Below are 138,051 nucleotides of genomic sequence, written 5' to 3'. Positions count from 1 at the left end.
CAGAGGGGTAGCCGTGTCCCTTTCAGAAGTATCAGAGGGGTAGCCGTGTCCCTTTCAGAAGTATCAGAGGGGTAGCTGTGTCCCTTTCAGAAGTATCAGAGGGGTAGCCGTGTCCCTTTCAGAAGTATCAGAGGGGTAGCCGTGTCCCTTTCAGAAGTATCAGAGGGGTAGCTGTGTCCCTTTCAGAAGTATCAGAGGGGTAGCCGTGTCTCTTTCAGAAGTATCAGAGGGGTAGCTGTGTCCCTTTCAGAAGTATCAGAGGGGTAGCCGTGTCTCTTTCAGAAGTATCAGAGGGGTAGTCGTGTCTCTTTCAGAAGGTTTTTTGGCAGATCTCTTCTGAAAAAAGGTTTTTCCAAAAGGAACTTGCAGTCTAGACGTAGCCTCCTAGGGATCCCGTGAGGATTCCCTGTTGTGATCCCTCCTTCTGGGGCATCTGGCATTGTCCGCAGCTGGCAGATAGGACACTGGGCTTGACGGACCTTTGGTCTCACCCAGTCTGGCTGCTCTTATGTTCTTATTTCTTATGTTTCTAGAGACCTGAAGAAGCTTCCTGAGCAATGATCTGTTCCAAGAAAGGTAAGAGTCACAATCAATTTAAAATTCTTGCCCAAACAACCTGGTTCCCAGGTGTGGACCCAAGTGCGTAGCTAGAGGATTGGTGCTTATCCTGGAGTGATTTTTACATGTTCTATGTCTCGTCCTCTAATGCAACCCACAGTTTATAAAGGAAACTAATTCCCTATCGGTCCCTCATTTCACAGCATCTTCCATTCAGAGTCTGAATCGTAACCTTACCGTAGCTCTGTATGTAAAATTGTATGCACAGAGGCACTATGAGATTCTAACCATTTTAATCTAGGCCAAATTACAGGCCCAGGCAGTTTCTCTTTAATTTTGTTATAAATTGGGTTCTAAACAAATTATACTTTAGCATCTGAAATCAATTACAGTAGCTCTGTCTTTCCTTTAGTCAGATGAAGAGCAGATGGCTCTGGTTAGATCACTGTTCTCATCTCTGTTTAAACAAAACAACTGTGTCATTTGTTTGATAAACAGCGGAGTTCATTTTAAATCCAGCTCTGAGTCACGGCTGCCCGGGGCCTTCTGGGAGATGTCACAAGGAAAGGCCACCAGAGGTCACAACAGCTATCGTGCGACACTGCTCAGCCTGGAACTAACCCAGGGTGAATTCGAAGCGTCTCTCTCCCGGTTGCTATCCTTAGCAGGCTGTCCCTGCGCACGTGCTGGGGAGACGGCTCCTTAGCATCCGAACGGGAACCGGCAATGCGGGGGGACAAGAATTTCAGGCAGTGCTGTGGGGCTGGGCAGGCCCGGCCCTACCTGCCCTCTCATGTTGTGTGTGTGCTGTTAGCCAGCCCTGTGGCCCACCTGCCCTGGCAATGGGTATCTGGGCGCAAGTTTCTCTCTCAAGCCCTTCCCCTGAGGGCACCATAGTGCCCCTGAAGCCAGGCCTTGCTTTGGGGACTAGCTAAAGGCCCCGTCGATCCACCCCCTGCTACCTGCCAGGACGCATTTCTCCTCTGCAGTGGGGCCTGCTACAGGCCGGTTTGGCGTGGCTGCTCCGGCTTCTCCACTGACTCCACATGAGCTGCAAGTGGCACGCGCTTCTCGGAGGCCCCGAGCGACTGCCAGGAGGGGCTGGCATGTGGCAACGTGCGGGTGAGGGAAACTCATGCGTGGCGCTGCCGTCCGGGCTGGAGAGCCACATGATGAGCAGGGGCCCCTGACTCGGCATCCGGTCTGGGGGGCGAAGGGCTTGCTGCCTGTCCTCCTGCTCTGTTTCCCCCAGGGCATTCTCTGGCCTCCTGCGGCCTGCAGGGCTGTGTTTCCACTGCACAATAGCCCGGGGCGAGTCCCGAGAAGGAGACGAAAGGAATAATCTTTGTACCCTTCCATGGACAATTGCTCTCCAGGGCAGGAGACTTCCAGCCTAGAGTGTCCCGAGGCCACTCAGCACCCTGGACAGGCCAGGCAAGCCTGCTCGGAAAGAAATATCGACCTTCCCGGAGCCATTGTTACCGGTCTCTCCTGAGACCCCCCTTCTGCCCACAGGCTCTGAGCTGAGCTGAGCTGAAGAAGGGCCCAGGCTCTGGGACAGGCCACTCCTGTTCCCCGGCACCCCAGTGGGCTCAGACATCACGGGCCCACTTCCCTCGGCCAGCAGCTTTATGGGTTTGTGCAGCAACACGATCCACGGCACCCACTTGGCATGGCTCGGTGGGCCCAGCGCGCCCTGCCCCGCTCCCTCTGCCTGTTCCAGCTCTCCTCGGCTCGTGGGCCATTCATGGCTACACTCGCCTGCCCGCTCGCTGATGAGCTAATTACATTTCATATCCCCACCAGGCCGCCCCGAAGGAGCCACTTAGTGCCAGAGTCATGGGAGGGCAGGCTCACCTCTTACCCCCTGGCCTCCCTGGCCTCTCTTTCCAGGCACCCTCCTTCTCCCTTCTCCAGCGGCAGCACTGAGGCCTCGTGCTCATGCCGGTGGTTATTCATCTGCCACCTGCCACAGGAGCATTCGGTGGCCACTCGCACGCTCTCATTGCCCCTCCTCCTGGGCTTGGCCTCGGGCCAGGCGCTGTCTCGTTCTCCATAAGTAGGGACCCTGATTCTCCTGCCCCACAGACTGGCCCCAGGGCTCCTTCGCCTGCTGCTCTGGTGGCCAGGGACCCTGAGACTGACTCCTGACAACAAGCTAGTGTCACTCTTTTCCTAAGAAAGCGACGAGGAGTCCTGTGGCACCTTGTAGACTAACCAAAGTGTAGGAGCATAAGCGGTCGTGGGCAAAGACCCACTTGGGCAGATGCCTCTGCGGAGGCATTCTAATGCGAACCTCTCGCCTGGCCGCATCCCGTGGGGTTCACCAAACCCTTCTGGATCAGGGAGCCCGTCCCCTCTGGGGCCCCTGCCCCACTTTCACAGACAGGGCGGGCATTTTCTTCTTCTGCCCATCCCCCTTAGTTGTCATTTACCCACAGTTTGCAAGCCCATCACAAGGCAGTGTGTGTGTGTGCCCTGCATGGCCACACCAGTAGCAGCTCCCGACTAAGTCCCCTGCAGTCCCTCTCATCTCCTCCTTTTCCTTCTTGGTTGCTCACCCTGCAATCCGGTGCACCCCCCATCTTCCTCGAGCCCAGCCCCTGAAACAAGCCAGCATCAGAGTTGGTGTCAACACTGTCTCGTCCGTGAGGCACCCCAGGGCTTTACACCAGTGTTTAGCAGGTGGCTGGGGAGCACTTGGAGTTCTCTCTTGGCTAGAACTTGCAAAGGCAGGGCTAGTGGAACTGCAACACTAGCAGCTTTGCCAGGGGAGTCCTGGGAGGCGTTGGCATGACCCTACGCATCCTTCTTCTGTGAGCTCCGCCAGACTCACTCCACCCAGCACATGTCTGTCCGAGTTATGTGTCGGGAGGTATCGGTACAAAAATGGTGACACACTGATCATCCTTATCTTTGTGCCATGTATTAACAGTGAGGAATGATGTATACCAGCATATTTCTAAATTTAGTTATATTATAGTCAGGAGGTCTAGCTACAGTCATCCTCTTGGAATGAGGTTTACCAGCTAATTCGATTTAGGGCTTTAATTCGGAATCCTGTTTCACTGCCGCGTGCAGACGTGGGCAGTTACTTCGGGCTTGTCAATTTCTAAAATGGCGACCGGCCGGGAACATGCTAATGAAGCACGGGATATTTAAATCCCGCGCTTCATTTGCAATTTCGGTCCCTAGATGGAACTAGGGGGCTAGTGTAGACATACCCTCAGAGTTTTACATCATTTGATTCTACGCTTTCTTTCTCATCTAGTGCCACTCCCCCACCGGCATGACCTGGTCTGTCCTTCCCATTCCTCTCTGCCCAATACAAAGGAATCTTGAACCCTTGATACTTATAGGCCTGCTGAGCAGAAGTCTACCAATGTTAAGGTATGTGTCTGAGTGTTGCAGACAGGAGACGGAGGTCGGGCAGGACCTGTGGCCAACCTGCTCTATTTGTAGCTACAGTTGCTCACAGGCAGGAGAGGTTGGTACAATTGGAAGCAAAAGAAAATATCAAATCTAAATAGCCAGGGGGGAAATCTTGCAGCTGGGCAGTGTGGCGGCGGGATTTCTAGGCATCCGTTCACTTAATCGTAGGATGTAGTCTCTCTAAAATGGCATAAGCAGATATGTAAGAAACATCAATTAAATGAAGCAGCAGCTGAGGGTGTGACCTCTGCATTAGAGAAGTTGGCACACTGCTTAGAACAACAGCCATCTGGTCAGCTCTCCTGCCTAGAAAGAAGCCAAAGCCAAATGCGTAAGAGGAGATGCTGGAATTTCCATAATGCCCAGCTACTTAATGACCTGGCGTGATGGAAATGTCTTCCGGACCCACTCCCAATTGTTAGATTTAAGCATGTAAGAAGGATGATGCAGATAGCACGTTTGGTCTAATAATGTAACTGTGGACATTCTCTTTTTCAGTCTTGCCAATGACTAAAATGTAGAGAGAAGTTCCAAGTGCTGAAGCATCGAATGACCCCTTGGTCATCTTAACACAGTGAATAGCAACACCAGATTTACCTTCTCTCTACAGCTCATTTTGTCAACCTGTAGCTTCTTCCAAGTCCGCCTCTTTTCCCCTCCCCATCACGTAGTCTTTCTGGGCATATCTAATTTTTATTGTCTGTCTCTTGGACCTTATTTTCAGGAGACAACCAAAAATGATCTCCGTGTGAGAGGCCTGGGCATACCATTAAAACACTTCTGTTCACCAAATGAAATTAATGGGTAGCAGGTTTAAAACTAATAAAAGGAAGTTCTTCTTCACACAGCGTGTTGTCAACCTGTGGAACTCCTTGCCAGAGGAGGCTGTGAAGGCTAGGACTATAATAGAGTTTAAAGAGAAGCTGGATAAATTCATGGAGGTTAGGTCCATAAAAGGCTATTAGCCAGGGGATAAAATGGTGTCCTTGGCCTCTGTTTCAGAGGCTGGAGAGGGATGGCAGGAGACAAATCACTTGATCATTGTCTTCGGTCCACCCTCTCTGGGGCACCTGGTGCTGGCCACTGTCGTCAGACAGGATACTGGGCTAGATGGACCTTTGGTCTGACCCAGTACGGCCGTTCTTATGTTCTTATGTTCCATTCTGTGTGCATCCTAGCACCGTTCGGCCTTTTTTCATCCTACCACCCGTCTGCATTGAGCCAACAACTTCCTGTCCAAAAGAGACTAACTTCCCCATTTCCCCCAATTTGGTGAAAGCTCTGAGATGGAGGAGGGAAAAATTGTGCAGGCACTATTGAGACCACTGAACATCGTTGGCCCTCTGGCAGCATGGAGAGCCTGCTCTGATGATGCTTCAGTTCCATTCTTTCTTAAAGGTAAGAATGTTCGTCAGCCTCACCCAGTTTCATGCCCTATTTGGTGGGCATTGGCAGCCTCAACCCTTAATGAATAGTCCCACATTGATGGAGCTGGAGACCGGCAGCTGCTTAATCCACCTCATACAACAGCTGTGTGAGCTCCTTCCTGCTCTCCGGCCAAAGTGCCTGTTGCCTAACCAGGAAGCCCCTGTCAGTATGGGAGGAAGGTAGTTCAGTTTCAGGTCTGGTGTCTGAAATACCTGGTGATCCTTGGAGACCCCAGCCAATTTCAAAAGCCAGCGTGACAGGGAAGCTACAGAACTTATGTTCTTATGTAACTTGATTTCATTTACAAGTTTGATTCCTACAACACAAGTCTAAACAAAGACATTGGCTGGATGGCCCGCTACATTCCACATCCTAGTGACATAAAAAAACAAAACAAAGAGTACTTAAGGTGGGTACTAAGTATTTTCATCAGCTTCATTTAGCATGGACACTCTCATTGACAATTTCTTTTCCCCTTGTTTTCTTCTTTTTCCTCCTCTCTCCCCAATCCCCTGTCTGTGCTATTTATTTGAAAACTGGTCTGACCCCTTAAACTCCATTCATCAGAAGAAGTGGGCTGTACCCATGAAAGCTCATGATCCCATCTACATGTTTTGTTAGTCTCTGAGGTGCTGCTAGACTCTGTTGTTTTTTTTAAGTTTTTCCAGTTACTTTGTCTACACTACAAGCTTTGCTGGAAGAGGCAATGCAAATGAAGAGCAGATTAGCATTTTCTCATGCTTCATTTTCATATTCTCTTCTGATCCATTTTTGCTCAAGAGGTTTTTACGCAAACACAAGCAGTGTGGATGTTTCCTTTTTGCGCAAGATCTTTATGCCTCCTGGGGAGTACCCGTACAGACTAACTGGGCTACCCCTCTGAAGCTGCTGGGTACCTAGAGAGAGGGTAGGTGAATTCATGTAAATACGAAAATACAATCTTGTCCTGAAACCTTCCCTCCATCCCTAACTCATCACATGTGAACACACCCATTATGCTGTCTAGGGAGACACCTACTGGTAAAGAATTCCCACTGAATAGTTGACTGTGAATGATCTATTTCAAGCAATTTTGACACTGAGATTTATTTAATGTATGCCACTTTTTGCCTATTTTTGCTGGAAATGGGATATCTTGCTTAATGAACATCTGATCTGTTACTGAATAGCTGAAATCAATAGATGTATATTTGCTTTCTTATTCCAAATGTATTGCTAATACAATATATATGGTATTGTTTTCTTATGTATGTAGGTTACCTGAGGGGAAAGGCAGAAGCCTAAAATGATTTGTTTCCAGATTATGAACCATTCTTACATCCCAGTCCTGCAAACAGTGACACATAAGTTTAGCTATATACCTGCATTTAGTACCACTGAAGCCAAAGATCAATACCTGTGTAGGTGCATTTTAAGTAGCATGTGGTCTTAATTATCCTTCCTAATTCCGATATTTTCTGCTAACTGCACACACAGAAATACCTGCTGTTCTGAATACAGCATCTACAGTTCCTTCCTAAATAGTGTGATGAACAGGAGTGCCATCCACTTTCTGATTAAATTACATATAACATTTTCTTAAGAAATTAAAGTACTTTATAAATGTAAATACTTTGCTAACAACTTTTAAATATTATTTATATTAACTGATTGCTATGTGGGAAACTTTATCTTAAAGGAAAATATTTCATTAAATTCTGAATTAAGATAACAAATACCTTTTTTTTAAAACAGTGTTTGGATTAGAATTAAGACTAACCTCATAATCCTGGTGTGCATAAGAAAAAAATGTTTTCTTTTAAAAACTTTAAAGACCCTGAAAAAAATGGATATGTCATTGACGAGCCGACCCTGGGATCGGAGTCAGAGAACTGTCACAACTCGAACCTTACATTACAGTGGAGGGGGAGCTATTTTGTGTTACCGTAAAAGATGAAGCCATCACAGCACTGGTCTCCAGAGAAATGTAGGCTTATACATGTATTTCAATAATCTGAATGAAGACAATCTAACTGTACTGGGCAATCTTTAACGAGTGGGGTCCCCCAAGGGTCTGTCCTGGGACCCATCCTATTCAACTTATTTATCAATGATCTAGAGAAGGAGGTAAACTATGAGGTGGCAACATTTGCAGATGATAGTCAAGATAGTTAAGACCAAAGCAGACTGTGAAGAGCTTCAAAATGATCTCACCAAACTAAGTGTTTGGGCAACAAAATGGCAAATGAAATTTAATGTTAATAAATGTAAAATAATGCACATTGGAAAAAATAATCCCAACTATATGTACAATATGATGGAGACAAATTTGGCTACAACTACTTGAGAGAGAGATCTTGGAGTCATAGAATCATAGAATACTAGGCCTGGAAGGGACCATAGGACGTCATTTAGTCCAGTCCCCTGCCTTCATGGCAGGACCCACTGTGGAGAGTTCTCTGAAAAGATCCACTCAGTGTGCAGCAGCAGTCAAAAAAGCAAATAGAATGTTAGGAGTCATTAAAAAAGGGATAGAGAATAAGACAGAAAATATCTTCTTGCCTCTATGTAAAAGCATGGTACGTACGTCCACATCCCACATCAACCAGCAAGTAGACATTCCTCAGCTCATTTGACACACACATCCATGTGCATCTCTAGTAAATACGTCCACAAAGCCACTCAGAAAAGTGCATCTTTAAGTGGACTGAAAAGAAGTTAATAGACTATGTGGCTCTTGTTTTTGTTTACTGAACTTAACATTTAACCACACATAAGACTGTCAATATGTAGTACTGGAAATTCTGACTCCAGGGATGAAAGGATAAGGCCAGCACTAGGGAAAGGTCTGCGGAACTAGCGACAGACAGTCGCAGATGGTTTGTACACAAAGAGACTCTGTTGAATGCTGAAATAAATGGTTTACTGGGAGATAGCCAATTAACGTTCTTGAGAGCACATAGATAAGTGGAGCAACTTAATACTGACTGCTCTTCATGCCAGTCTTTGGGAAACAACTGTGTATCAGGCTATTGCGAAAGGTATTTCAACCTTTTCTGCACAGAGGGCTTGTTTAAATAAGAAACACTGCTCACATGGACTTTGATGTGTCAATGAGGCTTTTTAGCTCTCCTGAAACTTGGCATGGTTTCATTCTAAATGAAAAATAACTGTGTGAATGTAACTCTGTGCGACAAAAGGGTATGAAATGGCATGGCGAAAGCCACCCACTTCTTGTGTTTTATAGTAGTAATGTGCGCTGAGATAGTGTCTTTCGTCATTCCCAAAGCCCTTTATAAACACTTTGGGCTAGATCCACACAAGGATTTAAGTGTCTAGCTTCCACTTTAGGCAGCTAAATTCAAAACAGAGAGCCTTAACCCCCCAGTCAGCTGCTGTGTAACCCTGTAGTGCCTGAAGTCCTAGAGTCCCTAGGTGCCTACGTGTCAGCCAACATCTCCTCTCCCCTAGAGGCCTAAAAATCTGCCATTGGCATAGAGCTGCTGTATGACCCTCAGACAAGACATTCCTTCACCTAGTCTTCCCCCGCTGGGCCTGAAGTGGGGGTGTTCTCAGAGGCTGCCTAAGAGCACAACTGCTGGATCAGGTCCTGATAAATGGTGGTGAGGTGCTAGCTCCATTATAGCTAGCTGTTAAAGCATTCACCACTCAGGGGGTGGTAAACCCAGGTTTTATCCTCCCCCCCCCCCCACACACACACCCATAACCACCCCTACCTTTGGAACAAGGATCAGAGCGCAGGTCACCCACGTACAACTCTAACCACTGGGCTACAGGGTATTCTGGTGCAGGTGTATTCTCAGTCTCGCCTGTTGAAGCCATCCCAATTTGCATACATAATCAACCCGCAACTGGAACAGGCCCCTCATACTCTGGCCAATGCGAAGGTAATTGGCCATGCTGGAATGTCTCCCACAAGCAAGTGGGGGTAAGCCATGGTGCACTCCAGAATACCCCGTGGCCTGGGGCATTTTCCTAGACCTGTGACTAAATGGTAGGAATAAATGGTAAGCTCTCACAATGGAGAGGTAATTAGTGGTGTCCCCCAGATGTCCGTACTGGGACCAATCCATACATTCCATACGAATCCATACATTCGTAAATGATCTGGAGAAAAGAGTAAACAGTGAGGTGGCAAAATTTGCAAAGGATAACAAACTGCTCAAGATAGTTAAGGCCAAAGCAAACTGGGAAGAGTTTCAAAAGGATCTCACAATACTAGTGATTCTGCAGCAAAATAGCAAATGAATTTTAATGTTAATGAATGCAAAGTAATGCACATTGGAAAAAATAATCCCAGTGATACATACAAAACGATGGGGACTAATTTATCTACAACTACTCAAGAGAGAGATCTTGGAGTTATTGTGGACAGTTCTCTGTAAACATCCACTCAATATGCAGAAGCAGTCAAAAAAGCGAACAAATGTTAGGAATCATTAAAAAGGGGATAGAGATTAAGACAGAGAACATCTTATTGCCTCTACAGAAATCCATGGGATGCCCACATCCTGAATGCTGCACACACATGTGGTCGCTTCATCTCAGGGGTAGATTCCTGGGTGAGTGTGTCTGAAGTGTGATGTGTGGCTGCTGGAAATAATTTGCTTTTGGTGGGGAGAGGGGGTTTGTCTCTAGGCGAGGCGTGGCTTGTACCCTGTTGCCAACTGTCCACACATCTTTACAAGTGACACAATCACAGGACACAACCACATTAGCCACAGCATCAGGTGCTCTTACAGTTGCACATCCTCTAATGTGATATATGCCACAGGTGCTACCAACTCTCACTTCCATTGTATCATCTCCCCCACAGTCCCACTGACCCCCCATTCCCATTGTACGATCCCTCCAACAGCGCCACAGGTACCACCGACCCTGTTCCCCTTGTACCATCCCCCCACCCCACTGACCCCCCCATTCCCATTGTACCATCCCTTCCAACAGCGCCACAGGTACCACCGACCCTGTTCCCCTTGTACCATCCCCCCACCCCACTGACCCCCCATTCCCATTGTACCATCCCTTCCAACAGCGCCACAGGTACCACCGACCCTGTTCCCCTTGTACCATCCCCCCAACCCCACTGACCCCCCCATTCCCATTGTACCATCCCTTCCAACAGCGCCACAGGTACCACAGACCCTGTTCCCCTTGTACCATCCCCCCAACCCCACTGACCCCCCCCCCCATTCCCATTGTACCATCCCTCCAACAGCGTCACAGGTACCACCGACCCTGTTCCCCTTGTACCATCCCCCCAGCCCCACTGACCCCCCCATTCCCATTGTACCATCCCTCCAACAGCGTCACAGGTACCACCGACCCCGTTCCCCTTGTACCATCCCCCCAGCCCCACTGACCCCCCCATTCCCATTGTACCATCCCTCCAACAGCGTCACAGGTACCACCGACCCCGTTCCCCTTGTACCATCCCCCCAGCCCCACTGACCCCCCCATTCCCATTGTACCATCCCTCCAACAGTGTCACAGATACCACCGACCCCGTTCCCCTTGTACCATCTCCCCAGCCCTACTGACCCCCCCATTCCCATTGTACCATCCCTCCAACAGCGTCACAGGTACCACCGACCCCGTTCCCCTTGTACCATCCCCCCAGCCCCACTGACCCCCCCATTCCCATTGTACCATCCCTCCAACAGCGTCACAGGTACCACCGACCCCGTTCCCCTTGTACCATCCCCCCAGCCCCACTGACCCCCCATTCCCATTGTACCATCCCTCCAACAGCGCCACAGGTACCACCGACCCCGTTCCCCTTGTACCATCCCCCCAGCCCCACTGACCCCCCATTCCCCTTGTACCATCCCCCCAGCCCCACTGACCCCCCATTCCCCTTGTACCATCCCCCCAGCCCCACTGACCCCCCATTCCCCTTGTACCATCTCCCCAGCCCCACTGACCCCCCATTCCCCTTGTACCATCTCCCCAGCCCCACTGACCCCCCCATTCCCATTGTACCATCTCCCCAGCCCCAGCCCCACTGACCCCCCCATTCCCATTGTACCATCCCCCCAGCCCCACTGACCCCCCCATTCCCATTGTACCATCCCTCCAACAGCGTCACAGGTACCACCGACCCCGTTCCCCTTGTACCATCCCCCCAGCCCCACTGACCCCCCATTCCCATTGTACCATCCCTCCAACAGCGTCACAGGTACCACCGACCCCGTTCCCCTTGTACCATCCCCCCAGCCCCACTGACCCCCCCGTTCCCCTTGTACCATCCCCCCAGCCCCACTGACCCCCCATTCCCCTTGTACCATCTCCCCAGCCCCACTGACCCCCCATTCCCCTTGTACCATCCCCCCAGCCCCACTGACCCCCCCATTCCCATTGTACCATCCCCCCAGCCCCACTGACCCCCCATTCCCATTGTACCATCCCCCCAGCCCCACTGACCCCCCATTCCCATTGTACCATCCCTCCAACAGCGTCACAGGTACCACCGACCCCGTTCCCCTTGTACCATCCCCCCAGCCCCACTGACCCCCCATTCCCCTTGTACCATCCCCCCAGCCCCACTGACCCCCCATTCCCCTTGTACCATCTCCCCAGCCCCACTGACCCCCCATTCCCCTTGTACCATCTCCCCAGCCCCACTGACCCCCCATTCCCCTTGTACCATCTTCCCAGCCCCACTGACCCCCCCATTCCCCTTGTACCATCTCCCCAGCCCCACTGACCCCCCCATTCCCATTGTACCATCCCCCCAGCCCCACTGACCCCCCCATTCCCATTGTACCATCTCCCCAGCCCCACTGACCCCCCATTCCCCTTGTACCATCCCCCCAGCCCCACTGACCCCCCATTCCCATTGTACCATCCCCCCAGCCCCACTGACCCCCCATTCCCCTTGTACCATCCCCCCAGCCCCACTGACCCCCCATTCCCATTGTACCATCTCCCCAGCCCCACTGACCCCCCATTCCCCTTGTACCATCTCCCCAGCCCCACTGACCCCCCATTCCCCTTGTACCATCCCCCCAGCCCCACTGACCCCCCATTCCCCTTGTACCATCCCCCCAGCCCCACTGACCCCCCATTCCCATTGTACCATCCCCCCAGCCCCACTGACCCCCCATTCCCCTTGTACCATCCCCCCAGCCCCACTGACCCCCCATTCCCATTGTACCATCTCCCCAGCCCCACTGACCCCCCATTCCCCTTGTACCATCCCCCCAGCCCCACTGACCCCCCATTCCCCTTGTACCATCCCCCCAGCCCCACTGACCCCCCATTCCCATTGTACCATCTCCCCAGCCCCACTGACCCCCCATTCCCCTTGTACCATCCCCCCAGCCCCACTGACCCCCCATTCCCATTGTACCATCTCCCCAGCCCCACTGACCCCCCATTCCCATTGTACCATCTCCCCAGCCCCACTGACCCCCCATTCCCCTTGTACCATCCCCCCAGCCCCACTGACCCCCCCTTCCCCTTGTACCATCCCCCCAGCCCCACTGACCCCCCATTCCCCTTGTACCATCCCCCCAGCCCCACTGACCCCCCCCTTCCCCTTGTACCATCTCCCCAGCCCCACTGACCCCCCATTCCCATTGTACCATCCCCCCAGCCCCACTGACCCCCCATTCCCATTGTACCATCTCCCCAGCCCCACTGACCCCCCATTCTCCTTGTACCATCCCCCCAGCCCCACTGACCCCCCCATTCCCCTTGTACCATCCCCCCAGCCCCACTGACTCCCCCATTCCCCTTGTACCATCTCCCCAGCCCCACTGACCCCCCATTCCCCTTGTACCATCCCCCCAGCCCCACTGACCCCCCCTTCCCATTGTACCATCCCCCCAGCCCCACTGACCCCCCATTCCCATTGTACCATCCCTCCAACAGCGTCACAGGTACCACCGACCCCGTTCCCCTTGTACCATCCCCCCAGCCCCACTGACCCCCCCGTTCCCCTTGTACCATTCCCCCAGCCCCACTGACCCCCCATTCCCCTTGTACCATCTCCCCAGCCCCACTGACCCCCCATTCCCCTTGTACCATCTCCCCAGCCCCACTGACCCCCCATTCCCCTTGTACCATCTTCCCAGCCCCACTGACCCCCCATTCCCCTTGTACCATCTCCCCAGCCCCACTGACCCCCCCATTCCCCTTGTACCATCCCCCCAGCCCCACTGACCCCCCCATTCCCATTGTACCATCTCCCCAGCCCCACTGACCCCCCATTCCCCTTGTACCATCCCCCCAGCCCCACTGACCCCCCATTCCCATTGTACCATCCCCCCAGCCCCACTGACCCCCCATTCCCCTTGTACCATCCCCCCAGCCCCACTGACCCCCCATTCCCATTGTACCATCCCCCCAGCCCCACTGACCCCCCATTCCCCTTGTACCATCTCCCCAGCCCCACTGACCCCCCATTCCCCTTGTACCATCCCCCCAGCCCCACTGACCCCCCCTTCCCATTGTACCATCCCCCCAGCCCCACTGACCCCCCATTCCCATTGTACCATCCCTCCAACAGCGTCACAGGTACCACCGACCCCGTTCCCCTTGTACCATCCCCCCAGCCCCACTGACCCCCCCGTTCCCCTTGTACCATTCCCCCAGCCCCACTGACCCCCCATTCCCCTTGTACCATCTCCCCAGCCCCACTGACCCCCCATTCCCCTTGTACCATCTCCCCAGCCCCACTGACCCCCCATTCCCCTTGTACCATCTTCCCAGCCCCACTGACCCCCCATTCCCCTTGTACCATCTCCCCAGCCCCACTGACCCCCCCATTCCCCTTGTACCATCCCCCCAGCCCCACTGACCCCCCCATTCCCATTGTACCATCTCCCCAGCCCCACTGACCCCCCATTCCCCTTGTACCATCCCCCCAGCCCCACTGACCCCCCATTCCCATTGTACCATCCCCCCAGCCCCACTGACCCCCCATTCCCCTTGTACCATCCCCCCAGCCCCACTGACCCCCCATTCCCATTGTACCATCCCCCCAGCCCCACTGACCCCCCCATTCCCCTTGTACCATCTCCCCAGCCCCACTGACCCCCCATTCCCCTTGTACCATCCTCCCAGCCCCACTGACCCCCCATTCCCCTTGTACCATCCCCCCAGCCCCACTGACCCCCCCATTCCCCTTGTACCATCCCCCCAGCCCCACTGACCCCCCATTCCCCTTGTACCATCCCCCCAGCCCCACTGACCCCCCCTTCCCCTTGTACCATCCCCCCAGCCCCACTGACCCCCCCTTCCCCTTGTACCATCCCCCCAGCCCCACTGACCCCCCATTCCCCTTGTACCATCCCCCCAGCCCCACTGACCCCCCATTCCCATTGTACCATCTCCCCAGCCCCACTGACCCCCCCATTCCCATTGTACCATCTCCCCAGCCCCACTGACCCCCCATTCCCCTTGTACCATCCCCCCAGCCCCACTGACCCCCCATTCCCCTTGTACCATCCCCCCAGCCCCACTGACCCCCCCATTCCCCTTGTACCATCCCCCCAGCCCCACTGACCCCCCATTCCCCTTGTACCATCCCCCCAGCCCCACTGACCCCCCCATTCCCCTTGTACCATCCCCCCAGCCCCACTGACCCCCCCATTCCCCTTGTACCATCCCCCCAGCCCCACTGACCCCCCATTCCCATTGTACCATCCCCCCAGCCCCACTGACCCCCCCATTCCCATTGTACCATCCCCCCAGCCCCACTGACCCCCCATTCCCCTTGTACCATCTCCCCAGCCCCACTGACCCCCCATTCCCCTTGTACCATCCCCCCAGCCCCACTGACCCCCCATTCCCCTTGTACCATCCCCCCAGCCCCACTGACCCCCCATTCCCCTTGTACCATCCCCCCAGCCCCACTGACCCCCCATTCCCCTTGTACCATCCCCCCAGCCCCACTGACCCCCCATTCCCCTTGTACCATCCCCCCAGCCCCACTGACCCCCCATTCCCCTTGTACCATCCCCCCAGCCCCACTGACCCCCCATTCCCCTTGTACCATCCCCCCAGCCCCACTGACCCCCCATTCCCCTTGTACCATCCCCCCAGCCCCACTGACCCCCCCATTCCCCTTGTACCATCCCCCCAGCCCCACTGACCCCCCATTCCCCTTGTACCATCCCCCCAGCCCCACTGACCCCCCATTCCCCTTGTACCATCCCCCCAGCCCCACTGACCCCCCATTCCCCTTGTACCATCCCCCCAGCCCCACTGACCCCCCCATTCCCATTGTACCATCCCCCCAGCCCCACTGACCCCCCATTCCCATTGTACCATCCCCCCAGCTCCACTGACCCCCCATTCCCCTTGTACCATCCCCCCAGCCCCACTGACCCCCCATTCCCCTTGTACCATCCCTCCAACAGCCCCACAGGTACCACCGACCCCCCCCCCCCCCAGGTGCTCCGTGTCCGCTCCCATGGCAACCATTGCCCCACCCCTATGAGCGAGGGGGAGGCTGCGGGGGCGTGGTCAGGGCCGCCAGGTGGGCGGGGCGGCCTGTGACGCGCGGGCGTGGGCGGGGCCGCAGGGGTCCCCCCGCCTTATAAGCGCGCTGCTCGCGGCGCCGGAACCCGCCTGCGGGGATGGGGGCGTTGGGCTGCGCCGGGCGCGCGACCGCGCTGCTGCTGTGCGCGGCGCTGGCAGGTATGGGCGGGGCCGGGGCCGGGGCCGGCGGGGCGGGGCGGGGCGGGGCGCGGCGCTCGTCGCCATGGTAACGCTGTACCTCTCTCTCCTCGCAGGCACCCTCCTGTTGCCGCCCGCGCGCGCCGCCGCCTCGGTGAGTGGGACCCCCGCCCCTCCCCGGCTCCATGTGCCCCGCAGCGCCCCCTGGCCCTGCGCCCCAGCCGCTGCCAGCCTGGCTCTCTGGGGCCCAGCGCTGGAGCCTTTGCTCTGCCCCGCTGTGGCTCTTGCCTGCCCTGAGCTGACCCGGGGCGCCAGCAAGCCCAGGTCTTGCAGCGCCGCCTTCTCTAGGGATGTGCTCCTCTACTGGCCCCTCCAGACCGCACGCCCCTTCCAGAGAGCGGCACGTTCCACAAGGAGCCGCTCGCTCCAGAGAGCACCCCGGCAGTCTGGACGCTCTTTCGAAAAGGAGCCGCTCGCTCCAGAGAGCACCCCGGCAGTCTGGACGCTCTTTCGAAAAGGAGCCGCTCGCTCCAGAGAGCACCCCGGCAGTCTGGACGCTCTTTCGAAAAGGAGCCGCTCGCTCCAGAGAGCACCCCGGCAGTCTGGACGCTCTTTCGAAAAGGAGCCGCTCGCTCCAGAGAGCACCCCGGCAGTCTGGACGCTCTTTCGAAAAGGAGCCGCTTGCTCCAGAGAGCACCCCGGCAGTCTGGACGCTCTTTCGAAAAGGAGCCGCTCGCTCCAGAGAGCACCCCGGCAGTCTGGACGCTCTTTCGAAAAGGAGCCGCTCGCTCCAGAGAGCACCCCGGCAGTCTGGACGCTCTTTCGAAAAGGAGCCACTCGCTCCAGAGAGCACCCCGGCAGTCTGGACGCTCTTTCGAAAAGGAGCCGCTCGCTCCAGAGAGCACCCCGGCAGTCTGGACGCTCTTTCGAAAAGGAGCCGCTCGCTCCAGAGAGCACCCCGGCAGTCTGGACGCTCTTTCGAAAAGGAGCCGCTCGCTCCAGAGAGCACCCCGGCAGTCTGGACGCTCTTTCGAAAAGGAGCCGCTCGCTCCAGAGAGCACCCCGGCAGTCTGGACGCTCTTTCGAAAAGGAGCCGCTCGCTCCAGAGAGCACCCCGGCAGTCTGGACGCTCTTTCGAAAAGGAGCCGCTCGCTCCAGAGAGCACCCCGGCAGTCTGGACGCTCTTTCGAAAAGGAGCCGCTCGCTCCAGAGAGCACCCCGGCAGTCTGGACGCTCTTTCGAAAAGGAGCCGCTCGCTCCAGAGAGCACCCCGGCAGTCTGGACGCTCTTTCGAAAAGGAGCCGCTCGCTCCAGAGAGCACCCCGGCAGTCTGGACGCTCTTTCGAAAAGGAGCCGCTCGCTCCAGAGAGCACCCCGGCAGTCTGGACGCTCTTTCGAAAAGGAGCCGCTCGCTCCAGAGAGCACCCCGGCAGTCTGGACGCTCTTTCGAAAAGGAGCCGCTCGCTCCAGAGAGCACCCCGGCAGTCTGGACGCTCTTTCGAAAAGGAGCCGCTCGCTCCAGAGAGCACCCCGGCAGTCTGGACGCTCTTTCGAAAAGGAGCCGCTCGCTCCAGAGAGCACCCCGGCAGTCTGGACGCTCTTTCGAAAAGGAGCCGCTTGCTCCAGAGAGCACCCCGGCAGTCTGGACGCTCTTTCGAAAAGGAGCCGCTCGCTCCAGAGAGCACCCCGGCAGTCTGGACGCTCTTTCGAAAAGGAGCCGCTCGCTCCAGAGAGCACCCCGGCAGTCTGGACGCTCTTTCGAAAAGGAGCCGCTCGCTCCAGAGAGCACCCCGGCAGTCTGGACGCTCTTTCGAAAAGGAGCCGCTTGCTCCAGAGAGCACCCCGGCAGTCTGGACGCTCTTTCGAAAAGGAGCCGCTCGCTCCAGAGAGCACCCCGGCAGTCTGGACGCTCTTTCGAAAAGGAGCCGCTCGCTCCAGAGAGCACCCCGGCAGTCTGGACGCTCTTTCGAAAAGGAGCCGCTTGCTCCAGAGAGCACCCCGGCAGTCTGGACGCTCTTTCGAAAAGGAGCCGCTCGCTCCAGAGAGCACCCCGGCAGTCTGGACGCTCTTTCGAAAAGGAGCCGCTCGCTCCAGAGAGCACCCAGGCAGTCTGGACGCTCTTTCGAAAAGGAGCCGCTCGCTCCAGAGAGCACCCCGGCAGTCTGGACGCTCTTTCGAAAAGGAGCCGCTCGCTCCAGAGAGCACCCCGGCAGTCTGGACGCTCTTTCGAAAAGGAGCCGCTCGCTCCAGAGAGCACCCCGGCAGTCTGGACGCTCTTTCGAAAAGGAGCCGCTCGCTCCAGAGAGCACCCCGGCAGTCTGGACGCTCTTTCGAAAAGGAGCCGCTCGCTCCAGAGAGCACCCCGGCAGTCTGGACGCTCTTTCGAAAAGGAGCCGCTTGCTCCAGAGAGCACCCCGGCAGTCTGGACGCTCTTTCGAAAAGGAGCCGCTCGCTCCAGAGAGCACCCAGGCAGTCTGGACGCTCTTTCGAAAAGGAGCCGCTTGCTCCAAAGAGAGCACCCAGGCAGTCTGGACGCTCTTTCGAAAAAGCCCTGTTTGCATCCAAGAACGCCTTTTTTTGAAAGAGCACTTTTGAAAGAAGGCGTTCTTCCTCGTGAAATGAGGTTTTCCGCTGTCGAAAGAAAAGCCACGTTCTTTCGATTTAATTTCAAAAGAACGTGGCTGTAGTCTAGACGCAGGTGACGTTTTTTGGAAAAAGCCCTCGAGTCTGGACACAGCCTTAGGGAGTAACTCTATTTATTTGCTATGGCGTCATAGATATGCCAGTGTAGACACAAACTACACCTATGCAAGGTTTCTGCATCTGTGTAGGAACTCCTTCTTTGCCTTCTCCCTGAGAAATGGTAACTAGGTTGATGGAAACATTTTTCTGTTGACCAGGCTGTGTCTATGCCAGAGGTTAGATCAGCATAGGATGCTTAGCATGTGGCGTTCTCACACCTCTGACCAACTAGGGATGTAAGCAATTAGTCAACATATCATATAGTGGACTAGTGATGTGACTAGTTGCCCCCCCCCCCCTTCTGCCTCTATGAGAGAGAGGCAGCAAAGAGGAGAGCAGGAGCCAGTGCTGGGGGGAGGGCTGGCTTAAAAGCCAGTTCTCCCCAGCACCATCTCTGTGGGGAGCAGGGGAGGTAGAGGCACAGGGGAAATGGCGGTGTGAGTGGGGACTGAAGCAGTCTCCACTTGCACTGCTTTTGCTGTGATTCTGCTTTTGAAATGTACAAGAGCCCTGCTGGGGCTCTTGTACATTTCAAAAAACCAGAATCTCAGCAGGGCTCTTGCTACAGTTCAAAGGCAGAAGAGCCCTTATAGACTAATCAAATAGTTGATGGGAATCCTGTCGACAATTCGATTAGTTACTGTAAATGTTGACTAATAATTTAGGTGTAGGCTTTTCTACCAAGAGAGCTAGCTTCAGATAACTATTCTCAGTAGAAAAACTCCTGTTCTGGCTCTAACATGTTACACTGTCGTGATTTTGAATGAACTCCATGTTACATTATGTTGCTGATTTGTTAATAAGTGACTTGTGTCTTCACTGCTAAAAATGCTGTGGAGGCTTTTTTAATCTCTGGTTAACTAAAGTGCATGAGACAAGGCATTTCAGTATTATCAGGAGATACATTTGTGGCCTTATACACCCAGCTTGGCTTGACCTCTGAATTTACTTTGTGGAAAAACTAAAGCCCCTTGTCTCCACTGTATTTCTTCCTGTGTTAGGTATCCTAAGGTAAAAACCACTCTTTTTAGCAATGCTGACTCAAGCCCCCTTGACTGGTGAGCAATTTAAGTACTTAGTTATGTAATGGGAGCATGTAGTTAGTATGTGAAGCCCAAAGCGATGCCTTTTCATGTAACTAGGAAAGAGATGCAACATCTCTCAACTCCACCACAGATTGTTATGAAATGGTGATTCTTTTTATTTCTAATAGAAATACATTAGCATGTCATTGCAGTATGGCAGCGCTTGTTCGATTGCTTCATCAGGGAGGTTTCCAAAATGCTGTTTGGAATGGCTTCTCCTAGAGCGTTTCATAAGTTTGTTTCCTCCCTAGCCACAATGCTACTGGTATGGTTTGCCTGGCTGTCCAAGGAACTTGAGCCCGGTTTGTGGAACTGATGGGCGCACATATCCCAATGAGTGTGTGCTTTGCCTTTCCAACAGGTAATCTTGTAACTCTCTTCCATACGATCTTGTGTCTGAGGTATGACCAACTTGTAGTGGCTCTTTCCATTTCCAGCAAGGTTACTGATCTCCGCTCACTTACACTTTGTAATCTGTGTGTGGAGGAGTGACCTATAGCACATTTTATGGTGTCACCCACAAAAGAGAGCGTTTGGATTCCATTAGCCACAGATGCTGTTTGCTTGCTTATGTATCCCGCAAAACTAGTGGCTGTGGGAATTTTAAGTAGCACGCTGTTAAGATGCAATGCCGTACCAGCTCGCAAACAGGGACTGATAGAGCACCAGCGGTATCCCCCAAGAAGGAGTACCATGAAGTCCTCCCAGCCTTCTTGGGCACTAGACTTAAACCGTGCATGCATTCTTATGCAGGGAAGGAAGCACTCCCTGCAGGCATCACTCCCCATTGCACGCATTGGCCAAGAATCTGGGGGGTGGTACCTGCAGGGAGTGCTTCCTTGCAGAGTGCAGAATTGTGCAGACACCTCTGCCCCCCCCCCCACAAGCTGTGATAGGTAGGTGCCCCTATCCTGTGCCTTCTCCCTTCCCCCTCCTGCCCAAACCCTGCACCCCTCCCACTCTACTGCTGCACCCCCGCCCACCAAGACCTAATGCCCACACTCCCAGCCTGCCCCTGCACTCCATCTCCTGCCCAGACCCCCTGAATCCTTATGCCCAGCCTTCTCCCTGGCAGCCCCCTCCCACACACTGAACCCTTCATTTTTGGCTCCACCCCAGAGCCTAGGAGGCCCCCACGGAATCTACCAGCCTCAAGCCCTGAGAGGAGTTAATCTGGCCCTGGAGGTAAGCCTTGAGCCGCCCATCCTCCTTCCCCCTCCAAGAGGCTGGAGGTTGAGGGGATTCTTCCCCCCTGCTTCTCAGTATGGGGGCCACATCTGAGGTTTTTTCTCTTCACTTGGGGGCCAGGTCAGCAAGGGCGGGGAGGGGGGGAGGGTTGGCTTCTCTCTTTTGTGTGGCCTTGACTGTTTTTTCTGTGGGTCTGTGGCCCCAACCCAAAAGGCTCCCACCTGTGCCATAAGGCCACCTGGAACCCTGGGTATCCAGCACAGGATAGGCCTGCACGTGGAGATCTGACACAGCTGCACTGCTCTGGAACATGAGTGAACAACATGACAGCTAGCTCTGAGATGTCTGCTCAAGTCTTAGCCTCAGTGCTAGGCTTATATCATGAATATCTTAAAGGGAATTGGTTTCCCCTCTGTATTGCCTGCATGTTGCCACCACTTTAAAACCTAGAAAATGAAATTCATACTTAACAAGGATACTCCTGTTTCCCCCTTAGTTCCAATGTAGTGCTAAATAGATAAATTTAGATTCATAAATAGGCTGCTGTTCATCTTGTAAGAGTGCTTAGAAACTTTCATTGGCTATCTCTGTAAAGTCCTGTTTGCTTTTGGTATGTTGTCTAATCGTACACACCACTCACGTGACGTTTTATATGGCTTTGTGCATTATGGGATTGACACTTGATATAAATGAAATCGTACATAAATCCTCATTGGATGGCTTATGAAACACTCAATGTCTCTTCGACTGAACATTCATGGGTATCAGCTTGAAAGTGGATTTTTAAGTTTGATTACATTCATTAAAGTTTGCTTATTTGGCTGTTTTGTAGTATGCTGATCATTTGAAAGACTTTTAAATTTTTTTACTCTGAATAAACATAATGACAAATAAGGATTTCATACTCCCTTGTTTAATTAAATTTACCTTTGAGAAAACAGTTATGGATATATGCAATAAGTAGTCCCTCAAGTTCAGAAGAGAGCAGGGTCTAAGCTTTCAAAGAAGAAGAGTGGGAAGAGCTTTTACTTTCATACAGAAAGCTTATATAGCTAACCTCTGAAACAATCTGAAGTATTTTAGTCTTACTGTGTTTTCTCTTGCATCAGTCATCTGCCTAAACTTTACTTTAGCGTCGTGACTGAGCAATAGTCTATAAGAAGTTTACAGTGACTGGTATATTTTAAGTGACTTTGCAGATACCTGAGTAAGAGATGGGAGTTAGAAGACTGCAATTAGCGATAGTGTTTGAAAGAAGTATTCGGACTGTAATGAATGGCTGCTTTGCAGTCCTATTGTACGTCTATCAGAAGATCTCCCAAAGCTTTGCAAACAATTCTTTTAAACTGCAAATACCCAGGTCCCCACCTGAGACAATGAGAAATTGACGCACAGAGATTGTGTAGCAAGCCCAAGAAGCTTGTAGTAGAGCCAGCGATGTGTCCCAGAACTTGTTACACTAAGGCTAAGTCTACATGGCCAGTCTACTGTACTGCAACTTTCTGGCTGTTGGGTGTGAAACCCCCCGCATTGCCCTTCTGAGCACAGCAAGTTACAGCACTGTAAAGCACCAGTGCAAACAACCGGGCTACTCCCCTAGTGGAGGTGGCTTTCACAGAGCTCTGGGTTAGTTCTGTCCTAGCACGCCTGCTGTGGCCACACTTTCACTGTAAAGCACCGTGGCTGTGCTATAATTTTAGAAGTGTAGTCAAAGCTTCAGTGTTCTTTTAACCATAAGATCTGGGCTTGTGCTTTTGACTTAAAAAAAGCTGAACAGGTTTGGGCTGGAGCTTCAGGGGGTAACAGAGTTAGTCTGCACAGAAAAAAACAACAAATGGTCTGGTAGCGCCTTATAGACTAACAAAACATGTCGATGGTTTTGTTTGGGCTGGTTTATTCTTAAATGGGTGCTCAGATGAGAACCCAGCTACGCCCTAGAGTTGTATGATCTTTAATTTGGCTGTGGCTGAGCTTTAATTTTATAAACTCTTTGCAGGGAGCGTGAACCTGTCCTACGCAATAGTATTCTTGGGTAACTGATATTTTTGGCATTCAATTTAAGCTTTATCACAAATTAACACTTCTTAGGTTTCTAAACCAATATCAGGCTTGCGTCGGTAATAGATTAAAAGGTAAGGCTTCCTCTAGTTAGTCACTTAAGTATATGTACAAACTTTTTATATTGTAGCTTTGCAGTAAGATTTTCTAAAAACCTCACTGAATGTGATTCTGCTTGCAAGATGTAAAAAAGAAAAGGAATACAATTCCATAGTGAAAAATATGCTTTTTGTGTGCCATGTCATTATGCTCTGCCTGCTAATGGTATTTTTTGTTTTTGTTACAGGGAAAATAGTAGAGATGTCAAAATTAGATGGAAGGGATACTGCTAATTGGTAGTATTAAATTTTGAAGAATATGCAACAGATGAAAGCCAATCTGAAGAGAAATGTCTTAAATTTGCCTGCTAAGTAGTTTTATCTTAAACATGCATATTTTGTTCTTATACCACTTTTGAATAGACCTAATGCCATTATTTTATTAAAATTGTAGCTGTTTATGAATGTACCTGTATGAGTCATTTATATTCTCACTATTTTTCTTTGAAAGATATACTACATGAGTGAAGCTTTCTGAATCAAATTTGATTGTATCTATATAGAATTTGTCTGAGATGGCATGATTACTTCATGCAGGGGTTGAGGTAGCTTAGCATGTGGGAATCTTGCAAGTTATATCCTTGCTGCATTATCCATGTCCCTAACTTACCTAGGTGTGAGAATTTTTCACTTACGGTGTCTAGACTACAGGGTTTTTTTGAAACAAGTGGCCTTTTTTGAAAAAACTTCCCTTGCGTCTAGATTGCCATCACTGTGTTCTTTCGAAATTAAATGGAAAGAACATAGTGGGTTTTTTTGACTGCGGTAAACCTCATTTTACAAGAAACACCTTTTTTTCAAAAGTGTTCTTTTGGGGAAAAAAAAAGGTGTTCTTGAATGCAAACAAGGCTTTTTCGAAAGAGCCTCCAGACTGCCTGGGTGCTCTTTCGAAAAAGCGGCTTGCTTTTTTGAAATAAGTGGTTGCAGCCTAGACTCTCTTTCGAAAGAGGCTTGTAGTTTAGACATAGCCTTAGAGGAGCAAATTGCTAAACTTGCTGTATATGCAACATCATCCCCTACCACTGCAAAGTCATTAGCATGCAGGTTTGTTATTGTTAATTAAAAAGCTAGGATAGTTTACCAAAAAACTTTTCCCTCCCCTGAGAGCTCTGTTTCCTGGTGTAGGCAGAGACCTGTCTTGCTCTCTGAATTTGCAACATTTTCTTATTGGTGTATGGACCTTTGTAGGCATCAGGTAAGCCTATTCTCACAATGCTTTTGGTACTAGTTGAGTCTGTGGTCTGTGTTAATTGTCAGTACCATAAGTTTTAGGCTACACCTAGCTTCAGCTTTTATCAGTCTACACATTGCAATCTCCATAGGCACACTTTTTGCTGTGACTCCATTTTACTTTGCAGAGAACGATCTCATTATTGCTGCATTAGTCAGTAGCAAAAGCAAAGTGCTGAGTTCACACTGCCTACATTCTGTTCTCTTATCAGATAAGAACTCTGACGTGGAAATGCATTGTTGATGTCTTGTCCAGCATTGATTTTATAAATCTTAGTCCCAGAGGGGAACATATTACAGGCAAGTCCCTGATGCAGCATCAAACTGCAGCATCATTGGAGAGTTTGCTCACTTGAATGAGACTCCTCTTGGGCTCAGGAAGATGCTAGCCAATCGCAGTGCCAAATCTAGGCCTACACGAGTGAATGAGCAGTGTCAGAAGGAAGCTCCCTGCTTCCACCGAAGGATTAAATGTATTTTTAGTTAGTAAATATTTTGGTAAGACAACTTGTTAAACTCGACTTAGTTTTGTAAGGTGATTAGTTTGTCCGGCCCTAGAGGTTGGACCCTTATTAATTAATGAACAGGGCCCATCATTGCAGAACACCCCCCCACACCCTTTCAGAGGAAGGGGGTGAATTCGCAGCCGCTGGCTTGCCCCCCGTGCACACTGGGCATGTGGGGTGTCCAAGCCCTGAAGGCTCCAATTCTGACCAGCCAGGGGCCGTACTCAAGGGCTGGAAGCGGGATACTAGTGCCAGAGACCAGGGTCTTTTCCCAGCACTGCCCTGCCTCCCTGTGGGGCTGGCACCGTCTGCCCCTGCCCCATGTCTCCAGGGCCACCTCTAAAAAAGAAGGCCCAGGCCTCCAGCCCTGGGCATTTCTAAGGGCACTGTCGCATGGCGCACGTCCAAGCCCTCGTAGCAGGGGCCCCCTCTGGGCTGCTGCAGTGGGGGGCTCCCCGGGGCGTCAGCTTTCCATGCCTCTGGCTTCCTGGCCCAGGAGCCAGTTTGAGCTCTGGGGCAGCTGTTGCTACTGGAGTCTGCCATACCAGGGCTGCCGGCGCCAGCTGCGAAGTGCAGGAACCTGCCTGTGTCTAACAGGTCACCCAATCCCCGAGCGCACAGCCCTGACCCTGGGGGCTGCAGTGCCGTTCCAGCTGCCCCTGCCTTCCCCACACGGGGGCAGTGGCGGCTAGGAGAAGTCCCGCAGGTCCGGGGAGCTGCCAGCAGAAGCAGGATGGCAGGCACCAGGGGGAAGGCTGCGGGAGCTGCTGCCATTACCCAGGGGCGCAAAGGGCCAGGGGCTGCAGCCCTTGCTCATGTGATGGTTCCAGTCGGCTTTGTGGCTCCTACGAGCAAAAGTGAGAGGCCCCAGCCTCCCATGGGCTTGGTAACAAACTCTATTCGCCAGCTCAACTGCAGCCCGCTAGTCTGGCTAGTCAGATACCCCCACCAGCCTGTCAGGGACTCCTGGGGTTAGCCAGGCCTCAAAGGCTTGACAGAGGGAAGATCCGGGCGGCCTGGTGTATACTCTGGATGTAGCTATGCTCCCCGGCTCAGCTACACAGCCACAAAAATTGTCCAGCACTCTCTGGCACTAGACTGCCACTAAGCCACCTTGGTCTGGGTTCAGCCTTGCTGGGCAGTTTCTAAGAGGCACTTTTATGCAGCTGTATAGAGGTTCCTAGGCTGTACTCACCCCCACGGTAGGGAAACATTTTCCAGAATGCACTAGGCTCCATGCTAGCATCTGGCACGAGTTGTTTGTTCTCTCTTCCTCTCCCCAGGGGAGAAAGGTGTGCCGTGGAATGTTTTTTCATTTATAGATATACAGCTAGATAGCAACATGTGCCTATCTACTATATGCCAGGGAATTTGTCAGCTTGCGCGTGATCTATCTGTTCCAGAACTCCTCCTACACAGGAAAAGCTAGGCCCACCAAATTCAGTACTCTGCTTCCTCTTATCATAATGTAAAGCAAGGTCAGGGAGGTTGTGCCAGGAAAACAGGATGTGCCTGGAGTGGGATTGCGTCTCAGAAAACCATACAGAAAAGAGACAATCATCAGCAGGTGCAAGGGACTGTCTGGGGGTGCACACATACCCCTGCCCCACCCTGGACTGCCCCAGCCATGAGCCTCCTATCCCCCGGGCACCCTGCAACGCCCCCCACGCCCAATTCATACAGGGATGTTGCTGGCTGCTCCCCTTTGTCAGGGAGTGAGGGGAAGAGTCCAGTTTGCTGCAGTCCTCGCTGTGGCTGGGCAGTTGTCACATTACCGAATTGGAGGGAAGCAGCCAGATCGCTGCTGCACCCCTAGGTGGGGGTGTTGGCCCCAGAAATCTGTATGAAAGGGAGCCATGTGGGGTATTGAATGGGAGCTTGTTGTTTTCTCATCCTGTGTACACTGTTTATGTGAGTATATAATGTCTGTGTGTGTAGATCTGTAATCTGTGTGGAAACTGAATATTTCTGTGAATGTGGTTAAGCATTGGGCAGGGCCGAGCCTGTGGAGCCTGTGGACATGCTAATTACCTGTGGGACAATGGTTCTCAATGGGCCAAAGACACACCCGAAGAATGGGGGCTGTCCTGAGAGCAGCCAGCAGGGAACAGAGAGAGGCTGAGGACCAGGTGACAGGCTACATACTAGAAGAGGCCGGGAAGGGTATAAAGAGGCCATGTGGTCGATGCCATTTTGTTCTCAGCTCAGCACTTCATCCCAGAGGCAGCAGTGCAGGGATTGAAGAGCCCGGAAGACCTGGGAACCCATCCTGATCGTAGGATGTGCAATAAGGACTTTTAAACCAGCAGCTGCAACATCTCTGCTAGCGCCTGCATCGAGAACTGGGAGATTCGGTGCATGTAACGTACTGTACTTTAATAACCTCACTCTCAGGCTTTTCTTTCCTGTAATAATAAACCTTTAGATATAGATTCTAAAGGATTGGCCCAGCGTGATTTGTGGGTAAGGTCCAGAGGGTAAATTGACCAGGGATCTGTGGCTGGTTTCTTGGAACCGGACAGAACTTGTTCGGGGTAGGTGGGATTGGGTGCTAGGACCCCCCACCTGTGTATAGGCCTGGGGCCATCTGGGGCACGGATATTGCTGGGGTGTCGAAGGGGTTTTGCTCGGGAGGCTTCAGGCAGGCTGCTGAAGCGCTCTGTGAGACTGGTTTGTGGCCTGTGTGGAGAGGTCGCCAGTCAGGGGGACTGTAAAGAGCCCCGGATTTGAGCAATTCGCCCTGAGCGGACGCCCTCGGTTGTGCCCAGACACGGCCTGGTCCGTCACAGCAGTGCAGGGGGCAGACAAACCTGGACCTGCCCCAGCCAGGGGACATACCCCCCCCCATTATGCCCACTGGAGCGGCGCGTCTCACCTGGCCCCAAGCTGCTGTAGTGAGCGAGGGCTGGCTTGTCCTCTCTCCCCGGGGCAGCCTGTGCACTGAACCCTCCTCCCCAGCCCCACCCAGAGCGATGATTGAAATGAAAAACGGGGCCCCAGCCAGACAGCGAGTTAAGGACCCGGGAAGGCCGGGTAAATCTTCTGGGCGAAGGCAGGTTGGCACAGTGCGCCAGGCACTGGGAGCAGACGGGTTGGCCATGGCGGAGTTCATTCCACTCTCAGCCCAGCCCCTGCCAAAGCTGTCTCCTGCACGGCCAGGCATGACCCTCGCTGTAGACACTCCCCCTGGGCCAGAGCAGCGCAGTCGTCCACCACGCTCTTCATCCCAGAGCCTTAGGTCCCCGGGGCTTAGGGAGTGACTGCAGCCAGCGTTGCTGTGAGCCGGGAAGGCAGCCAGAGCTGGGGGCATGTGCGCTATTCAGCAGGCGCCCCCCAGCGGTGACGCGGCAGCGGCAGCACTTCCTGGCTGTGTGTTTCAGGCACTCGGGCGCTGGGGGCGGGGTCTCTCTGGCACCGCTAACAGCTGGACATGTCAGGCAGACGGCTCGTTCGCGCCACGGGGTGGCCAAGCAGGACGGTAGCTGGAGGGAAGGTGCGGCTGGCGGCCTGTGACATACAGGAGCTCAACCTACACGCGGGGGGTCCTGTATGGCCCAGGCCCGGGGCTCTGCTGCCTGCGGGGCACTTGCATCCACTTGTGGGCTGGGCCGTGGATGCCGCCAGCGACCCCGTGGCTGCTGTCTCGTGAAGGATCAGGGCTTGCTAAGGAACTGGAAACGAGGGTGGCGGGGCAGGTCATGGCCCTGCTCAGCAGGTGGGGCTCCCTGACCCAAGCCCACCCCCACCTTGCTGTAGCCGGGGGGAGAGACACCTCTTCCCCTCAGCCTGGTGCTGCAGAGAGCGAGCGGGGGGGAGTCCTCCCTTCACCCCAAGCCCCACATCTCTGCCCCCCCCGAGCCCGAACAATCTGAGGGCCCTTTGAATGTGACCCTCCTGGCTCCGCTGCCAGCTGCTCTCTGGTGCCCAGTCTGAAGCAGCGTCTCTGGCAGGAGCACAGAGGTGAGGGGGCAATCCTTCCCCCTCCCCCGCAGCAGCCTGCCCCATAACGCTCTTTTGGGTCAGGACTCCCAGTGTTCCGCTTATTACACCGGGAAATTCCAGCTGTTAATCCCTGATTCCGTGAAATCGACTATTTTGAAAAGCCCACAGCCATGGAATTGATGAAAAGGGATGTGAGTACGGCAGGGTCCTCACCATAGCCAGGAGCTCGACTCTGCCATGCGGCAAGGGCTGCCTGCCCCCGGGCATGTCTCTGGACGTGGCCAAAGACCAAGGTGCCACAGGACGGCAGGGTTCCCGGGGGGGGGGGGGCAGTGTGTTATGCCCAGGCCCAGATGGACTGATTGATCCTGCAGCTCTGCCTTTGCAAGGGATGCGGTTCTCAGTTCTAGCCCCAGGCAGAAACTTGGCTCAGCTGACGCTATGTTGTTTTCCCCCACGGCACATCCTTCGGCGGGGCTGGAGTAAGGCATGCCGGGAGCCTGGCAAGTCAAGGTGAGGGCTGCGTGTTCAAAACAAAGCCAACATCTGGCGATGCTCAGTGAGGCGCTAACGTTATCTTCCCCCGGGGGGCTCCCATCCTGCCCCCGCAGATAACCTGCAGAGAAGGCCCAATCGCGCTCTCCGTTACATGGGCACATCTGCCCCGGCCTGCCCAGCTGGGACTGCTCACGAGGCCATTGCAGGGGGACTTGCCAGTCCACAATGCTACCAGACCATTGCTTGCTGGTTTTTTCCTGTAACAGACTAACTCGGCTACCCCCTGAACGTCCACAACAGGGAGCAGACTCAGGCTGGCCACAGTGCCTAAGATATGGGCCTTTCCAGAGGGGTGGCTCTTGCCGAATGTTTGCTCTGCGGGCAGGCGGAGTGCTGTAGTGGTTGGGTCCCAGGCTACTAGAGAAAGACAACGCGGGTGAGGTAATGTCGTTTATTGGACCGACTTCTGTCGATGGGAGAGACGGGCTTTTGGGGGTAGCAGCCTCTGGTCCTCCAAATCTCCTCAAGCACCTTTGTGAGTGTCAGAGTGGAAACCAAAATGACTCACCATGTGAATTATTCAGTGCGCACCCTCCCACACACAGCAATTATGTGTACCTTGCAAACCCCACCTGTCCACGCTCAGGCAGCGCCTGCAGCAGGAAATGAGCCGACAAACATGGAAATTCAAAGGGGTTTAGCTTTCAACAATAGTGGAGGCTCTTATGAACCACCCCAAGGGATGAAATAGTTGGGGGGAGGGGGGTTGCGACAACTGAAAACAAAATGCGAGTTTGCTTGCGGGGGACTGTCTGATTGGCAAAACCCTGAGTTTCTGGTAAAACTGGAACTTGATTTGCAAAAAATGGAAAAGCCGTCGTTTGTCAGAACGAATCTTTCAGCTGCAAGTGTTTGCCCAGCGCTCGTGTACAGAGGGAAATTGCGGAGTGAGAACGCGCTCTAACAGCGAGCCTTGGGAAGCCGAAAGACGGCTCTGCCTAGCCCCGTCCTTACGCACCAGAGGCCTGCTTGTGAAGGGAGAGTTTCTTGTGTGGCAGGCTTGGGAAGCAGTCCTGGCGGGATAGAAGCGCTCCCAGGTGCCGGGGCAAGGGGGGTCCGTTCTGCAGTGTGGGTGCGCTAGGAATAGGGCCACCCGAATGCACAGCACACTGGGGGAAGGGCTCTCTCCTTGCTGCTGTGCACGGAGACGAGTTCCACGCTAGGCACGTGGCTAGCGCTCAGCCCCCGAGCCGGAGAGCACTGCCCAGCTGCACTTAGCTTGCAGGGCTCCCAGGTAGCAGGCTGAGAGCTGAGTGCTTGAGCAACCGCTCAGGAGCCATTCCAGGTCAGCCCAGCCCAAGGCGGGCCGTTCCCAGAGTGAATTAGGTACGTGCCGCGTGGCACCTCGGTGGCTCTGCCAACGCCCTGCTGCCCCAGCTACGCTCCACACGGCCCTGCCACGGCTGCCTGGCAGCGCTGCGAACCCGGCCTCCGCCTGCTCACCCTCTGCCCCGGCCATCTGCGTCCAGAGCCTGAGCAGCAAAGCTTGTCTGTGACGCCGGGGGACGCCTCCCCCAGCACCCGTCGGGGCAACGCAAACGCTGCTTTGGCTTCTCCCTACAGCAGCAGGGATCCTGGGCGGGGAGGCCGGGGGAGTTCGGGAGCCACCGCCCCCGTATCGACGGGTCCCGGACAAGCCCAGGGCAGCACTGCTGGGCGCTGGGAATTAGAGCCCTGTCTGTCCTTGGGTCACTTTACCCCCAGGCCCCCACACCAGTGTCCAGCTGAGCATCCCCTGCTGTGTGCAGCTATTGGCTGGGCAGGGCTCTGACTGGCTAGCCTTCAGCCCCAGCGACCCAGGAACAGCCTCCCGGAGACCGCGGCCCCCAGCCCGCACCGGCGGAACCAGTGCGGCGCCTTCCAATCCTCTGCCCCAGTGGAGGGCAAGGGGAGCGTTGCTACCGCTCCCCCGTGGCTCAGTGGCTGAGCCGGGCCCAGGGGAGGGTTCAAGGTCACAGGAAGTTGGGGGCTGGGCCTGGAACTGACCACAGGCTTGACCAGCACCGTGGCTTTGTGGTGAGAGGCAAGAGCCTGCTCCGAGCTGCTCCTTTGCCGAGGGCAGGAACCCAACCCCAGGGGAGCCCTCCGCAGAGTGCGGGACATGGCCAAGCTCCGTGGCTGCGGGGGCCACGTGCCAGGCCCCAGGGATGGCAGCTGCAGGGCCTGGGTATTTAAGCACATGGCAGACGTGGCCCATGATCTCATGGGCCTCCAGTTCCCGGTGCCCCAGCTGAGCTGCCTGGGCCCGCACGTGAACCCCAGGGATGAGGTTGTGGGAGCTGCAGGCACCGTGCGTATGCCAGTCCGGCGCCCGGCTCACGCGGCCGCCGGAGCCCTGCAAGCCAAGCTGCTGGCTGCCGGAGCTGGGCGCCCCCGGCTGGCCTGGGGCTCAGTGGCTGGAGGTGTTTGTGGTCGCGGCTGCCCCTGGCTGGCATTGGTTGCCCTCCTCACACTGGGCTGAGGGGGGAGGCTCTTCCAGCGGCTACTGCACCAGCCCGGTGCCCCGTGGGCCTGCCAGACGCAGGGCGGGACCCTGCTCCGGGAGCTGCGAGCAGGGGGTGCCCAGGCAGGGCTGAGTGTCGCACGCGCCCCGCACGCACAGGCACACGCCGGGCTGCAGCCGGCCAGGTCCAGCCTGGTGCTGAGAGCGGGGCAGGGCGGGGCGCTTTGCTGGGAGCAGGCACAGAGGTGCCAGCGCAGGGGAGGAGCTGCCGTTGAGTCAGGCCTGCCAGCCCCTCCCTCCCGGCTGGAATGCGAACACGCTGCCCCGAAAGGGAAAGCAGCGAGCGCCGGAGTGACACCCGGCCGGGCACCGGGCCAGGCTCATGACGTCACCGCCTCTCTGGAGTGCTGCAGAGCGAGCCGGAGCCGGAGCCAGGCGCAGGGCGGGCAGCAGGGCAGCCTCCCCGCTCCTCTGACCGGCTGGGTGTGAGTGGGAGAGCGGGACGCCAACAGTCCAGCGCGGCCGCGGCCCGGGCTGATCCTGCCGAGCGCCGGACCGGAATTTCCAGCCCGGCGACAGCGCCTGCAGGTTTTTCAGGTACCTGCTTGTCACACAGCGCGGCTCGTGATCGGGCCCCCGCCTGCGCGGCTACTTAAACTGGGGCAAGGACACTGGCTGCGAGCGAGCAGCCCGGCCTCTGACGCGCCAGGTGAGTGCCAGCTTTGCCCGGGCACCTGGTGTTAGTGCAAGCCAGAGTCGCTCCGGCTGGTGCTGCACGTTGCACCACGGGGCAGTGGGAAAAGCCTGGGAGTTAGCTCTGCTGGCAGCTGGTGCCCTGAGATGAGCGTTCCTCTCGCTCCGACACGCTGCTCTGGGCCAGGGGAATTAGACGCTGCCCGTGGCCACTGAGCGGTTCGGCCGCAGCTGAGCTCAGCCACAAGGCTGACAAGGCGACCACACTGGTAGCCGGCCGCAGGGCCAGTCGCGGGGCTGGGCGCTGCTTGTTATGGGGGCTGCAGCTGCAGCGGGAACCAGCCCGGCCACCGTTAACCCTTTGTCTGCCACGCAGAGGGGACTGCCCGGGCCGCGGGGCTGGGGCTCAGCAGGGCAGGACTCAGGCTGGTCACGCCACACGCGGCTCGTGTGGCAGGACCAGCCTGTGGGGTCCCTCCGGCCCTGGGGCGCTCAGCCCAGCAGCACGCCCAGCACCCCCGTGAGGGGCCTGCCACCCTGGCCGGCGCTGCTCGAGTGCCTGGCCAGGCGGCCCCTGGGATGGGTGGATGGCGGTGCCATCGCTCGGGGGGGGTTCCGAACACGCCGCCCTGGGCCTCCAGAGAGCCTCAGGCCCATCCCATTGCTCGGGGCTGGCCGTGGGGGGCCACACCCTGTGGCCGGCTGCTGGGTCTGTCCGCGTGGCTCCAAGCGGCTGTGCCAGAGCTCTCTGCAGGCAGGCGAGCTCCACGCCGGGCTGCCGGGGCCCCCAGGCTGCTCTGTCGCGCCCGTCCTGCCGCAGGGCGCCTCTCCGGGCTGCAGTCTGTGTCCTGGCCAGGCTCCAGGGGAGCGGCTGCAAGGAGACCAGGGACGGGCTCTGTGCAAAACCCACCAAGCTCTGGGGCGGGGAAGAGTCTGGGCCCCAGCGGGGCTGGGCAGGCGCGTCGGGAGGGGCAGGGTCTGCGTGCAGGGGAGGCGAGCACCTGCCCTGGGACAGAGCGAGCGTTGGCGGCAGGGCAGCGTCCTGCAGGTGTGCAGGGCGGGGGATGGGCCCTTATTTTCCCTCCATTGCCACAGAGCAGCACCCACCTGGCCTTTTCCTACAACGCAAAGCGAGGGGAAGCGCGTTCTCCCACCCACTGCTCCTCGCACGCGTGCACACGCTCTCCCACCCACTGCTCCTCGCACGCGTGCACACGCTCTCCCACCCACTGCTCCTCGCACACGTGCACACGCTCTCCCACCCACTGCTCCTCGCACGCGTGCACACGCTCTCCCACCCACTGCTCCTCGCACGCTCACCCACGCGTGCACACTCTCCCACCCACTGCTCCTCGCACGCGTGCACACGCTCTCCCACCTACTGCTCCTCGCACGCGTGCACACGCTCTCCCACCCACTGCTCCTCGCACGCGTGCACACGCTCTCCCACCCACTGCTCCTCGCACGCTCACCCACGCGTGCACACTCTCCCACCCACTGCTCCTCGCACACGTGCACACGCTCTCCCACCCACTGCTCCTCGCACGCTCACCCACGCGTGCACACGCTCTCCCACCCACTGCTCCTCGCACGCATGCACACGCTCTCCCACCTACTGCTCCACGCACGCGTGCACACGCTCTCCCACCCACTGCTCCTCGCACGCGTGCACACGCTCTCCCACCCACTGCTCCTCGCACGCGTGCACACGCTCTCCCACCCACTGCTCCTCGCACGCTCACCCACGCGTGCACACTCTCCCACCCACTGCTCCTCGCACGCGTGCACACGCTCTCCCACCCACTGCTCCTCGCACGCGTGCACACGCTCTCCCACCCACTGCTCCTCGCACGCGTGCACACGCTCTCCCACCGACTGCTCCTCGCACGCGTGCACACGCTCTCCCACCCACTGCTCCTCGCACACGTGCGCACACTCTCCACCCACTGCTCCTCGCACACGTGCACACGCTCTCCCACCTACTGCTCCTCACACACGTGCACACGCTCTCCCACCTACTGCTCCTCGCACGCGTGCACACGCTCTCCCACCGACTGCTCCACGCACGCGTGCACACGCTCTCCCACCCACTGCTCCTCGCACGCGTGCACACGCTCTCCCACCTACTGCTCCTCGCACGCGTGCACACGCTCTCCCACCCACTGCTCCTCGCACGCGTGCACACGCTCTCCCACCGACTGCTCCACGCACGCGTGCACACGCTCTCCCACCCACTGCTCCTCGCACGCGTGCACACGCTCTCCCACCTACTGCTCCTCGCACGCGTGCACACGCTCTCCCACCCACTGCTCCTCGCACGCTCACCCACGCGTGCACACTCTCCCACCCACTGCTCCTCGCACACGTGCACACGCTCTCCCACCCACTGCTCCTCACACGCTCACCCACGCGTGCACACGCTCTCCCACCCACTGCTCCTCGCACGCGTGCACACGCTCTCCCACCCACTGCTCCTCGCACGCATGCACACGCTCTCCCACCTACTGCTCCACGCACGCGTGCACACGCTCTCCCACCCACTGCTCCTCGCACGCGTGCACACGCTCTCCCACCCACTGCTCCTCGCACGCGTGCACACGCTCTCCCACCCACTGCTCCTCGCACGCTCACTCACGCGTGCACACGCTCTCCCACCCACTGCTCCTCGCACGCGTGCACACGCTCTCCCACCCACTGCTCCTCGCACGCGTGCACACGCTCTCCCACCCACTGCTCCTCGCACACGTGCACACGCTCTCCCACCTACTGCTCCTCGCACGCGTGCACACGCTCTCCCACCCACTGCTCCTCGCACACGTGCACACGCTCTCCCACCCACTGCTCCTCGCACGTGTGCACACGCTCTCCACCCACTGCTCCTCGCACGCGTGCACACGCTCTCCCACCCACTGCTCCTCGCACGCGTGCACACGCTCTCCCACCTACTGCTCCTCGCACGCGTGCACACGCTCTCCCACCTACTGCTCCTCGCACGCGTGCACACGCTCTCCCTCCCACTGCTCCTCGCACGCGTGCACACGCTCTCCCACCTACTGCTCCTCGCACGCGTGCACACGCTCTCCCTCCCACTGCTCCTCGCACGCGTGCACACGCTCTCCCACCCACTGCTCCTCGCACGCGTGCACACGCTCTCCCACCCACTGCTCCTCGCACGCGTGCACACGCTCTCCCACCCACTGCTCCTCGCACGCTCACCCACGCGTGCACACTCTCCCACCCACTGCTCCTCGCACGCGTGCACACGCTCTCCCACCGACTGCTCCTCGCACGCGTGCACACGCTCTCCCACCCACTGCTCCTCGCACGCGTGCACACGCTCTCCCACCGACTGCTCCACGCACGCGTGCACACGCTCTCCCACCCACTGCTCCTCGCACGCGTGCACACGCTCTCCCACCTACTGCTCCTCGCACGCGTGCACACGCTCTCCCACCCACTGCTCCTCGCACGCTCACCCACGCGTGCACACTCTCCCACCCACTGCTCCTCGCACACGTGCACACGCTCTCCCACCCACTGCTCCTCGCACGCTCACCCACGCGTGCACACGCTCTCCCACCCACTGCTCCTCGCACGCATGCACACGCTCTCCCACCTACTGCTCCACGCACGCGTGCACACGCTCTCCCACCCACTGCTCCTCGCACGCGTGCACACGCTCTCCCACCCACTGCTCCTCGCACGCGTGCACACGCTCTCCCACCCACTGCTCCTCGCACGCTCACCCACGCGTGCACACTCTCCCACCCACTGCTCCTCGCACGCGTGCACACGCTCTCCCACCCACTGCTCCTCGCACGCGTGCACACGCTCTCCCACCCACTGCTCCTCGCACGCGTGCACACGCTCTCCCACCCACTGCTCCTCGCACGCGTGCACACGCTCTCCCACCCACTGCTCCTCGCACGCGTGCACACGCTCTCCCACCTACTGCTCCTCGCACGCGTGCACACGCTCTCCCACCCACTGCTCCTCGCACGCGTGCACACGCTCTCCCACCGACTGCTCCACGCACGCGTGCACACGCTCTCCCACCCACTGCTCCTCGCACACGTGCGCACACTCTCCACCCACTGCTCCTCGCACACGTGCACACGCTCTCCCACCTACTGCTCCTCACACACGTGCACACGCTCTCCCACCTACTGCTCCTCGCACGCGTGCACACGCTCTCCCACCGACTGCTCCACGCACGCGTGCACACGCTCTCCCACCCACTGCTCCTCGCACGCGTGCACACGCTCTCCCACCTACTGCTCCTCGCACGCGTGCACACGCTCTCCCACCCACTGCTCCTCGCACGCGTGCACACGCTCTCCCACCGACTGCTCCACGCACGCGTGCACACGCTCTCCCACCCACTGCTCCTCGCACGCGTGCACACGCTCTCCCACCTACTGCTCCTCGCACGCGTGCACACGCTCTCCCACCCACTGCTCCTCGCACGCTCACCCACGCGTGCACACTCTCCCACCCACTGCTCCTCGCACACGTGCACACGCTCTCCCACCCACTGCTCCTCACACGCTCACCCACGCGTGCACACGCTCTCCCACCCACTGCTCCTCGCACGCGTGCACACGCTCTCCCACCCACTGCTCCTCGCACGCATGCACACGCTCTCCCACCTACTGCTCCACGCACGCGTGCACACGCTCTCCCACCCACTGCTCCTCGCACGCGTGCACACGCTCTCCCACCCACTGCTCCTCGCACGCGTGCACACGCTCTCCCACCCACTGCTCCTCGCACGCTCACTCACGCGTGCACACGCTCTCCCACCCACTGCTCCTCGCACGCGTGCACACGCTCTCCCACCCACTGCTCCTCGCACGCGTGCACACGCTCTCCCACCCACTGCTCCTCGCACGCGTGCACACGCTCTCCCACCTACTGCTCCTCGCACGCGTGCACACGCTCTCCCACCCACTGCTCCTCGCACACGTGCACACGCTCTCCCACCCACTGTTCCTCGCACGTGTGCACACGCTCTCCACCCACTGCTCCTCGCACGCGTGCACACTCTCTCCCACCCACTGCTCCTCGCACGCGTGCACACGCTCTCCCACCTACTGCTCCTCGCACGCGTGCACACGCTCTCCCACCTACTGCTCCTCGCACGCGTGCACACGCTCTCCCTCCCACTGCTCCTCGCACACGTGCACACGCTCTCCCACCTACTGCTCCTCGCACGCGTGCACACGCTCGCACACGCGCTCCCACCCACTGCTCCTCGCACACGTGCACACGCTCTCCCACCTACTGCTCCTCGCACGCGTGCACACGCTCTCCCACCTACTGCTCCTCGCACGCGCGCACACGCTCTCCCACCCACTGCTCCTCGCATGCTCACCCACGCGCGCACACGCTCTCCCACCCACGCCCGCTCACCCACGCGCGCACACACTCTCCCACCCACGCCCACTCACCCACGCGCGCACACGCTCACCCACGCGTGCACACGCTCACCCACCCACGCCCGCTCACCCACACGTGCACACGCTCTCGCACCCACGCCCGCTCACCCACGCGTGCACACGCTCTCCCACCCACGCCCGCTCACCCACGCGTGCACACGCTCTCCCACCCACGCCCTTTCACTGCTCCGCGCACGCTCACCCACACGCGCACACGCTCTCCTACTCACACCCGCTCACTGCTCCACGCACGCTCACCCACGCTCGCACACGCTCTCCCACCCACGCCCGCTCACTGCTCCGCGCGCGCTCACCCACGCGCGCACACGCTCTCCCACCCACGCCCGCTCACTGCTCCACGCACGCTCATCCACACGCGCACACGCTCTTACACACACACGCACAGTGCTCTTCCACGCACGCTCACCCACGCACTCACACGCTCTTACACACACACACGCACACTGAACTTCCACGCACGCTCACCCATGCGCGCACATGCTCTTACACACACGCTCACCCACGCACGCACACACTCTTACACACACGCACACACACATGCTGTTCCACGCATGCTCACACACACACACACACGCTCTCACACACACGCGCGCACATGCTCTTCCACGCACGCTCACCCACACATGCTCTTCCACACATGCTCACCCACATGCGCACACGCTCTTACACACACACACACACACGCTCTCACACACACGCGCGCACATGCTCTTCCACGCACGCTCACCCACACATGCTCTTCCACACATGCTCACCCACAAGCGCACACGCTCTTACACACACACACACACACACACACATGTGCTCTCACACATGCTCACGCACATCTGCACTCACACACACGCAAACCCTCTCACGTGCTCACACACATGTGCACACACACACATGCGCACTGTCACCTACACGTGCACATGCTTCTACACTCACCCTTCCACTCACGTGCTCTCACACCCGCTCACCCATATGTGCTTACACATACACACACTCTCACATGCATGTGCTGTCACCCACATGCACACACACACACATGTGCACTCTCATCCACACACATGCCTGCTTTTACCTATGCACATGTTCTCACCCGCACACACTCATATGTGCACTCTCCCACACACACTGTCACCCACACATGCTCTCACAGACACGCACTCACACATGCACTCCCCCACACATGTGCTCACACAGTCGCTCTCCCACACACATGCACACGCTCTCGCCCACATTCACACACACGCACTCACACACGCACACACACGCAATCCCACACACGCTGTCCCCCCCCCCTGTGCTTTCTTGCTTTGCTCTGGACCGGCCATGACCAGCAGCGCTATGGGGGGCTGCTCCCTAGAGAGCACCCCGGGTGCTAGGACGCGGCCTCCCTCGGCTGGCAGCGGAAGGGGCCGCCCCGCAGGCTCCCTGGGGTGTGCCTGGTGCGGCAGCTTTGGGCTTTACGGCGCCAAGGCAGACGGGGCGCGCCAAGATGGAGCCCTGGAGCCCAGCTCCCGCCCTGGCCCCTGCTCCCCGCCGCACTGTTGCTGAGAGCTCAGTGGCCGCGCCGCTCGACTCGCTAGCCACGCCCTGAGCCCTGGGAGGCGGGGGGACACTGCTGCTGCCTGGCACAGCCTGCAGAGAGGTGCCCGGGAGGAGCCTTGGCCTGGGGGTCTGGGCCAATGCCCATGTGGGTGAGTCAGTGGGACCCGGGTACGGCGCAGACAGCCCCCCGCTGCACCACACAAGCAGAGCCAGGTGTACACGTGCTGGGGCCCAGGGCAGACAGCTGGAGCCTGGGCCCTCAGCCTGAGCCGTGTAGCTCTGTGGTGGGTCCCGTGGCACGAGGCCCACGCCCCAGCCCTGCTTGTACCCCTCAGCCTGGCCCAGCTCTAGTGGCACAGCGGGGCTGTGGCCTTTGACAGCAACGTGGGGGGCGCCAGAAGGGCTGAGACCCTGCTTGAGGGAACCCGGCTGTCAGCCCGGAGAGCCGCCTGGCCGCCCTGGCGTGGGGGGCTGGGCTTGTCCCACGGCCTGCTGGGACGTGAGCACAGAGCTGTTTGCAGCGTATTGAGTCAGTCAGCGCGCCCGTGCCTGGGCTCCTCGCGCTGGAAATGACACCCGCCGCCTCGCGTGTACCTATGGCTGCCCGGGAGCAGAGCGTCAGACAAGCCCTTCTCCTCGGGATCCCGGCCAACGTTCCCACGAGCAGTCCTGGCACAAGCGCTCCAGCTGCTCTCAGCTCCTGTGACTCAGGGCTGCAGTGTCTGTGCAGAGCCTTATATAGCCACAAGGAACAGCCGAGGGCAGCACGTCTCCCCGAGGCGGCCCATTCGCTCGCACAGCAACCCCAAGCCCCGAGACGCCGTGGAACAGCCCCGGCCGGCGATGCCGCCGCGCTCAGTGCGAGGGCAGACGCAGACGTGTGGAAAAAGCCTGGGCCACATCGGCCCTTCGTGCCGGGAGCTCCCGCGTGGGCGTGATGAGTAAGGAACCGCGGTGGAGTCTTCTGTTTGTGACAGTGTGTTGCTGTTTTAACTTCTCTGCCAATTTGGGGGCAGAATTTGCTTTTGAAATCTGGACAGTCCTGGGAGGGAAGCTATTTCCCACACAGCTCGACTCACGGCCAAGGGGTCACATTCCAACGCGAGCCCGGCCACGCTGCGAAGGGAAAACCTTCCTTAAAAGCCTTCAGCCAGCCCCGCTCCCTCAGGGCGCAGCGCGGTTCCCTCAGCTCCGCCAGGGCGGCCAGGTGCGTTCCTGCCACAGCCCCGCTCCCTCAGGGCGCAGCGCGGGTCCCTCAGCTCCGCCAGGGCGGCCAGGTGCGTTCCTGCCACAGCCCCGCTCCCTCAGGGCGCAGCGCGGGTCCCTCAGCTCCGCCAGGGCGGCCAGGTGCGTTCCTGCCACAGCCCCGCTCCCTCAGGGCGCAGCGCGGGTCCCTCAGCTCCGCCAGGGCGGCCAGGTGCGTTCCTGCCACAGCCCCGCTCCCTCAGGGCGCAGCGCGGGTCCCTCAGCTCCGCCAGGGCGGCCAGGTGCGTTCCTGCCACAGCCCCGCTCCCTCAGGGCGCAGCGCGGGTCCCTCAGCTCCGCCAGGGCGGCCAGGTGCGTTCCTGCCACAGCCCCGCTCCCTCAGGGCGCAGCGCGGGTCCCTCAGCTCCGCCAGGGCGGCCAGGTGCGTTCCTGCCACAGCCCCGCTCCCTCAGGGCGCAGCGTGGGTCCCTCAGCTCTGCCAGGGCGGCCAGGTGCGTTCCTGCCACAGCCCCGCTCCCTCAGGGCGCAGCGCGGGTCCCTCAGCTCTGCCAGGGCGGCCAGGTGCGTTCCTGCCACAGCCCCGCTCCCTCAGGGCGCAGCGTGGGTCCCTCAGCTCCGCCAGGGCGGCCAGGTGCGTTCCTGCCACAGCCCCGCTCCCTCAGGGCGCAGCGCGGGTCCCTCAGCTCCGCCAGGGCGGCCAGGTGCGTTCCTGCCACAGCCCCGCTCCCTCAGGGCGCAGCGCGGGTCCCTCAGCTCCGCCAGGGCGGCCAGGTGCGTTCCTGCCACAGCCCCGCTCCCTCAGGGCGCAGCGCGGGTCCCTCAGCTCCGCCAGGGCGGCCAGGTGCGTTCCTGCCACAGCCCCGCTCCCTCAGGGCGCAGCGCGGGTCCCTCAGCTCCGCCAGGGCGGCCAGGTGCGTTCCTGCCACAGCCCCGCGAGCGCGGCCAACACGCGGAGCTGTGCACGGGCTGCAGCCCTGCAGGGCTCTGCGGGGACAGGCCCTGGCTACCGGCTTTGCCCAGACCCGCCCGGCGAGAGGTTTCATTGTCTGCCCCGCGGGGATATCGCAGCCCACGGCCTCTAGGCCTTGAGCGGGGCCCGGGGCGCCCAGCGCGATGGAGCCTGCAGCAGACTGAGCATGGCGGGGCCAGCTGGGCAGGTTCTCCGGTCCCGGCCCTGGCTGCTCTTCCCCGCCTGCTTTGTGGGGCCCGAGGCACCCTCAGCCGAGGTCAGGCCCCTGCTGCAGCTCTGCCGGCGCTGGGGGCCTGGGCTGGAGCTGTGCCCTGAGCCAGGCCGTGGCTCCGCACCTGCCCTGGGCTCAGGCAAGAACCCCCCCCCCCGTCTTTCTCCTCAGCCCCTCGCGCGCCCAGGCCCTGTGCAGAGCGGACATGGCCACCGAGCAGCCCAGGGGCCCCACGGCGGAGCAGCTGGAGATCCTGGAGCACAACTTCAGCAGGGTCAACAAGCACCCGGACCCCACCACCCTGTGTCTCGTCGCGGCCGAGGCCGGCCTGTCGGAGGAGGAGACCCTGGTGAGTGAGCAACGCCTGCCCCGCCCCACAGCCCTGCTCCTCGCCCCCAGAGCCGCCCCACGGCCTCATGGCCCCGCTCCGCCCCACGGCCCCGCTCCGCCCCATGGCCTCATGGCCCCGCTCCGCCCCACGGCCCTGCTCCTCGCCCCCAGAGCCGCCCCACGGCCTCATGGCCCCGCTCCGCCCCACGGCCCCGCTCCGCCCCATGGCCTCATGGCCCCGCTCCGCCCCACGGCCTCATGGCCCCGCTCCGCCCCACGGCCCCGCTCCGCCCCACGGCCCCGCTCCGCCCCACGGCCTCATGGCCCCGCTCCGCCCCACGGCCCCGCTCCGCCCCACGGCCTCACGGCCCCGCTCCGCCCCACGGCCCCGCTCCGCCCCACGGCCTCATGGCCCCGCTCCACCCCACGGCCCCGCTCCGCCCCACGGCCTCACGGCCCCGCTCCGCCCCACGGCCTCATGGCCCCGCTCCGCCCCACGGCCCCGCTCCGCCCCACGGCCCCGCTCCGCCCCACTGCCTCATGGCCCCGCTCCGCCCCACGGCCCCGCTCCGCCCCACGGCCTCATGGCCCCGCTCCGCCCCACGGCCCCGCTCCGCCCCACTGCCTCATGGCCCCGCTCTGCCCCATGGTCCCGCTCCGCCCCATGGCCTCATGGCCCCGCTCCGCCCCACGGCCCCGCTCCGCCCCACAGCCTCATGGCCCCGCTCCGCCCCACGGCCCCGCTCCGCCCCACAGCCTCATGGCCCCGCTCCGCCCCACGGCCCCGCTCCGCCCCACGGCCTCATGGCCCCGCTCCGCCCCACAGCCCCGCTCCGCCCCACAGCCTCATGGCCCCGCTCCGCCCCACGGCCCCGCTCTGCCCCACAACCTCAATCCAGCCCATAGCCGAACAGCCCTAATCCATTCCCCACCCCAGAGCGCCATACCTCTGTGAGTCACCCCATACCCCATAACCACAGCACCTCACCCCCTGCTCTCCACACCACTACCTGCCCCAGAGCCCTGTCCTCTGCCCACAGCCCCAGTAGCCTGCTCCTCATCTCATGGCACATCGTCCGAGTCCTGCGGTCCGCCCTATAGCTCTGCTGTGCAGAGCACAGCCCCATAACTGCCCCCCTCAGACACATCGCTTTGCTGGCCATCTCACACCAGAGTCCTGCCCTGACACAAGCTCAACACCCCCTAGGCCTGCTCCCATCCCACCCCCATAGCTCCATCCATGCCCCCCTACTCCAGCCAATAGCCTCAATCGGCCTCCCTCACCCCGCCCCCCAGCATCCACCAGTCCCTGTCCTGGGTACCCCTGGTCTCCGGCCCGCCCTGCTCCTGCTCGGTCCAGCACCCCTCCCCTCTGCCGGTCACCCGGCTCCGGCTCCGCTTGCGCTGTGGGGAGGCCCAGTAGCTGCTGCGTCCCCTCTGGGCTCGGCTGGCAGGCTGCCCTGCGGCTCCCCTCGCCCTGGGTCCCCAGCAGGGCCCGGGCAGGGTGCAGGCCGGCCGGCTTAGCCCTTAGCAATGGCTCCTGCCCCACTGCTTCCTGCTCCTGCAGCTCCGCAGCCGCCGTCCTGCCCTGCATGGCAGCTCGAGGCCCCTGCTGAGCTCTGTGCCGGCTAATGGCTCTCAGAAACCTCTGCTGCTGGGGCGCAGTGAGGGCCGAGGGGCTGTGCAGGGCCCGGCCTCGGGACAGACTCGGGCACTCGGCTCCTTTAGTCCCCCTCCCCGCCTGCTGAGCGCGTGCCTCTGGGCTCCTGAGAGGTGCAGCTCGGCCCTGCTACGTGCCTGCGCTGCCGGCCGGGCGTAACGCATCCGGGCAGAGGGCTCAGACTCCGGGCAACAGGCCCAACCCCGGTGACAGCTTGTGGCCTAGCTTCTCGCCGCCTCCGGCGTGGCTCCCACGGGATGTGGGCAGGGACGCTCCTGGCATCTCTGGCGTGGCTCTGGCCAAAGGCAACAGGCAGGGGCTGCACACAGGCCCACCCACCCCCGCCTCTGCTGGCGCTCCCAGCCACCCGCTGTGCAGTGTGGCGCCCGCGCCGGACGCACCACGGCTCGGCCAGCAGCTGCCTCAGCCTCCCCTTGCAAAGGGGTTTCCTGTCATTCCGGGGCGGGGGACACGGCCGTGTGGCTGGCACTGGTGTGCCCTGGGAGCTGTGCGCTTTGTGAGAGAGCCCAGTGCTGCCCAGCGGATTAGCCGCACGCGCCTCGGTGCACACGGAAAATGTATTCTGCACACGGCTGGAAAACCCACCCGTGGCTGGGAAAGCGCAGCGGGAGCAGCGGCTGGTGCCGGGGCGTGTCTTCGCAAGGCCTGCTCCACCTTAGGCCTGCACGTGAGCACCCAGCTCAGATGAGACCAGGCCCCATGTGCCTTATCCTTCCTGCCCCCACAGGTGCTAAACGGGGTACCCCCTGTGCCCCCCACCTCCCTGTACCCCCACGCCCGCTCGGCCCTGGCACAAACTGAAGATCAAACACCATGTAGGGCACCCAGCGCCCCTGGCTCTCTTGTGGCAATTGCTGCACACTAGCATGTGAGCAGCTCGTCTTCCCCTGCCCCGAGGTGCGCTAGAGCGTGCGGCTGTTTGCACGAGGGGTGTCCGTGCGGCAGAGTAGGAGGGGGGCAAATGTCCTGTGTCTAACACCACAAACACCAGCCTTTCCCAACCGCCCAGGCTGTTTGGGGCAGGGTGTGTCAGACAGGGCGTCCGGGCGGGCCAGGCTGGAGGAGGGCCAAGAGATAGTGACTCTGCAGTGGAAAGTCTGGTGGCTCTGGCATGGCCAGTGACCACAGCAGTCCCAAAATAGCGGCTGGCAGTCACACAACGAGCAGCGCTTCCTTGCCCTCTGGGCGGCTTGTCTGGCTGCTGGCGTCTGGCCGTGCACCCGGCCCTGCTGCCGGCTCGCGTACCTTGTACAAGGCAAACACGCGAGGCCCCCGGGGTGCGAAGGACACACAAGCGGCGCTCTGTGGAGAGCACAGGGTGCGAGCGCCACTCGGCACTAGCAGCCATCTTGGGCTAACTCACAGGCGCGCCTCTGCGGACAGAGCCCCTGACTCTTAAGGGTGCAGCCCCTAGAAAATAGCCCCCCTGTGCCACGGGGGTCTCACCTCTGCCTGCAGAGAGCCACCTGGGGGGCGCGCTGCCTCCTGCAGTTCCCTCTCGGCAGAGCACGGGCCTTGCACCGGACGGGGTTCCCAGCACTGCTGCGCATGCTCTGCCCGTCAGGCCTCGCTCTGTGCCTGAGCACAGCCAACGAGTCGGGTAAAATGAACTCGGCTGAGCCGTCCTGCACAACTGTGCAACAGAAAGAAGGGATTTCGTCCCACAGCGAGGGTAATTCCCACCCTTGTGTGAAAGTGCACACCCGTCACTAGGTGCACACGCGTGTGCTCACTGCTGGTGGCGGGCTTGGGGGCTGCACGAGGGGGCCCAGGTTTGCACAAGGCTGCCGGGTGGCTATTTGCTCATGTGGGATGAGGGTGACAGTCCCTGCCCTCGGGAGCGTCCATGCCTGTTTTACATGCAGAAATTTTCGCCCCATGAGCCCGGTTCCTTTCCCCCGTCCGTCTGCATTCCCTGGAGCCCAGGACGGCCGCACGGACAGCCACCTGGGACAAGACACCCGCCCCTCCTGTTCCCCATTCGGAAGCCAGATGCTTCCGGCTTCTGGGCAGCCAGCCACCTGCCCGCTGGCAAGCTAAACACTCCTGGCAGTGCCTGCGGCGAGCAGGAAGGTGTGGGGCAGGGTACCGTAGGGCCAGGCCCTGTCTGACGGGGGAATGTAGCGCCTGCTGATTTCCCAAGGGCCAGCGGCGCGTCTGGATCCGGTCTCTCCCCGTGGCCGCGCGGCGCGCTGCCTGCCTGCGCAGTGTGACCGTTGTGCATGTCTCTGTCCTCCAGAAATGGTTCCAGCAGCGCCTGGCCGAGTGGAGAAGAGCCGAAGGGCTCCCGGCGGAGTGCGGCTCCGTCAGAGACTGAGGACGCCGCCCTGAAAACGGCTGCTTTTGCTCTCTCTTCGCACAACAGATTTGCATGCTGCTAAGTGGCCCCTGCTATTTGACACGGTGTTTTATTTCAAGTGTGCACACCCAGGAGCCAGCGTGGCCCCGTCTGGGAGCCTGGGGGGGACAGCGGGCTGCCCCCGGCCTGTCAGCAAACACAGAGACCTTCCTGCGTGGCAGCCCGGCGCCGGCGCTCGCCGGGTGTGCTCAGGGGAGCAGGTGTACCCCGTGTGCGGGGCTAGCTGCACAGAGCGCCTAACCTGGGCCTGAGCCCCGCTCCTGGGACATGACAGTGTGGAAGAGGGCACCCTGGCCCCCGGCCCCAGGCGACACTCAGTGCCAGCGTTCACAGGCTCCCGCGGGCTCCACTCCACACCCAGAGGGAAGCAGGCCGGCTGCACTCCCTAGCTCATGCCAGGAGCCCTGGACTGTGCTGGCGGGCGGCTGACGGGCACTGCACACAAGGAGCATTTCTCTGCTGTGTTCATCAAATCAGACGTGTTATTCCAGCGGGAAGTGGGCGTGTTCTGTTCAGTGCAAGGCCCAGCGAGCCCCACCCTCAGCTCACCTGCAGCCCCTGTACAGGCCGGGCCCACGCACCAGCCCCCCAGGGTGCACGTCTGTCAGCAGGCGGGGCTCTGGGCACCAGCAGCCCCTTGTGCCCAGCCTGGCCCATGCACTCCCCAGGCACAGGGCTCTGCCCCGCAGTAACCCCTGGTAGAGGGCTGCTGGCCGGCTCACAGGCCTTCTGCAGGTGGCAGCCCGGGGCGTCCCATCAGGGGGGTTGCAGGAAGCTTGGGGGGTGTTTCCTGCGCTCCCAGGAGCGGAGGGGTGGCCGGGCAGGTTACCCACCGTGCTTAGCCCCGGGGGTGCCACCTTTTTCATTCTGACCCGACCCCCTGCTACAAAACGCCCCGGCCCAGCTCCGTGCCCGGCTCAGGCCATCGGAGCCTGGTGCCTAAGGCTGGCTCTGCTTGGCGGACCCTGAAACGGGCTCGCAGTGCCCGGGGTCGTGGGCCTGGGCCGGGAACCGCTCCCTGCTCTAGCCAGGCCCGAGGGCGGGGCGCGTTCGTGTGCCCCATGCTGGCAAGAGCCGCTGGCCGAGCCCACGGCACGTAGCCCCCCAGGGGTCGCGGGACGGGTTCAGGGGCCACGTTAACGTGCTGCGGTCTGGCAGCCTGATGCCTGGGTGCTCCTCCGGCCCCAGGCCCTCACAGCCCCGAGCCAGGGCCCTGGGCACGGGAGGAGGCCGGGGCTAAGAGAGCCAGTCCCAGGGCCCTGGCCTGCAGGCACCGCATCCCCCTGGCTTCGGCTCAGGCGTCTCGCTCCTGGCATGGCCCCCGCTCAGCCCAGGGCTCCTGTGAAAGGAGCAGAAGGGGCCCGTGAGCGGGAGCCCCGAGTCACGCTCTGCCCTGCCCTGTGTGGGGCCCGGGCCTGTGGGGCACTCGGGGGAAGGGCTGTCTCAGCCTGGCCTCCCACTGTCATTGCCCCAGGACGAGGAAATGGCCCTGGCCGGGGGGGGGACTGAGGAACCCAGCCGCAGGGCCAGGAGGCGCCCGGCGGAGCAGCACTCGCCGAGCCCCCTCGCTGCGGGGCTGGTAGGAAGCGCTGGGATCATTGGAGGAGCGCGAGCTGGGGCGGGGAAGGGGCGACGGTGCAGCCAGCAGGCGGAGGGGACTGGCCGTCGCCTTGCTCGGTGGGGCGGGGAGGGGACGCTGCCCCGTTGCCGAGCACGTCGCCTGGGCAGGGCCCCCGGAAGTTGCGGGGTCTGGCTTGGCTAGCTGGCCTGGGTGGCTTTCCCAGCAGCTCCTGCAGGGGGCACTTGGCTTGCAGAAGCAGCAGGGAAACTGAGGCAGCTGCAGCGCTGGGCGCCGGGTGAGGGGAGAGCCCGTTGCTCAGGTTCCTTGCGGGGGGCACAGCTGCTGTGTCAGAGCAGAGGCCGGGGCGCCAGGCCAGCTCCGCCCCGGGAACAGACTGAGGAGAGGGGGTGGCCTAACTCTGGCACCTTCCTCCCCGTGGGCCTGGCAGCTGCGACCCCTCTGCTGGATCGGCCCTCTGCAGAAAGCCACGGGCAGCTGCTGGGGCAGGCTGGGAGCCTGGGGGGGCTGCCCCCCGGCCTGTCGGCAGACAGAGACCTTGCATTGAGCAACCCTGCGCCGCTCATTGACAGCGCCAACCCCTCCCCCAGCCCTCCCCACCCCGCGCCCCCTCGCCCTTGGCCGGCAGCAGGGCGGTGTCTCTGCAGAGGCGCCCCTTCGTCAGCCTCTCCGAGCTTCCCGCCGCTCCCCCTTTCGCCCCTAGTCTACAGCTTCCCTCGCTGGCTCCCCGGCCGGCCCTCTGGTGCGTGCGCCTCTGTCCCGTCTGGGCCTCTCCAGGGCCACCCGCTAGCCCTCGGCTCCTGCCCTCCCTTCGCCTGCCGGGGGTGTGCATTGCAACCCCCACTTCCCACCCTCCTCAGCAACGTGGGCCCTGAGCCCTGCTACGCGGCCTTTGGGGAGCCCGTGACCCACGTGGGATTGCTAGCTCCCTAGGAAAACACCAGGGGAAGGGTCACAGCACACAGCCCAACCTGCCTGAACCTGCCTTTCCAGGGGCTCCCTGTGCTGCGCAGCACGGGGTCGGGTCAGGGCACTGGCAGCCTGGCCTGCAATCTGACCCCCGGCAGCGGCTCCTTTTTTATTCCTGCAGTATTTATTTGAGACTTGCCAGAGACACGGCCTAGTTAAAAGCAGCAGCAGCAGCAGCAGGCAAACCGCTGGCAGGGTTTTCCCTACAGCGCCTATTTCTTCTTTAGTCAAACTCCCCCGGCCCAGAGTCTAGCTACAAATGATCATGAGGCCAGGGGCAAGACAGCCAGGGATCGTCTCCGGATGTAACGAACCCAGGCGCCCGGGGCTCAGCGCTCAATAGGCTGGGCTAGTTTCTGAAGCCTGCTGGAGCAAACGGCCTTCTTGGCAGACTCCTTGACTAAAAAGGCATCCGGATCAAACTGGGCCAGGTTTGTGGTGAGCCTGGAAGAGGGGGACACAGGAGGAGACTGGGTTAGGAGTGTGAACTGTGACAGCGGCTTCAGAAGACTCCCTCAGTGTTAACCACTGGCGCCCACGTTCTGCATCGACAGCTACTAGCCAGCCGAGTTCTGTTCACAGGAGACTCTCACAGCGCACCCCTGTAATCCGCAGAAAGCACTGGGGAACTGCGCCCAGGCCTCAGCTGAGACTGAACTGCAGATGTCACTGAGAGGGCCCATAGTACTAAAACCAATGTTTTTGGTAACGATATCACAGAACGTTTTGTAGTACATGGCTGTCCAGGCCAGAGATCATTAGGGCTGCGCCGCTAGCCAGCCAGGCACCCATGCATGCCAGGTTCTCAAGGCAATTCACTTGCACATTCCTATCAAAAGGTGTTGATTTGTTTTCATCTCTCCATATCCCACCGCTGCTATGACATTGCTTCTGCATCATGTACACCCTGTAATCAAAGCTGTGTTTGTGTCATTCTAATCGGCCATTCAGCTCCTTGAAAACTTAGGGAGGACGGCCGTTTGCTGTTACATTACCTTTACACTGTGTGTCCATAACCCCGGGACTAAACTCAAACATCAATGGAGCCTTGAAACTGCTAATGGAAGACATACTGGCAGTAACAAGAAATGCTTGTTTCAAAGGCAGGGATCCGGTAGGAATAAAGACAGGCGTCAGAGTGCTTTGTGTGTGGAAAAGCTATCAACACGGATTCCTGCAGAGTCTTGCATCTCTGGACTGGGTGGAAATATCGAGTGAGTTACCGGTGATCCCCACAATTACCCTGGGTAACCCTGAAAGAGTTTGGAGACTGGCAGATTACTACTAACATTTGGCCTTACAAACTGACTCACCCGTTCATATGTTTTACCTGTTTTAACCTCTCAGTAACTCTCCGTTCTTTTTCTTAGCTAATTAACCTTTCGCCAGCTTACTAGAGAACTGGCTGTCAGCACTGTCTTTGCTGGGAGGTCCAGGGTACCATTGGTTTGGGGGAAGTGGCTGAGCCTTAGGGGTCAGGAGTAACCTAACAGGAGGTGATGGTTGGCTTCTATAACCTCTTATCACAAAGTTCAGTTTCTCTGGGTGGCAAGATAGGCTGGAGGTCTCAGGGGCTGTCTGACTCCAGATTTAGTGACCCGGGCATTCAGCTTGGTTATTGGCGCAGGGCAATCAAATCGTAGAATATACCTCCAGTTTGGGGGGAGCTGTCTGCCCCGTTTTCTAGCAGTCTGCCCTGAAATAGGTCGGGCCCTACCAAATTCACGGCTGTGAAAAGCACATCCTGGGCCATGACATCTGTCCTTTTGTGCACTTTTACCCTGTACTCTTCAGATTCCGCAGGGGAGACCAGCGTTTCCCTAACTGGGTGGTGGCAGGGGTGAGGGGCAGGATCATGGTATTACAACCCTTACTTGTGAGCTGCCTTCAGAGGTGGGCGGCTAGAGAGCGGCAGCTGCTGGCCAGGCACCCAGCTCTGCAGGCAGCGCCCCGCCAGAGCAGTGCAGGAGGAAAGGTGGCAATGCCTGCCCAGGTCATCCATACTTCTGCACTGCCGTGGTCTGGGCTGTGCGCCGTTACTAGCTACGGGCTACAGCCGGGCACTCGGCGTGGCTCTCCCGGCTCAGGAACCGTACAAGCGCTTTTCAGCCTGTGTGCACCGCGAGACAGTCCCAAGCCACGTCTTCCCGCGCTGAGATTCCACCACTGCTGGGTGCGCTGGCAGCTGTAACAGCACAACCAGCGCGTGGGTTCTACAGGAAATCACTCTGCTTGGCACAGTGCCATGTGCTGCCTGCACTGGCCAGAGCCCCGCGGGTGAGACGCAGGAACGGGGCACAGAAAAGTGCTCTCTGCGCAGCCTTGCAGCCTTGCCCCCAGCCTGCGGGGGAGCACGTACCTCTTGCACGGCTGGGAGAGCACCTCGATCCTGGGCGTCACTACTGCCCGCTTGGCTGCCTTGGTCACCAGCCATTCGGTGTCCCGGACAGGCAGATACTCCGGAGACACCCCCTTGGCTTTAGCCAACGCCAGCGTGCGAGCGCTTGCTACGGCTTGCTGGGCGGCGCTGGGTACCTGCGAGAAGAGCTTCCTTCGAGTTGTGCACTGAGACTGCCGCTGCAGGTGAAAGCCCAAGGAGCCCGGGGCTGTGCGGGAATGTTAGGAAGCCACTGGGCAGCCAGGGCCAACCCTGCAGCCATGGGAGATGCCACTTCACAAACCCTCCTGTTCCCAAAGGGATGGACGGCAGCACCCAGTGCCGCCCCGCCTGGCTCCCTGGCGGTGACCGAGGCGTGGATCACAGCAGGAAAGTCCAGAGCAGCATCTCTGGGCCCACATGCATGGAGGAGGAGGAGAGGGTCTATGCGGTCATGGGCCTTCTAGTGCCTCCCCGCCTGCCCATCTCTTACTTCCCCACCCGCCCGCCTGCCATCCAGCCGTCAGCCTTGTGCTCAGGCCTGGCACAGCCCCGCGAACCAGGCCTGCCTACAGCGGGTTCACTCCTGTGCCAGCCCCACCTGGGATCCAGACCGAGCTAGGCTCAGGGGAGCATCAGAGCCACAGCCCAGTGGTGGAGGGAGGAGGCAGCGGGCTGTGACGCCCTAGGCTGTTTGGGACACACGGGACGCGTGCGCGCTCGGCTCAGTCATCGAGGGAGAGCAGCGAGAGCCCACAGAGAGAGCCCACAGCAAGGAGGAGCCGCAGGGAGGAGCCTTACTGGGCGGATCATGCACTCGGGTCTTCCCCGGTCGTAGCACAAGGTATTCTTCCGACTCTTGGGCTGGGCCAGACGCTGTGTTCGCGGAAGGGCGAGAATCTTCCTGGCGGTGCCTGTAATTTGTGTTTCAGCCTGCAGGGGGCAAACACACCAGTGCGGGGCCGCTGAGCTGTGCCAGCCAGTGGCAGCAGAGCGTGATTCTCAGAGGAGCCGAGGGGGCCCAGCTCCCAGTGGCAGCAGCGGGCAGGCCATTGTTAATGCAGGTGCCTAAGGAGGGACGTTGGTGCCCAGCTCTGAGGCGACCCTGCAAGCGAGTCGGCCTGGAAGCCCGGCACAACGTGCCCTGAGAGCTCCTCGTGCGGGGAGTTTCAGAAGTGCCTAAGTGACTGAGGAGCACAAATCCCATAGAAACCAACGGGACCCAGCTGCATTTGTCTGGAGTTTGAGTGTTGGATGAAGATGCCCTGGCACTGCTGCTACACCTCTGGTGGGCTGCAGCAATGGAAAGGCAGCACCTTAACTACCGTGTCCAGTGGCCTGTTCACAATGCTGTGCTCTAGGGTGGGCACACAGCAGCCCCTTATGGGAGAAGCACATAGGGGTTATAAATGGTCATGAACAGGAGCTGCAAGGGAGACTTCAGCTTACCTGGAGAGTGAGGAAAGGGTTAAGCTAATGGAGGCTCTACACCTGAGGGAGGGGACTTTGGACACTCAGCCAATGAAATACAGATAAGGAATTTCAAAGAGAGAGGGCTTTGTGTTTCCTTTGTTTTGAGTTAAAGGGGGTTTTCCCTGGGGAGGTACGGAGCAGGAGAGATGGACTCTCCCTGGAATGGACTCCTTGAATTCATTAAAATGTGTAAGTAGGAAAAAGTTTAGAGAGTCCATCGAGTTTTGTTGTTTTCCTTGTTTGGAGGGTTGGAAATCATGTCTGAGCCAGTCAATTGTTTTTCTCTCCACTTTTATAACTCAGAATTACAGCCCAGGGAGAATCCCTGAGTCTATTTCTATTTATGGCTTTTAACATCCAGTCATCTACTATGCTCACAATAGTGGTTTTGTTTTAATAATAAAAGTGTTTTCTTTATGTTTTGGTTAACCGGTGTTGGTTGATTTTTGTGTCCTTAAACCTACGTGCCTAAGTGAAACCACATTACCCGAGAGAAGCAGAGCCCTGTTGTTCTCTGCGGATTATTGCTGTTTGTTTTCCCAATTCCAAGCAAAATGGAGGTTGGGGCAAGGGGGAGAGCTTTGCCTCAGGGAAGGGATTCTAAGTTGTTTCATCCCTGGAAAAGGGTTTATTTTATATTTTTAGGGACAGTTGGGGTATGTCTAGCTTACATGGCTCTGTCGACAGAGCCATGTAGATGAGTTTACTAGACATAGGAAAATGAAGCAGCAATTTAAATAATCGTCACTTCATTTTCATCAAAATGGCCGCCGCGCTGTGCCAATCAGCTGTTTGGCGGTACAGCGGGGCAGTCTGGATGCGCCGCGGTCAACAAGGGAAGCCTTTGTCAACCGCTCCAGTATGCCTCGTGAAATGAGGTTTACTGGAGCGGTGGACAAAGGCTTCCCTTGTCGACCGTGGCACATCCAGACTGCCCCGCTGTGCCGCCAAACAGCTGATCAGCACAGCGCGGCAGCCATTTTGATGAAAATGATGCGACGATTATTTAAATCACCACTTCATTTTCCTATGTCTAGTAAACTCACCTACATGGCTCTGTCGACGAAGCCATGTAGTCTAGACACTCCCTTGGTGGTGGCAGCGATTAGTCGTTTCTGTTTTGGATTTCAGGGAACTGAAAGCAGACAGGTTTGTCTCTGGGAATTACAGAGACAGGTCCTGACAGGGTTTATTCTGCTAGCCGGCCCCCTATTACCTACACTCCAAGTGCCAGGTTGGGGAATTGAGCCGTGACGTAAGTGAAGAGAGAAAAGGGTCAGTCCACTCTCCAAAGCGTGTGTGCCCGGTAGCCCGCCGAGCTGTGCCATGGAAAATCACCTGCCTCCTGCTCCCCTGGCTCCCGCTCTCTGGTTCTGTGCGCCCCCCCTTCTGTGCACCGCGCCCCGTGGGCGGCAGCAGGATTCCTGCTCCTCCCAGCTGCCAGCCCTGTGCCATCTCTCACCTTTAACAGTGAGACGTTTGTTTCCTTCCAGATCATTGACAAAGATGTTAAACAGGAGAGGGCCTGGAGCTGACCCCTGCAGGACCCGCTGGATAGACCACATGACAGTTCCTGTCATGACAATGAGGGCTAGCCAGCACCCCGGGGACTAAGGGGTTAAATATGTCCCTTACCTAAACCAAGTGGCAGGCAGCCACTGGAATTGTAGGTAGGAACTTCAAACTGGGACAAAGGAATTTTGGGGGTTTTCCTGCCTTCGTCTCTGGGCAGTTTCTCTCCAGCTATTGAAGGGGACGGGATGTCTCCCTCTAAGAATATACTCTTCACTGTCTGGAAGTAGGGTGAAGTTTAGATAAATCCGTTTGGTTTTATTGTTTTATGGTTTGGGGAATGGGATCTGGTCTGTGCATTTAAAAATGGGTTTTGCTCTCCTTGGTAACTAAGTTCCTGGCCCATGGTAGATTTCTCCTCCATGAGGATATAATTTTGTTATTGCTCCATCTAGTCAGTATGCTGGCAACAGGAATATTGTGGTGATAATAAAAGTTCTTTCTCTTTTCTTTTATTAACCTGGCAGTGGTTAATGGTTGTGTCCTGGTTTGTACTTTGGGGATGAGATTTCCCAAGTAGTCTCTCCCTGGTTGCTTTAGTAATATTTGGGTGATGGCAGTGGCGTTTTATCCCCAAAATCTGGGTTGTTAAGATCTTGGGGAGAAGTTTTATACCAGAGCCTGGGAGATAAGGTTTTGGGGGACTTTTGCTGGCCCCCACTTCTGCATTTATCGTGCCATCGTGGGGAAGGAGCCGTGACAGTTCCCCACCTAGTTACAGGTGAGACCTGTCAGGTGGCCAGTTTTAATCTATTTCACGTGGGCCGTGTTCATCTGAGTGTTTAAATCCAATTGCTGTGCGGTACCGAGCTAAAATCCCCGGAGAAGCCTACGCATCTTCTGCCACCGCTATTAGCTTCATCAACCACCCAAAGCCATCCCGAGACTTGCAAACGGGTTACCATTGAGTCACCACTAAAGTACAAGAAAAAGCCACTTTTCAAAATGGCCCCCGCCAGCATGGCTGAGCCGCCAAGGCAAGTCTGGCCTCGTAACCAGAAAGTGCAAAGCAGCCCGCGTCCCCCCTCCAGCCCTGGCAGAGCCCCCGGCTATTTCTGGTGCAGACTGGCCCTTGTGCGCACTCTCTGCCTGTGTTCAGGCTGCAGCAACCAAAGCTACTGTGCTGCGGATACAGGTTCCCGTCCCCGAAGGATCCCTCCCCAGCTCCATCACCTTTCTGTCCAGCAGGAAGTCAGGGTGCACTAACTTGGGGTGCGCGAGCTCCAGAACCCGCTGGGAAGCCTCACAGGTGAGCGCCGCCGTGGACACCAGCCACTCCGGGGAACTGCGAGGCCTGCAGGCAGACACAGACATGCCACATGGACCCTCCCAGCATCCGCTCGTTTCCTTCAGTTCAGCCTGCTACGCCCCACGCCACAGCCACGCGGGAGGGTGTGAACGGGCCAGCCCTGGCTGAAGTGAGGGCAGAGGGGGAGGGCCTAGAGTCCCAATGCTAAGGGGTGCTGGCTTGACTCCCCATTGGAGGAGGGGAATGCCACTCCAGAGCAGGAGCTCCCTGGCGGGCTCTGGGCTGATTGGCAGGGCTAGAGAGGACGGGGGGTCGGGGGAAGCCCACGCTGCTGCTGCTGGAGCAGGGCCAGATGGTGCCTGGACCCAGGGCTGGGGGTCGCCCGGGAGCAGGCTGGCAGCGTGGCCACGCAGGGCTGAAAAGGAGCCAGTGACCACGGAGGTGGATGCAGGGACTCGCTCGGGCCCTGTGGCCAGCTCTGGGGAGGGTCTGTTAACTCTGGGCTGTGCTCTGACTCTGAGCCAATGTTCTCTGCGCTTCGTCGGGTTCATGGCGCGTGGGCCCTTAGCTCTCCTGCTCCACCCTCCAGCCTGTCCCCAACCCGCCTGGCTGGCCCCGCAGGATCCCTGCTACAGCCATGTCGCCGCAGGGCGTTCTCATCGTCTCCTAGGGTGCTTGGGGGCCACACATGGACAGAGACCTGCGGCCGGGCCCGCCCGTTTGCCTTTCTGCAGCCACTTCCCTTCTGGGCAGGGCAAGGGAATGCGAAGCAAGCGCTGCGTGTGTGTATGTGTGCACGCACATCTGTGTGCATGTGTGTGCATGCATGCACACGTGTGCACGCACATCTGTGTGCATGTGTGTGCATGCATGCACACGTGTGCACACATGCATGTGTATGTGTGCATGCAGGTGGACGGGTGTGCGCGTGTGCTTAGCTTCTTACAAGCCAACCTGAGGCTGGGAAGAGCCGAGCTCACACGACGACAGCAGCCTGCATCTGCCGACCACCAGCAAGTGCCCCCCAGAGCACAGCTACACCAGCCCGCTCGGTCCCCGTTTGCTCCTACTCCAGCCGGACACGCTGCTTTGGGTGTTAATTCTGCCGAGAGCAGCGCAGCCAGAGTGGGGCTCTTTTACCTTCGCTGGAAGTACGCTGCCTGGTATTTCTTAGGTTCTGCCAGCTTCAGCGTCCGAGGCGACGGTAAAGCTACATTCACCCGGGGCGGGCACTGCCAGATCTCTGACACCCGGCCACAGCTGTACAAGTAGAGGCGCCTGTGGGAATGCCAGGAGAGACGTAAGGAAGAGAGTCAGCCCCGGCCAGACCCCTCTGCACGGCAGTGACAACAGGCGTGCGCGGCCAAGCCCGGAGAACTCAAATGCACTCCGAGCTCAGGCTCACAAGCGCCCCCATGCGTGCACTCAAGTGAGGCCCATCGAAAACACGTGTGGGCATTTGCCCGCGGGACTGTCTGGCCTGGCCAGGCCGATACCTGCTTGCTGGCAGGCACAGAGGCCTTTTCAAGCATGGGCGGGGGGAAGAAGGGTTGAACTCGTCCTTTCCATGGGCAGTTTGAAGGCAGTTCCTCACCACACAAATCCCACCCTATCTCCACTGCTCACCCTTCTGACAGCATATTGCACTGTGGGTATTTCCAGCGGGGCTGTGTCATGAAGAACCAGGATTCTGAAATGGCGACTAGCTATTTGCCAACTCCATCTCTGGGGGGCTCGACCGGAGACACCCTAGAAGGGGCTTGCTGAGCTGCTGCCCCTGTGCGGCCACTCTCGAGAGACACCCAGTGCTTTACACCCCTGCGCCCCCTTTCCCGCCAGGCTTGCAGACCTCGGCCGGAGCTGCAGAGCCCTTGGCCTGACAACCTGCCTCGCAGGTCTCAGAGGGAAGCTGACCACGGCAGGCCGGGCTGCGAGCAAGACATGGAAGTGCAGAAACTTCTGCTTTCTTCTTGCCCAACAGGCGGGACGCAGCTCTGCACGGCTGCCAGGCCTTTCCCGGCGTCACTCACCCCGGGCCCCCGCTCGCCCATGGCAGCGTGCCAGCCGGCGGAACACACCAACCTGCGCTGAAGGTTCCCATCAACGTTTTGCTTGGGCTTGGCCAGGGACATAATCCGTGGTGTCGGCCGGGCCGTCAAAGCACTCGGGGAGAGGGGCCAGATGGTCTCCTGGTTCCCCCATTCTAAGGGACTGTGGAGGCAAGGGAACCAAACTCCTGTTAGATGATCACTCACCTAAGCCCGGCACCGAGCCTCTGGGGCTCTCCCAAGCTCGCAAAGCCACCGAGGAGCAACGTGCATGGTACCAGCTGCAGCCACTGTCCTGCAGTGTTAGCAGCCCTCTCAATGCCATGCCCCGCTCCTTCCCACCACGGCCCTCTAGGCTCCCAGTGCGTGTGCACCAGTAGGGGGTGGGCTGTCTCCCCAGGCTCCGCCCCCAGCGATCCAAACCGTGCGGGGGAACAAGGACGAGAGCAGGCAAAATGCAGCGTCAGTGCACAGTGGCAGGTGAGCCTTGAGGGCTACAGTATCCCTGACCCCGCTAGAGTAAGGCGTAAGTGCTCCGTTCTCAGGGGCCTGGACCCTGACCACGGCTGCTGTGGTTAGCGTGGACCCTCTGGCCCAGGAAATGCAGAGCCGCATTCCGTGGTCTTCGCCAGGCGTCAGACACGGCTCAGCAGTGCAGGAGAAAAGCATTCGCAGCCTGCCGCGCCTTGGAACGCCTGCGTGCTGGCTACGGAGGCCCAACGCCCATAGCGCCGTCGCGTGGGGCTCTTCCCACGTACCTACTATAGTTCTCCCAGGCGGCTTTGGGCTTCTTTGGTCTTGCTAGTTCTCGGATCCTAGCAAATGGAAATGAAGGGACGTGAGCAGTTCAACTCGGCGACTGCTAACACAAGCGCAGAGCAGGTCTTACTGTATCGGACCAGAAACTCCTCCTGGGCACCCAGAGACTTGCATCACGGAGCCACTGTGACCACAGACATTGACTCTGTGTACGCGACGGGCCATTGTCGCTATGACATTACCTAGCTCTCCAGTACTTGCATTGCCATCCGTGGCACGTCCCTCCCGTTCCAGCTCCTCTGCTCAGTTCTGGGGAACTCTACACCAGGTTTCTCTGTTCCGGTAGCCCGCTGCCCGGGCCCAATTTGCACAGAGAAGCTCAGAGTTAAGACTTCCTTGCACAGCCAGTGGGCGAGGGACCGGTGCGGGAGCACTGCTGCTGTTTCACTAATGTACATCAACTCCCAAGGGCTGGGTGGTCAGAGTTTCTCCCGGCCCACACAAACAGCAACAGAGCAAGCACCACAGAAGTGCAGGCCTGATTACCAGCACCATGGTAACGAATCACACCGCTCACACGGTGCTTTCCAAGTCTGGATGAAGTCACAGCCCCCGCACGACGCTGCAGACATTTGACGACCCATTTATAATTACTGGCGTGTTAATGTTTGCTTGTTTGGGCAGGGCCCACGGTGCGCAAGGCACTTTGCAGGACACACAAACGCATGGCCCCTATCCCCAAGGGCGTCACTCTGGGGATAAAACGGTTACGCTCAACGCCCAAACGTTCTCACCGTGCTTTGTCGGCGTGTTTGGACAGTGGCTGCACCTCAGACGCGACTGCAAGAAGTGACCATGCAGACTGCAGCCGGCCAGGGGAAGGGAGCAATTGGCCTGGCGGTTCAATAGTATTTGCAAGGACTTTGACCTAGAATCAGACCAAGTCCTCCGCTAGCAGCTGGAAGTGTGTGGCAAAAGAGTCCAGCAAAATACATGCAGGGCCGTCCCATTCTTCCTCTTCTCCACGCCTCCCGCCTTGCACATGGTGACGCCCTGGAGTCCATCTGCCTGTCCCCTCGTTGTGACACGGCCTTAGCAGCTGCACAGGAGGGGTCAGTGCTGCGCTCGAGGGCCCAGCCATGCAGCCAGGGGTGTCTCCGGGCCGGGCAGTGGGAGAGGGGCCGGCTGAGCACACCAGCACTACACCTTGCGGAAAGCTGGGGGAGATTCTCTCGGGACACCGGGCTCTGCAGCAGGGCGGTCACTCCGCTCCAGGCCGAGCGCAGCCCAGGAGAGGGCTGGGGAGAAGCTGCGGTGGGGAGCAGCCAACGAAGGCCCAGCTGGGGCTGTACCAGTAGGGGCTCCTGGAGAGCTCTTGCTCCAGCTGTGGGGCGGGAGGGACCTGGCTGCCAGGGAAGCTGCAGAGGGTACCTGAGACGGAGCTGGCAGGGCTGGGGGTTCTGGCCTGACCCCACTCCCTAGGGCTGCAGGGGGGCAGCCAGGGCAGGGCAAGGCAGTGAGGAGTGGCCGTCAGACCGCAGTTCACCCCGGGGTAGGGGCAGGCTGACGACTGGCCGTGGGTCGCTAAGACACGGTGGGGCAGGGGTGCCCTGGGTGGGGAGGACCCCACAGTGCGGGGGCCCTGCTGTAGGGCAGTACCGTGAGGAAAGGGCGTGGGCCAGGATGGACACGGGGCCGGACCACGCAGAGACAGGTAATGGGGGCGCTCTGAGGCTGAAGAGCTGATTCCTGAGGAGACCAGCAGGAGGCGCCCTGGGGTGAGTCACCACTCGATCTGACACTTCTAAGCCGCTGAGCACGGTGCAGGGGGGGGCCGGGCAGGGGCTGGCACGACGCAGCCTCTCACCGTGTACGCTGTGGCCGCCATCGTTGCACCTGAGCTCTCCCACATCGCCTCGGTACCCACTCCGCTCGCAGGAAGGGCCGCGGCTCCCATGAGCTTCCCCAGGGTCTGCTCATGAGCCTCTGGCCCAGGGCCCTCGGTTCAGGGCCCGGCATGGCCTTGCCTTTCAGTGTCATTGTCTGACTCCCAGTTGCACAATGACCTTACCTTGAGAAACAGCAACGGGGCCACTTAACGTTTCAGGCAGAACGCCTCTCAGTTCTCACGCACACACTGCCCGGGGAGGCTAGTGCCTGGACAGGAGATGAATGCGGGGATCCTCTCCGCGGAAGAGGCTCTCTAGCCCATCCACAGCGCAGTGTGCCGGCCTAGAGCCGCTGGATAACTAGAGCCAATGGATTACACAGGAGGACAGTCTGCCTGCGTTCTGGTTTTCTGAGCGTCCAATCACCTCGCAAAATACAGCCTGTGCAGGAGACCTGCTCAAGCCGCGTGAAAAACACCAAGACGACCAGGTGGGTTTTAAATGCTGACAGAACGGCCACAACTTCCTTCTCACGTGGAGGCCTTCGGTTTGAAACAGAGTCCCGGCCAAGAAATACATTAAAAGTATTTGTGTCTCACACTTCTGCCCCCGAATTCCACTCACAATTCGGGGGGGGGGGGGCTTTATTGAGCACATTTCTCTATTTTTAAAAATGCCATTCTCTCCTCTGCTGGCACGTGAAAGACTCCCACCGACAGGAGAAAACCACTCTCTGAAGCCCAGCCCGCAAAGGATCTAAATACGGGTGTGACATTGGACACACGAGCAGCCCCACAGCAAGGGCAAGCCCCAGGGAGCCTGGCCCGCAGGCCGCTCTCAGGCAAAGCCCCATTCGCGACGCGGGGCGCTCTGTCTGAGTGAGCGAGAGGACTCTGAGGTAGGTGCTCACATCTGCAGGTCCCTGCCTGGTGAGTTTTTCTTACCTGTCACTTGAATATGAACAGAAGTGAGAAACTGCAAAGAAAACAAGAAGGGGTATTAAGAGGCTGGAGAGCACCTGCATTCTGTGCGGTCATGGATCTGCATTTCCTACGTGACCAGTTATCCTCTACGACATTACTGGCAAGGGGAAAGAAGCCGGTCCAAGGGCTTATGCCTTAGTGACTTGGCACAGCTTTGGGTATTTTTCCTGAAGGAAACTACAGTGCGATGCACACGCTGTCCCTCACGCTTCCCTGTGGCTACTGGGTAACAAACCACATTCGGGCACCCGCCGGCAGAGTGGGAAATTACCATTGGCCGGAACGGTGACGTACCAGCCCCTCTTTGGCCAAGTGGAATAAGCCATCATGAGCTTTAAGTGCAAGTGCACGGGAACGTTTCAGAGCCCTAGGTAAGTAGCAGCGTATAAACTACATTGTACAAGACAAAGTGCAAAAGGAATAGTGCCCCTTTCTGGCACGGAAAAATCCAGGGGCAGTGATACGTGCAGCAAAGGCAGCAGGGACGCAAATAACACCAGACTTGTGCAACAGTTGGGAAACAACGCCCGGGATGACCTCAGCCAAAGCCAAGCTGCAGCTGGCGGGAGTAGTTATGATGAAAGTCTTCAGACTCCATTATTTCAGCACCACTGCCTGAGTCTTTCTAGCTGAGGCTTCATTTGTCCCACACCCTTTTAACCTGTCAACCCCCCAGCTTTTCAATGCTCATTCCAGGCAGCAGCCGGACACAGGGCAGGGCGAGCAGGAGAAAAGAGCACAGGTATTGTCATGTGGGGCTCTCCGCAGTCCCGAGCTGATTTCGACAGTGTCGGAGTGACGGTAAAAGGAAGTGGCCAACCCTTGCTTGTGCAAGGCAGCTTTCCCAAGGCATTTCTGCACAACTAACCCGCCTTGCAGAAATCTGTGCCCAGAGAGACAGTTGCCGCAACAGAACATGTGAACTGTTCCCCCCTTCACCCAAAGGAGAAATGTGTCTGAATTCTTTTCCTGAGACCTCTCCAGAGCTGGAACCAGATTTTAAAAAGCACTCGTCTTCCCCTGGGGGGCCAAGGCCATAGCACACTAGGACTGGGAGGGACCTCGGGAGGTCAAGTCCAGTCCCCTGCCCTCATGGCAGGACCAAGCACCATCTAGTTCATCCCTGACAGGCGTTAGTGCAACCTGATCTTCAATATCCCCAGCGACGGAGATTCCGCACCCCCAGGCCTTTGATTCGGAGGCAGAGTGCTCCATGGCTCTCCCCGACCCGTCCGTCTATGCGGGCAAAGTAGCGCTACTCCCTGATCGCCGCGACCCAGGAAAGTGGCGCTTTGTTCTGCCCGCACTGTTAGACTAGCGGGCACAGAGAGCCGTGGGGGCCTGGAATCTGAGCTGCCAGGGTTTACACGGGCAATGATGCTGTTTTCCATCGCGGTGGCACCAAAGGACCCCGGCACGGACCAGGGCCCCACTGTGCTAGGCGCTGTACAGGCGAGTGACTGCAGCATCCATGCTCCACAGGGCCCACAGACAGCCCGCATGGACAGAACACACCCCTGCAAGGAATTCAGTGGCAGGCTGCAGCTTTTCTTACAGAAGGGAGGGCACCCACTCTCCCATGCAGGCCCCTTCTCCTCAGCCCACCCCAGGACTGTGCTCCCCCCAGGTGAGGACCACAAGCCCTGGCGTCAGCCCACAGCGTCTCCCCCTATCACAAGCCCAAAGCCCATCACCGAAATGCCAGGCCTTTGGCCTCTGAACACTGTTGGCTTCGCTCTCTGAAACCAGCTGCCAGTTGCGATGAGCACACACCAGCGGCCCGTGCCGGGACGCACACTCCTACTCAAGGCACCGCGGCCTGCAGCTGCGGAAAGGCCCAAACACCCTCCCAATTGGCCCCTGGGAGAAAAATTCTTTCCAGCCCCAGAGCTACGCCCACATCGTGTCAGGCCGGGCCCCTGGCGGGTATGTGGGCCGCTGGAACGGGCCAAGCCCAGGAAGCCGAGGTATGCGTCTGGCCACTCGGCCCCCCTCTCTCCCAGCTGCCCAGTCCCCCCAGGCCCATCCAGCTCCCCCACCCGTGGGGGGGATGGTGGCATTTCACCGCCACAAGGACATGCCATGTTCCGAGGGGAGCCTTCTAGCTGTGCATAAGGGCGCTGCGGAGGCCCGTGCGGACGCGTGGCCCCAGGGACCAGGGCTTGCTTTTGTGGCATCGAATAAGGCGCTTGCACGGACCCCTTTCCTTCCTTCATACACATGGCCAGGCTTCCCGGCACCTCGGCTGCACGGCGCGAGGTTCTGCTCTGCAGAAATGAGACAACCCTGAAGGGCCCCTCCCCGCTTAGTCTCACTCTCTGGTTTCAATTGGCGGCAGTTGCTAGGTCCAACATCTGCCTCCGGCGTCCCCCAGCCGCTGTGGGGTAAGGGGATTCTCCGGGGCGAGGAAGGCGGAAGGACGGTTCCTGCGCCAGCTGGCCTTGTGAAGAACTTTATGCAAGGGCTGTAAGCCAGAGCATGCCCCCAGGGACGAAAGCTTCTGCTGGCTGGCACTGGATGAAAACGGGATGTGGGGCCCCTTGCCCCAGCACTGACAGGGCAGGGGAGAACCCCACCTCTGAGTTTCTGGTCTCTTCCTCACTCTCTGCTCCAAGGAGCATGGCTGGGTGCAAGCAGAATCAGCCGCCTGCCTGCCCCCTGTGCGTGGCGGGAGAGGGGCTGGAGGCTGCATGGCCCCGCGTGGGTGGGCAGTGAGTGGCGAGGTCACGCGGCTGTGAGGGGCAGAGCTGGGACTGAAGAGAGGAGTGTTGGTGGGTGAAGTGGGATGAGGGTGTGTGCCTGCGGAGGCTGGAGGAGTGTTCTGAGAACAGGGGCCCGTCGTCGTGACCAGGCTGAGGCGGGGCTGGCGTGCAGACAGGCTCCCTCCTCTCTGGCACAGCGGGTAAGAAGCCGCTTTCTAGCGCTGGCCAGCAAGGAGCCCAGGGCCCTGCTCCTAAGCAGGTGCCAGCCACTCTGGTACCTGTTTCCATGTGGTGACTGCCCCCTCCCCCGCACTGCCTTTACATACCCAGCTGAGACTGCGGGTCCCATGAGCTGCAGCCACCAACCTTAGAGCTCCCGCTGCCCACCAGCCAAGTGTGTAAGTCACAGCAACTGCGGCTACGGGCCTCCTGGGACCGGCAAGTGCCACAGCCACAATACCGGGGTCTCCTGCTGCTTCCACTGGTGCCAGGCTGCTGTAACGCCACTGGCTGGAACTGGGGGTCACTCGACTTACACTCGGGGTACAGCAGGAAAACAAGGCCCATAATCTGCATAGAGACCTTAGCTTAACTCATCAACACCAAAACCATGGGATGGCCTTACACTTGTGCGACGCGCGTGCAAAGCACGTCACGCCCATTCTGCAAGGAGCCAATAACGCTGCAAGGTGCCATGCCAGGCTCAGACCGTGATCTGTATTAGCGTTTCCAACAGTAAAATAGCCCTCGAAGTGCTAACACCTGCATCTCCATTTCCTGCCTCCCGCCGCTGCTCTACTTTGTAGCTATGGAGGACACACGTGCATGCTGGCAGCATCCCCAGAAGGAAAGAACACTTGTTTAAAATCCCCTTATCGCAAACCATGGGCCCTGGCCCCTCAGGCTAGAAACCGAACTTGAAAAACGTGAGGAGAACGATTGTTTGGGTGCGCACGCCCCGGTGTGCAGCCTCTGAAGGGAAAGCCTGCCCTCTGCTGGGACGGGGAATGCAGCGCGCAGAAAGAGTCATGCCAAGCTCTCTCAGTGTCCTGCCTTGTACCGGACACGTGCTAGAGCGCAGAGACGAGCACTCATCTCCCCCAGTGACACACCAGCCACACCATCAAAGGCTGGCTCACCGGCACCTCTGCTAATGTGATACATGCCACCATGCGCCAGCACCGCCCCTTTGCCCTGCTCATTGTGCCAAACCGGACGGTCTCTGTGCAACAGAATCAATGGACACAAATCAGGCACGGAGAATGGCAACGTCCAAAGCCAGTGGGAGAGCACTTTAACCTCCCTAGCTAGACAGTAGCAGACCTGAACGTTGCCATACTAGAGCAAAGCCCCTTCATCTTCGAGGAATCAGCAACAATCCAGCAGACTTCCTAAGCAGACCATACGGGGTCACTGCAGAGTTCCGGCATCCAACCAGTATTTCACCAGAGGAGAAATCCCTCGATGCATTCATTTGCCACCAAACAGAACAGGGGCGCACGGGTTTATTGCATGACACATTCCTTGTATCTTGGGGATCAAGGCCTCATGTATCCCATACATGCCCAGGGTGATGTGCGAGACGGACTAACCCTGCTAGCTCCGTACTGGCCCAGACAATTCTGGCCAACAGTCTGTCTTGGGATGTGCACTCAACCGCCCACTCCACTTCCAGACTGTCCAGAAATAATATCACAGAGCCAAGGTCAGATACAGCCTCCACACCCAAAGTCACTATACTTGAGAGCTACTGATGGAAACTGCTCCCTGCCCATACAAGCGAGCGTTCTGCCAAGCAGGAAGCCTTTTGTGAAGATTTACTCCTAGGAATGGAAATTACTTGCAACCTGAGCAGCTCAGCACAATCATGGCCAGGGGAAGGCTTCTGTGCCAAAAGTGAAAGACAATTTATCTGAAAAGCTTCACACTTCAGCCACTTTTGCTACTCCAAAGTCTAAACAAAGACTGGTTAGGGTGTGTTCTTCTTCACCTTTCTGGAACCTGAAAGCAGCTAAATTACATTTAAAAAATAGTCGCCTTTGGATTGAGGTCAGGCATAGAAAATTTCAGCCTCAGAGCAAAATTTTTTGGGAAAGTTATGTGCATCTGAAAATAGTAATGGAAGCTGTTTTGTAACTATCTGTACATGTGTATAGTGGACAGAGAGCTGAATACACACACAAATCTGACTTTGATTTGGGACATGGGCTGGTTTTGTTATGTGTGTTCAGTGCCTAGCACAGCAGGGATCTGACCAGGTCGAGCTGCTCAGCGCTATCACAGCATACAGATAAATAACCTAACACTTTGTTACCGAGAAGTTGACTGCCCTACGGATGTGTACTATTAAAGTGGCACGTGCACCATCTGTGCATACCATTGTGACAGGATGGGCTATGTCCCAAGGCCCCCGACTACAGGCCCTACAGCCCCGTTTCTTTCTGCCATGGAATAGAGCAGTGAGAATAGCAGCCAGTGAGAGGGGCTGCTGGAGCAAGCAATAAGGGGCCAGAAGGACCAAATAAAAGGCAAGCAGCAGAGCAGAGTTTTCAGTTGCTGTGTGGAGCTCAATGAGGGAGAACTAGGTGCCTGGTTAACTAGACAGACATTAGGACCACGGACAGCGCCCTGTGTGTAGTTCACCAGACAGTACAGCCTGGGAACTCTGCTAACGGCCAGGTTCCTGGCTGGCTGAATAGGGTAGGATAGCAGCAGGACCACTGAAAGGTCAGTGCAGGCAGGCTGAGTCTGGGGACGGAGCACAGAACCTGCCCAGGCCAGACCCTGCTGGTCTGGTTGCAATCGAAGCCCAGGGAGAGCTGCTGAAAGATGTCGGCAGCCATACTGGTCGGGTGGCTGAAGGAGGCAGGGTCTCTGGGAAGAAGCCTAAGAACCCTGGGCCCACACCAGGGCTGTGATAGAGCTCAGGTGGGGGGCAGCGTATGCAGTTTGCCTGGAGGGCTGAGTCCCTGAAGACGCACTGAGAGAACCACTGGCTACAGGATGCTCACGAGAGTGGGTGTCAGGCCGTTGGAAGAATAAAACTAGAGCAGGCTCCCAGCCAGCCAGCCAAGAGGGCGTGTCCCACGAGAGGTGAGGGCTGCCCGGTGAAAACAGCTGTACCTGCAAAGGGGGAGCTCACAAGAGGCGGGTCCTGACCCCGCTGCAACCATTCCAGTTCGTGACATCAGAACACAGAACACAACCAAACGAACACACATGCCAAACACCGTGTCAATCAGAATAGCAAGAAATGAGCCTTTTGGGAGCCCCCAGGCCACTGGTAGGTTGAGGATTCCATCCCCTAGCCCCTAAAATCGACACTCACCAACTGAGCCACTTTCCCCACCAGCCACGTCTCATGTCCCTCAGATGCTGCCACACCAGTGCGGACGCTGCCGTCGCCCATTTCCTACAAAATCCTCCCGCGCAGCAGCTGTCGGGCAGCCGTGGGAGCCACGGACCGGCCAAAGCAACGATCAAGTGACCAGACGGTCTCGAGTGAAGTATCTGAAGCGATACCAAGGGACACACAGGACTAGCCACTCCCGGGTCTCCTGCCTGAGAGACACAGTTAGTGCTACAACACGGAGCCACAGGAAATAGCCTGCACTCCGGGGGTCCGCCCCGAGGGGGTGGAGAAAGGGAGGTCTGTACAATCTTCATCCCTCTGTGCCAGCCCCGGTCAGAACTTCGATGTGGAGAGAGCCCGCCGCCCCCTCGCGCCAGCCAGCAGGGCAAGATCTCTAGAAGAGTAGCAAAGTGGCTCTTTGCAAAGCCTGTGGGCAGACCGAACATGGCCGGGCACAAGGCCAGGGTGGTGCCGGATTACCCCAAGCGCGTGGTGGCAGAGAGGCTGCGTTCACTGGTGAAGAGCCCTCGCCACAGGGACGGATGCGGATGCTGCGTTTCCCTCCATGCCACTTTCCCCTTCCAAAGGAGGGCAAGAGGCGCCGTTTGGCCTCAGCCGAAGAGGCTGGGACGACACGACAGCAAAAGGCCTCTGCAGAAGATACAGGCAGGAACAGGAGGCACTGAAACAACTTTACCAGCTCGGTCACGGCAGTGTGGGCACCCAGCTCCCAGGCCAGCAACAAACAAATCCACTGGCCTGTCTGTCCCCCCCTTCTATTGCCAGGGTCCTCCCGGGTCACTAGTCACAGAGCCGGCTGGGGCACGAGGGGGAAACGGGGTGGGGGGGAGAATTTCACCTCAGACTGATGTCTCACCCTCCCGGCCTGCGCCCCGACTTGGGAAGCAGCTGTGGGCCCCAGCTGCTGCTGTTAGCAGGCAGAAGTGTCACGCTATGGACTCCCCTGATTCAGTGCACCGAGGCTATGCCCCCCATGCACCCCCAGAGCACTAATGCACTAGGAGCCTCTCTCCCACCCCCACTATGGCTCCGGTGCCCTGGAACCATCTACCCCGCATGGCTCCGGTGCACTGAAAGCACGTCCACCTCGGGGATCCTGACTCCAAGCAAATTGCCTCACTAGAGCCAGGGACCTTTTACTCCCGTGGATTGGCAAGGACCCAGAGAAAACAAAAAATCACTTTTATCTGAGACTCTTCTTCCTGTAACTTCTCCAGCTCCCCCTCGCCCTTTTTTAAACCCTCCCCTTCCTGCCTGACGATTTTACTTTCCTTCATCCCCTCCTCACTTTGTAGGGTCTGGGTTTATGGCACATCTGACACTACTGGATCCATTTGCCTTTAGAGAGCACTTAGGAAGTGCCAGGTCTAAACCATGTAATGAAGATCTCAGGTAAGGAATGAATCTTTCCAATTCTCCAGCCCCCCCCCCCCAAAAAAAATAAAATAATAATAATAATCCAAATCTGATCTTCTAACATCCTGTCCAGGAATAATAATTATTGCTGGTTATGATTCACCACTTACTGAGACGGTGCTAGTCTAAGAGTAACAGGGTTTTCTCAATAATATTTGTCCAGGTGCTTTTCCTTAGCTTTGTTTCTGTTCAGCAAGCTGTAATACATGTTGTTTTGATGTATGCAGCTGAAACAACTAGTGGGCCATGGTGTTTGCACCGTAACGGACAAGGCTCTAGGAAGCAAAATTTAGGCAGAAATGATCTGCCAGTGAACCCGTCTCTGCAGTTTATCCAGGAAGGTTAGAAGAGGGTTATTTAAAGAACGTGTATAACTTTGCATAGGGCCACTCCAGACTGCTCTGTAGAGGCTAGCCTTCTCCCTTCTTTTGTGGCTGTTCTGAATAGACAGAAAGCCTCAGAGGAGCAACGGGCCAGGCTGGCCCTAGAAGTCTGGGAAAGATACCTGGGCCTGAGGACCTGCCAACAGAATTTTGTCAAAGCCTCAGAGACATTCTGGCCACAATGCTACTGAAACTTTTACAGAGCCACCTTCAAAACAAGTCCCTCCTGCTGAGCTGGAAACCTGACTTGCTGCACTGCTGCCATGGGGACAGGGTGACACATACAGACCCCTCTCGTCAATCAGCACAGATCTAAAAATACAGGCGGCCCCGCTATCAATCGGCCCGGAATACATCCATTCCACACTAAAGTCGCTGACGCTCGTAGGAACTGATGCGTTCTAAGTCCTCCCGTTCCCTGCTATAAGTCATGCAAAACACTCCCCCCAATTTGCTTAAATGGAAGTCAGCCACGGGAAAAAATTCCCCGCTTAAAGTTGTTTCGCTATAAGTCCAAGCTTTTTGGAACGTATCTGGGACTTACAGCGAGGACCCTCTGTGCTCCCAAAGACTTGGCCATGACGCCCCCAACTGGGAGGAGGGACAGGAGTGAAACCGATTTTAGCCACTGCTCCCAGCTGCGCCCTTACATGCTCCAGCAGCAAGCCACAGGCGTAGAGTGCTTTCGACCCCCGATCGAAACAGGTGCCACTCCAAGCTCGGGGACCTGGTTCGCCAAGTGCTAACTTAACCCCAGGCCCCGGGTCACGCACACAGGTTTTGGGCAGACCTGAAGGGCACAATTAAGCAAACCTGCTACAACCGAACAAGGAGCTGAGCCAAGCTGGGAGTGGTGGCTCAGCAGAGCACCGAGCCCCGCTCGGCCTGGCACTGCCAAGGGGGGAGCGCCCGGGGCGACTGGCTGAGCAAGGCAGGGTGGGGACTAGTGTGGAAAGCCCCCCATGCACCGGGCATCCTGCTGGGCGCTGAGCAAGCATATTGCACCCTGGGATTGCTGGTGTGTCCGGGGCCCTGCCCACGAGCTTGGCCTGGCCCGGCAGGGGCTGCACAGCCGCTACCACCCTGCGACTGCCCCGCCCACTCACCTGGCGGCCAGCAGCCCGCCATGCTCCGCCCACCGCCGCTGTGTCCTCGTCGCCAGGGCAACCGCAGGGGCCTTGCGCATTCCGAGCCAGGTGTGGGGGGGTCTCATGCTGCTGGACTGGGGGGTGGCTCGAGGGCCTCCAGCTCCCCTCCCCCAGGTGGGCCTGGCACTGCCAGCTGCCCCAGCCCCACACAGCTGCTCTGCGGGGGGCACAGAGGTGCCCCCTGCACGGTGCCAGCCCACAGCCCAGGGACTGCTCAAACCCGACTAGCAAGGGCAGCGTTAGCCAGGGGCCAGCATCTCCCAGAGCCAGGCCCCCGGGGACTGGGCTGGCGAATCCAGGAAACAGGGATTTGGGGCCCATCCCCCATGTTACGGAAGGGCGCTTTGAGGCGCTTAGTAACGCAGCCGGGGGCAGGGCCTGATACAGGAGTGGCAGGGTGGCTCTGTGGCCTGCCTCGTGCAGGGGGTCAGCTGGACGATCGGGATGTCCCTCCGGGGGCCAGGTCTCCGAGTCTAGCAGTGAATTCGAGCAGCGCAGGGCTGGGCTCCGCAGCAGTTCGGCAGGACAAGCCGCTGGCAGCTGCCGGACAGGCTGTTTAACCTGCACCCGCGGGTACAGCTGCCTGCAGCTCCCACTGGCTGTGGGTCGCTGCTCCCAGCCAACGGGAGCTACAGGAAGCAGAGCCGGTCGGAAGGCTTTGCTGGCCACTTCCGGCAGTTTCCATTGGCCACCGTTGGCTGTTCCTGGCCCGTGGGAGCTGCAGGCGGCCATCCGTGCACACAAGGAAAACAGTATGGCTAGTGCCAGACGCGGCCCCACGCCGCTTGCCCACCACTGAGATAGCTGCCCTGTTAGGCGGGCACTTTGGTTCTAGGCAGTATTCCAGTGCCAGCGGTGCTGACTCTCAGCTTTCCCGCAAGTCCCGTGCTACTCGCTGCTTTCCGTTAGAGCCTGGCTTCCGTTACGCCGAGAATCTCAGCATTCGCTTTCAAAGAAACTTTGTGGCCATCATGGATGTGAAGAAAAGCTTTAAAATGTGACCCCGGAAGCCCACGGCACCAGATGGACAGGAAAAGGAACCCAACAAGGATTTTAAAACCTGGTGATTTGGGGTTTGTTAAGTTTTCAACAATTCCCTCGTAGCTGCCTATGAATGAGTCATGGCTCAGGCTGCTGCAGTGTTTGTCCACTTCCCGTTCCCTCCTGCCTGTCCTAATGCACGAGGAGGAAGCCTCCGACCCTGTCTGTACTACCACGGGCCGGCTACCTAAGCCACGCGAATACCGTAGCTCAGGCCAGCGTACCTGGGTCTGCTCGCCGTGGTGTCTTCACAGTGTAAAGCAACAGCTGCTGCTCTCCAGGCACCTCTGCCTACACTCTTGGTTTTGGTGACGTACCGGAGTCAACAGGAGGGCGCTTGGCAGTCGGCTGATCACGTCCATGCACTCCCATTGCAGATCGCTGCCCGTGCAGCCAGCAGGCAGTGAAGACAGGCCCTGGGATTCACAGATTCAATGGCCAGAAGAGACCCTAATGATCAGCCAATGGGACCCCCTCCATAGCACACAGCAGAGAGCTTCACCCAGTAATTGCTACGCTAGGCCCACCACCTGTTTTGAACGATCGTCGCTTTTGTCTTCACTTGGGGCAAAGGGCGGGGGAACAAAGTCGCAGGGACGTATTATAGGGTTGCCAGGTGTCCGGTATCACCCAGATAGTCTGGGATTTGTGGGATCCATCCGGTAAAAAAACCCAGGAAATATCGGACATGTGAAATGTCTGGTATTTCCTGTTTCTATCAGCCGAAAGCCCAGAGGGGAATATTTTCCGCTGCCGCATCTGGTGGGGGCGGGGGAGTGAGGCGCGCGGCAGAGTCGTAGTGAAGGGGGATAGGAGGGGGCACTTGCCAGGTGCCATGCTAGGGGGGCGCCGGGCTGGGGTGGGAGCGGAGCGCACGCTGCTCTTGCCCACGTGACCAGCAGAGACCCGGGAGCTGGCCACGTGACGCCTCCCTCAACACAAGCTGTGACCAACCTGCGGCTCGCAAGCCACTCCTGTGCCCCCCCCAACGACCCCCGCCGGCTCCCCCGTGCTTACCGGGTTGGAGCAGGGAGCTGCAGGGATTTTTAAAAACGATGGCCAAGATGGCAGCCGTCTTAAAGGGGCAGCCTCCTTTGGTCTCCCCCCCCCCTTTTTTTCCCCTCCACAGAATTTTTTCCTGGTGTTTTTTTTGGGGGGGGGGGGGAGGGTTCAGTATTTTTTGTTAAACCATCTGGCAACCCTAGTATCCGAACACGATTAAAGCTCCGCTCCGGCCGGCCGTGCGTGGAGCCAGGGAAGACCTATCTGAGGCCAGCTCGGCTCCTGGAGGGAGCTCGGCGCTCTGCAGGTGGAATGGTGGGGCTGCAAGCTGGCCCAGATGGAGTTTGGAAATGAATGTGCTTTCAGGGGGTCCGGGGGGAGGGCGTCCCCTTCCTTTTCTGGGCCAATCAGCAAACAGGAGGGGTCCGAGCACAGCCCGAGGGTGAGGCCGCGGCCTGGCCCAGGAGATGTGTGTGAGGCAGAGGCAGAGGTCGCTGGAGAAAGGGAGGGGGAAGCTAGGGCAGGCTGAGAACGGTACCTGGGGCTGCAGGGAGGCATTACAAAGGAGGAAGCCTAGAATCCAGATGGCTGTGAAAGGGCCGATTGTGACATGAACAGAATGTAATAACCCCTCACACTAACTCTGCCGGAGCATGGGGAGGCGCTGGGGTGACAGCTAAGCCGTCTGGTCAGAGAAAAGAAACCCCCACACGTGACGACGCTAAAATGCTCTGCTTTATAGAACTGGTTTGCTGGCAAATGGAAAGGCTGCTGCTATAAAACCTTTGTGCAGTGTCTGCTGTTACAAAACCTTGGCTTGCTATTTCCAGCATGTTCTTACTAAGGAGGTCCACTCGCTAAAGAGACAGTGGCAGGATGAACAGAATCCCAGTGCGTTCCTTACCTGTAAAGAACCAAAGGGATTTTGAAAATGTCATTCATTTCCCATCCTTGATACCGTTTACTTCTGGCATTGGACTTAGCTCAGAACTGGTCAACTTGCCCTGAAATAACTTTGTCCCTTAAACCAATATAGTTAAACTAACGCAAAGGGGGCCTGGCCAATCCTATCTGGTATACAAATGGCTTATTTCAGTTACCCTTAAACTGCTTCCCAGCTGAATCAATCTAAACGAAAAGAAGCCACAAACCAAGTAGGTGTCCCTACCACCTGTTGCACCAAGTTAACTAGACAGGCTGAAATTCATCCCCTTAAGTTATACTGTTGAAACGATCTTCAATAGGCAAAGAAACCTCAGACAGTGGCTTTAGCATCAGTTTCACTTCCTGGCTTTCACGCGCTAACGACAGCTCAGGCTTTCAAAGAGGCTTAGTGATTTTGGGTGCCCAATTTGAGAGACCTTGAAAAGGCCCCGTTTCTATAGGGTGACAAATGGCCACCCTTTGAAAAACAGCCTCCCAAAGGTGTCAGTGTGCACACTCCAAACCTGGGGCATCCAAAATTGCTCGTCTCTTCAGAACACCCTTGATCGTAGCGTGGAGCCTTCCCAACACGGTAGGGGAAGGGTGCAGAAACCACTGCCATTGGGATTTGTAAAACAGAAAAACAAACTAAAATTCAGGCTCAGCTCCACAACTGGTATAAATCAGGGCCATGCCACTGACGTTCATGAGGTTGATTTATACCTGCCTCAGTACGTCTAAACTCTATCTCCCATTAACTCGGTTTTACTGAAACACCCCCTGCCCTAAAAGTACTCCACAAGCTATTTTAACCCGCAACCCCTATCTAAAACCAGAAGCTCCTAACAAACCGACATTTCCGTAGAAACGCCACCCGCTAGGAACAGCAACGCCCCGTGTTTTGCTGGGAACGTGTGGCTGCGAGCAATGACACCGTATCCCAGCGCTGCTCCAAGGACAACGAGTGTCACTGAGCTTCTGAAACCAGCTGTGCGATCAGCTCCTTGGCATCCTTCATGCTGGAAGAGATCTCGGCACCATCCTCTGCCACGTGGGTGCCGATCAGGAACAGCTTCCTCTCGTCTCCCATCTCAGACAGTGCCAGGGCATCGTGAATGTCAGTGATGCAATATGCCCCCTTGAGATCCTGGCCAACAAAGACAAAACACCAGTGGGTTGCACCTCTCATAAGCACCAGCTGCACCATCCAGTCTCTGAGGCACAGGCGGCCCCACGTGGGGAACGGTCAGCGGACACGGGGAACCGAGGAGAAGAACGAACTTCGGAGCATGCACTGACTGGCAGTGACATCTGGCTCCCCAACCCGTCGGCCCCTGGAGAGTCTGGCTGGCTCCATTCTAACTTTTCCCTAGAGTGAATGCGCAGAACCTAAGGGCATGACCCTGTTTTAGGTTGCTCCGGTGTCTCTGACACCAAGGCCCATCCCCGAACTAGAGAATCGCCCCGGTACTGTGACCAGACTGTATTGCTGAGTCCACCCCCATCCAACAGAGCAACGGCCAGTCGCTAGAGACTCTGAGGCAGAGCAGAAGAAACAAACAGGGTTTTAATAAGGGCAAAGCATCTTGCTTTAGAAAAACCCAGGCAGTCTCGGTGGCATGTTGCTAGAATTCGGGTGTGCTTCCATTCCGGCGCAGAGCAGCCAAGGAACATGAACTTATTGTCTGTGTTTTAGTGAAGGGAAAGCTTCAGCTAGGAGAAGGAGGTCTAGCAGAGAGAAACTGTATCGCAGTGTGTGCGTGTTCCTTCAGCTACGCCCCCAACCTACACACCCAGACAATCGTTTGGGATTCACTACTGGAGGCTAGTAGGTAACAAGACGTAAATAGATAATTGGCCTCCAGGCCCTAAATTAAATCATTTCCCATGACACTGTCCAGACTAGGGATGTTCAATTCAGACTAATTAACTAGTGAAATAGTCGACGGGATTTCCATCTACTATGTGATTAGTCTATAAGGGCGCGTCTGCCCTACTGGGCTCTTGCTACAGTTCAAAGGCTCAGGCCCAGCAAGGAGCACAGGCCCAGCAGGGACCCCTCTGGCCCCATGCTCCCTGCAGCGCCCGAGCCTTTGAAATGTACAAGAGCCTCCCAGGGGCTCATGTAAATTTCAAAAGCAGAATCACAGCAGAAGCAGCAAGAGCAGAGACTGCTTCAGCCCCTGCTTGTGCTGTTTCCCCTGTGCCCCGACCTCCCTGCCCCACTCTGAGACAGTGCTGGGGGGAACAGGCTTTTAAGCCAGCTCCTGCTCCTCCCTTGCTTCCTCCCTCTCAGAGTCAGCAAGGGGGAGGGGAAGCGACTAGTCGCATTGCTAGTCGACTAGTCTCTCACATCCCTGGTCCAGACATGCTGAGCTCTCAGGTCCAAACTGTGGTGGGGGATTAGTCAGTTCTCCATTTTGGCGCGTGCAGTCCGCACACACAGTTTCACACCTGCAAACATGGGCACCCCCACTTAGGTCACGTGGATTTCTAAGCATCTGGCCTACGCTGTGAGTGCAAAAGCAAGCCTTGGATTATTTTCTTCCGCAATCGGAAAGCACAACATTGACAACCAGCTCCTGAGCCCCCTGGCCTTTAAAGAGTCAATGGTTTGGAGAGAGGCTGGTTTCCCACTGCACACTGACTGGTGCAGTTCCCCTTTTACCTGTTTATTGGCTAGGACCACCACAGGCAGGGTGGAGTCATTCTGGATCAGCTGATGGAGCAGCTCTTTAGCCAAAGGGAAGCGCTCATGGTCTGCTGCATCCACAACGTAGATCAGCACCAGAACCCTGGGCAGGTACATCTTCCAGTAGGACCGCAACGATTCCCTGCCGCCGACTGGAAGAGAAGAGCGGGGCAGAGCTCTCGGAGCAGCTACACGACAGGCAGGGTGAGCGCAAGCAATTCAGATGAGAGGCCATTCGATTGCATGCACCTCTGTTCTCCCGCACCGACCCCTACATAGAAAGGCCTCTCATCAAATTCTCATCTCCTCGGGATTCAGACGTTAAGCTGCCCTGTCTGCCTGGGCTCCTGGGGGAGTGTGGCCAGACTGCAGTCTCTCCCTGAAAGCATTTCTGCCAAAGCCCACATCCAGGTGCTTGCTCCTTTCTTAAGGCCTAACATTTTCAGACACCCCCTCTAGCACTGGGCATCTCTCGGTCTGGGTACTGACTCCCTACTCCAGTCGAGGCGCCCAGCCAGAGGCCTTCCGAAAATCCCACTGAGCTCCCCACAAGATCCTTGTACAATAGGTGAAAATCGTTATTTAGGACAAACGCCATCAGCCCCAGTGTCTTCTGCATTCTGAGTACAGCTGTCTCCAGGAGAGCTGCACCACTGCACCTCCCAACCTCACCCACCAGTAGCGTAACTGAGCTCAGCCTGCATGCCCCCCCGTTACCCTGTACGGAGCCCAGGAACTTGAGGCTGGCCTAAGCAGATGTTCCAGAAAGGCATCTGGCTCCAGGGCAGCGATGACACAAGCAGGAGCATGTGTCAGGTCTTCCTTCAGCTCTGGAGACATCACAGGTCCAAGCAGCATCCCCGTTTTTAATTCCGGGGACGTCCCAACCCTGCAGCTCCTGGCGCAGACTGACAGAGCGCCCCGGAGGTTCTCAGGTCTCGAGCTCTCGCATTGATTGTGTGCGTTGCAAACATGGGGGTCAAAGGCCTCACAAACGGTCCCTGAGTCCCGTTCCCCGCCCCGGTCTAATCATTCTTCTGAAAGCTCAGCTCCCACTAAGTCCGACGCACACCCCCAGGCCACTCGCTAGAAGGCAAGCACTTACTTTCTAAGAACTCCATCTTGGCCTCCTCTGTGTTGATGCAGACGGCGTTGATGCCCTCCGTGGATGCCGTGCTTCGCTTCACGTGGTTCGTGGCCAGCGAGTGGAGAACGCTGGTCTTCCCTGCTCCGTCCAGGCCCAGCACCAAGATCTGTTTGCTCTGGGGTTTCCCCTGGAAGTAAGAAGGCAGCGCATGCTCACTGGTGCAGCATGAAGCTGCTGAGGAGGCTGTGCTGCAGGCCAGGCTGCAGGGAATCAGGCTGTGATGCATTAAGCATTTTGTGGGGCTAGCAGATAGAGAAGCAACGGCACCAATTGCGCTGTGTGGCCACTAGGTAAGAAAGCCAAACCCAAGTCTAACTCCAGCAATACGATGGCATTAGGGGCCTGTGCCTGCACTGGGAATAGAAAGGGTCAGATATCTCCAGACTAGGCCCTGTCCTGTAGTTCTACGCTGCGTAACCCCCGACACCAGCGGGACTCAACGCGTGTGAACCGACACCACCGGCTCGGAGGCCTCCCCTTTCCCAGCATGGCAGTCGCTGTGCGGCAGAGAGCTCCCTCCCCTGCAAGGCGAGTCGGACGCCCGAGGCCCCGACAGGTTTGCCAGCCCCCAGGCCCGGCGCATGCCCCTGGCTGCCCCCTCTCTTTGCAGGCAGCCTTGTAGCCAACATCACTGTGCTCTGCGTGGCAAGCGCCCAAGGGAGGTAGGCGGATGTACGGGCCTCCCGCGTACCGGCCAGCCAGGACTCGGCTGTTCCGGGATAGCCCCACCGCAGCTACTGGACTGTTGCTCACGACTTGGTTGCAGCAGCAAGAACAAAGGCACGTCCTGTGCGGGAGCCTGGGATTTATCTGCCCGGCGGCTGGTTTGTTTTACCAGCTCCGCAGAGCTGGACAGGGCTTTCGCTAGCTGCTTGCCCCGCGAAGGAGCAAAGCAGAGGAGAGCCAGCAGCATTAGGGGCTGCTGCAGAGCTGCGGACCCCCAGCCTGTGTCGTGCCTGACTCTCAAGGGGGGTCGCCCCCCGAGATGGGATGTGGGGGGACTATGACCCAGACGGTTACACTAGAGCTCTGTGGCAAGGGTACCAGGCGCCGGCCTGGATCAGAGCCCTGTGCAGCACCCCGGGCAACTGCTGCAGGGTATTTTATTAAGGGGAGGCCATACCCACCCCCACGTCTGCTCTACCGCTAGGGCCTTTGCTCAGCTGCTCCTCCGACTAGGACCCCCAAACCCACCCCCAGCAGCTCCCGGCTGAGCAGCCCCGTGCGGCTCATTGCTCCCCCGTGCATGGTGAGGGCAGGCAGAGCCCCGCCCCCCGGGGACCCCTCACCTCCTGCGCCGGCAGGGCCCCGGGCACCCAGCCGCTCCCCCCCTGCTGCGCCATGCGGCCGGTCCCGGAGAGCAGCCCAGAGAGGCAGCCTGGCCACCCTCCACCCGCTGCCGCAGCGCAGCCCTTGCTGGCCGGGAGGAGCAGCTGCAGGGGCTCCGCGCCACCCAGGGCCAGGCCCCGAACGTGCCAGGCGCACGGAGGCGCCCAGTGCCATAGGGGCCCCCGGTGCCCAGTCCCAGTGCCACAGGGGCCCCCGGTGCCCAGTCCCAGTGCCATAGGGGCCCCCGGTGCCCAGTCCCAGTGCCACAGGGGCCCCCGGTGCCCAGTCCCAGTGCCACAGGGGCCCCCGGTGCCCAGTCCCAGTGCCACGGGGGCCCCCGGTGCCCAGTCCCAGTGCCACAGGGGCCCCCGGTGCCCAGTCCCAGTGCCACAGCCGCGGGCTGGCTTCGGTCGGGCCCGCAGCGGGCGCTACAGATCCCACGGCGGTTCTGGTCGACGCAGGGGATGAGCCACATCAGTACTGCAGAGCTGGGCCCCATCTGTAGTGGGTCTTGGGGCCTGGGACTCCAGCTGGGTGGACTCTGGTTTTCACAATGCTAGACTGGCGCCCAGTGAAAGCTGGTTTGGTGCCGGCTCTGAGCTCTCTGAGCCACTCATACAGCCACCAGCTCCACATCCCTCAGAGCGGTCAGACCAATGGCCCATCTCGCCTAGTGTCCTGTCTGCCGACTTTTCTTCAGCCCTGGATTTCGGTCATTAGACCCTCTGTGCCCTTTCTACCCAGCCATCGCTGGCACTGCTCTGCTGCCAGCGTTGCTGTTTGCACCCCCAGCTGGCTTGCGGATGCCGCAGCAAATAGCACAGAAAAGAAGGGAAAATTCACACTGGCTCCCCCACAGACCATGACAATGATGCTTAGACCCACATCCCCCAAGGCATTTTACACCTAACTCCCATTGCTTCCCCACGGATGCGGATCTCAGCTCTTCATTCCCAGCTCTCAGGGGTTTTACACGGGAAGGGCGGACGCAGCCTTGGCCCTGCTCAGCACAGGCAAGAGAAACGAATGATGCACGGACGGTAACAGCTGGCCTGGCAAAGCGGAGTCTGACTCCCTGTGCACTGCCCTGCCCGCCTAGGGAGACCGGCTGTCCCACTATTATCAGGAGCCCCGGATATCTGGGGCTTTGTCTTACATAGGACCCTATTATCGCCCCCACCCCAAATTTTCCTACTTGCCACCTGCAACCTAACAACATTGATGTAAACGTGGAAAACAGGCCTGTATCAACCCTGATGGAGCTCGTGTGGATGCGCTCACTGCTCCAGCTCCAGCACGCAGGGTGGCTCACGGCCTGCCCCGTGCGCTTCGTCCAGGAGAGTCAGGACGGGGCAGGGCTCGCCCGCGACCCTGCGCCCAACAGGCCCTTGGCCGGTAAACCTGCAAGGGAGTGGGGGGCTGGAGAGAGAAGCTGGAGCTTGGCTGCTGAGGCAGAAAGGAGGGACTGGAAGGGCCCTGTCACCGGAGTGCGCATTCCCGGCCGGGGGACTTTGTCACCGGCCAGGGAGGGATCCCACAACCTCCCTCCTGCGCAGGCATGAGAAAGCGGGCGAGCGCCTCACCCCCACTGCCCTGCCTACCCACTAAGCTGATTAGCCGCGCGGCCAGGCGGCCTGCCTGCCGGATCCCAGCCTGCCCGGGGCTTGGCAAATGGACGTGGCAGATGATAATCCCGCAAGCACCGGCCGCCCATGGCACTGTTCGCGTGCAGCCCGCAGCGCTGGGGGGGGCGGGGGGGGCTCGCCCGCAGCTGAGCGAGGCAGGAGCAGGACGCGCAGCCCTGGGCGGTGGCAGCGGGCTCGGCCCTGCTCAATGCACCGGGCGGGGGCCCGGGGGTCTCGCAGCCGCGCCCGGGAAGGGGCCCGCGGGCAGCTCCGGGCCGCCCCTACCTGCTCCCGGGCCGCGGCTGCGCCCGCCCGCGGCTCCGCCCGGGCCCCGGGGCTCCGGGCCAGGCAGCGCCAGGCCACGTAGGCCCCGCCCGCCCCGAGCGCCAGCAGCGCCGCGCCCGCCAGCCCGGCCCGCCGCAGGCTGCTGCTGCCCATGGCGGCTCGGCTCGGCGCGGCTCGGCTCGGGGGCGGGCCCGGCTGCAGCGTGACCCCGCCCCGGGCGCTGGGGCTGCCGGAGCCGGGGCGGGGCGCGACTCCCGGCCCCCCGGTGTCCGCCTTTCCCGGGACCCCGCCTAAGCCCGCCGCCCCTGCTCACTCGAGCGCCCCGCTCTGTGCCCGGGGGAGGGAGCCGCGTTCAGCGCCCCCTCGAGTCTTTCCCGATCATGTCAACGGACGGAAATGGCCTTTTCCGGCCAATTATTTTAATACCCCCCCCCCCCCGGCCAAAAATCAGAGCAGCCCCGCTAAATGGGAAGAGCCCGGCCAGGAAGGAGACCGGGATCGCCGGCGGCAACAGTGTAACCGAGTTGTAACAGGCATCGCTCCGGGCTGATTAGCAGGGTTATTAGAAGCCAGGCACAAGAGCTGCTGAGTCGGCTCCACCCCACACTGAGGCGGCCTCGCCTGCAGTATGTGCCCAGCCCTGGACAGATGTGAACAAACCGACAATGTTCAGAGAGCAATAAACACGGTTCAAGGCTTAGAACAGCGGCTCCCCACTGGGTACTGGCACCCCTGGGGGGGGGCAGAGGTCTTTTCGGGGTACATCAAGTCCTCCAGCTTTCCACTGTTTTACCACAGGATACATACAAACCACCATGCATCTCTCTTCCATTGATAGATGGTGAATTTAAGCACTTTGTGCAAAACTTTTATAGAGCGAGAGCTTTATTTGGGAATTTGGCCCTGTTTGGGGCCACGTTCTTGGGTGCTGCCAGTGATGCTATAGCTGAGCCCTCCCAGAGCTGAGCTGGTTCAGCATCTGTGTTGCTCTGCTGGGGGGCTGTATTACCCCAACTCTGTGCCCCAGCTGGGGGAGACCAGGGCTTTCTAGCCCCGCAGGCCAGGCTGAGGGCAGGTAGTTGAACTCCATGGCATGACCAGCACCCCAGGTAACAATCCCAAGGGGAACGCTGTGATCCAACCCATCACACTACTACAGGCTATAAAATTAAATGCCATCATTTTAAAAACTATCAACATTACCTTTCAAGTTATTAATGTTACCTCTGATCAGACACCTGAATTTCCAGCTTTACACATTACTGGTGTTTTCCCATTTTCATTTATTTTGGCTTGGCACAGTGAAAATAAATTAGTTTTTCTTTCTGGTCCCATCTTTTAGCAAATCACTGCAATGCTTGGGCTGGTAATACCACAGGATAATAGCACACACAAAACATTTCTAATATTACACAGTACATTTAATTTTGGGCCTAGTTGCCATTTTATATACCGATGTATCTGCATCTGAGATAAAGGGTTTTTTCCCCATTTCAAAAATGCAGGAATTAGCCCCAAACTAGGGTCCAGTCTTTGTTTACACATATCAACATATTGTAACTTTACTCATATGGGCAATTCCACTGATTTCAGCAGCATTGCTCAGGTAGGTAACTAAACATGCACCAATGCTCGCAGGATCAACCCTTTAGCCTTCTTTCTTTCTAACCTTGGTCTGGCATTTGGTGTGGTCCTACGCACCAGTTTTGTACCTGTTTCTTTGACACCTGTTCAGTGCTACCCTTTCACGTGGTAGCAGATAAGCTGGTGTGCAGGTATCTAGCTCATTCCCATCAATGTGTTCCAGGGGAACAAACTGATGGGAAAAGAAGGGTGAACTGCAGTGTGGTTTCAGAGGTACCCTACAACGGAGGGGGGTAAATGTGAAATGGTGCCAGTTGCAGGACTTGCAATGTTCCCTGGTCAGTTACACGGGTTGAAAAGCCCTAGTCTGGCCAGGTGGCGGCATTCAGTTCACAGATGCTGCCTCTAGTGAGGAACTAGCAGCTCTGCAGAAGCAGAGAAGGCCACTGGGATGATGTAGCCTAGCCAGTGCTAATGGGGGGGGGGAAGGGAGGAGAGAGCGGAGAGGAGAAAAGAGCAGCGGCCCAGGCTGGGGCTTGCAGAGCAGTGCTTCCACATCGGTGGCTCTGCATCACAGACCCCAGGAAGCAAACCAGCTGGCAGGAGCCGGGTGGTGGCGTGTGCCTAGAGCCTTGCAGGGAGCTCTGGGAAGATACGGGTTCACCTGGCCGCTAGTGGGGCACACGCAGCTCTGGATAACGGCTCCTGCTTGCTGCTTGGGAAACGTTATAAAGAACACACTGGTGTCGCGTGAGAAAGGGGCTGCGAGAGGCTAACGCAAGAGCAATGACTCAGGTTACCGTTGGGGCGTGGTTACTGCTGGAACAAGCCAGAGATGGGGCATGGGCACTAAACAAAGAAAGTCCCTTTTACTAAAAACTGAGACAGTGGGGCTGCTGGGTGGATGGCAGCCCCAGCCCTGATGTTTGTCCAGCACCCAGACCCCTGCCTTGCAGCAGCTCAGCGCTCCAGGGGGCACATGCCCCGCTCAAAGGGCTAGTGCCACAGCGTGGGAGGTATTGGCCCTGCCAGTCCTGCTACCCCACCCTCCGGCACTGAGAATTGAATCCAAGATGACCAGGTGAAACCCCCCCGAGCGTTTCATTTTAATGCCATTTTCAACCTCTCGTCCCAGCATCCAAACGCTGCACTGGCCCTCAGGATGGAAAGCTGCTTTCGGAGGAGCTCTTGGAAACTGGCCTTGCGAAGCAGCCTGCTCACCACCTCACCACAGCAGCCAGCTCCCTGCAGGGTGCAGCCTGGCACCAGTGGCACCGTTGTCAGGACATGGTAACTCACAGTGCCACAGGAATCGTTCCAGCACAGATTTCAGTCTCTCCGGGGAGGTGGGGGTGTGTGAAGTTCACCGTGCCTGGTGAGATGGCAGTTCAGGAGTCCGTTGCCTGAAAGCACCGGAATCGCCCACTGGAAACAGTGGAGAACCCTGCACCCATCTAGGACAATGGGAGCTGCTAGGTGCTGAGCACGCTGGAAAGTCTGGCCCGGCCTTCTAGACAGATTTTCTAAAGTCAGGCTGGGCTTCAAGTTCAGAGCACTACACACAAGAATTTAAAGGGACACTTGTACAACCCATGGTCTTGTTTACTAGCCACACTGAGTGGAAGAGGGTTAAAACCAAGATTTAAAAAATAAAATAGCCTTTTCCTGGGTTATGCTGTTTGCTTTTCACACGTCTGGTCACTGGGATGATGAAACAGACGAGTCAGACTCAGGTTCTCAAGCTGTGCAGTTCATATAGCAGCAGGTCTCAACCACTATACCAGTGGGCCACATCTGTGGGTTTCTGTATTTTGTGGGGATGTGTCCCCCATTACATATCTTACCCGTATGGCCTTGAGTCTGCCACGTGGGCCAAAGCTGAGCGCTGGTTGGGCTGCAAGCAGCCTGCAAGTTGAGAAGCACTGCTGTAAAGGTGGGGAAGCAGATTCTGCAGGGCCCGGTTTGTTTCCACTGACAGCAATGCTTGGTTGTAAATTTCTCTAGCAGACTGTTTTCACAATGCTGCTAGTTGGTGCCAGACTTTGCCCCACTCCTCCTTACTAGTGGAATGTACAGTCAAGTTTAACACGCCTCAGTCCCAGCACAGCACAGCACAGCACAGCACAGCAATCTCTTCCCTCCCCAAGCTCCTTGCAACACTCTCCTTTGCAACATTCACCACAACAGAAGCAGGAGGCGTATGGGGGAGGTTGCCAGGGGATCACGTGCAAACGGACGCACAGTCCACTGTAAACTTCCACCCAAAAGCACGAAGCACCTACTTGCCTATTTCCTGCTACTGACTAGGAAGGTAAAATCCCATTTGAACAGTCAACGGGTTAAACATTATGTTTAAACAGGATCCCACCTGCCTCCCACCAGCTGAGGCAGCCCCATTCCGCAGGGCCACCCCCCAATGAGGTGGGCCTGGCTGGACTGGAGCAGCAGCTAACCAGTGTATATACACACCAGCCCTTTCTGAAAGGCTTCTTGCTCATGCTGAGTGCTTCTCACACCCTTGTTCAGCAACCCTACCGCACCAGGTCATTTCGGAGAGAGGCGCTTTGGACTCTGCTGTGCGATTAACATACATTTAAAAGGAGAAACATCTGTGATTGGAGGAGAAGGGAAAAGGGTCCCCCATCATGTTCTGGATCTGGCCATGACGGAGCCGGGAGCCAGTCAAGCCAGGACACACTGTTTCAGAAAGAGGGAAACCCTGCTCATGTTGGCAGAGTTGAAGTCAGCAGGTGCTGGGATTGCTTGGCAAAAACTGTCTTTATTTTTTGGTGTCTAAACTTCCAGTGACAGAGGAAAAGCTTCCCCCTCCCCTCCCCACTGCAGAGGAAACCAAGCCCAGGAGGGCCCTTTTCAAGACAGTGGGAAGGAAGCCGGGACTCTGCTGTGTCTCACTCTGACCTTTATTCTGTTCTCAGCACCTTAGGCAGGGAGCTGCGTCCCACACAAGGCCAGCTCGGCGGCTGCTCTCACCAGCCTCCTTTGCCTCCTTTCTTCTTCTTCTGCTGCTGCTTCTTCTTGGTTGCCGCAGCGCCAGCAGGCTTCTGGTGCCGGGGGGGAATCATGTTACTTGTGGCCGCCGAGGACAAGGCCGTGGTGCTGCCAGGCCGTGGGGAGGTAGGCGGGCTGCTTGCTGTCTTACTGGCATCCCTGCAGGGAGACAGGGAACACCGCCCACATTAGCAGCACAGTGGTATGGTGCCCGTTTTATACCCAGGAGCACCACACACAGCAGCTCCACCGTTCGGCTCCGCCCACGGGAGGGTTCAGAAAAGAGCGAGATAAATGCATGGAGCACAGGTCCAACACCAGCTGATAGCCAGGATGGGCAGGGACAGCATTCCTGGCCTCTGTCTGGCAGGGGAGGGATCCCGTGAGGATTCCCTGTCGTGTCCCTCCCTCCGGGGCACTCGGCACTGGCCACTGCGGGCAGACAGGACACTGGGCTGGATGGGCCTTTGGTCTGACCAGCCCGGCCGCTCTGATGTAATTCTACCTGTGTTGTCCCGTAGCTGCACCTGGAGAAGGAGGTTTTGCTTCCTGCCCTGAAGTGCTCCTCATTCAGCTGCAAGGAGCTGAGCTCGAGTGTCATGACAGAGGAAGTTTGCCAGCCTGAGCTTTGTGCAGCAGGGCCAGCGCCCCAGGGCTGGTGCCTGCCAGACGCACGCCACGCACACAATGTGCTCAGCCTAAGACCACGACCGAGACAGCCCCTGCCCTGGGGAGCTGGCAACTTACCGAGCAAAGCAAGCCGGCTCACCGCGCTGGGGAGAGCCCGAGGGGCCACCGGCTTCAGGGGGCCGCAGTGCGAGCAGCTGGAGGAGCGTTTGCTACCGGAGGGACGGTGGGATTACGAAGTCCCCCTCTCCACAAGCCCTACTCACAGCTCAGACGTGCCGGCTGTCGTTGCTCCCTGGGTGCCCTTCCCAATCTGATCCTTCTTTTTGCCCTTCTTCCTGCCACGGTAGTAGGAGCGCTCTCGCATCGGCAGCCACCGCTCAGGGTCCGGGGTCACCTTGGGATCGTAGTTCTTGGGCAGTTTCCCTGCAGAGCATTGGGCCGGAGAAAAAGGCCGGAGTGCGTGTCATTGGGGAGAAGCCCACACATCAGAACGAAGCTTGGCCAGGAGCGATGTGCCTGATGGCGCCAGGGCAGTTCTCGGGCTGTGAGATGCAGGGGCTCTGGGACTCTGACCGGGGACAGCGAGGTGCTAGCTCTCACGGGCCCAGGGGGACACTCGCAGGAAAGCAGGCCTTGGAAATCAGTGCAGTTCTGGTTTGCTTAAGGCCCGGTCCTGCGTGGTGCAAGGTGCCTGCAATTCCCACTGAAGCCAAAGGAAACAGGTGCTCAGGCCTGGACACTTCACATTAGATGTTGACCCCAGCAGCTGGGGTTGGAGACAGACTAGGCAGGTCACGGGCAGGCAGTGCAGTGAGCTGGGTGGGGCCAGGGAGGGTGTGATCAGCCCCCTGCCATCCCTTCACTAGAGGTGGGATCCCAAACCCACCCCCGCCAAGGGAACGAAGCACTGAGCATCGATGGGCCTTCGGTTCCTAACTCCTGTAGGCCTCCCCCCCAAAACACAGCCTGGGATTGTCACAGTCTTTGGGGTCCTCTGGCCGGGCGTTTAAAGACTGTTCTTGGGGATGCGGCAGCGCACAGGGGCGAGGGCCCAGATCACACGCACAACTTACCCTTCTTTTTCTTCTTCTTTTTCTTCACGTCCCCTTGCCTAGACGAGGGGGCAGAAACAAGACCCCAGTGACGCACTGTGAACAGAGCTGGGGGAAGGGAGGACTTGCTCTTTTTGCAAGTGAGGGGGCGGGGGAAAGGACACCAGCCGCAGGGAAACGGTTCTAATCTCGTTACTTCCCCGGCAGCCCAGTCTGTACGAGACCTGGAGGCACAGGCACCAAGGCCGTGGGGAAAATCGCATGGTGCTGAGCACCCAGTCAGCCCCCTATCCCCTCCCCCAGCACCTCATGCCCACCAGCAGACCTCTCCCCCTGCGCTCCCTCACCCCCATCAGCTGTTTCACAGCATTCGGGAGGCTTGTGGGGGAAAGGGGCAAGCCCGGGGAAGGGGAGTGGGGTGGAAAGAGGCAGGGCACGGATGGACTTTGGGGGCAGGGCCTAGGCCAAGCCCTCCCGAAAGTCAGTGCCTGTGCCTGGAGTCCTGCTCCCCGCTCAAGGTTCCACTCGGCAGCCCACCGGCCAGTGCCCGGGACGGCCAGCGTGCGGGAATGTCCCGCAGAGCACGGGGCCTCACTGTCAGGCGGCACCGCTCTGGCTCCAGCCCCTCTGCCTTGCTGACCCGCCCCACGGCGCCCCCCAGGAGCTGCCTGCAGACACCCAGGGGCAGGCTCCAGGAACAGGCCGCGGACGGGATGGTGGGTGCGAGATGCTCCTTACCCTTGCTCTTTCTGCTGGCTCTCGCCGGTCAGCTTCCCGCCTTTCTTCCGCACGTAGGTCGCCCCGGGGGAGTTCTCGAGCGCATCCACGTCGACTTTCAAAGACATCGAGTCCGACGAGGGCAAGTGTCTGCTGAGGCTGCGGGAGGCCAGCGCTCAGGAATGCAAACAGGTGTGCGGGAGGCTCAAACCCCACCTGTCCCAGAAACTCCAAGTGAACTACCAGTAGCGGAGGGGGCAAAGCCACGGGGGACCAGTCCCTTCCCTTCCCTGGGCCGTCTGCCCCATCTGTACAATGAGGCTGATGCCCAGACCGCCCTGTAAGCAGCTTTGGGAGCTCTGATGGGCAGAGGGTAAGAACCCACACCAAATGGTTTGGAGGGAAAGCGAAGCAGCTGCCGTGCGAACAGTGGGGTCAGACTGATCTGTTCACTTATTAACTACCTTCTCGGCCCGACGGGTTAGACACCCAAACCCTACTAGGAGTAGGTGGCAGCTGGGCACCCAGCTCGCTGAGGGGCATCTGACAAGCCCGCCCTTGCTGTGAAGTTGCACTATGACCCTTCCCGCTCCTCCCCGGGTCAGAGGGCCTCTGTCGTCCCCCCGGAAGGGTCCTGAAGCAGCTCAAAATTCCCGAACACTCCGGGCACGGTGAGGAAACCGTTCAGGGCACTGAAAGGACAGCAAGCCCCTCCCACCGCCACCACAACGGATACACCTTCGCCTTCTCGGGGTCGACGAGGGAATAGGCGGAGATGAGCTGGGCCAGCGTGTGAGTATCTTTGGGGTTTTGCCTTGAAGAGAAGAAGAGAGGAACACTTTGAAGTTCACCGCACAGGCTACAAACACCAGACAAGCCCAGGTCCAGCTAGCCACACGGCCCAGCTCCGGCCACCCCACGCAGAGCTTTCAGCAGGAGCGGATACGGGCCTTGCGATTCACACTCTCTCATGCAGGGCGTTTACCGCCTAACGCTGCCAGGCACTTTGACGTGTCTCTTCGGGGACCACGCAGCCAACCACCATGGAAACCTAGGGCCTGCTTCCATTCGTCTTACGCCAAATATTTGTCATTTGGGTCAAATTATTGTTTTCAAGGTAGCTCCTCTGAAAATCTTCTGCCCCTCTGACAACCGCACTGTGTCTGCTGCTTGCCACGATTAGCAAGGACAAGCTCATCTGGATATTGGCACAACAGGAGAGCGCTAGCCAGGCCTCAGAATGAGCTGCACCAAGGAGGGCCCGGGGTTTACGCATTTCAGATAGGGACTGGGGAAGTCCTGCCACAGAGACGGGCACTGGCTGGGGCAGGAGACATGGCATTGCCAGGAAAGCCCCGGCTCCTCTCAGGATCCAAGGTGTGAGCACCCGGGAGAGAGATGGAGAGCTGCTCCTGCCCAGCCCAGCCAGGCCTGCAGTAGCAGCGCTTCATCCCAGGGAGCACAGCTTTGAGCAGAGGCCTTGTTACAATGTCTAAAAGGAGGAGCCAGTGCCTCAGACGTCACTGAAACGCTACAGACATCTGGCTCCAGAACCCCATGGCAGGCCTCCCAGAACGGCTCAGGTGCAGGCGGAAAACAGGCTACCCCGCTCCTTCCGAACTCACTTCCACAGCTCCTCCAGGTCACTGATCGCTTCCTTCTTCCTCCCGTACTTCAGCTTGAAGTTGGCGGCCTCCCTTATCAGCGACAGGTGAACTGGAGACTTGGGCTGCAAGTCACAAGGTTCTTCAACTGAAGACGTGTTTGCAGCCTTTGGCAAGCCAGCCACGTGCCTGCACTGCTAGAGGCCAGCGCAGCCCGACGCACCGTGGGCCGGCCAGCACTTCCCACCCGAGTCGTGTGGTGCAGGCTGCACTCGGCGCCCCTCTGAAGTGCTCTCACTCAAGCGCTCCCTTCCCCCAAGGAAGTGCCCATCGCCACTGGCAGCACGGGACACAGAGCGACAGAAAGTGCCCCCGATGGCCCGCACACGCGCTAACCCAACAGGCCACTTCGCCCTGCAGCCTTGCCACTGGCCCCAAGGACAGGCCTGGCGCCAGCAGCATGTCAGGGCGGGAGACAGGGAGCAGCGCAGCAGGTGCAAGACAACTGCCTGTTGCCATGCCCCTCTCCCACTCGCGTGCGGGAGGAGCTGGTCTCCAGCGAGTCAGCAAGGGCCGAGCGTAGCTCAGCTCTCCAGTGCTGTCTGCCTGGCTCTACTTGCCTGGTTCTCCTGGTACCACTGGATCGCCTGCGTGAAGACCTCGATAGCGCTGTCAATGTCTTCTTCGTGGCTGTACATCGTCACCAAGGCAGACACCTGCAAGGCACCGTGACAGTCAGCGCGTGGCCCGGGGCTCTCCTGGGACTTGGTGTGTCAGTAAAAGAATCGCTGGAGACGAAGTGGAATGAGCGGCCCCAATGGAACGTTAGAAGCAGCAGCCGCTGCCCCGAGTCCCCCCAGTACAGCCAGGACGCTACTGCAATGGTCGAAAAGCCCCGCTCTGCCGTCGAACGCTTTCAATCAACGGAGGGGACAGGGGACGAGAGAACCACTCGACTAGGGAGGGCCAAGGCTCCCGGGCCGCGCTCAACGCCACGGTAGGCAGAGCGCTTGCTGCCGCTGGGCTTCTGGCGGGGGGAGCGGGAAGGTCTTGCGCCACTGGCTTCTCCTTGCTTCCCGCTGCTCACGGCCAGTGTCGGACGCCTTCCCAGCATTCCTTGCTGCAGCTGCCACGGGCTGGTACGGGAATGCTGTCGGAAGGGGGGCAGGCCCAACTGGGACCGGAAGGGCAGCTGTCCGTCTAACCGCCCGTCTGGGGACCCAGTGCAAGTCGGGACCACGGCTCTGGCTGGCCTTTGCCACAAGAGGGGAGCTAGCCAACGGTCCAACAGCTACTCGGAGCTGTAATGCTCACGCCCCGCTCGGCAAGCGCGTCAGGCGACCGAGACCAGCGCGGGGCAGCCAGGCCTGACGCTCAGCCCAGGGTAGCTCAGGAGACAACAACAGGGAAGCTGCGTGAAAACCACAGGGAGCTCTGGAGGATGGTACCCTGGGATGCCACTCACCATGCCTGGCTTATGCTTCAGCTCTTCTATGCTCCTCAAAATGATGCATGCTTTGGTGACGCTGCCTTGGAGACAGAAGGGAGAAGAATGCACTTTCACCCACGCAGCAATGCTCGCCTGCCCTCTGGTCTCCTCTGGTCCCCTTTCCTCACAGCGCCCGGGGGAATCCGCACACGCCAGCGAGCCGCCGCACTGCTCTGCCGGCAGGGCCCCTGCCCGCTCCTCCCCACTCTCGGGAAGACCCCACCAACTGCTGGGAGAAACGTCCGTCCCAGGAGCGCTGTTCTCAGCCTCGGCCTACACAGCCTTTGCAGCAGCCCAGCACCTATTGGGCTCCCACTGGGTCCCCAGCATGCTCAAGGCTGCTGCCTCTAAGGGAACAGGGCAGCAGGAGACAAGGACGGAAGAGACGTGTCTCACCCCACAGCCGTGGTGAAAAGAGAAGAGCTCCGCCTCGGTCAGGGCTCAGTCTGCCCCCCAAACACGGTGCCCGCGGCTAATGACAACCCCCTCCCCCGGTTACTCCTCTCAGACACCAGAGGGGCGGCTGCAGCCTGGTCCAAGAACGGCTCTGGCCAAACGCAGAGGAGAGCTGAGAGGAGCGCAGCGGTGGCCCCAGCCCCTGCAGTCTCACAGAAGGGCGGTGTCTGAGAAGGTATTTCTAACCGGCCCTGCCTGGAGCTGCCTGGCCCGGGCTCACAGCAACAGGCAGCCCCCCTCAGCCCTGGCCTTAGGCCAGTGACAAAGATCTGGGGGATACCTAGCAACAAAGCAGCATTTCCTAGCACAAACGGGCACTGGTACCTTGAGCGATTTTCAGCTGGGCCATCGTCAGCTTGATCTGTGCCGCGTTGGCAGGGCTCTGCTCCGAGAAGTCCTGAGAGCGAGAGACGCCAGGGCACGTCAGCATGGTCAAACAGAGCGTCAGCCTTGGCCTGGGCCCATTTCAAACCCAACTTCCGAAAGAAAAGCTCGCGGGGGCGACTGAACAGCCAGGGAGGGAGCCGTTCCCGTGGCACCGCTCCATACAGAGCACCCAGCTGCTTCCAGGGACCGTTGCTCCTCCCACAGCACCATCCCCATCCACCCAAGCCAGGCCCAGCGGCCGTCTAGGGAGGCAGCTGGCCAGCGCAGCATGCCAGGTGACCCCACCACGGCCCAGGCCTTGTTCACGAGGAACCTGGCCCCGTTTCAGGAGAACAGGTGGAGTGCCATGCAAACACAGCGCCCGTTTAAGAGCAGTTCATTGCAGGCGAGCCGTCACTCAGGAACAGGGCACTCTGAAACCAGAGGTGCCCGCAGGCTCTGGCCCCGTTTCAGGAGAACAGGTGGAGTGCCATGCAAACACAGCGCCCGTTTAAGAGCAGTTCATTGCAGGCGAGCAGTCACTTAGGAACAGGGCACTCTGAAACCAGAGGTGCCCGCAGGCTCTGGCCCCGTTTCAGGAGAACAGGTGGAGTGCCATGCAAACACAGCGTCCGTTTAAGAGCAGTTCATTGCAGGCGAGCAGTCACTTAGGAACAGGGCACTCTGAAACCAGAGGTGCCCGCAGGCTCTGGCCCCGTTTCAGGAGAACAGGTGAAGTGCCATGCAAACACAGCGCCCGTTTAAGAGCAGTTCATTGCAGGCGAGCAGTCACTCAGGAACAGGGCACTCTGAAACCAGAGGTGCCCGCAGGCTCTGGCCCCGTTTCAGGAGAACAGGTGAAGTGCCATGCAAACACAGCGCCCGTTTAAGAGCAGTTCATTGCAGGCGAGCAGTCACTCAGGAACAGGGCACTCTGAAACCAGAGGTGCCCGCAGGCTCTGGCCCCAGTTTGTGCATGCAGAGAAGGGCTGGCAAAGGGCGTGGACTCCACCCTTTGGGATGAGAGGCCAGGAGAAGCGAAGTCAGCATGGTCAAACTGGAGGAGCACAGCCCCAGGGTCCAGCACCCACCAGGTCCCTCTGCGGAGGAAAGCAGGCCTGGCACCACCCCCATAGCGAAGGGGTCATTGTCACGTGGGGCTCGCCTATCACAGACAAAGCCAACCCTTCACCATCAGGGCGTGGGCGCCCGGCCGGGAGGTCACTGCATTCTCACTGGAAGCCAGTCACTCAACGCAGTGGCCACTGCCCATGGCAGAGCTCGCACCCTTTGGGCAGCCCCAGTGCTCCTTGCACCGAGGGACTGCCCTCCCCTCCCCTCTCCTGGCCAGCAGGGCAGTCACCCACCTGCAGGAGCTCTATTGCCTTCGCGTGCTGCTTCTCTCGGCAGAGCTGGGCAGCCTGGACCAGCACAGGCAGCAGGTGCTCAGGGTTCTGGGACTGCAAACTCGCTGACAGCTTGCGGCACTGATCGGCCTGAGGGACACAAGGGGACATTCGCCTCGGCATCAGTGGGCAGCTACTGACGCTGTGCAAGCCCCCAGAGAGCGGGGCCGCCCGATTCCGAGGCACCGATCGTCCGGCAGGAGGCTCAGGGGGCCCCAGCCGAGCTCGGGGCATGGCGGAGGCTGTGCCAACAGGTGAACGGTCACTGGCCCCTGGATATTCCAATGCAGGACTCCCAAAGGCAGGGCCTTTGCCATCGCGCTGCCCTCTGCTTCACTCCTCAGCCAGACGCCTGCACAGCTCTCCACCTGCGCTGGCCCGTCTCCTCACTGCCCTCCTCCTGCCTAGACACTTAGACCGCATGCAGCCTGGGGACAGTCTGTCGTGGGCTCCCAGTGCGTGGCTCAAACAGCATCAGAGCCTGTGGGCGCTACTGCAGTTAGAAATACACTGGCTGGGAAGAGACTCTCCAAGCGAGGCGCTGCGCAAGCCGCTACCTGGGAATTCTTCGCCACGGTTCTCCCTTGTTCCCCCCAGAATGCCTGTGCGGGACAGAAGGAGCTAGACCCACGTGTGCCGCTGGGAGAAGGGGAAACAAAAGGGGAACCATGTGAAAATGCCCAGCACGCCCCTTCCGCCAGATTCTATAACAGACACGGGACAAATCTCGGTTTCTACGCACATGCAGCTCTAGGCAATGGCATTTCTTTCTTGCCAGAGTGCCTCAATCTCTCACCGCAGGGCCCCTGAAAGCTGTCTTCAGCAGCCGGCGTGAACCCCCATGAAAGGCCTGCTCAGCTTCCTAGACCAGAGACCTGACTGTGTTCTTGTCAGTTACACTTCTCTAAAGCTCTGAGCTCATGGACCCAATCAATACTGGTACCACATCTGTAGTCCCGGGTTTGTGTTTTGGCAATGGGGGCCTTATTAACAAGAACAGCCATTGAAGTATTTCCTCATGTAGAGCAACACACAATTTCTTCTCAACCGTATATCCCCAGTCAATGCTAAGTTAACGAGTACTACATTTACCAGGACAGCATGCAGCAAACCAAGGACCACTCTACCTGATTGGTGTACATAGCCAGTAAAGCTTTGTTAAATTCGATGGCCTGCAGCTGTTTCTTGGAGAGTTTGTGCTCCACACCTTCTGCATTGGTCAATTTCACCTTTTTCTTTGAGTCAAAAACATTTTGGTCCTGGTGAAAGCAAAAACGAGATGAAGCCAAGTTACACTATCTCCTTTAAATGGTGATCTCTATCTTGATCCCCCAACTGACTGTGCTAGTACAAAATCCCACCCCCCACCACACTCAGATCGTGCCGTGAACACCCACGGGCACGTGTTTCCTCCCTGTTTGCCAGCACTGGGCAGCACAAAGAACACAAGACGAGGCAATGATGAATGGGGACTCCAGGTATTTCTTTCTTGCCAGAATGCCTCAGAATCTCTCTCTACAGGGCACCCTAAAAGCTGTCTTCTGCAGTCAGTGTGAAATCCCATGAAGTGCCTGAAACAGATAGGTCACTGTGGTCTAGAAACCAGACAGTACCAAGATCCATACCATCTTTTGGGAGGCATAGCTCATTTTAGAGAGAATTACACTTATTTTTCCCATCTGGCTTATGCATACCACTTTATATTACTTATATATGGGCAACTTTTGCATGTTTTTAACTGCAGAATTTCAACAAAGAGCAGAATGATTTACTGGCAACTCTGACCTGTCAAGCAAACATTTAAAAAATGACAGTAGAATGAGACTACATGAGAAACGACTCCTACATTATGCTATTTGTATAGTTTTCGCATACACAAATACTATTGTGTAAATACTATGTACTTGATGTAAGTTTCACTGTAGTGAGCCATCAGGTTTTGAAGACAGCACAAAAACCTCATGTTCTCAATGTAACTAATAGTTTGCATGATGCATTGTAGAAGTTACTGAATCCCAAACACAGCACACTTAAACCCCGAATCTTCCCATTCCCCCAACTCCCTCAATTCTGTACCTGAAAAAAATTCTCACACACCCTTAATCTAGAAGCTTCAGTCTTCTAAGACCCGGATCCTGCAAATTTCTAGGCACATATGTAACTACAGACATGCAAGCAGTGTGACTGGCTCCCATGGAACTCATGTGCGTGAATTTATCTACGTACAGGATTATTTTTGCAATCTGTATTTGTAGGGTTGGAGTCTCTCAGGATAAAAATACAATGGAAATACCAAAATAACAGGACAAACAGCAACACTGTAAATAGAACTTCCCTGCTAGAGAGCTTCTTCCACTTGAAAGCAAGTACTTATTTCCACTTGCAATCCTTCTGCACGCAGACCTGACCCACCCCCGTCAATGGGAGCTCTGCATGCAGTGAGTTCAGCGTTCATTCTGATTTCTCTCTCAAGCATTCTTGCAAAGAACAAGCAATTCTATACCTTGTTAATAGTAATGATGTTATTTGCAATTACAGCAAGCAATCCCACGTCTGTCGGCCTGCAGAGGAAAAATGAGAATTAAATATACAGCTATTAGACAGCAGCCGTGTCCCGTCAGGAAGGGTGAGAGCTTGTTTTAATGAAGCACTTACTTTAGTTTGATTATTTGATTGTAAAGCTGGAGCGCATCCTCTGTACGCCCCTGCAGCTGCATGATATAGGCCATCTGACCATGAATGATGGCCAGCTCAGCCTCAATGTCTTCCTCCGTCACATCCTGAAGGAAAACCACGACAGAATGAAGCCCCCCTCTTCCTGGGCTCCCTGGCTTCTGCGCTTGGCACTTTTTCAGTCTCTCCCAGGCAAAACCCTTAGTCATAATCCACTGCCAGAAGGCCAATCTTCAAAAGGCAGCCAAGCCATGACACGATTAAATGCATTCGCACCTTAAGCCACAAAATAGGAGCCAAAGGCCAAGCTACTCTTAACAATGGAAATTATCCTTTCGACCCACGTGCGAGCAAATCGCTTTCACCTTACAGACATGCCAAAGTGTGAGGCATGAATTGTGGGCCTCATTCACCACAGCCTCCACACGTCTGCAGTAGGCATACCTCCCCCTCCCTCTGAGGCAGCAGGAGCATACCCCCATTGCACTGATGTAAGGGAGTGCTATGTGGGCAAGGCCAGAGACAGTCTGGCCCCAAAAATGTACATTTCAGCAACAGGCAGGAACAACTTGCACCTCGGGATTGGAATCGGGAACATCAATGCAGGCAGACTGGAGACTACTGCTGGACATGATATTGTCTAACAATTTAACAAGCAATCACATGGCTAATTCCCGGGGCACCGCTCTGAAATGCATCAGTGTAAAATGCACCTTATGCGGAGTAACAGCAACAACTTACAGTGTCTTCCGAAAGCGACTGGCGACACAGATCTAGAGAAAATAATGTGAAACATTTAGAAAGGATCAATTCTTACCCACAGGAAGGCAGAGAACAGGACGATGGTAAGAATGTTTGTTTATATCAGGGTGGGCAACCTTTTCTTATCAGGGGCCACTGGCCCACAGAAAAATCAGTTGGGGGGAGGGAGGGGCTGCACACAAATAAAAAGCAAAACGAAAACAGAAAGCAAACATCCTGCTCTCATGTAAGAAGCAAAAAATACCCCAAAACCCCTCACTCACACTCAACTCGGGGTACTGGGGCGTGCCCAGTTCCGGCCGACCAGCGCTCACACTGCAGCCCTACAGGGTAGCCGAGGCTTGGCGCTTCCAGCCCATGGTGCAGAGACTTGCCATAGGCCAGATCAAATTAAACAGGGAGCTGGAAGTTCTCCACCCCTGGTTTATATTGCGTGTCCATTGTGGACTCTAAACGGGTCTACAAAATTTCACGGGCACATTTTAAGGCAAGTAAGTTTTTCACTTGTTTCTCTCCTTCCCCTGTTCATTTTCTTTAAAAGTAGTCTATCTTTCGTGAACTAGCTCTCACCACTATAACTCCGTGTCACCCACGTGACCTCACCAGACTTAAAAGACTGATGTACACTCAAAGAGCAGCTGCAGTTGACTTTTAAAACTTTTGCTACCATGAAGAGATTGCAGTACTGGCACAATCATAAGCACTTACCAAAAGCACTCAGGAATTAACTATCAAGCGGGAAGAAAGACTGAGATGTTCTATACAGTTTGCTACTGTAAAATGATGGCCAAACAATAAACGATATGTATCTGGAAAGCAGGAAGAGGGCTACAGATTGAAATGCTAAGCCCTTGCAGATAAGAAAACAATTTGATCCACGATAGCTAAAAAGAAGTGACATAACAAAAGTGACTTAAGAAATGTTAAGTGTTATGAAGTCCCAACCCCTCTTGGCGAATACACTAAGGAAACTAACAGAAGAGCCCTACAGTTGTCCAATCCCATTTTTAATCTGGAATCAAATCCTTGTTCTCTCTCTGTATTTACAAAGAATGAGTGATACACATCTTTATAACAGCCCATGTTGTTACCTTCTGCTTTCTGTAGGTTCTTCATTGCCTCAGTCAGCCTGCCTTGCCCAATCAATGCACATGCAGAATTATAACACAGCTCATAGGAGCCTTCTTGGAGGCCCAGATCTTCCTAATAGAGAGAGAGGATCAGGTTAAATGCTTGAAAGGCAAATTTACTACCTACTTTATCCAGCCTAATTTTGGATCAGAAGCTAATCAGATTTGTTTAAAGATACTTTTACAGGATTACTCCAGGCAAAAGCCATAGCTTTGGGCAAACATGCCAACTTCTTAGATTAATATACAACAGAAGATTCACTAGGAAATGCACGTGAAGGTGATTTTGAGAGGCTATGTGCTGTCAAAAAAGCCATGGCATGAATGGTCTTCCCCTTATGCTGCAAGACAAAGCCAAGGGGGAATCTGCAATGGAGATATCCAACTTCTTGCTGCAGAACAGTCCAGCTCTTAGGAATTAGAAAAATAACCGGATTAGATCTCAGGAGAACTATCCATGCTGCTTAAGCAGAGAATTGGCAGGAACTGCATCCCTGGAGAACTTCAAAGACAAGTTACAGCTTTAAATATTTTAAAACACACGTAATGTGCCTAACCATTGAGCATTACACTCACAATGGATCTTCCCAGTCACTAGTGCACATTAGCAATGTTCTGCTGGATGGAAGCAGAGGCGCTCACAGCCATTCACGTTCAGTGGATCTGGCTGGTGTGCACTGTCTTGGACACTCACTGTCGATGACCAGATTGCACAAGGCTATAACATGTGCATGAGCGCTGTGTTGTGCATCGGACAGTGCCAACTGCAAAAGGCACTTCTGTTCATTTAAATTAAATTATACCTGAAATGCCAGGGCATCCAATAGAAGAGTGACAGGGTAAGCAGGGTGACAGACAACTTATTAGCATTAGGAGAACCTTGGAAGTACGGCACGCACTGGGGCACTAGGGGAGAGGTCACTCCGGATGCACTCCTGTTGGATAGGAGGCCTCCAGTTTGGACACGTGATTGCCAGCTGAGGTCACATGGGCTACTTTCTGGGTTTTAGCCAAGCAAACTATGGAAGACCAGTGCTAATAGCCACAAGCAGAGGGAGAAATGCTGCCTGCTAGTACTTTATAAAATAATTACATCTCCAGAACACAGCCTCACTCCACACAGCTATGGGGTAGGGAGACATTACTCTTTTCTGTGTGTATTAGCCAAGTTCTCCTATTTTCTCTTTACGATTTAGCTTCTCCAATGTCTCCTTCCCATCCCTCCCATCCACGAGCCATGCGATTCATCTTCAGAAGTGTTCTTAGAGGGCAAGGTTCAGCAGAGCGTGAAGGGGGAACACGCAAACACACTCACTGGCTCCACTTTCTCCCATGTGCTCTGTGCTGCAACCACTGCAGAAAGATTGGTTTTCCTTTCTTCCTCATAGTCATCTTGGGAGTTCCGGATGAGATCCCGATACACGGCTAAGCAGTCGTCAAAGCGCTCCAACCTGTACAACTGGAAAGGGAGACACTGCCCTGCACACCGGCCTCCACAGCTAGACACACCTAAACAAGTGCTGTAAAGTCTACTGCAGAATTTACTCTGAACAGAGTCGATTTTGGTCTCTGCCAGCCTCTTCACTACAAGCTTCAGCACCTCTCAAGAAACCAGATTAAATAACCTTCTTTCAAAAACTATTTACAGCAAGCAACTGTTCCTTCCACATGTTGGGACTATTCTCATCAACTGAAAACAAGGGAAGGAAGAAAAGCTTTTTCTCTTCCTCTTTTCCATCCTGGTGCTCCAAGCCTAGCTCAAGTTATGCCACTTCCCACACAGCTGCTCCTGATGTTAAGCAACTGTATGCATGAAGCACCTGCAGGACTAGATCCTATGAAGAGCTGACCTGGCTCACAGAGCAGAAAGGTAATCACTCTCCTTGGGACCTGCCCACTTCCTTAGCTGATGGAAACCCATCGCTTTGTGCTACCCCGGGGGAGAAGGAAGATGACCAGTTATATGGCTGCACAGGCACATTCTGGTTAAGTAGCTTCCAGCAAACTACCCTGATTTCTGGAACAGAGGAATGTGATTCAGTAGACAATGAAATACAGGCAGTCCCCGGGTGACATGGATCCGGCTTAAATCGGATCCCTACTTACAAACGGGGTGAGGCAACCCTGCACTAGCTGCTTCCCCCCAGCAGACCAGGGAGACGCGAAGCTAATGCCGCCCCCAGCAGACCAGGGAGACGCGAAGCGGCTTTTCTCAGCAGACACCTCAACTTGAGAATAAAGGACTGAGGGAAGTGAGGTGTGGGAGAATAAAACTGAGCTCTGGAGAAATGTTTGGCTAGAGTTTCCCCTACAATATGTACCAGTTCCGACTTACATACAAATTCTACTTAAGAACAAACCTACAGTCCCTATCTTGCATGTAACCCAGGGACTGCCTGTAGAGGGAAGTGGGGGGCCAACAGAGAAAGGATGGAGCTACCTGCCCGAGCTGGTAGCTTGGAAGACCCCAGCTAACTAGAAGAGAGGGTGAAATCTTAAGTCCCTCTGAAGTCAATGGGAGTTTTGTCTGATTTCAGTGAGTTTCTGCCAAGAACATAACAGGGTATTTTTAAGTCACAGCTGAGCATTAGAAAAGTTTGTGTCCGATTTTTTTCCAACTCACAAAGCAGAGGGCTCATGAATGACAGAGTTCCCAAAGCGGTACTTACCACTTGTCCGTACAGCTCCTTCAGTTTGTCTGTCTGCTGGCTGGCACACTGAATGGTCTTCAGCGCACTTTCAATTCTGTTCAACCTGTACTCACAGTATGCCTTCTCAAAGGTGATGGAGTCACTGAGAAAACAAGGCAGAGACTGAGGGTGGGAGCACAACTACAGCACTCCTCTTACAACATCTGTCTCCTAGGAGAGCCATGACCCCTTATTTAAGCATCCATAATTACTCTTACAAGATCACTATATTAGAAGAGTTGGCACCAGGTATTGAAGTATCTACTGAGCACTAACAATGCCTAAAACAGGTTTTCTTAGCCAGGAGGGAATGCACAAGCCCTATTCCAAAGAAGAATCGAAATTAGCCAGAACAGTTCATACTCATAAGTACCCATAACCACTACAATATGGCATTGAAATCTCATAGATGTGCAGACTGTTTATTTTTTGTAACACTTTTCTAAGGCAGACCAATGAAAAGCTTCACTGAATAATCAATGAAGGAAGAGAGGACTGGTCGCTGCTGCATACAGAAAGGTATATCACTGCAACCTAAAGCTATAAGCAGAGCAAATGTGATGACATGCAATCTCTCCTTAAACATAAAACACCACATCTGATGCTGAGCAATAAGTGCTGTCAAGAAACACCATGATTACAAGGGAAAACTAATGGCAAAACTATTAGGTTGAATCAGACTTTAAAAAGCTCTAATGACACCAGCAAGCCATAATATACACAGCATGGGTAGTTTTTATTTAAAAGGAGTCCAGTGTGTATTTCTCCAAGGGAATTATTGATCAGACTGAGTGAAAGCAAAAAGAAGGGACCAACAACTTACTGTGACTAACAAAGATGCTGTGAGAGAGGTTTGTCCGTGTTCACATTTTATTTAAATGTTTTCTGCACTCAACATTTCTGGGGGAATACAAGGATGGAATAGTAATAAAAAAAGATTAAAACATGATCCTGGTCACGATAGCCCAAAAGTTACTCAGAACAGATGCATAAAGTGTGATGAGAACTTTCTTTGCTTTGGAGAATACACAATTTAGTGGTTGGGCAAAACCCTGCTGTATATGGAAAAAGCTAGAGTTTCGTAAGAATGGCCATACTGGGTCAGACTCCTGGTCCAACTAGCCCAGTAACCCATCTCCAACAGTGAGCAGAGCTCCAATGGGAGTGTACGGAAATGGAGAGAAATACACCTGTCTTCCACTCCCAGCTTCTATGCAGCGTACTTGAGCCATGCCAGTCCCAAGATAGCTAGCTACCTAATAACCTGGAATCAACAACTACAATTACGCTCATGAAACAATGGAAGATATTGAAGTTAGTCCCCTGAATTACAAACTCATCATGAAAAACAAGAAACTTAACAGCAACATCTACTTCCCAAACAAACACAAGAAACAAAACATCATCCCCAAGGGTCTCATCATCTATATCCTCTGACCAATGCATACATCTCTACTCCTGACTTCTGGCCGTCAGAAGTTCAGGGTTACCTTGAGCATGGAGCTGCATCCCTAACCATCTTGGCTAATGGCCACTGTAGACCCACCCTCCATAAACGTATCTATTTTTAATCCAGCTATAATTTTGGCCATCACAACATCAATAGTAAAAAAGTGTGAGAAAGGGTGAATGACTCTTCTCTTTTCCCTTTCCCACACCATTCATGAGCTTTTGGACCTCTAGCATATCCCCACTTGCTCATCTCTTTTCTAAGCGGAACAGCCCTAATATTTGTAGTCTCTCCTCATATGGAAGCCATGCCCTGGATCATCTTTGTTGTCTCTCTCTGAACCGTTTCCAGTTCCACTATGTCCTTTTTGAGCTGGAGTGCCCAAGCCTGGACACAGTGTTGAAGGTGTCGGTGCACCATGGATTTACACAGTGGCGTTAGGAAGTTCGGTATCTTATTTCTTTACCCCTTTCATAATAATTCCTAACATACTGCTAATCTTTTCCACCACTGTTGCACATTTAGCTTCAGTTCTCAGAGAACCATGCACAATGATTCCGAGAGCTCTTTCATGAATGAGAACCATTCAGTTGGATGATTTTTGTCATTCGGATTTTTTTCCAATGTGCATTACTTGCATTTGCATCAATGAATTTCTTCTGCCATTCTGATGCCCTGTCACCCAATTCTGTGAGATCCCTTTGTAGCTCTTCGCTGTCTGTTTTAGACATAACTCTCTTGAATTATTTTGTTTCACCTGCAAATTTCGCTACCTCACTCATCACCCTTTACCAGCTCATTAACAAATATGCTGAACAGCACACGTCCCAGTACAGTTTCTTGGGCAACCCTGCTGTTCACTTCTCTCCATTGTGAAGGCTGACCATTTATTCCTACCCTTTGTTTTCTACCTTAACCAATTATGGATCCATGAAAGGACCGTTCCTTTTATCCAGTGGCAGATACTTTACTTTAGAGCTTTTGGTGTGAACCCTTGTCAAAGGCTTTCTGAAATTCTAAGTACACAATGCTTGCTAACACCAAAGAATTCTAACAGACTGGTGAGGCACAGCTTCCCTCTACAAGAGCCATGTTGACTCCTGTGACGTAGTGGGGGTACCTGGCTGGTGTCTATGCTGCTGGCTCTGGGGTAACCCCCACTGGCTGCCGTGGGTACCACGACCCAGCAAAACAGGATGAGTCACTATGCAAAGGGATCTCTCAACCAGTATGGCCAGACACCCCCCATGGAGAGGAACAAAGGAAGGTGGAATGCTGCCCTGGCTGGGGGGCAGGGCTGGAAGAGTGTTGGTTAGTTGCTGTCTGGGAGCATGAAGGAGACAGCCTAGGGAAAGGGGCTGGAGTTTAGGGGCCCAGTCTCCCCCATCTCAAGGGGGCCTGAGGCATCCTAGCCCAGCTCTGTGACCAGATTACATCTGTGCTGTGCTGTATCCTGGAGAGGCAATAAACTTCCTCTATTCCACCGGCTGGTGCAGTCTGTTTGTGCCATTTCGGGGTGCAGGAGACCCCCAACGCGCCGTCACAACTCCTCCCCAACAAACTGTGTTCATCTGTATGTCTGACAATTCTGTTCTTTCCTGCAGTTTCTACCAATCTGTCCAGTACTGAAATTAGGCTCACCATGCTGTAATACACCTCTGGAGCCCACAGATCAGTGTTACATGAGCTATCACCTAATCAGAGGTTTGTTTCAGCAGTAGGTTATAACAGTAGTTGCAATCTCATAGCTGAGTTCCTTCATCTGGACTTGGTGACTTATTACCATTTAATTTATCAATTTAAACAATTTGCTTAAAACCTCTTCTACTGACACATGAATACAGATAGAACTTCAGATGTATTGATTTTATTGCCCCAAAACAGCAGTTCTGATGTACTCATGGTAGGATTAAATTAAGAACTGCCTCTCTGCTTCTGGGTTCCAGGACTAGCTGCTCTAAGTAGCAGTAGTTCATGGAGTCTAGGCATTACGCCTCTGCAACAGGTCATTTCCCATGACCTTCTCCAACTCTTACAAGCACCTATGTATATTTACGCAAGCTTATTGAAAGCTGCTTTCCACAGCCTCATCTATTGACAGGCACGCTAGTTCATCAATCTCAGAGTTTAGGTTCCTTGCATTTGTATACAGCACTTGCATGCTTTGCCAACATTCAATTCAACATTCAAAAGTTATTTATTAGTTCCCATAATAAAAGAACTAGAGGACACCAAATAAAATTAATGGGTAGCAGGTTTAAAACTTATAAAAGAAAGTTCTTCTTCACACAGCGTGTAGTCAACCTGTGGAACTCCTTGCCAGAGGAGGTTGTGAAGGCTAGGACTATAACAGAGTTTAAAGAGAAGCTAGATAATTTCATGGAGGTTAGGTCCATAAAAGGCTGTTAGCCAGGGGATAGAAATGGTGTCCCTGGCCTCTGTTTGTCAGAGGCTGGAGAGGGATGGCAGGAGACAAATGGCTTGATCATTGTCTTCGGTCCACCCCCTCTGGGGCACCTGGTGCTGGCCACTGTCAGCAGACAGGCTACTGGGCTAGATGGACCTTTGGTCTGACCCAGTACGGCCGTTCTTATGTTATGTTCTTAATTGTTTGCATGCATGTGCTGTTTTTAAATGGGATTCTATTTCATTTGACTGTTCCTCACTATACTTTATGAATTTCTTACATATCCGCTTCTCCCTCATCACCCAGCAGGCATGTTTCTGCCCAAATCATGTGCTCCTCTGCACCTGTTGGTTTTCCCTTAGCTCTGAGTTCAAAAATCCTCTCCAGCCCTATTGTAATTCACGTGCCAGAAGTCTGGTTCTACTTAGGTAGGTGGAATCCACCCTCTCGAATAGGCCACTCCTTCCCAAAAGGTTCCCAGTTTCTAATAAACCTAAACCCCTCCTCCCTACACCTTTGTCTCGTGTGCACATTGAGACCCTGCAGTTCTGCTTGTCTTCCTGACTATGCACATGAAACTGGAACCATTTCAGAGGACGCCACCATAGAGACCCTGGACTTTAATATCTTACCTAGCAGCCTAAATTTGGCTTCCAGGACCTCTTTCTACCTTTCGCTATGTCTTTGGCACCAACATGTACCACAACCACCGCTCCTTCTCAGCACTACATAGAAGGCTATATACATGTCTCATGCAATCCACTACCCTCACACCTGACAGGTATTTTGCCATGACTTTCTCTCAGTCCTCACAAGCACGTGTATATTTATGCAAGCTTATCAAAAGCTGCTTTGCTATGGAAGTTATGAGTGTTCAAAGAGGTAAGAAATTAAGCGACAACCTAGCCTATGGTTTTACGTTCGTATTAGTGTTTATAAATAAGGGCTATGACAACTTACTTTGAGAGTATTGCTACAACACCAACACTGTCTGTTCTACATCCTTTCCCTTCATGCATACGACTTGCTTCCCCAGAGGGAAGTGATGCTGACAGTACATACTGTCAGCAAAATTAATGTGAGTTCCTATACAGCAGTTTTCATCTTAAGCCACAGCACAGACAGCAGGGCACAAACACCTTTGTGAGGCAGGAAGATGGATAGGTAACATTTATCACTGCCATTTCACTGATGGGAAAATGCAGCTAAGGAGAGCCATGAGCCCAAGTTTTGGGAACACTCATGCACCTTCTGAACTTTATTGGCATGAGCAGTTCCATTGCCTTGAGCAGGAGCGCTTATGAGAGGAAGGGCAGGTCTACACTACAATCTTCCCTCGACCTGTGTTAGGTTGCGTTACTGCCACCACAACACAGCAGTGGGTGATGTCCCACCTCTTGTCGGTGACGTGTGTCACCAGGAGCACTTCCACCCAATTGTGAAGGACAGTGTCAAGGGCTGATGGCTCAGGCACTCATCTCCACTCAGCTGCCCACTGGAAGCCCCGATGCCCCCCCAGTGATTCTCACCTCCATGCTCCCAGTCATATGTTGACTCTGGATAGGGGGGAGGGGGGGAATAGCAGGGTTCCCAAAGGGAAACTGGGAGCCCAGGCTGCAGCCCAGCTTGGTACAGACCTGGCAGCAGCCACACGGGGAAGCCAGGAGCTAGCTTTATCATTTCACAGCTCTGCTGGATGACAGCCAACAGCACCACCTCTGCACAGCTGCCACGTCACCCTAGCTACACTGAGAAGTCCTACACCTCATGTGGAGGAGGAGGAGTTATGTTAGTGTAGTAGGGCACTTACATCAGTGGGAGCAAGGCTGTACTGTGTGCAGTGACAGGGTCAGCTTGGCATAAGCTGCCTTACACTGACCCATGCAGACCAAGCCTAAAGTGAAGCATGCAAAACAGGGAAATCTGTAGCAAAGTCACTGTCTACCAGCACCATCCTCCTATCTAGGATACAGTAAAACTCCGGTGGTCCAGCATCCAGTGGTCTGGCATGCTTCATGGTCCAGCACCAGCTGCAACCCGGAAGTGCTCCGGCAGCTGGGTCAAGTTGTTAGTCAATTACACTAACTGTGGCTGGATCTGCAGGCAACAGACTTGCAATTTATCTTTGCTCTGTTGCCTCTGGGGGGCAGGAGAGGAAGGAGAGAGGGAGGAGGAGGGGACAGAGGTCAGCGGGGGCAGGGGCACTGAACTCTGTCATGTTGCAGGGAGGTGGAGAGGGGGCAAGAGACAAGCAGCTGCTTCAGGAAGTTTTAGTCAATTACACTGCCCCAGGCTGGATCCACAGTCCACAGGCTCTCAATCTACCTTTTCTCTCTACTGCTTGGGGTAGGGGGTCAGCGGGTGGGGGGGTGCCGAACCCTCCCTCCTGTTGCAGGGAGGCAAAGCCTGCAAGGGGCAGAACCAGAGAGGGGGCAAGAGGCAGGCAGCTGTGTTCAGGAAGTTCTAGTCAATTACAATGCCCCAGGCTGGATCCACAGCTGACAGGCTCTCAATCTACACACCTACACACACACGCCGACCCCTACCCTCCCTCCTCCAGGCAGTAGAGAGGAAAGGTAGATTGAGAGCCTGTTGCCTATGGATCCAGCCACCGGCAGTGTAATTGACTAGAACTTCTTGAAGCGGCTGCCTGCCTCTCGCCCCCTTTCTGCTTCCCCGGCTCGCAGGCTTTGCCTTCTTCTAAAATGGCGGAGGGTTCGGCCCTTGCGGCGCTGTTCCCCTCCGACGAGGCCTGCCCCCGCCAGAGTACCTCCTGATAGTCTGGCATTTCTGATCATCCGGCACTACCTAAGTCCCAAAGGTGCCGGATTATCAGAAGTCTACTGTATTAGCTTTTCAGGGCTTGCACATACTTCCCTTGCGGGAGCCTCTGGAGCTACCACTCACCTAGTTAACACTTTGGTGTGGGTGTGGATTACACCCAGGGCTTCCTTGAAGCTTCCATTCTGAATGAGACACACCACTTTGCAGTGAAGGGCAGTCACATCATCCTTGTTGATCTGCAACACTTGGGGAAGCAAAGAGAGTTATCACAATCTCTAGCTCCATTCTGACTTCCCACTGAAAACAGAGCTCATCACATTTAAATCCACACAATGTCCCAGACTGTGCCTTGAGCGGCAGGGTTTTGCCCACAGAAGCTCCTGATCCGATACGTTTGTTAATCTCCACCGTGCCACAGCACTACTCGCTGTTACCAACATGGCCAAACCCCCTGGGGGGGATTGTGGATGTGGCAGTGCAGTGACTGGCCGATCAGCAGACGGGACGCACGTTCCTCCCCGCACTGGGCAGCACATGGGTTAGCGGGCAGGCTGGCCAGCAGCTGGGCTCAGTCCCGGCTTGGATGGGTCTGGGGCACTGAGAGAGCATTAGGGCCCGGCGGGCGGGCAGGCAGCCCGGCTCACCTCTCCCCGCCCCGCCCCCAGGGGCTGTAGCTGGCTACGGGACACGAATTCACGAGGGGAGCCGCAGCCCTGGCGCGAGGGCCCTGGGCGCGGGCCACACGCGCGATGGCTGCACTGGGGGGGGGGGTGCGGGTCACGCGCAGGCCCGGGAGCGCGCACGCCGCGCATGACGGCGTCCCCCGAGCGCGGCAGGCCCGAGCCAGGCCCGCTGCGAACCCCCCCGCTGTCGGGCGGGGGGGGGAGGAGCCCGGCGGGGGGGGGGGGGCGCCCGGGACTCACGCTTGTTGACGGACTTGAGCGCGCGGCCGAAGTCTCCGCTCTGGCCGCTGCGATTCACCTCGCTCCACAGCGCGGCCGCCCCCCCCGCGCCGCCCGGCGCCGCCATCTTGGGCACGCGCGCAGGAAGGCGGCGGGCGGTGCCACCCCTTGGCCCCGGAAGTGAACGCGGGCCGAGGGGCGGGGCTGGCGCGGGACACGCCCCCCAGCAGGCTCCGCCCGGCTCGTGAACAGCGTGGGGGGTGGGAGTCGCCGCTCTCGGGCAGCGCCCCCTGCACGCGCCGGTCCATTAACCCAGCCCGCCCATTGCTGCCAGGCGGCCGGGGGGGCCTGCTCAGCCCCCCCCCCCCCCGCTACTGCTCCTTGGGCTCGTCCATCCAGCCCCGGGATTGACACTTTCCTGGCGTGGGACCTATTGTCTAACACTCGCGGCTCAGCGCTGGGGGGGGGGGGGCAATGCAAGAACAGCGCTCGAGGATGGGGCCGGATTCTCTCACTCGCCCCGCCCCTTGTCCACTCGGGATCATGCCGGGCAGAGTTCACCAGCAAGCCTAGGCCCAGTCCGGGGCCAGTGTGCTGATTGGTCAGACTAACTGATCCCTACGCTTTAGTGCTCATTTACTAGGTTCAGCTTAGTTGCGCCACCACAACAAGCAATATTAATACTTCCCCCAAGCGGTCCCCAGAGATCCCATTGTCCCCAGGTCTGTCGTTACTGGGCTAGACGGGCCTTTAGACATCCTTGTGTACTATCACATTCTTTCCCTGTCCAATACTGAACTGACTCGCTAGTTGTTGTCACTTGAGTGGTGGTTTCAAAACTGAAGTTTCAACCATAAAGTCTTAATTTTCCTCAGATTTCACATATTAGAAGTACACTTTTGCTTTTAGAATCTGGTTTGACCTCATCAAGTTATTTTTTTCCAAAACAAGTTACCTGCTAGAAAAAAAGGAAAGGTCTTATTGCACAATTTCCAGGATTTCATTCATTTCTTTTTGTTCGTGACAGGCACTATATGGTATCAACTTTCCAATTTTCAGAAGTTTACTGATAGATATCTCTCACACCACTCTATAAATCACTTACATAGTGTGTACTGAGGCAATAAATGTAGCAGGTCAACAGAGTTTTGACTGACAACATATTACTGTAAAATATTTTAAGTATTGTAAGCTTGGGCTAGCAACTGGTTACAACTAAGAATACTGTATGGTTTAGCAGCCTATTATATAGAACTTAAAAAGTCCCATATGTGACATCTATTGGCAGTGTAATCCTAGTGGTGTGTACAATTAATGCTGGTATTACAAATCTTACAAATGAAATTCAAAATAATGGAATGCTCAGGCTTGGAAAAACATCTAAATATTGTAAATATTGTAAATATCTTATCGCTTTGAGTTTGCTGGGACATCCTTGCATACTAATGAATAATCTTAAATCTCCATAGTGGCCTCAGATTAATGAAGCACCAATTTTCAAAACAGACAAGTAATTTTTTTGAAAACAAGCACATTTTTCCAACAGCAAGGACAAACCTATGAAAACAATGTGGAGTAAGCAATCCATGTTTTTAACAGACTATATACTCTGATTAACATACATAGTAATATATTTTCATTAAATAGCCAGAACTTCAAGCTGATATTTAAAACGTTTATTGTTTCATCATCAAAAGTGCTCTACAGAAGGATGGTAATGCTATTTCAGTGCATAATATATGGAAAAGTCATACCTCTCAAGTGTCTAGCCTAGAAATCAGAGACAGCATTGTCTAATTAGTGTACAAGGTCAAGAATACAATGCTGTCAACACAATTAATATATGGAAAAGTACTCAGCTATTAAATATAAAATATTTTGTGGCCAGGTGGAAGAGTACATTACATTGACAACTAGAAAAGCAATGGGAAAAACATAACGCATTTCTTAGGCAATGACTGGGTCAGGCCATAAAAAGAACTCAAGAATCTAGGAGGATTTGTCAAAGCCACTAGTGCTAACTTTTGTTTGATGGCAAGTTCCATCATCAGCCATTGGTTTAGGAGATTTTCAAACGCACGTAAAGTATTTAGGTGGACAAGTCCCACTGAAAGTCAATGAGACGTGTTATCAACTCAGGCACTTTTGAAAATTTCCATCCTACTCAATGGATTCTTCTGTTATATGTCTTTAAGGATGGCTTAAATGCTATCTGCTAAAGATTCAGTTTCTACACACTGAGGACTTTATTCTTCAGTTCCTTTACAGCTCTGGAGAATATTGCTCCAACTCTTGCACACAACATTGTGTGGCCTTAGTGACTGACAGGTAGCTGTGCACACCCGTCTTCTGTCCCTACATACTAAGTATCTTAAACATATAATGTAACCATCATAATAGATTTCAAATAGTCAGTTTCATAGTTAGTTTACATTCATGTAAATAAAATAATCCACTTTTTCACAAGACAAGATCCACTTGCTCCATGCATTTTTATACTGAAGCACTTATAATTAAGACCTATGTAATTATTTTTAATCATGCCTGCACAGTTTGCTTTTCTAATCTTCATTTTTTAAAAAAAGTTGAATAAAACTAGATTTTAAAAGTATTTTTGGTCAGTTTTATTGATGCATCTAATATAGTTAAACCTGATTAATCTGCATTAATCCACTGCATCACAATGAATATCTAATATATAGGATTTGTGTCAATTAAAAACAGACAATTGAGAGGTATGTAGAAAACTTGTCTTAAATGTTGTAAATTACAGGTGATATAACCTTATGGAACAAGAACTACAATTATTACAGATAACATTACTGTTAACAGATAATGCATGAACTGAAAGACTGACAAAGTCACTAGGAAATCATTTCAGTCAAAGACTTGCAAAAAAGCTGTGCTTCGACTGTACTGTATATTACTATAGCAATTTTCTATGGTAAATTAAATACCTGTGATTTAAGTGTTAGTCTACAGTTGAAAAGCCATTTTACTCAATATATACTATGTATAAAATAAATTAAAAAAGGGAAGTGGGGAAAAGATTTTGTATATGCTGCAAACAGACATACATCAGTAGTTCCATAAATGAACATTTTACCTTCCCTTTGGTAAAATGTTAAAAGTTGACACAGAAGACCAAAAACATACAATATTTATAAATAGAAACATTAACAGCTTTGAAAATGAAAATATTAATTTTTTCCCTCACCAATGCAATTTAAATTTTGCATTTTATAGCATGAATAAACAAATACAACTTATACATAAGAGATTTGTATGTCACACCCACTCACGAGCTGAGAACAAAAAAGGAAGTATCCTTTAAGGGTGTCAAAAGCAGATTTCAGAAAATAAATACCTCCTTATTGGCAACAGCTGCCCCATTCCCAAGCCAGTGGCATCAATACCTCAGTCATAGCAAGGTGTGAATAAAATAGTCTACAACGGGTACTCCCATCCATTACCTATGCACCCATCAAAACACTGTCTATCAACACATTTACTTATTGACAATATTGCTGTTTTGGTAGCACAATTGCTTACTTTTTCTCCTTAGTACATCATAACTTAGTCGCGATGGTCAAGAGGAAAAAAAGATACATTTTATCCATAACCCAATATTACTTACTTTTGAGCTTAAAAAACTTTTGAAAACTTTCTAAATTAAACTGTTTAAAAATTCTTGTTCCAGCATTTTCATGTAGCATAAATACAAAACAGAATGGAACCAACTATTAAAATTTTAAATGAATCAGTTACTAAACCTATTTTGGTAAAAGGAAATGAATACTAAGTGTCTTTCCAAACAATAAAAACCTTGAAACCCATCAGCAAGTCAGCAAAGATAGAACACTTACAATAAACAAGGTGAAAAGTAGTATCTAAAATACACCAAGAGGCTTTCTATGCTATTTCTCCTTATTGCCCATTCTCTGTTTGTATGGATGGCCGCTGAATGACAAGATGTCTACGATAGTTCTGTACTCAACTTCTTTCACCACTGCTGCCAGCTGAAGTCGTCATTGCTGCCGAAGACTAAGAAAAATCCTAGGATAGTAGCAAAGATGACAGTATTCCCTGTGAGGACGAGCGCACATGCTCCCCACAAAATCTGTGGACAAGGGAAATCTGGTTACATATACAGAGAACAAGACAGATGAAGCAACAAAAAGAGACAAAAATAACATTATGCAAAGTTACCAAGCATGGCTTGTAGTGGAACAAAACGACAAGCTTTTGTTATGATCTGCAATTAAACCACAAAACCATGGTACATGGAGACACATTTTAACAATTCTCTCACAGTTGGTCTGACACCAGACCAGCTACCCTCCCTAAACCCACGCCAAGCCTAAGTGCTACACTTGCCTAAACAAAGAACTGAAGAGAATTATATATTGATTAGAACCCAGGCCACACATTTTGTGATAATTCTCCTTGGATATCCTATATTTTGTTTACTGAGTCTAGTAAAAAGGAGAAAGAAATAGATTACCACTAGGGAGAACAGTCCTAACTACTCCATAAATGGTGTCCACATTATTTGGAACATTCTTAGCTTTGTTTCTGTGGGAGAGTTTTTATATGGCTGTTATATTTTCCTTCTTCTTGAATGTTTGCAATGTTATATACATTTTCACTTACTCAGGTACACTTTAAACATCTTAGTTTAAAAGTTGTATCAAAATGTATCGGCAAAACTTTAAGCTCAGAGAACATACTAAACAACATAGAGAATCATTTAGCAAAGGACATATTCCCATATGGAAATATTACTAACCAGTTGTGCTCTGGCAAATACAATAGGTAGCCCAAATGCGGAGACAACAATGCCTGTTGTAAGAAATATTGCTAGCTCCTTGCAGGCATTACTTGCAGCATCTGTTTCATCTACTAATCTTCTTGCTATGCAGTAGGGGATAGGAGAAAGGATGTAAAAAAACAGAACAAACAGGGGCCAGTATTGGCTGGAGAAAAGAAAAAAAGAGAAGAGTTAATAGTCCCATTTCTTCACAGTACATAATTTATTATTGCTTTTCCTGATAAAAACCCTTGTGTGTATACCTTTATCCCCCATCAGGAAAGTTAAAAAAGCCCTTACCACAGTGATTACTGTATAAAGCATATTAAGAACTCAATGAAATATACCACTAAAGTTTCTTTCCCCACTGCAAAATTATAACACCCCTTTAGTCCATTTCCTGTTCAAGCAATAATTTAAGAAAGGGGAGGGAGGAAGGGTTCCAACATGAACTGACACACATAACTGGCTCCATTCAGCAGGGAAGTGAAATTTATAACCATGATGGGGTCCCAAATGTTCAAGCCCAGGGACTGTTTCAGATGACATGAATTACCGTGGAGGAAAACAGGGCGAGAGGGTGTTCTCAGAGGATAAGAGAGAAAGATCTCAATCTGCTCCTCCCTTTGCTTCACAAACTTGTATTGAAACATTTAAAACAAAAACCAAATCCAGCTGTCAGCTAATTCTAAAAGTGTTATCAAGTGCCAAGATCTTTTAACATTTTAAATACTGAATGTAAAAATGCCCTTATATAATCTACAGCATTTGGCAATAATGGTTTATTATTATTAGCACTTAAATACCATTTCTTAAGCACACAAGGGAGAAGACCTATCTATCCACTTTTTTTCTGGGCACTTCACTGCATCATTTAAGAGAATCAGATATGATCAATTCCTCTGAATATTTTAGCAATCCTGCCAAACTTTATAAGATTTAAAAGCTGCCCATAAATATTGTGTGTGTAAGGAATTGTTCTCTACAGACATTTATAAAAAATAAATTACATCAATGGATGTATAAATAAATAAATTACATCAATGGATGGAAATATCTCCAAAATATTTTTAGAACCTGGAAAATAAATACTTTGGCAAATATTTTAAATTTAGCGTTCACTCAATAAGGTGGAGGAAGTCATACAAAGTATATTTAGCACTATACCTGATATTCAGCTTTCAGAAAACAGGGGAAGGAGGCTACAGAACCAAAATATAGACCCGTGAAGACAACTTATTCCACAACAGTAATTCAGGATGTCATTCTACCTAGCAACAGGTGTTTAGTATTTCTTATTTCATTGTACCATCAGTTGAAAGGGGCTGGACAATTTATCAGACAGACATGGTATGCTTAGGCAACTACAAGGGTCTACAAGCTTGTCTTTCAATTAATCTAGATAGACAAGGCAGATTAGGTAATATCTTTTATTGGACCAACTTATGTTGGTGAGAAAAACCAAGAAGCTGGTCCAGTAAATGATATAACCTTGCCTTCCTTGTCTCACCAAAATTTTGGGACCAACTTAGCTACAACACTGCAAATCAGTCAACTACCCAATAGTTCTTTGGACAAACTGACCATCACACTGGCAATATTCTTCTATTACCCATTCAAAATATGCTCTGAAACCTATGTCAATCCAAGTACACAGAGGTTAATGGATAAAGAGAGTTCAAATCTGAGAAACATTTTCTGTTGCTTTCCTTAATGGTTTGTGTTTAAGACTATCCTATAAATATATTAGTTGGTTTCCCTTTCCTGGCTAGCTAGTTCACAGATGATTTTGTTTATCCCTAATATTTTCAATCCATAATCAAAAAAGTTGCTTACAAGAACAGCTAGTGTGCACTAAAAGAATTTTCATTACAATGTCTCTGGAAGACAAGACTCACTATTCAGTAGCGAAAGGGCATGAGGCCAAAAGTGTGTTCAAACTCTATGTTACCTATTGTACTGTGGGAGAGCACATCCAAGCATCAGGAACATTAGTCCAATTGCTCCTCCAAAGGACAGGCTAATCAAAGCTGTAAGGAAAAAACAAATCAAGAACAGAACAACATATGGGACATTAATACACAATATGAAAGTATTTACAATGTTTTTGCTATTGGCAAAGCTGAACAATATCTACTAGGGATGCAATAAGGTAGTTGATTAACCAATAAGCAAAAGCTTATAGGTTAATGCCATAGACAACATGCATTTTCCCCTTCCCTGGCCACTAATATTTTAGCAGGCTGGCCAGCAGCCTGTCTCAATCCTGGCTTGTGATGGGTCCGGGACCTACTGCTGCTGAGGCTCTGCATTTAAAGTGTATTAGGAAGTAGGCAAGCAGGCAGCCTTGCTCAAGCTGGGTCCAGGAGCTCAGACCCTCCTCCCCCCAGACAGGGGCTGCTGCCACCCCTATATCAGAGGCAGCAGCACAGGGTTGCAGGCAGCCCTTCCAAGAAGGGAGCTAGTTTTTAAACTGTCTTCCCTCATGGACCAGCTCCCACCCTGCGCAGCTAAAATAGTCAAGTACAGGCAGTCCCCGGGTTACGTACAAGATAGGGACTGTAGGTTTGTTCTTAAGTTGAATTTGTATGCAAGTCGGAACTGGTACATATTGTAGGGGAAACTCTAGCCAAACATTTCTCCAGAGCTCAGTTTTATTCTCCCACCCCTCAATTCCCTCAGTCCTTTATTCTCAAGCTGAGGTGTCTGCTGAGAAAAGCCGCTTCGCGTCTCCCTGGTTTGCTGCGGGGGGGCGCTAGCTTCGCATCTCCCTGGTCTGCTGGGGGGGAAGCAGCTAGTGCGGGGTTGCCTCACCCTGTTTGTAAGTAGGGATCCGATGTAAGTCGGATCCATGTAACCCGGGGACTGCCTGTAATCAGTAAGAATTCATGAGGTTATTCAACTATTCAATAAAATGATATCTAACATCTCTAATATCTATGCAAGTCAAGGGTGTCATTGAATTAGCCTCTTCCTTCTGCATTCACAGTCTTTCAAAGTCAAGGTGGAGGCTGAAATATCTTGGTGAGAGAGACAAGCTTTCGAGCTGATGCAGAGTATTCTAAAATATTCAACACTGTTAATTTCACTAACATTTAAAGCAGATCAATGGATACTCTTGCAGTAGATTGGAGTGAACTGGTCTTATTCCTCCCCCTCCCACACTTTAACAGCATATGCTGCAATTAAGGTTGCAAAAGAGATTAAATAATGACCCTGTTTTTCACTTGTTCAAAACTTCTTATGACTGAAATTTTATATGCTTCATCAAGACAGCAGATTTTTTTTTGCATGCTTGAGGGAAATCTATTCAAATACATGCACTGTGAGAAAGTAAAAATGCCACACAAATAATGCAAATGGACTCAACTTTGAAATGTGCCAAATTATGCTTATTGAATGGAATAAGGATATTAAATTGTGGAATCAACCACATGGTTTGTCAATAAGGGTTGCTCTGCAGAGCTGCAGCGGGGGTAGCTCCAGGAGCCGGCTCAAGCCAGAACCAAGCAGTCCTGGCTTGTGCCAGCTCTGGGAGCCACCCACACTGAGGCTATGCATTTTAAATGCAATAAGAGCGGATGAGTTCTTACTACATTTAAAATGCAGAGGCACAGTGTCCTGGACCAGTGCGAGGAGGACTGCTCAGTCCCAGCTCACAATGAGTCCACCAGCCCGTTTGCAGCAGACAGGGCTGGCTGCAGCTAGGAATGCTGCAGGAGCAGCTCCTGCGTGTGGCCTGCCCAGGCAGCTCCGAACAGGGGCTACTTGGCACCTCATAGATGGGGCTGTTGCTGGAGCAGCCTCCCATATCCCCCTGCTGCTGCCTCTGATAGAGGCAGCAGGGTGGGGGAAAGGATGGGGACCAGGCAGCACAGCAGAGACAGTGCTGGGGGAACTGGACTACTCGCTAAAACATCCCTAGAATGGAATACCTCACAATCAAACTTGTGAAATATATAAAATGACATATTTCTATGTGACTTCTATTCAATTGGTGCAATAAGATTTTATCAGACTTAAAGAACCCCAGCCTCCTTAGGCTAAACTCGTTGCCTTATACTTATTCTTTATTTAATAGGATAGGTCAGAGATTGAAAATAGTTCACAATGCTAAGTTCTGAAGCCCTTCCTCTTTGGTGATGTTTTATTTAACTAAATGAATGTCAAGTCAAAGGCAACATATACCTAGAAATCAGGTTTTTTAATCAGAAAATAGAAGCTATTCCCATTTATTGATGGGAAAGCAATTGGTTTAAATCCTTATTGTACATCATACCAGATGATGTCCTCTTAAAACTGCTTGGTCATTTACAAAGGAAAATGTTAAATTTAATTTCGCTGTATATCAAGTTTACAGTTACTACGCTTTTCAGAATTACATCCTTTAAAGTTCTACCATTTGTGTATTAAGTGGGGTTCATTCAAGTCTACCAAAACTCAATTTTTCAGATTTTTTCCACCAATTCGAACTATCAGACCATAAGTAAATATTTTATTTCTCATTGGTTTCATATTACATTTAAGGAGATGTTTACTTCATTAAAGGTTCTCTATATTTGTATTTACACTACACACACAAAAAATAAGCTTTAAAACAGTCAGTGTTAAATGAAGTTGTGAATAAAATTTAACATGAGGTTCTTCCCTCTGTTTGCTACATGTTTTCAGTAGTTAGTACTTAAAAAACAAAGATGACGCAAGTGGGATTTCATATCCATCTTGGGACTTTCCGAAGCACATGAAAGGTTATGGGTCCCTTAAGGAAACCTCATGGGGTTACTTTGTTTATTAATTCTATTGGGAGGAAATGTGATTTAACTTAGGCAATATGATTAAGCTAACAATGAGCATCAATAGAGGTTTCTTATGAAACTATGAGGTGTGTATATATTATATATACCCACACATATACGCACACACACACACCAATTTCCCAGTATACGTATTCTGACAAAACACAAGAACAGGAGTTTTGGAAAAAGCGTTTTTCTTTCATATTTTTTCAAATTTGATTATTCAGTTTGTCTATTGATTCCAAAGCCCTCTGAAGTTAAAAAACTCTGACTCGAAGAACTGAATCAAGCCCTACATTATTTTGACAACATTTTGCCTACGGAACATTCTACTGTTTACCCAGTACTTAGTCGTCCATTTCCTCTATTTTTGTAGGTTATTAAAAAAACAAGTAAATACAATTTTGCAGCAAAAATCAGCAGGAGTGCTCAGGAGCAGAGCTAGTACATGAAACTACTTCCAGCTCAATTAAAACATGAAACAAAAAAATTTTAATATAGGAACATTTTAAGTGTCATGTTAAACCTGTTCTCTATAAAGTTAAATTGTTTGTATAATATGCTTACTTAGTATTTTAAAATATCTCTCCAGAAAGATGCATCATTCTGTTTCAGATATACTCATCAGAATCTGGCTGTTGTGACAAAAGAAATTAGTGACTCTTCAAAATGGGAAAAGTGAGGCTTCTTTGAAGTTCAGGAGATAGAACTAAGTTGTGCTTTGGGTCCCAAATGCTCCTTTTCACCCAGGAACATTAGGAAGCAAGTGACCGATTTTCTGAAAGGGAAGTCTTACCGGCCAGCTGGCTTTACTGTAACCCTGCGGCTCAATACCAACAGCCTGCAAATCACAGCCACTGAGTTTCACAGCCGCGTACGGTCAGAACGCGCGTGCGCCTTTGCACGGGCGGGCCCATTGGACCTGGATTTACCGGGGCCCCTTGAGTTGCACAGCGAGGCCACACGCGAAGCGAGGAGGGGGCTGCGAGTGCCAAGCGCAGAGGCGGGCTCTCCCCGGAGGAGCGAGCCCGGAGGGCGGCGGTGGGTGGTCCCGCCTTGGGCAGGGGCTGGCCCTGGCCCTCCCGCCTGCACGGGGCGAGCCGCTCGCGTACGGCAGCCCCGGCTCTGCCCCGAGCGCCACCCCTTGGCGTGCCCCGCCGTGCCCCGGCCCGCGCCCCCTGCGCACCTTTGATCCCGGCCATGGCGCCGCCGCTCCCCGCCGCCAAGGAGCAGGCCTCACTGCACTCCGGAAATGCGCGGCGCAGCACTTCCGGTGAGAACGGCGCAGGAGCCCGCCCCCTCGGTCACGGGATTGGCGGCTGCGAAGCCCGGCGCTAGGGTGGGCCGGGAAAGGGAGGGGCCCTTAAAGGGCCAGCCACAGCCTGTCACTCCAGCTCCCCAGAACAGCGCGGTGTAGTGCTCCAGACACGCATCTCCAGCCCGGCCCCCTGCTGACAGGCCTGGTGCAGCCCCCAGCGATCCCCATCCGCCACACGAGGTGTGCTGCTTTCCCTATAGCCCCAGCACCTGCAGTCCTGCCATCCTTCTGTACAAAGAGTTGGAGCCTAGCCCTTGTGGCAGGGTGACACTGTGAGCCTTGTCTGCCTGCTGCCATAAGAGACCCAGAGTTTCACCCACACTGGGTCACCAGCTGGGTCTGTGACAAAGCCCTGCCTTCCCCTGAGAGGCATGGCCAAAGGGACAGGGCCTGGGGGCTGGGCACTGCAGAATTTACATTACAATAAAAAAAATAAAAACCAACGAATAGTCTAGCAGCACCTTAAAGACTAACAAAACCTGTAGATGGTAGTCTTTAAGGTGCTGCTAGACTATTAGTAGCTGCTAGACTATTAGTTGTTTTCTAAGTTTTTCCAGGTCAATATGTGCGCAGAAGGGAGCAAGTGTTATAGCCACTGGGTCTGGAGTCAGAAGCCACTGTGCCCTAGAAGGCCCCACGAACTTCCACTTCCTAAGCCCCTTCTGCACACAGCATCACTCTTTGTTAACTGTGAGACCACAAACTTGCCCCTAGACACTCTTAGCTCTGCCCACACTGGCCCACAGCTCCAGTGTGGCAGCAGGGCAGAGTCTCAGCCTGGGAGGCACTCCCCTTGGGGGGGTGCTGGGCAGTGAGGGACCATGCCAAACAGCCTCAGTACCGAAACCACGTGCCCACCGGTTCTGGCACACCGATTCGGCAGTGCTAGGCTGCAGACCTTTGCAGCAGCTGCATTGGCAGCCAGAGCCCTCCCCAGAGCAAGCGACTGAGCCCAGCTGGTAGGCTCCTCTTCTCCTATTGGCCCTGCGGGGAAGGGGGCGGGCAGAACTCCGTCGCGCCTACCTGTCTCGCGCTCCTGCGGCGGTTTAACCCGCAGGGGGCGCGAGGGAGCCGCACCCAACAATGGCCAGCCAGCCAATCAGAGGAGCCGGGTGACGGTGCAGCCGGAAGTACCCTGGGCTGTCATGGCGGCCGGCGGACGGGGCCTGCTCGTCTCTCTGCTGCTGCTGCTGCTCGTCGGCGGGCCGGGGCTGGCGCGGGGCTGGGAGCAGCCGGGTACGAGCCGGGGGCCGCGTGCAGCTCCCCGCCCCCCCTGGGCGGTTACGCCGGGTGGGCAGGACACAGCGGCACCTGGCGGGCTGCCGCTGCGAGGGGAGCTCTGCTCCCGCAGGGTGGCAGGGGCTCGTGGCTGCGAGCCGTGGCCAGGGCGAGTGTCACGGGCAGTGATTTGCGGCCAGCCAGAGCCGCGACCCTCCCGTAGCTGCACTGTGGGGGTGGGGATCGCGGGCACTAGCCCCGCACACTGGTCCCGGCCCACCCCCGGGTTAGTTGCGTTCGTTAAACAGTGAACTGTTGGGCCCCACAGTGGTAACTGAGCTGAGAACCACTGCCCTGTTCGCACTCAGCTGAATATCGGCCTAGATGCACCATTCATACTAATCCGCTGTGACAGCTCTCATGTTTGCATTATTTAGAATCTGTATCCAAATCTCTAACAGAATTTAATTGTTTCGTTTTTTTTGTCCCACTGAAAAATTACGATTTGAGGAGTTTGTTTGCCTCACAGGTCTCATATATTGCAGTGATGTTTTAGGTACAAGGTTCTTGGCAATCCTCTTGAGGAGGTGATAATATTCTTAGTCATCATGATGAAGCAATCATTTAGTTTGTGATTTAATGGGAATGTGACTTGGGATTGTTCCAGGAGAGGTCATATGTCATTGATATGTGATGTGTCATTTACACATGTAAATAGAAAAAGGTGAGGCTGAAATGTTCATGCTTGAAAGATTTCAGTAGGTATATTTCTGTCTTGACTGGGGAGGACCATGACATCATAGTTTTCTCCTCCACTTCCATTTTGTACTCATTTCAGATTCAATCGTGATTCCCCATCAAAAGCTTGTTATGGAGTCTATGAAGCAGACAAATATTTTTAAAACAAATTTGTTCACAAGCATTGCTATGGTAAATACACAGTCAGGGATTCAGTATTCAGAGAGAAACTACTGCATTGTAGACAAAGTTTCTTGCACAATAAGCTTGTATATTGTTGGTGAGGTGTCATCTGGGGCTGTGACATACACAGTAACATCTCTTTGAAAGGAGTAAAACAGGGCTGTATCCTATTATCAGAGTCTGTAGGTGTCACAGACTTTCAGCCACAATCACGTTGCTAGATGTCTCAAGTGGTTTAAAGTATTCTCTGCAAAAGCGACGAGGAGTCCTGTGGCACCTTATAGACTAACTGAAGTGTAGGAGCATAAGCTTTCGTGGGCAAAGACCCACTTCGTCAGATGCAACTGACGAAGTGGGTCTTTGCCCACGAAAGCTTATGCTCCTACACTTCAGTTAGTCTATAAGGTGCCACAGGACTCCTCGTCGCTTTTGCAGATTCAGACTAACACGGCTACCCCTCTGATACTAAAGTATTCTCTGTTTCTGAAAGCATCTTGGCAGGGTGCTTGTGTTAACTCACATTTAGTCTTGTTTTGAAATGCATTCTTCATTCATACTAGTTCTGATAATTTGCGTACTTCCTGTTTCAGGGAGAGTTTTGTTGCGGGAGGTCCAAGTTCTCACTCTCTACCAAGACCAATATACTACTTCTCGGCGGACATCTCCCGTTCCCCAGCTACAATGTACTGGAGGCACAGCCAGATGTGCATATGTCCCTGCAGTTGTTCAGTGTCATAACAAAGGTTGGGATGGCTTTGACATACAGGTAGAGTCACTTAAATATGTATGTAAATTAAATGCTAAATAAGAAAAAAATCTTTGCACAGACTGAATGAAATTTTCAGCAACCATAAACTGTAAAGACTCACAAGGACACTTCTAAATTATAATGTAGATTTATCCTTTAGTGAAGTGATAGGCAATCTAGGCTAGCAAATGTGCTGCATGAATGGCCCTTTATCTCATTGGGCCACAAGACTCGCATAATGGTCTCCTGGGATTATTTTGGCTAACTGTGCTTGCCTACCCAGAATTTGCAGGGTGTACCAATTGAACTGTAGCATCACTTTAATTGGATGCAGAGGGAACACATGGCTCTCACAGTCAATGCTGCGTGCAGTCAGCACACACCTCACTCCACATGCCCTGGCTTTACGTGCATGTTACTCTAGTAATACCAGTAGGGAAAAAAAAATATGCAGAGAGAAACCAGCAGAATCTTGCAGTCCTCCATGTGGGCAACGGTAAACAAAATGTCTTGCAGACCACACATTGTACCCCGATGGGCTGCAGGTTGCCCACCACTGCTTTAGTGACCGTTTAAAGCATAGTTTTAAAGGAATATTGTTGATTAGTTTACACCCTAAACTTAGATTTTATGCAAAAGTTATAAACTTTTTATTAAAAGAACAATTTTAACGTTAAGAACACTTTTCCAGTCCAATTGAAATGTTAAGTGTATTTTAAGAAACCTAATTAAGACCAATACAAAAGTTTCCATATTACCCATATCTTTCTTTAGTTAAAAGTAAGGTCTTGTCTGCATAAGAAAGTTGCTGAAGTTTAACTTATTTTTAAATTGGGTTAGTTTAAACTATGCAAGACGATGTATTAACACCTTTATTTTGATTTATCTTAAACAGGTTTACTGGCACTCTATTTAAGCTAAACCTCAAACCAGGTGTCCTGTAACCAAAACCAGAGTTTCTATCTGTTTTAACAGTGGGCCCAGCAGGGGTGCTGCTCCTGAGTGTTGGTTACTAGTACACATCCCTAGCTGACTTTTCAGATTGCAGGATCGGGGCCTTGATTAGTATTTCAGTGCAACTACCACACAGCTTTCTTGTGATGGATGCTTATTCAAATATTTTTATTGTGCTTATAATTTTTGTATTACATGATACTCTGCAGTGTTTTTTAGAAATGCTTAGAAAAACCTGATTTATGAACAAACTACTGAAACTCTCAAGCTACAATTGCTTTACTTTTTGAATGTTCAGTTTCTTGCATTTAAAGGTTTATGAATCTTGTAGCTAAATTTTAAAATACAAGTGTCCAGAAGTTCTCTTAATTACTGTTTTTAGCTGATTATTTTATTAGATAGATTGAACTATAGCAATGATTGTAAGAAAAAAAAATCTACTGTCACCTACTTTCCAGGAAATGGTTACTACTTTGAGTTTTGTTTACTACTTTCAGTGGGAGTGTAAGGCAGACTTGGACAACTCCTATCGCTTTGGAAGAATTGAAGTGAGCTGTGAAGGCTATGATTATCCAGATGACCCTTACATCTTAAGGGGATCTTGTGGCTTGCAGTATGCGTTAGAGTTAACTGAGGAAGGCCAAAGAAAAACTAACAACTTTGGAAGCTTTGGCTCCAGCTATTTCCAATCAAACAAAGTGAATTCTCAGGATTCCTCTGACTCTACATCTGGAGTGATTGTCGTAATAGTGCTTCTGCTCCTTGCTTATGGATGTTACAAGTTATTCCTCAGTAACCACGTGCCTCAGCAGGATTTCTCTAATGATGATGGATATTCTAGGATGTCTTGGGAGAATCGTCAGAGACCACCACCACCTCCTCCTGGTTTCAAATCCAGCTTCACAGGTGTGGTTCTACACTTGTTGTAGTGTTAGAAATAAAAAGTAATAAGGTATTGCTCTGGCTGCAGCAAACAGGGGAGGGAATAGTTTAAAAAAGGAAAACAACATGTGCATGCGTTGTCACGTGTGAATGTCAGCTGTGGGGCCCACAGTCATAACTCCATTGCTAAAGTTGCAACTAGCTTTCCAATATACTCTTTGGGAGAGACTTTCACAGGCACAGATAGGTGCTAGGTGTCCAACTCCTACTGATCCTCAAAGAGTGGGAGGCCTGGCTGCCCTTCTCAGTTGGGGGCCACATCCATGAGGGTTTTGGGTTCCCCCCCGCTACTGATTTTTCTATGGATCAGTGACCCCCAACCCAAACAAGATTCCACACCTCTGTTCTAAACCATGGGTTAATGCCATGTGCCCATTAGTGTCCCTGGTGATTTTCTCCTGCACACTGATGGCTATTGTTACAGGTCAAACTTCCCTTGTCTAGCACCCTCAGGACTGGAGAGGTCCTGAACTACGGAGTTTGTCTGACAAGGGGAGGCCAAGGCTCTGCTCCTGGCTGGGGCTGCGCCCTATGCTGCCTGCCCACTGCCTCCAGCCCCAACTGGGCCTGCACACCCAGCTGCTGGCCCCACTGACTCCAGCCCTGGCCAAGGCTGTATTTCCCACTGTGCCAGCCCCGGACAGGGCTGCGCTCCCCACCTTACTAGCTGCATTCCTGGCCGCTGGCCCTGCTACCTCCCTCCCTAGTGGGGCTGCATTCCTTGCTGTCTGCGCTGGCCAGGGCTGTTGCCCTCACTGTGTCAGCCCTGACCGAGGCTGTTTCCCCCACCGTGCCAGCCCTGACTGAGGAGATTTCCCTCGCCGCACCAGCTCAGACTGGGTTGCGCTCTTTACCATCAGCCCTGGCCAGGGCTGCACGTCTGAATCTGGTCCTGCCAGACTGCAGATGTTGCTGGACCAGAGTCCCGGATTTTAGAGCTTTAACCTATGTTATGTATTTCTGTTGTGAAGTACCTGCACACCCCAGCTGTTGCCCAGTGCCCTACTTTGCTAGGTGTTGTCAAGCACACAACAAAGTCGTTTTCTTCTTCCATCCCATTCCTTATCGTCCAGGATTAGCCAAGGTTCTGTCCTTGCCAGGGCCAACAGATTTCAGATGTTGGGAAATTTTCCCTGTTTGTAAACCTTTTAAACTCCTCTCAGATACCTTATTGATTCCCTCCAGCTACTGTGGCTAAATACTGTGTGTGTGATGTTTCCAGCAGATTGGGCGAGTCCAGGGGGATTTTGGAATGACAGCACTGATCACTTCCCTTATTTTTAGTTATGAATACATTTTTCTCTACCTTTGCCCTGTGATACTTTTGTTAAACTTCCTTATCTTGATGCCTGGTACTTTAAATGTACAGTGCAGTTCTACTCTAAAATGTGACAACAAATGACATTGGGAAGTTCCATGTTGCCTCTGACTCCACGTTTAAAGGTTTCTGTTTGCAAGCTTTTTCTTGCTGATAATTCTTCAGATTCAACCAGAGATTTAAGTGAAGCGGGTTTCCCCTGAGTTCTCCATCAGCACTAATGATGCTTTTGTATTGTGATCTTAATTAACAGTTCTGCTAACACACACTTGAGTCAGAACTACCATGAGAAAAATGTGATGATGGTGTTTGTCATGAGAATGAGCCCATACTATTCAACTTATTCAGTTACTCAACATGGTGGAAAATCTGTTGAGTGACAATGAGTGGAGAGTTCTGTCCCCAGCTTGGCCACTGATCTGCTATGGAATCTCAGACAGGTTGCCTCACTTCCCTGGCTTTATCTGTCTTGCCTCTTTAAAGGGTAAGCTCTTTGGTGCAGGGACTGTCTCTTAATGTGTTCTTACCCAGTGCCTAGTAACAGAGCCCCTCATCTTGGATGGAGGTACTCAGCATTACTGTAATATAACTAATGAACAGAAGGTGCCATTTTAATGGAGTCATTTTCCAAAGCAGAACCACTCTCTGAAGCTCTTCAAATGGGAATGGGTCCACTGAAGCCAGTTTCACTGTACTCCTCTGTTAAAATAATTCTTGAATGTGGAGTATTCTTGACTCTTGAGAATGGTTAATTGCCATTGACAAAGTTGATTGTTTTTGTTTTGTTTTTCATTGCAATTTGAATGAAGGAGCTGGTGGTTTTGGTGGCGGTTCCAGTTATGAGGCCAATTCAGGACCGGGGTTTTGGACTGGACTTGGAGCAGGAGGCCTACTAGGGTACTTGGCTGGTAATCAAAGGTAAGCACTGTGCTCACAGCTCTGCCTGTTCCTCATAGTCCTTACTCCATGTCGTGTGGACATTCACATTGCTTCTGTATTGGAAATTGCAGGCTCCTGCGTCAGCCAAGCTGCAGAATCCTGCCACAATAGCAATTCAGGCGGAAGCTGCAGCAGAATGAGGCATTTTAAAAGGGTGCTTTGAGACTGGTTTTGTTTGTGAAGCACCTACCATTGTAGCTTGTTTAGATGAACTTCAAATTTTAGAAATAATGTAAACAAGCTATGTGGAATTTCTCCTGTGACATAGCTGAAAATATTAATAACTGAAGTAATGTAATGTACTGGGGGCTGTTAATCAGTTATGAAAATTGCAATTTTAATCACACTTTAACAATAACAATTGAAATGTATTTGGTGGGGGTTTTTTTCATCTTTTTCTACACTTGATTTCAGTTACAAACACAGAAGACGAAGTCTACAGCACCACTTTTTGCACTGTAAAATTATATTTATAATTATTTTTCATTCTAGCTCAGAAAAATACTGTAAAGTGATCTCTATCAGGAAAGTGCAACTTCCAAATGTAGATTTTTGTTACATAATTGCTCTCAACAATAAAACAATGTAAAACTTTACTGCTTACAAATCCACTCAGTCCTACTTTTTGTTCAGACAACCACTAAGACAGACAAAGTTGTTTACATTTGCAGAAGATAATGCTGCTGGCTTCTTAGCTTCAAATTGCCATACTTTGTAAATGGCATTGCAAGGTATTTAGGTCCCAGATATTCCAGACATTTGTATGCCCTTTGATACTTTGGCCACCAGAGTTCGTATTTGAAAGTGTAACAATGTACGGGGTTAACCAATGACTCTGGGCTCATTGGTTAATGTTCGTGGTTAAATGCAGGCCTATTTCTTTTGTTTTTTACAGTGCAAATACTTGTAATAAAAAATAAAGTATTTGAAAATGTAAACAAAATAATAGTACTACAAAGGACTTTTACTTGATTACTTTGTACAAAGAAGCAAAGTCTGGTTTACAGTAATAAAGTAACTTCAGATGTGGGCTCAGATATTGAAATGTTTATTTAAAAAATCAAAACCTCTTGTAAATTCTTCCCAACAGCTTAGCAGGAGTAGCAATACCTGCCATGCTAGTGGAGTTATATGGCTCTTCAGAGCTCAAACTGATCTTGCCCAGGAGTGTTTTGTTTATCAAGTTACTGAGCTACATGCAGATATGCTAACTCACCTTTTATTGGAACGTCGTAATATAAGGGGCGAGTGTATTTACCTACTCTTTAAAGGGGAAAATTGGGATACCAACCAACAGATAAAAGCTCCATAACTCTAGTATGAAGGATGCTGGAATGTACTGAAATTTCAGTCTGCTTTGAAAAGTAATTGGGCGGGAGCTGAGAGACACAAACTGGGAGCGCTGTAGAAAAGAACAGTTTGGGATCAGAGACCTATTCTGATGTACAAGAAGCAACAGAACCGAGCTGACACTCTTAGCTCTGAAGCACTAACAGAAGTAAAAGCAGCCAAGCTAATAGACGAGAGTGAATACAGAGTACAAATTTCTTTAGTAGTATGAAACACAAGTGTTTATAATGTCACTTCATAGGTCAGTGGCTTGCTGAAGTAACTTAAATCACCCCATTAGGGCTCCTAGCATGTTTCAAGTATCTGGGCTTTTTAAACTTTAAACTGGTCTAAACATCAGGAGCGGTTTGTATGGAAAAGCTGTGCTTTTGGGTATCAGTCAGCACTCTTGCGTGCTCCGAATGCCGGAAACTCAAGGCACTTATTTAGTGGCATAAATAAGTATTTAAGAGCCTAACTTCAGCTTCCTGACTTAGAACAGATCTTTGGCCAACATTTTCACACTTGTGAAAGAACAAGGCGCAAGGGTGCAAATGCTGAAGCAAGAGATTTAATCTCTTCCAAAACTTATTAGCATTAAGTATAACTCAGAAAATCCTCGTTATTCATGTAGCTGTCTAATTCCTTTTTGCACTTTGCTAATTTGTAGGCCTAAAAATAAGTATAATGTTGCAACTCTACTTTTCTACTCAGATTTGTCTTTTTAAAAGATGTTTTGCTCAGAGTGACCATTCATAAAAAAACAAACGCTTAAACCATTTCTCTTATCAGGTCACAACCACGTTCCTCATATTTTCCATACACCAGTCCTACTGCTCCCCCTCCTACAGGTGGAAATTCCAGTGGTTCTACAGGGCCTCACACCTCAGGGACAAGAACTGCTTCTGGTAAGGCAAAGATGGCTTTATTTTCCTGCAGTCCCTCAAGAGGTTTGGGGCTGATCCAAAGCATGTTGGAATGGACGGACAGATTCCATAAGATTTTAGTGGATTTTGGATCAGCTCCTTCTAGGCTAAATAAAACTTCTTGTTGCTGAATACATGTTCTCCATAAAGTTTCTTGACTGTGTGTGAACTTCCTGCTGTACATAACTTCTCCCCCAAAGTGTTATTGAGTAAATAACAGATAGCTGAAATGCCAAGTGAGGTGGCAGAGGTAATGTTTTTCCTGGAACTGACAGAGCTACAGCTAAACTCTATAGTCAGGCTCTACAACAGGCTTTCAAAGGAGGTTGTAGAATCCCAGTCATGGAAGATTTTTAACAGGTTGGACAAATACATGTCGGGATTCTACAGCCACCCTTGGAAACCTATTCCTGTGTTTCCCTATCCTTAGTCAGAAAGTTTCTCCTAATGTCTAACCTGAATCTCCCCTGCTGCTAACAAAGTGGAGTACTTCTTGGTGGACGTGGAGAACAATTAATCCCCATCTTTCTATAGACGGGGATTAATTACATCAGTCCATTATGTATTTATCGTGTTCCCCCTCAGCCTTCTCTACCTAGTTAAGTAGTTCAGAAGGGTTCCATGGCCAAATAAAACTGGGAAACACGGTTCTAGGATATTTCTCAATGATTAATGAATATTTATATTATGGTTGCACCCAAAGACTGTCCTCCAGATTGAGGGCCCATTGGCAAATGCACTCACAGCATTCAAACACATTCCTGGTCTGGAGTGTTTGCAAGAGAGAGATGAGAGATGTGAAGCTTCCCTGTAGGCCTCCAGTGAAAATCATGTTATCTGCACTGGGCCCATCTTCAGTTGTCTGAAGACTTCAGCAGCCTGTATTAGGGATTTCTCCTCTCTCCTGTTAGTGGTGATTATTCATGTGTGTCTTAGTAAAGTCTTGTCAGAGATCAGTCCAGATCATCACCTAGAAATCTTTCCCAGGCCAGCTCAGTGTCACCTTAATCCTGTCACTACTCTTGACGCTGCTATCAACATGTACGAGTGTAGAGGAGTGGGAACCAAATGGAAAGCTCAGTACCAATGTGGACACAAGAACAAATGGATATAAGGGAAAAAAACCTATCTGGCTTCAAGATAAAGCTAGATGAGTTTATGAAGGGGATGGTTTGATGAGGTAACATGATCTTGGCAATTAATTGACCTTTCACTATCAGTGGTAAATAGGCCAATGGTGGGAAGATAGGAGTTACTATAGAGAACTTTTTTCTGGGTGTCTGGCTCGTGAGTCTTGCCCACATGCTCAGGGTTCAGCTGATCGCCATATTTGGGGTCGGGAAGGAATTTTCCTCCAGGGTACATTGGCAGAGGCCCTGGAGGTTTTTCGCCTTCCTCCATAGCATGGGGCACGGGTCACTAGCGGGAGGATTCTCTGCATCTTGGGGTCTTTGAACCATCGTTTCAAGGACTTCAATATATGAGATATAGGTGAGAGGATTATTCTAGCAGTGGGTGAGTGAGATTCTGTGGCCTGCACTGTGCAGGGGGTCAGACTAGATGATCAAAATGGTCCCTTCTGACCTTAAAGTCTATAAGCTGATGCTGAGCTGAGGCTGTTAAGGCTTTTTACAATGACTCTTTTTCCTTTGCAGGTTACGGAGGTACAAAAAGGAGATGATGGTCTCCCTGACGTGGTTGCAGTTAAATACACCCTTCTTCCCTGCATTTTAGTGCTTTCCTTTTAACATATGCAACTTCAGTTTCAAAACCTATTGAAATCTTTCTCCCAGGGATTTGGGTGAAGAATTAGAAATCTCTCCACACCTTAGTGTTTATTTTAATAAGATGCTTCATGGATTTAGATCATAGAATAATAGGACTGGAAGGGACCTTGAAGTCATTGAGTCCAGTACCCTGCCCTATTGCAGGACCCAGCACTGTCTAGACCATCCCTGATAGACATTTTTCTAACCTACTCTGTGGACTCTCCATCTCTGGAGATATTTAAATCTCCCTGGGCAACTTATTCCAGTGTTTGACCACCCTGACAATTAGGAACTTTTTCCTAATTCCAACCTAAACCTCCCTTACTGCAGTTTAAGTCCGTTGCTACTTGTTCTGTCCTCGTGTAGATGTTATTCTTTGGATATTTTGAAAAGAAAATAGGCATAAGATCAGGGAGCTCTTGGTGGTGAAGACTTTAATTTTGAAGCATTCAGACTAAAGCCTCTAACTGTGTGGGAGAGGAATGAAGGAATCAATACAGTCAGTGACTTTCACAGCCCTAACAGAGAGCTTGCATACAGCCATGTTGTTCAGAGATTTAGCAGGTATCAAAACATACCCTGTTTTCCTAATCCTATAATAAAACGACAAAGCAATATCTATCCAATTTTTAGTATTTTAGTGACCTGGCAATCATACCTATCCCAGGCTTCCAAAATAACTAGCTTAACCATGTCCTGGGAGCCAGGTTTTTTTCCAGTGCGGGTGTCTTTGTGCTCCAGCATCTGCAAGCTTGTGTTAGGTAATTTCATGGGACACTGCAAACTTGGTAATAAGCACTTTACTGCGACCACCCCTGTAAGCTGTGCAGATGTATTTCTATTGGTGGTGTACATTCATGCATGCCTTGGTAAACGTAACAAAAGTTATTGCACACGTGGATGGAAAAGTTTAGAGAGAACATTGACAGCGACTGAATGCAGAACCTGAATCCAGGACTCCTAGGATGCCTACATTGCAGCTTGGAGGCGTGATGCCCAGCTCAAGCTTGCATGCTAAGTTAGCAGTGTGGCTGTGGCAGCTCAGACTACGTGCCCAAACTCAGGGCTTGGAGTAGGGCAACTAGCCAGTGAACTAATAGCCATGCTGATACTTTTAGGGTATGTCTAGACTACGTGCTTCTGCCGACAAAGGCATGTAAAATAGGTTCTGACAGTCAATGAAGCGGGGATTTAAATATCCCCGGCTTCATTAAAATAAAAATGGCCGCTGCGCTGTGCCGGCTCAGCTGATTGTCGGCACAGCGCGGCAGTCAAGACGCGGATCGGTCGACAGGGGAAGCCTTTGTCAACCGCTTCTGTACAGGTTGTTTCACGAGGCATAAGGGAGCGGTCGAGAAAGGCTTCCCCTGTTGACCAATCCACATCTTGACTGCCGCGCTGTGCCAACAATCAGCTGAGCCGGCACAGTGCAGCGGCCATTTTTATTTTAATGAAGCCAGGGATATTTAAATCCCCGCTTCATTGACTACGTCAGGTAGCCTATTTTACAAGCCTCTGTCAGCAGAGGCATGTAGTCTAGACGTACCCTTAGTGCACTCGCTTGAGTGCTAAAATCACAGCTTTGAGATGCAGTGCAGGAAAACCCCTACAGAGCCGTCAACTTGCTTTGCAGATTGATTTTGAAAATGCCCTTGGCTTTTGTGTAACATGGGTTTGGTGGCCCTTTGACATTGCTTTCTGATGCTATTTTGGAGCCACCAATGATGGGCTCTATGAGAACTTCCCCTGGCCTCCTTGCATTAAGGGTTGGCTCTAGCAAGCAAAGAGGAGCTGCTTTGAAAAGCAAAGACGCTGGATGCTCTAAGGACACCTGGAGGTAAGAAGAGAATAATGACACTGTGGCTAGATATCTACTAGAAACTCGAGATGGTACAATAATAGCTGTTCGATTGGTAGTTTTGTTAGTGACATTTCTATGCCAGCAAAAACCCTAGTGTTAACCTGGCCTCCATGCTACTGGGTGCAAAAAGAAAAAGGTGACCACAACTACTATTACACAAAAGCTACAGCTGTTTAAGATTATTTTGCCCAAGTTCAGGGTTTGTATCATACAAGAAGACTAAACTTACAAGACTCTTGTTAACCAAGAAACTATTCAGAATGAGGAACTGACACTAAAAAAATAGTCCCACATTTGTAGTAAGGTTCTACTTCACCACCTAAGAGATCTGGATCTGTTTTCTGCTGGGTGAGTGGGACCAAGACTACTGAAGGAACACCGCAGTCAGGCCTTGGCTTGCTCATTACTGATCCTGACAGCCAAAGAAGGAACACTTAAACTTAAATGGCTGAGAGACACCCATATACAGCCAGAAGGCCAGTAACTGATCTGGGAGGTTGGGCACATCCAGGGATGGGGTAGAGCTCTGACAATCACAAGGCTGTTGGGGAGAAGAACTGAGCAGGTTCACTCTTTCAAGCTAGAGAACAGACTAAACTGTAAAGCAGGGAGAGAGAATTAGTCTCACCGCTGGCCTGTTAGAATGCATATGTAACTATCTATGGTCATGTGGGGAGTAGTAAATGGCAGCAAAGTTTGATAGTTGGTTTTGGTGGAGGGTTTGGTTTTGTTGTCCATGTGATGTCGATTATTTTTACTTAGCCATGTTGATTTTTTTTAGCAGTCTGTCATGCCATTAAACTTATTTAATTATTTTCTAGCTCTCTTAGCACTTTGTTTCCTTGCTATGAAGATAAATACCCCTTCTCATGGCCGTGTCTGGAGGGAGTTTGAATTCTGTGTGGGTGTGTATCATGCTTCAGCTAATGCTTAAATGTGTGTATTGAATATTTCATGTCTGTTTGTTCTGATGCGCATCTTGTAACCCTCCCCTCTTATCCCATGGCAACTTTGCTTAAGTGCCTTTGGTGAGGGACCCTGTCAAAGGTTCTCAGACTAGGTACACTGGATCCCCCTTGTCCACATGCTTATTGACCCTCTCTCAGAATTCTAGTAGATTGATGAGGCATTTGATTGCCCTTTACAGAAACCATATTGACTCTTCCACAATAAATGATGTTAATCTATGTATCTGACCATTCTGTTCTTTACTGTAGTTTGAGCCTGTTTGCCCTGTACTGAAGTTAGATTTACTGGCCTATAATGGCCAGGATGTTTTCTAAAGCAGTTTTTAAAAACTGGCATCTCGTTAACTACCCTCCAGTCTTTTGGTACAGACACAGGTTTAAATTCTCGTCTACAAAGAAGTTTTGCAATTTCACATTTGCTATTATCTGGCGTTCTGAAGGAATCCATCTGGTTCGAAGGACTTTTGTCACAACAGCCCTTTCTCAGGGAGGGTGAGACTCCCAACCCCATTGCACTGCTGGGGGATGGCAGAGATGGCAATTCACGTCTCTGCTGTAACTCAGGCAGCATGGCATTCAGAGCTTCCCTCACGGCTGGGTGTGCATGTATGGACTCTACCAGCTCAGAGCCCAATCCTGAACAAGCCTATGAATGTGAAGGCCCATGACTTCACTGGGGATGGGCTGATGGGTGGGGCCTGCCTCTGGCGGGAGACATGGGGAGGTGGGCTTCTTTCTCCCCTGTGGGTGCTCCAGCCCCACAGTGTCCATGGAGTTATCACCTATGCTCTGTAGGTGAGAACACTTCCAGAGACCAGGGCTATGTCTACACTGGCGGGATCTTGCCTGAGAAATATGCAAATGAGGCTAAGCATGGAATATCGCCGAGCCTCATTTGCGTACCTAAGGAGCTGTCTACACTGCCCCTTCTTGCGTAAGAAAAACCCTCTTGCGCAATGCCGCTATGCTGATTATTTTCAGGAATAACGGCATCGCGAAGAGGGTTTTTCTTGCGCAAGAAGAGGGAGTGTAGACAGCTCCTTCTGGCGCAAGAGCAAAAATGGCGGCTCATTAGGTATGCAAATGAGGCTCAGCGATATTCCACGCTTAGCCTCATTTGCACATTTCTCACGCAAGAAGCCAAGTGTAGACATAGCACAGCAGTTGTAGCCTTTGTCCCTTCAGGTACAGTGCTTGTGATGGGTAGGGAGTGAGGGGGAGTACCTTAAGGTCCCTTCTGGAAAAGTATTTCCAGCTGAGAACCAGGAGCCAAAAAGTCTATGCAGAAGAATGTTCCCTGCTGGTTTTTTAACCAGTTTGAATTTCCTTTATCTTCTCTTGCTGCTTGAGGACTGTTTACGACTTACATGCAAATTAACAGCACACATTCCTTTGTTTAGGACAGATCTGTTTGCCCCTCTGGGCAGGGCTGTGTGGTTTGGAAAACATGTTAATGCCATGCACAGCAATCTTATAACTTCACATACAATATCACCACACTTTTACCAGAACAACACTTATCAGCAAATTAAGAGTTTTCAAACCTACCTTCCAAAGATATTCTGTACAAATATTATCACACTAGCATATAAGGTCTGAATACAGGGGAGTATGCAATCACAAGGAACTATATTTAAGAAAGGGGGAAGTGATCTGGAAAATTTCAGATGCAGTAATTTGACCTCAAGCCTATGTGAGGTTTTAGACCAAATTTTGAAAGATAGAGGAGTTAGAGAGAGAAATACATGGGGATAAACATCTAAATTTTGTAAAACCATGTTAGATTGTGCCAGACCAATCGGATCTTTTTCTTTGAGAAGCTCATTTCCACCTAGACAAAGAAAATGCAGTAGCTCTAATTAGCCAGGATCTCTGTGAAGTATCTGCTACAGTACCACTTGGGAATGAGTTAAAGTGGAGAAGATGGGGATTGATTTGAGAAGCAAAAGGGAACTAGTTAAAGGGGAGACTCCAACAGGTGATGCTGAAAGGTGAGCTGTCAGACCAGTCCCTCAAGGGCTACTCTCGGGACAAGTCTTATTTCACATTTTCCTTAGTGTGGGAGCATCCAAAGAAAGCTTTGTGGCTGACACAAAGCTGGGCGGTATTGCCAACACGAGGGAGGATCGGAATATTATGCAAGATGATGTGGAAACCCTAAGAACAGGAGGAACAGAAACGGGAGGACATTTAACAGTGCAAAGTGCAGCATCAGGCATTTCAGGACTAAGTTGGAGAGGTATCTTTGGGACACAGAGGAAGGGAATGACATGGCATCGTAGGATCACAGGATGGCCATGAGCTGCCAGTGTGAAGCAGACCTATAGAGCTTCAGTGGAGGTACTTCCAGAAGCAGTTGGGAAGTGATGGTACCATTACACACAACACAAGTGAGACCTTATCTGGGCTACTGCATGTTTAAGAAAGATTCATACTGAAACAGGTGCAGAGAAGAGCTACTAGGATGATCAGAGGAATGGTGAACCTACCGTTTGAGAGAAGCCTTAAGGAGCTTGGCTTGCTTACCTAACCAAATTCAGGGTGCTCTCTATACATACACCAGAGGGTAAAGACCATGCAGGGAGAGGTTTCATTACAGTTAAGGACTAATCCTGGCACACGAAAACACGGGTATCAATTGGCCAACAATAAGGTTAGGAATGAAATTAGACGAAGGGCTCTAGCTGTCAGAGGCGTGACGGTCTGGAGCAGCCTGCCAAGGGAGTAGTGAGGGCACTAGACTGAGCTTGACACTTACTGAGGGGGGAGTATGATGAGATGGTGGCACATGGCCCATCATTGACAGCTATTAGCAAATACAGAACAGTAAGAAATGGGGCAGTAGCTGTGGGGAGCTCCGAGTTAGTACTGAGAAGTCTCTCTCAGGTGTCCGGCTGGTGGGTCTTGCCCACTTACTCAGGATCTAACTGATCCCCGTATTTGGGATTCCTCCCCCGCCCAGCGGGCAGAGACCCTGGCATTTTCTGTCTCACTCTGCAGGGGGGCAGGGGCACTTGCTTGTTTGAACGAGAATAAGTGGTGGGTTGTCTGTGACCTGGCTGAGTTAAGAGTGGCTGATTAAGGTGGGGGAGGTTCTGCGGCCTGCCATGTGCAGGAGGCAGAGTAGATCATGTTGGTCCCTTCTGGCCTGGCCAGTCTGACTCTGATTCTGCCACCCTCACTGACCTGAAGCAGTGTCATCGGGCTAAGCTTCCTGCGGTTAATGTCTCTCCCCAACCTTACCTGGGGAGCCTGAGCACCTCACTTGGGACAAGAATTTCAACTGGCAGCAGAGCGTCTGAAGTGACCTTTGAGTCTGGCTCTTACGCCACAAGTGGCCAGTCACTCCAGTGAAGTGAGATACATCCCAGTGTGGCAAAACTGAGCTCGGGAGCAAGGTCCCATTCAGGCTCAGGGCCCGTTAAGTAAATGAGCAGAGCCGTTTGCATAGGCACCGCTTCGCTTCAGAGTAAGTCAAGCGAGCTCCACTCAGTCCGGCACAAGCACACGGCAAAGTAGCCCTGATTGGCCAGTGTGGACAGGAACATGCAAATGGCTTGCAAAGGCTCCAGCAAAGAGTCCCCACTCCCAGGGCACGTCTAGACAACATCCCTCTTTCAACAGAGGGATGTAAATTAGATGCTTAGAAATTGCAAATGAAGCTGGGATTTGAATCTCCCACGCTTCATTTGCATAATCACGGCATGGCGCTCATTTTTTGAGGTTTGTAGGATCTTTGGAAGATGGCTTCTATTTTCGAAAGACCCACGTCTAGGCTGGTTTCACTTTTGAAACAGGGCTTTTTCGAAAGAGCGTCATGATGCGATTATGCAAATGAAGCATGGGAAATTCAAATCCCGGCTTCATTTGCAATTTCGAAGTGTCTAATCTACATCCCTCTGTCGAAAGAGGGCCATAGTCTAGGCACTCCCTCAGTGTGGTTTACGCTTGTTTCTAACAAGCCAGTAGATAAAGAAAAGCAGCGTTTCCCTGCAGTGGTTTAGGGGGAAAATTGGTTTGAAATCAGTAACTTTCTAATGCTGACTGAAGTGATTTGGTCTTTTCCTACAGCGTGAACGAATGCTGTGTCCTATGCGGCAGTGGGATAAGGCTCTTGGAATGGGTCTCTGACAGAGTGGTAGCCCTCCTCTCCCAACAAGCAGGCCTCTGTGTGGCTGTAGGGCCGGGGTGAGGAACCTAAGGCCGGGGGCCAGATGCAGCCCCCAACGAGCCTGGATCCAGCCCCTGAGGGTTGGGGCTCCGCTCCTGTACTTCCCCCCCCACCCGGACCCACATCCTCAGCCTGCTTCCCAGCAGCCCCTTCCTTTCCACAAACTGAACCCCTCATTTTGGCCCCTCCCCAGAGCCTAGGAGGGCCCACAAAATCTACTAGCCTGGTGTGTGAGGGGACATGGGCAGGGGCTCTCCTCAACTGGGGGCCACCTCAGTGAGGGTGTGGGAGGGGGTTGTTTTTTGCCTCTCACTTTTGTGCAGCTCCTGACTGGTTTTTCTGATTAATGTACAAAACAACCAATGGACTGGGAGCACTTTACAGACTCACAAAACATGTCGTTGGGATCATGAGTGTTTGTGGGCACAGCCCACTTCACCAGATGACCGGAGCGGTGCGTTTTTCTGAGTCAGCAGCCCTCCCCGCCCCTCGCTGTAGGGGCTGCCCCACAGCGCTCCTTGCAAGACTGGGGATGGGGAGAGGACGGCACTGCTACAGAAGATAGTGAACTCAGAAGCCAGTGAAACAGGACTGACCTTTGTCCAGGGGAAATGCTGCATCAGCATTTGTTCAGGCCTTGGCAGGATGCTTCAGTGCTGCCTTGTGTGTGCAGTGCACCGCAGCGCTTTCTGCAGCATTCGCTCAGCGACGTTGGAAGGCCCAGACTGCAAATGCAACAGAGGTGAAATCAAGCCCCTTCTGTGCTTCTCTCTGGGGCCTGGTCTATGCTAGAAAAGTGCCCATTGCTGGCAGTGGGGGTCAGAAATAGGTGCCACTAGGTCCGTGCTGACCACCATTTAGCTGCAAGGGTGTCCAGACTGTTTCAGCACTGAGGCTCGAAACCGGCTAGTGTGTTGGCCCAGCATGGCCCCTGCTTGCCCTGGACGACACTGGCAGTGAAACAGCGCGCAGCACAGATCGTCCTGCACTTGCTGCTGCCACCCGTTGGCTACACTCCACAGAAGCACTGAAAGGGGAAGGGCAGCCCCAGGCCCACCCATTATTCTGGGTCCCACCCCAGGGACCCTCTGGCAGCAGCCATTCCTCGCCCCTTTACCGCTCCTGTTCCTGGTGCTACTTCCCCACGAACCTTTGCACCTTCTCGGCCCCTGTAGCAAGGGCACCACCTGGAGCCTCCCTCCATCTCCCTTGACCCTGCCCACCCCTGCTCTCTCCAGGTGCTCCTACTCCCTTCCCAGCCAGAACAAGAATGAGTGCCCCTCAGCGCTGCAGCCTTTTCTAGAGCCCAGCCTGGTCCTGATTGGCTGACTGCTCTCCACCCTGATTGGCCAGCACTGCACACGCCTCCTCTGGCTGGTCTGTAACCCTCCCCTGCCGGAGTGGCTCCAGTATAATGACACAGGCCAGAGAACGGCCTCACAGTGATTCCTAGGGTGGAGCTTTTAGTGGCGCTCCAGCCAGGAGCGTCCACGCAGGGAGTCATGCTGGCGTAAGGACTGAGGCACAGCTAGGCGGACTAGCCCATCGAAAGCCTTGTCCGGGGCCGGCGGGGTGTGCAGAGCAGGGCACCGCGGGCCAGACTTCTGTGCATGGCTTGGGAAGGGGCAAAGCGGGGTGGGCTCTGTGGCTG

The 138,051-nt window shown here is 54.2% G+C and overlaps 7 protein-coding genes and 1 long non-coding RNA gene across 16 annotated transcripts; 3 read left to right on the top strand and 5 right to left on the bottom strand.

Annotated features, from left to right (window-relative positions):
* The first annotated feature begins 15,944 nt into the window (after window positions 1-15,944).
* Window positions 15,945-23,624, top strand: SPINK2 (serine peptidase inhibitor Kazal type 2). Its single transcript, XM_075929207.2, has 4 exons — window positions 15,945-16,065; window positions 16,161-16,198; window positions 20,123-20,232; window positions 23,404-23,624. The coding sequence occupies exons 1-4, from the start codon at window positions 16,005-16,007 to the stop codon at window positions 23,447-23,449; spliced, it is 255 nt and encodes an 84-aa protein (XP_075785322.2). The 5' UTR covers window positions 15,945-16,004; the 3' UTR covers window positions 23,450-23,624.
* An 8,596-nt stretch (window positions 23,625-32,220) lies between these two features.
* Window positions 32,221-46,362, top strand: HOPX (HOP homeobox). 4 transcript variants are annotated; one of them, XM_006127986.5, is made up of 3 exons: window positions 32,221-32,491; window positions 42,138-42,315; window positions 46,217-46,362. In XM_006127986.5, the coding sequence occupies exons 2-3, from the start codon at window positions 42,172-42,174 to the stop codon at window positions 46,292-46,294; spliced, it is 222 nt and encodes a 73-aa protein (XP_006128048.1). In that variant the 5' UTR covers window positions 32,221-32,491; window positions 42,138-42,171; the 3' UTR covers window positions 46,295-46,362. The 4 variants fall into 4 exon arrangements, with proteins under 4 accessions (XP_006128048.1, XP_006128047.1, XP_006128049.4 ...); XM_006127985.5 differs by having other exon boundaries at window positions 32,221-32,603; XM_006127987.5 differs by lacking the exon at window positions 32,221-32,491 and adding an exon at window positions 39,995-40,520.
* A 2,828-nt stretch (window positions 46,363-49,190) lies between these two features.
* On the bottom strand, window positions 49,191-70,309 carry SPMAP2L (sperm microtubule associated protein 2 like). 2 transcript variants are annotated; one of them, XM_025187172.3, is made up of 9 exons: window positions 70,215-70,273; window positions 61,196-61,226; window positions 58,362-58,418; window positions 57,638-57,766; window positions 56,696-56,833; window positions 55,480-55,600; window positions 52,063-52,194; window positions 51,244-51,419; window positions 49,191-49,328 (listed from the first exon to the last, which is right to left on the bottom strand). In XM_025187172.3, exons 1-9 carry the CDS (start codon window positions 70,234-70,236, stop codon window positions 49,214-49,216), a joined length of 921 nt encoding a protein of 306 aa, XP_025042957.3. In that variant the 5' UTR covers window positions 70,237-70,273; the 3' UTR covers window positions 49,191-49,213. The 2 variants fall into 2 exon arrangements, with proteins under 2 accessions (XP_025042957.3, XP_075785326.2); XM_075929211.2 differs by lacking the exons at window positions 58,362-58,418; window positions 61,196-61,226 and having other exon boundaries at window positions 70,215-70,309.
* A 2,707-nt stretch (window positions 70,310-73,016) lies between these two features.
* ARL9 (ARF like GTPase 9) lies at window positions 73,017-80,685 on the bottom strand. Of its 4 annotated transcripts, none has more exons than XM_089778192.1 (4): window positions 80,615-80,685; window positions 77,021-77,189; window positions 75,892-76,067; window positions 73,017-74,370 (listed from the first exon to the last, which is right to left on the bottom strand). In XM_089778192.1, exons 2-4 carry the CDS (start codon window positions 77,034-77,036, stop codon window positions 74,191-74,193), a joined length of 372 nt encoding a protein of 123 aa, XP_089634318.1. In that variant the 5' UTR covers window positions 77,037-77,189; window positions 80,615-80,685; the 3' UTR covers window positions 73,017-74,190. The 4 variants fall into 4 exon arrangements, with proteins under 4 accessions (XP_089634318.1, XP_075785328.2, XP_075785329.2 ...); XM_075929213.2 differs by lacking the exon at window positions 80,615-80,685 and adding an exon at window positions 80,302-80,483; XM_075929214.2 differs by lacking the exon at window positions 80,615-80,685 and adding an exon at window positions 79,993-80,010.
* Window positions 80,686-84,788: 4,103 nt separating this feature from the next.
* SRP72 (signal recognition particle 72) lies at window positions 84,789-107,593 on the bottom strand. 2 transcript variants are annotated; one of them, XM_075929208.2, is made up of 19 exons: window positions 107,434-107,593; window positions 106,634-106,754; window positions 99,849-99,972; window positions 98,495-98,638; window positions 97,141-97,252; window positions 96,029-96,060; window positions 95,270-95,394; window positions 95,118-95,175; window positions 93,742-93,873; window positions 92,576-92,704; window positions 91,167-91,239; window positions 90,363-90,427; window positions 89,518-89,613; window positions 88,919-89,022; window positions 88,030-88,107; window positions 87,315-87,452; window positions 86,598-86,635; window positions 85,788-85,947; window positions 84,789-85,053 (listed from the first exon to the last, which is right to left on the bottom strand). In XM_075929208.2, the coding sequence occupies exons 1-19, from the start codon at window positions 107,537-107,539 to the stop codon at window positions 84,873-84,875; spliced, it is 2,016 nt and encodes a 671-aa protein (XP_075785323.2). In that variant the 5' UTR covers window positions 107,540-107,593; the 3' UTR covers window positions 84,789-84,872. The 2 variants fall into 2 exon arrangements, with proteins under 2 accessions (XP_075785323.2, XP_075785324.2); XM_075929209.2 differs by lacking the exon at window positions 98,495-98,638.
* Window positions 107,594-109,073: 1,480 nt separating this feature from the next.
* Window positions 109,074-118,341, bottom strand: LEPROTL1 (leptin receptor overlapping transcript like 1). The gene is made up of 4 exons (XM_006127982.5): window positions 118,205-118,341; window positions 114,174-114,252; window positions 112,202-112,388; window positions 109,074-111,532 (listed from the first exon to the last, which is right to left on the bottom strand). Exons 1-4 carry the CDS (start codon window positions 118,218-118,220, stop codon window positions 111,416-111,418), a joined length of 399 nt encoding a protein of 132 aa, XP_006128044.1. The 5' UTR covers window positions 118,221-118,341; the 3' UTR covers window positions 109,074-111,415.
* Window positions 118,342-119,409: 1,068 nt separating this feature from the next.
* On the top strand, window positions 119,410-132,450 carry SARAF (store-operated calcium entry associated regulatory factor). The gene is made up of 6 exons (XM_075929215.2): window positions 119,410-119,572; window positions 121,066-121,241; window positions 122,675-123,083; window positions 125,247-125,355; window positions 127,498-127,613; window positions 129,287-132,450. Exons 1-6 carry the CDS (start codon window positions 119,482-119,484, stop codon window positions 129,310-129,312), a joined length of 927 nt encoding a protein of 308 aa, XP_075785330.1. The 5' UTR covers window positions 119,410-119,481; the 3' UTR covers window positions 129,313-132,450.
* Window positions 120,194-137,649, bottom strand: LOC102445743 (uncharacterized). Its single transcript, XR_332404.5, has 3 exons — window positions 137,551-137,649; window positions 136,997-137,125; window positions 120,194-120,431 (listed from the first exon to the last, which is right to left on the bottom strand). It is a non-coding gene; the product is annotated as an uncharacterized LOC102445743 (long non-coding RNA).
* Between the last annotated feature and the right edge of the window lie 402 nt (window positions 137,650-138,051).

Source organism: Pelodiscus sinensis, chromosome 4 (genome assembly GCF_052426305.1).
Source record: "Pelodiscus sinensis isolate ZL-2025 chromosome 4, ASM5242630v1, whole genome shotgun sequence".
Lineage (NCBI taxonomy): Eukaryota > Metazoa > Chordata > Testudines > Trionychidae > Pelodiscus > Pelodiscus sinensis.
Note: the sequence above shows the minus strand (reverse complement) of the source record. Positions and strands in the feature narration are given on the sequence as shown.

What these genes read in the sequence shown, in the direction of transcription:
- SRP72 (XM_075929208.2), bottom strand. Translation starts at nt 107,539, where the DNA reads ATGGCGGCGCCGGGCGGCGCGGGGGGGGCGGCCGCGCTGTGGAGCGAG. An exon ending in AATCAAATAATCAAACTAAA is followed by an intron (nt 95,176 to 95,269) that starts GTAAGTGCTTCA and finishes TTTCCTCTGCAG; the next exon opens with GCCGACAGACGTGGGATTGC. An exon ending in AAAGAAGAAGAAAAAGAAGG is followed by an intron (nt 85,948 to 86,597) that starts GTAAGTTGTGCG and finishes AATGCTCTGCAG; the next exon opens with GGAAACTGCCCAAGAACTAC.
- SPMAP2L (XM_025187172.3), bottom strand. Translation starts at nt 70,236, where the DNA reads ATGGCGGGCTGCTGGCCGCCAG. An exon ending in GCAGCGTACTTCCAGCGAAG is followed by an intron (nt 55,601 to 56,695) that starts GTAAAAGAGCCC and finishes GTCTGCCTGCAG; the next exon opens with GCCTCGCAGTTCCCCGGAGT. An exon ending in CTCTCCCAGCCGTGCAAGAG is followed by an intron (nt 49,329 to 51,243) that starts GTACGTGCTCCC and finishes CCCCTCTTCCAG; the next exon opens with GCTCACCACAAACCTGGCCC.
- HOPX (XM_006127987.5), top strand. Translation starts at nt 40,423, where the DNA reads ATGCCGCCGCGCTCAGTGCGAGGGCAGACGCAGACGTGTGGAAAAAGC. An exon ending in CTCCCGCGTGGGCGTGATGA is followed by an intron (nt 40,521 to 42,137) that starts GTAAGGAACCGC and finishes CTTTCTCCTCAG; the next exon opens with CCCCTCGCGCGCCCAGGCCC. An exon ending in TGTCGGAGGAGGAGACCCTG is followed by an intron (nt 42,316 to 46,216) that starts GTGAGTGAGCAA and finishes TCTGTCCTCCAG; the next exon opens with AAATGGTTCCAGCAGCGCCT.
- LEPROTL1 (XM_006127982.5), bottom strand. An exon ending in GCTCTCCCACAGTACAATAG is followed by an intron (nt 112,389 to 114,173) that starts GTAACATAGAGT and finishes TCTTTTCTCCAG; the next exon opens with CCAATACTGGCCCCTGTTTG. An exon ending in TATTTGCCAGAGCACAACTG is followed by an intron (nt 111,533 to 112,201) that starts GTTAGTAATATT and finishes CCTTGTCCACAG; the next exon opens with ATTTTGTGGGGAGCATGTGC.
- SPINK2 (XM_075929207.2), top strand. Translation starts at nt 16,005, where the DNA reads ATGGGGGCGTTGGGCTGCGCCGGGCGCGCGACCGCGCTGCTGCTGTGC. An exon ending in CCGCGCGCGCCGCCGCCTCG is followed by an intron (nt 16,199 to 20,122) that starts GTGAGTGGGACC and finishes TTTCCTCCCTAG; the next exon opens with CCACAATGCTACTGGTATGG. An exon ending in GTGCTTTGCCTTTCCAACAG is followed by an intron (nt 20,233 to 23,403) that starts GTAATCTTGTAA and finishes TTTTTGTTACAG; the next exon opens with GGAAAATAGTAGAGATGTCA.
- ARL9 (XM_075929213.2), bottom strand. Translation starts at nt 80,454, where the DNA reads ATGGGCAGCAGCAGCCTGCGGCGGGCCGGGCTGGCGGGCGCGGCGCTG. An exon ending in CAGCCGCGGCCCGGGAGCAG is followed by an intron (nt 77,190 to 80,301) that starts GTAGGGGCGGCC and finishes TCTTACTTCCAG; the next exon opens with GGGAAACCCCAGAGCAAACA. An exon ending in CAAGATGGAGTTCTTAGAAA is followed by an intron (nt 76,068 to 77,020) that starts GTAAGTGCTTGC and finishes CTTCTCTTCCAG; the next exon opens with TCGGCGGCAGGGAATCGTTG.
- SARAF (XM_075929215.2), top strand. Translation starts at nt 119,482, where the DNA reads ATGGCGGCCGGCGGACGGGGCCTGCTCGTCTCTCTGCTGCTGCTGCTG. An exon ending in TTTCAAATCCAGCTTCACAG is followed by an intron (nt 123,084 to 125,246) that starts GTGTGGTTCTAC and finishes ATTTGAATGAAG; the next exon opens with GAGCTGGTGGTTTTGGTGGC. An exon ending in AGGGACAAGAACTGCTTCTG is followed by an intron (nt 127,614 to 129,286) that starts GTAAGGCAAAGA and finishes TTTCCTTTGCAG; the next exon opens with GTTACGGAGGTACAAAAAGG.